The 117,694-nt window shown below is 39.5% G+C and overlaps 8 protein-coding genes across 12 annotated transcripts; 6 read left to right on the forward strand and 2 right to left on the reverse strand.

Annotated features, from left to right (window-relative positions):
- Nucleotides 1-15,344: 15,344 nt before the first annotated feature.
- cks1b (CDC28 protein kinase regulatory subunit 1B) lies at nucleotides 15,345-18,723 on the reverse strand. Its single transcript, XM_059350769.1, has 4 exons — nucleotides 18,571-18,723; nucleotides 18,266-18,333; nucleotides 17,958-18,085; nucleotides 15,345-16,665 (listed from the first exon to the last, which is right to left on the reverse strand). The coding sequence occupies exons 2-4, from the start codon at nucleotides 18,322-18,324 to the stop codon at nucleotides 16,616-16,618; spliced, it is 237 nt and encodes a 78-aa protein (XP_059206752.1). The 5' UTR covers nucleotides 18,325-18,333; nucleotides 18,571-18,723; the 3' UTR covers nucleotides 15,345-16,615.
- A 2,478-nt stretch (nucleotides 18,724-21,201) lies between these two features.
- Nucleotides 21,202-32,518, forward strand: pbxip1a (pre-B-cell leukemia homeobox interacting protein 1a). Of its 3 annotated transcripts, none has more exons than XM_059349977.1 (11): nucleotides 21,202-21,536; nucleotides 22,359-22,487; nucleotides 23,454-23,538; nucleotides 23,667-23,722; nucleotides 24,253-24,907; nucleotides 26,821-27,054; nucleotides 27,386-27,409; nucleotides 27,829-27,872; nucleotides 28,779-28,874; nucleotides 29,022-29,202; nucleotides 29,395-32,518. In XM_059349977.1, exons 2-11 carry the CDS (start codon nucleotides 22,416-22,418, stop codon nucleotides 30,420-30,422), a joined length of 2,475 nt encoding a protein of 824 aa, XP_059205960.1. In that variant the 5' UTR covers nucleotides 21,202-21,536; nucleotides 22,359-22,415; the 3' UTR covers nucleotides 30,423-32,518. The 3 variants fall into 3 exon arrangements, with proteins under 3 accessions (XP_059205960.1, XP_059205959.1, XP_059205958.1); XM_059349976.1 differs by lacking the exon at nucleotides 21,202-21,536 and adding an exon at nucleotides 21,558-21,777; XM_059349975.1 differs by lacking the exons at nucleotides 21,202-21,536; nucleotides 27,386-27,409 and having other exon boundaries at nucleotides 22,339-22,487.
- A 1,524-nt stretch (nucleotides 32,519-34,042) lies between these two features.
- s100a11 (S100 calcium binding protein A11) lies at nucleotides 34,043-36,220 on the forward strand. The gene is made up of 2 exons (XM_059350551.1): nucleotides 34,043-34,301; nucleotides 35,877-36,220. The coding sequence occupies exons 1-2, from the start codon at nucleotides 34,173-34,175 to the stop codon at nucleotides 36,009-36,011; spliced, it is 264 nt and encodes an 87-aa protein (XP_059206534.1). The 5' UTR covers nucleotides 34,043-34,172; the 3' UTR covers nucleotides 36,012-36,220.
- A 1,856-nt stretch (nucleotides 36,221-38,076) lies between these two features.
- On the forward strand, nucleotides 38,077-46,805 carry s100u (S100 calcium binding protein U). Its single transcript, XM_059350441.1, has 3 exons — nucleotides 38,077-38,311; nucleotides 41,799-41,929; nucleotides 42,747-46,805. The coding sequence occupies exons 2-3, from the start codon at nucleotides 41,810-41,812 to the stop codon at nucleotides 43,326-43,328; spliced, it is 702 nt and encodes a 233-aa protein (XP_059206424.1). The 5' UTR covers nucleotides 38,077-38,311; nucleotides 41,799-41,809; the 3' UTR covers nucleotides 43,329-46,805.
- Nucleotides 46,806-49,219: 2,414 nt separating this feature from the next.
- s100s (S100 calcium binding protein S) lies at nucleotides 49,220-49,763 on the forward strand. Its single transcript, XM_059350663.1, has 2 exons — nucleotides 49,220-49,372; nucleotides 49,572-49,763. Exons 1-2 carry the CDS (start codon nucleotides 49,220-49,222, stop codon nucleotides 49,761-49,763), a joined length of 345 nt encoding a protein of 114 aa, XP_059206646.1.
- Nucleotides 49,764-58,309: 8,546 nt separating this feature from the next.
- LOC131985509 (SH2 domain-containing adapter protein E-like) lies at nucleotides 58,310-72,317 on the reverse strand. Its single transcript, XM_059350662.1, has 6 exons — nucleotides 71,362-72,317; nucleotides 65,621-65,747; nucleotides 63,355-63,591; nucleotides 60,786-60,984; nucleotides 60,400-60,519; nucleotides 58,310-58,493 (listed from the first exon to the last, which is right to left on the reverse strand). The coding sequence occupies exons 1-6, from the start codon at nucleotides 71,872-71,874 to the stop codon at nucleotides 58,310-58,312; spliced, it is 1,380 nt and encodes a 459-aa protein (XP_059206645.1). The 5' UTR covers nucleotides 71,875-72,317.
- A 691-nt stretch (nucleotides 72,318-73,008) lies between these two features.
- pygo2 (pygopus homolog 2 (Drosophila)) lies at nucleotides 73,009-78,107 on the forward strand. Its single transcript, XM_059350301.1, has 3 exons — nucleotides 73,009-74,012; nucleotides 74,629-74,681; nucleotides 74,837-78,107. The coding sequence occupies exons 1-3, from the start codon at nucleotides 73,961-73,963 to the stop codon at nucleotides 76,562-76,564; spliced, it is 1,833 nt and encodes a 610-aa protein (XP_059206284.1). The 5' UTR covers nucleotides 73,009-73,960; the 3' UTR covers nucleotides 76,565-78,107.
- Nucleotides 78,108-80,515: 2,408 nt separating this feature from the next.
- On the forward strand, nucleotides 80,516-110,249 carry cgnb (cingulin b). 3 transcript variants are annotated; one of them, XM_059350135.1, is made up of 20 exons: nucleotides 80,516-80,646; nucleotides 86,921-88,069; nucleotides 88,147-88,235; nucleotides 88,328-88,397; nucleotides 93,551-93,648; nucleotides 94,905-95,037; nucleotides 96,573-96,785; nucleotides 99,497-99,645; nucleotides 102,045-102,165; nucleotides 102,369-102,572; nucleotides 103,444-103,542; nucleotides 104,266-104,520; nucleotides 104,621-104,791; nucleotides 105,976-106,137; nucleotides 106,293-106,382; nucleotides 106,492-106,575; nucleotides 106,661-106,779; nucleotides 106,974-107,082; nucleotides 108,086-108,249; nucleotides 109,314-110,249. In XM_059350135.1, the coding sequence occupies exons 2-20, from the start codon at nucleotides 86,948-86,950 to the stop codon at nucleotides 109,444-109,446; spliced, it is 3,585 nt and encodes a 1,194-aa protein (XP_059206118.1). In that variant the 5' UTR covers nucleotides 80,516-80,646; nucleotides 86,921-86,947; the 3' UTR covers nucleotides 109,447-110,249. The 3 variants fall into 3 exon arrangements, with proteins under 3 accessions (XP_059206118.1, XP_059206121.1, XP_059206120.1); XM_059350138.1 differs by having other exon boundaries at nucleotides 93,554-93,648; XM_059350137.1 differs by having other exon boundaries at nucleotides 80,537-80,636.
- Nucleotides 110,250-117,694: the final 7,445 nt, after the last annotated feature.

The raw sequence follows: 117,694 nt of genomic DNA on the forward strand, positions 1-117,694 counted from the left end.
TTCTGTCATTCCTGAAGTGGCACTAATCCTCCCCCCTTCTCTCTTTTCTTCACCTCTTGCCTCTCCTTCGTGTTTTTATGATCTGTCGTTACCGGAGCAAAACTAATCTTCGCCCCCTCCTTCTCTTCCCCGCGGTGGCTCCAGCAGTCCTCCTTGCCCCCTCCTCGGTGCCTCTTATCCTCCCTCCCTCCTTCCCACTGTTGCTCCCTTTGACACCCTCCTGTTATTCACCTCAGACCATAACTGTATTTACCTCTCTCCTCACTCCCTCCTAACCGTGGAACATCTCTCCTACTCTCTACGGGCAAAGTTATATTGACAGCAAAGCCTTTGGAAAAAAAAGGCTCAGGTGAAAGCCGCCGCCATGTATGTGATGTTCCTCCCCAAAACAGCTTACACAAATAGACTTCATCTGACACTTTGTATCCAAGAGCTGTAGTAGAAGGAAGAAGATGTACCATGTAATAGCGTTCTTCCACCTTTCAAACAGGAGACAGTGGCAGTGCAGCGGGAATGAAAGCAGAGGCAAAGATTTTTACCTGCAGCCGAGCCGGATTCAGACATACTCTGACGTCTCATTCATATACTGAGATAGAGTCATGAGTCCTGACAATACAGACACACACTCAAGACAGTCCCACACAAACACACACACACAAGTACTCAAGTATCTGTATTGAAAGAAGAGGCCCTGCAATTTTAGCTGTATCTCAAAGTCCATGTAGGGAGAGTGGACACAGAGAGAGCACGAAGCTGTCAGCTCATTCTTCACAGCTCTTCCACAAATGCGTATATCTGCTGTAGCCGCATAATTACAGAGTTATCAGAGCCTTTCCCAGGTCCTCAGCTACCGACAGCATATGAAAAGACCCCAATTAAGCAATTATCTTTAGAGGTAGAGCCTAATTCAGTCATTTGAGCTCCAAAGAAGCATTGAGAAGGAGACCACAGTGGCTGACAGCTAATTCAGAAAGTGGGGCTAAAAGCATTAAGGCTTAGATAAAAATGGAGAGGGCTTGTCATCATGTAACGCTCGGAAAAATTGCAACAGCAGCACCAAAATGGCAGACTCTTTTCAGACAAGATTATAATTTTACATGCATGCTGCGGACATTGATGCCACCTTATCATAAATGTTCATTCTTCCCTATAACACTGCAGCTCTTACTCAAAGCGTTCAATTCACTTTAATTCCAAGATATGCCTCTAATAGTACAACATTGGACAACAGTATGGACATTTTTTTCTCTCTCTCTGTCTCTCTAATGGCTAACAACTTAATAAAGCACCCTTTCTGCAGCACGCCACCTTTTAGTTCTGCTGTTTAACAGCGGCTAAATGCTGCTGTCAGTTTTACAATTAGTTTCTCACACTTTCGCTCCTTTCACTCTCTGTCTTTGTCACTCTCACTGATGTGAGAAGTCCTCCTCCGAAACACTGTCCTCTCGCCGTAATGAGCCACACAAATCACCATGCCGCGTACACGGCCCTGCATCGCATGAATCAAAAGGAGAAATTGTTGCGTATTTGCACATTTTTTACACCCATCTGCCATTTCCGCTGTGTCTAATGACAGATCATTTGCACCTAAAAATCGGCATTTCACTTTTTCAGCCTGCATATTCTGATATTTCCACCGCTTCCAGTTGTCCATAATGGCTGTGTGTGAGCTTTTCGTGAGAGGACAGTGTTGCTGCTTTGTTATGTCCAGAGCTTTCTGAGTGTCTCTACGGTTGTATCAATCTCAATTGTCTGCGTTATACTGTTTGTCAATGTGTCTACACTGCTGGGGCAAAGTGAATTGATAGACGACTTGACTAGCTTCTCGCCTCTTGAGCTTACAATATATGGGTGAGGAAGTGACAATTGCAGTTCTTTTGCTTTTTATAACTTTCTGGTGTTGTGCTGCAGTGTATTCAAAATGTACATTAGAAAGAGACTGACGATGTATATTTTGCGGGATGAAGAGCTAGAGCTGGGCGGAATGTCTTTTCATTTTGAAAACAGTGCTCTGGCTCGTTCTGACAATAATCAACACAATGATAGCCAGACATATTGTGATGCATTATTCATTTGAGTCTGTGTGTCTGATTACTCGCTACCATTTGACAACCATCACACTCAAATGTGTTTGGATTACAAGCAGTGAGGAGTGAAAAGGGGGGAAATGGCTCATATATTGCCCATCTATCATGCAAAGAGGGTCTTCTGCAGCAGCAAGGGAAGCGAAGTAAACACTCAGTGACTCACTGGGAGTATAGTTCATAAACACAAAGCTCTAGTTTGACACAATGTCTATTCTCCGAGAGGATAAGTAACCTCGCAAGGGGTCAATAAGTCAGACGGAGCTCCATAAACCACAAAGATAAATCCTCATTGCCAAGACAATTCATAACATTTGAGTTGTGTGGGGTCATTTAACCATTTCCATTGATTACTGTCATTTTGGAAGTGTGTTGCCGTCAAGGGACCTGAATGGAGAGGCTACTTAAGACCCGACATGCTGATCAATAGTGCAGTCTCCAGGTCCAGACGGCATCTCACACATCAAGGCCATGTGGAAGTCCTCTCCTGCTCCCCTCCAACCGGATCGATACGCCATGCATACGCACAATCACACGCACTCCATTTGCTCCCAACATCCCCTCAACAGGTGCAGTTTAATATGCCTCATTTATAGTGAGTCATTGAACCAGCCCAGATTGAGTCGCCTTGTTCTACATAAAGAGGGCAGTCAGACGCTTCGACCGCCACTCACCAGTGCAAGAAATATACTAATGTTTAAAAGACCCCTAAAGGATCTGCCAAGGTTGAAAATCAAGATAAAGCGCTCGGTCGATCCTAAAATTGATTTATAACCTACTTCTCACAAAGAGCTCTTGAAAATACATGAGCCGGTGCCACAGTGTTTAAGGCTGATTTCATTTTGAGCTTTATTCCCTTTGAATAGAGTCTCAGGATGTAATCCAAAAATATGGTTGGATAACATTTCTGTCAGCTTTAAAGCTACCTCCTGGGGAATGATGGAAAGGAAACTAAGAGACCCTGAGACGATGTGTCGTGTGTTTACAGTGCAGCATAATACTGTAAGGACAGGCAGCTTGACCCCTGCTGCTCTTATCGACAGATATTACTGATTTTTCTGCTATACGACTCAGTGTGCCGCCAGCAATCCCAACAGGCCAGCCCATGAAAGAACTCTCACTGCCAATCTCAATACCTTTTTTCAATAGGGCCAACTCATAGAACAACTCTTACACAAACACGCCATGAAGTCCAATGAGCAGAGTCTGCGAGGTTAGATCGATATGGCTAACCGGCAACGTGCCCGGGACCAAACATCTTAAAATCGGTATCACCAGAGGTGCCAGAGCCGCTCGTCAGACCAGATCAATGCCTGACCGGCTGATTCCATTAGAAGACCTTTATATCAACGGGAGTGATTGGTGGAGGTGGATGAGTTAGAGCTGATGCAGGCGCTGGCTCAGGCTTTAACCTCTTGCAGCAGGTTTAAATTGCTCTTAAGTGGATGAACTCATTTGGAGATCTTGGTGGAAGTGCTGCTTGTTGACTGACTAAGCTTTGACCACAAGAAAGCAAGGACGAAAGTTGATAATGAAATGAATACAATGCTTTCAAAATGTTCAGGTTGCTCTCATTCACTGTTCGTAGTTATACCAATGAAAAGTAATTTACTACAATTAGTAGATACCCATTGTAATTGTGAGTCAGGAGGCGCCTCTAGTGCTTGTAGTAAATATGACAGGACATGTGGAATGGAGGAAGTGAGGCGATGTAAAGAAAGTTTAGGGCAAGGGGGAAGTGTGGTGGACTGGTCAAACAAACCTTGGACTTTGACCCAAAAGATCCATGTTTGTATCCCACTTATAGTGGAGCGGCTAAGTGATATAATCTTTCAGTTTATGATACAAGCGTGAAAATTGGCATGAACACTCTCCATGGGTCACTTGACAAGAAAATTGTCCGACACATTTAAAATTTTAAGATGGTGGCCATTTTTCAAGATGGACGACACCTAAGTGGAGCAGGTAAGTGATATAATGGTTTATTTGGTGATACAAGCATACAAAATGGCATGAGAAGTCTCTGTTGGTCACTTGACAATAACCCACCCACAGTTACTTGAAATTCCAAGATGGCGGCCATTTTTCAAGATGGCCAACACCTTAGTGGAGCTTATATCATTCAATTGCTCCACTAAGGTGTTGGCCATCTTGAAAAATGGCCACCATTTTGGAATTTCAAGTAACTGTGGGTGGGTTATTGTCAAGTGACCAGCAGAGACTGCTCATGCCAATTTGTATGCTTGTATCACCAAATAAACCATTATATCACTTAACTGCTCCACTAAGGTGTCGGCCATCTTGAAAAATGGCCGCCATCTTGGAAATTCAAATAACTGTCGGTGGGTCATTGTCAAGTGACCAACAGAGACTGCTCATGCCAATTTTTATGCTTGTATCACCAAATAAACCATTATATCACTTAACTGCTCCACTTAGGTGTCGGCCATCTTGAAAAATGGCCGCCATATTAAAATTTCAAATGTCTCGGACAATTTTCTTGTTAAGTGACCCATGGAGAGTGTTCATGCCAATTTTCACGCTTGTATCATAAACTGAAAGATTCTGGCAAAAATGAGCACTTAGCCGCTCCACTATTAATCAAAAGTCAATGCTGTTCATTTTAAGTCAACCTGTAATAGAAGTTCGACACATAGATCTGCTTCCAGTAGTTAAATACAGAAGTAGTTACTTCAAGCCGAACCCTGTTTTTTTGCTAATATTAACCGAGTAGTGTTACTTAACCAGACTCTTCTCCTTTGTAGTGCTCCAGTGGTGGAATGAACTTCCAAACTCCTTCTGATCTGCTGAGTCCTTATCTTCTTTAAGAAGAGACTGAAGACCTAACTCTTTACTGAACACCTTCACACTTGATCTACACAGATGACTACGATAAATATCGCACTGACCACTTGCGAAACCTAAAAGAACTTGCGTCCTAATGGACTTCATCCTTGCTTGTGTTGTATTAACTCCCATTTGTACGTCGCTTTGGATAAAAGGGTTTGCTAAATGACACTGTAGATTTGTAGAATTGTAGTTCTGGTGCCTAAACATAACCAAGTAGTTATGTTTCACAAAGTTTCACAGCAGCAACCATCACTTGTTAAAAACAGCAATCGTGCCACAACATTAAATAGAACAGACGCATTTCGTAAGATATCAATATGCATATGTTTTTATAGACATCATAAGAACCAGTTCACAAAGATAAATTAAGCCCAATATCAACCACAAATCAGAAATCCTCGATTCATTTTACGATCTGGTTGTTATTTCCTGAGAAGTTTAAAGGAGGGCCACTATGCCTGACTGAATGCCAGATTGATCAACAATATGTCTCCCAAAAGTTTTGGTTGGCTGTTTGAGCAGTTCCATGATCTGATTTCCCACACAGCACTTAGCTTGTTTTAATAAAATTGGACTGGTATCTTACATGTTGTGGTTAATTGTTCTCTTGACTGAGACTGTGCTGCGTTATAAAACTCAACTTTGTTGCAGAACAACCGGATATTGTCTGCATCTCGAGCCATCTGCAGCTCCACATTTACTTTCTCTTCATAGTAACAAAGCAACAATGCTTTCTGTCATTTGTGAGTACTTAATTAAGTTGAACTTTCTGAATTTGTCGATACTTCAGGGCAACACTGGCCATTTGTCAGATTTCAGCAAGCCCTGCTTGACCTTATTCATGAAAATGAGAATTTTAAAAGAGAATAACTGGAGTGAAAAACATTGGCCAATGTTGGGTTGGTTGCAAAGAATGGTTGTCCTTCATATAAGGATATATACTGTATATACTCTTCCGGTCACAGAGGAAATATTATCCCCTTTAAAGCTGAGATAAAGCCAACTATTTCAATTATTGTGAAATATCTGACTGTAAAAGTGGTAAGGTTTGGTCGTGAAAGCCTTGAAAAAAGCTGCCAGAATAATGATTGATGTAATTCAGTTTAAATGCAGTACACCTTGAGATTCCAGAAAACCTTACAAAGTAGTTGACTGTACATAATGTCATTGACTTGGCTTTGCTATCACGTTCACTCTTTTTTTTTTTTTTACAACACTGCCACGGTTCAACAACGTTAATGTGGCGTCAAACGCGTCTCCTTGGAAGTTTAATTTATGTCCTCATTTAGTCTTGCGGCACTAATTCTCTGTAAAATTGGAACTGTTAGACTGAATTTATGATTATTTCTTTATCTTAAATGCCACTTTAAGCAAAAGATTGAAACTTGGGCAATAACTACTTGAATCAAGTCCTTACAGTGGGGTTTTTTTGTCACACATTTTTATAAACTAAACGACATTTGGACACAGTGTGATACAGTATGAGGACATCATAATCTCTTTGTCGACACATAGTACATTATAAGTCCTTTTTAATATTCTAATACAACATTAAAGTCGACCAAAGTTGCAAAGATAAAGCAACTGGTTACCAAGTTATGTAAAACTCTGATCAACCAGCCGTCAGCAGTGAGTGACATTCAATGTTTCTACTTTAATTTTGAGGAAATAAAACATGCCATGTAAGAAACTCACAGTGGGGATTTCTCATATATTGTATTAAGACTTGAAAATAAGTTATTCCCCCTTTCTTTTTGTCTTCCATAATGTACACAGCAGTGTGCCTTCGCCTCTGGACAGATCCCACCAGGAGCTTTAATTTAATATATGACATTCATTTGCGCCAGAATTGCCCTTCTGGCCTCAAGGTCTCATGTCATGTGTCTTAGGCAGTGGGGGATCATTTCATATTTTCATTTTCCCCGACAGTATCAGTCTGAGGCAAATCGGTAAATTATATTAACTAAATTATACATTTTGTGAAATGTATTATTCAAAGATTAATTTATCACAGACAGTTTGTTGTTTCACAGAATATTAACCTTAGAATGAATTTCCATTTTTTGTATACTTTGATAGATTAGTCTTATAAATTATTTCGTGCTGTTCTAAAATTCATTTTTAGAATATGATTCTCTGGACAGTCTAATGGAGCAATTTTGGGCTCTTTGTTCCATCAGCCGTCTTTCAAACAGCAGCTCTCTCTTCTCTCGCACTCTCTATCAAACTTGGCTTCCTTTTAGAAGGCGTCCCGCTGTGCCGACGACACCCAGACATAAATACCCCTTCTCGCCAAAGCACTTTCCATCTCCCTGTCTGACCTTCTTTCTCTCCTCTCTCACTTCCAATGCCTTTCTCTCTCAGGCTCTCCCTTTTTTGTATTTCCTTTCCATTCTCATCCCTCTCCTACCAGCTCTTATAAAGAGTTACCTTTTGCCCTGGCATGGCTTTGTCTCTTTATGTCTCACCTCCACTTTTCTGTGTAAAAATTCCCCCCATCGTTTCTCTCCTCTGGTCCTTAACCGAGCCCATCTTCACACCCCGTTATCCTCAATCACACTTTCCTCTCACCGCTTTTCATTTCACTTTAAATTATTCATATACCTGGCCAAACTTAATAACACTTCAGAGCTCTTTTGGAAGTTTTCTTTATTGAATGGAGGTACAATGTTAATTCCCAGTACTAAAATAGAACAAAACCAAACCATGAGTCTTTATCATGATTATTTTGTCAAGCTGTATAAATGTTCATAATCTAAGTTTGAGGATTCGTGTCCACACCTCGAACTTAAAATACTATTAGTTTTTGATTTAAACTGCGTACAGCCACCAAAATGTAACATGGAATATCTTTAAGTCTTTATAACATGTACTCAAAGAAGTATGAGACTATTTGAGTTGAGTGGAATATACGTGTATAAAGTGAATATTCAGTTTAATAGCCTCAAGGCTGTTTTTCTTCTGACCATGCCCAGTGTGATTGATGGGTCTGGTTGGGTGTGGTCAAACTTGTTGCACTTGTTAGGACACCAAACAATGTCACTGAGTCCTGGAGTACACCTATACATCACTGCTGCAAGGTGACAAGTCAAAACACTGGAGGTGAGCAAAGACAAGTTTTTCAGGGAGAGTTAAGATAGCAAGCTAAATATCCCTGGGTCAAAAGTTGACCCAGTTTGTACAACCAACACAACATTGGGTTACCTTTACCCATTAGTAATCAGTTGTTTTACCCTGCTAGTGTTATCTTTTACATAATTGTTGGGGCAGGGACAAGAGTACCACAGTAATTATTTGGAAAGACAACTAAATTCAATTATTAAGTAAAAGCTTGTGTAAAAATTTAGTTGGAGAAAAGTAAAACTGGACTGCATTTGCATAGCATCTAGTCGCAGTGACCAAAGCGCTTTCACACTATAGATCAGCATTCAACCATTCACACTCAATCATTCATACAGCAGCAACAGGGAGCAATTTTTGGTTCAGTATCTAGCCCAAGGATACTTCAACATGTAGACTGCCACGGCAGGGGATTGAACCTCCGACCTTCCGTGGGCGACCGTTCTACCATCAGAGCCACAGCTGCAGGTCAGTTAAAATAAACTGTCTGCATTGAAAGTCAAACCTAGTGGAATAACATCAAGCCACAGAGCATCCATGTTCAAACCAACAATAAATTACATTTCTACAGACTGTAGCCTGTGCATGTAACAAGGGGTGTCACCAATTTTCAATATAAACTTTTTCTTTTTTCAGAATGGAAGGTAATGCAATTTTTGGACTATGGAGGCTTGATTCGTAAAGATCAACAGATTATTGGTTTTATGCTCTGGCAATTCACATTTTCAAATTAATCTTTGAAGATCAAAGGTCAAATTTTAGTTTTTTTTTCTCAATCCTGCTTTTCAATTTGATAATTTACAAAGCCTTACTACAGTTAGCCACAAAAGAAACAAATTAGAATAACTAATATCCATAATGCTATTGGGCAATACTGAAACAACTACATGACTTAAATGCAGAATCAACAGCAGAATAAAACACAACCTCGGCAGATACAATAAAGATGGAGAAACAATATAAAGTTTTCCACAGTAGTTGTTGACATAAACAAAGAAATAATACAAAGAGATCCAGCAATGTGCTTGTTATTGTACTCACCTGTCTGAACCTCTTGTGCACCTCAAACTGCTTTACCTTCATCTTCTCAGCTATCTAGTCTACTCGGCCTCTCTGTCCCAGTATAACCAGTCCACGCAGCCTTTCCAAACTACGCAAAAACAGCAGAAAGTCCTCTCAGGCTTCACTGAAGGTAAGAAGTTCCCAAACAAAAAACGAAATATCTGTTGAATGAGCCATGTTAGCATTTAGCATGTTAGCCAGGCCCAGAATGCACCCCTTGGTCACGTAATGTAATATGTGTGTTTGATTTGTGTCAGGTAGCGCGCTAGCCGGGTGTTGCAATACATTTGTTACTAATTAAGGTAGATAAAAACTTCTATTTAACTATGCCGAAATACAATAATGACTCCATCCCTTATGTTATTACATTTATGTGCATTATTGTAGGCTACTGTCCATGAAGTGCTAGCCCCGGACAGGGTGCAGCCACATCCCCACGCCCTGACACTGTCATTAACCTACATGATCACGCAGGAGAATTTAAATTGCATCCTAATTTGATTCATAAAAGAACAACCTTAAAAGACTGTCCCAATGCTGGAAGACTAGTAAGATCTAAATTATCTAATCAGTCAGTAAAATAACATGGACAGATTTTTGACAGGGAAGAATAATGACATGTCATTAAGCATAAATGTTTACTTATGCTTAGAAAACCTCCACACAGACTCCAGGGTGTTTGCAAAAAAATAAAAAAATAAATTTCTAATTTGCACAAAATAACCTTATTTTGACATTTTGAGAATAAGCTTTTTTCTGATTTGAGATTTGCATAAGGATCCTCCTCTCCTCAGTTGTTTCTTTATAATAATAATTAAATTATATGTCTATTAATTAAAGTAATTTTTCAAGCAAAAGTGCCAAATAGTTCCAGGCACAATAATTTGCTGCTTTTCTTTGTCTGGCTTGATTTGACAAAACACAAAATTACAAGACGGTAATTGCTTTATAAATGTCAGAAAATAGCAAAAATGTCAGACAATTCATTATTTGAGATGATTACCTTAAGCTCAATCAATAGTGGAAATAATTGTAAGTTGCAGCCCATTTCAACCACTCAGTGTTTGCCCCCTTTTGTTCAGCGTGAAACAGTCTCTGAGCACCATTAAAGCCCATATTTGAATATAAACACAGTAATATTACAAGTAAGTAATATTGTAATATAATATTTTCATTGGTCTGATAAGCTAGTTCATTATTTTTCTGCACCTAGCTATTCTGTAAACGCAGGAAAGGCTTTAGGTAATCATTCACCTTTAAGATTCCAACAGGAACCCATTTTCAGCATGATTCATCCGACAGACGCTGAAGGTTTTTTTCCACCTTAAGGCGTCAAACATCTTATTCTGCCCACCACACATCTCTGGATCTCAGCAGGAGGCACAGATTGCTGACCATCACAGCCCAGTGATTACCTCGGCAACATTTTATTTTTCCCAGAAATTGACAGAAATCTCCCTGTGATTCACAAAACATTTTCTTCCCCCCATTACCTCTGACTTCCAAAGTTGTGCAGTTACTACCCACAGTGTCTGAGTGTCTCCATGAGCCCGTTTGCGCCCACTGCGTGCATCTGGGACACACAGACTGAGTGATTTGCTTTTGTTAGATCAGAGCAAGACACATTATAGAAAGGGTTTTCCATGAGACAAAGAGAAAGTGCAGATTCAGTCTAAATGTAAAACAGAGTCATAAATATTGTTCTTACATTTTGTGTTCCATGCAGCATATATGCAAAAAGACACCTAAATTAATGCATATTGTCTCCTATTTGCACAGTTGTGTTGCACTGCCCTCCACAGGCCAAAGTGTGAAAACTATTGTGCCACAGAGGGATTTATTTTATGTTTTTTATATCCTGCCTTATTTGAACGTGGGATTTAATTTGTGCATTGAACGGATTATATTTTGTCTCACTTTGATTATTAATCTCTCGACACATTCAGCCGCAGGCAACTGGACATGCTGGCAAACTAAATATTTTCTTTGATTTACATATTCTAAGACCATAAAAAGCACACAATTTTCAAAGACAAATTACTGAATAAGACATGAATCATTTAGCAACCATCCCCTTTCATGTATTCATTTATTCTCAGGGACAATACTCGTTGATTAGCATCACTGTAAATGTGCCAGTGTTAACCAAAAAGGCAAATCTTCAACTGTTGTCCCTTGGCCTGGTGTTAAATTGGCCATTAAAACAACAAATAAAACAACAAAGGTGACAATTTAGAATGAGAGAAAGACAAAACATGAGCAGCTTAACAGGATAAAAAGCTTAGAGGAGTAAGGCTGCATCATGCAAAGTAAAACATGTAAAAGCAGGAGTCTGTCTAAATTAAAACAAAATTTTGATTGCTCTGAATTTGTGTTTTCAACAGGGTTTTTTGACAGTGTCGGACTGCAAAACTGTTTTGTAGATAAGGCCACACCAAATTCAGAAGATTTTAAATGTATGCTCACCTGTATTACTTTGAATATTAATTATGAGCTAGGAATTTTTTTTAATTATCATAATGCATATATATGCAATAATGAATAACCCAAGGAGATTGCTCTAATGCTTTGGAATGGAAGATTATCTCACTGTTTTACTTCTGTTTAATTCCTTATTTGACTATTTTTGTAGTTATGTTGGATTTTTCTGGGTTTTCGTATACAGGTGCATCTCAATAAGTTAGAATATCATGGAAAAGTACATTTCCAGTAGTTCAAGTCAAATAGCCCCAACCAAGTATTGAGTTCATATAGATGGACATACTTTTCAGAGGCCAACATTTCCATACTAAACATACTTTTTACAATTGGTCTTTTGGAATTTTTTTTTTTTTTTGAGACACTGAATTTTAGGTCTTAATTAAATGTAAGCCATAATCATGATAATTACAAGAAATTAAATTAATTCAGACATGAAATGTTTCATTCTGTGTGTAATGGATCTTAATAATGTGTTATTTCCACTTTTTCAATTGAATTACTGACATGAATAAACTTTTCTATGATATTCTAATTTATTAAGATGCACCTATATATGTACAGTATGTGTGTTTAAGTGTGTTTTTTTGTGCTAGCACCTTGGGATTTGGAACATTTCCAAACGCTCTGTATGTGAAATTTGCCTTGACCTGAAACAATTGGTCGATTCAGACAAAAGCAACAATAACTTGACTTTTATTTTCTGCAAAGATGCCCCAGCTTCTTAAATGTGAATAGTTGCTCATTTTCTCTGATAATAGACTGAAAATCTTTTTTGTTTTGGTTGTGGGTCAGACAAAACAAGACATTTAAAAAAAGTTAACTTGGGTCATTTTATAAACTGAGATAATTCAAGAAAATAATCTCTAGCAAAAAAAATGTCCTTGCAGGGCAAATAAGTAGTTTATTTCTCTCCTTTTTTATTTTGTACATCAAAACATTGCCTTGAAAGGGACAAAAGAAGAGAAATAAACTACACACCGATAGTATAGTCAACCGTAGTCCCATTCACTGGTGTAATGTTTATGTTGCTAGTTGCAGCCAAAGTTAGTTCATAAATAAAGTAGGATTAAAATGATTCCATGAGGCTCCATAACTTTATATTGTAGGTCTTAGAGAACAAAACTTAATTTACAAAAAGCTGAATTCTGTTAAAAAGTCTCTGAATGATCCAATCTCACTGTGTCTTTGTTATTTCCTGTTCATTAAACCCTCTGTAGGGCAATAATCCGCCAGTCGTTTACACCAAGTAGAACTTTTAAATGTGTGGCAGATGCTGCGGCTGCCTCTCCCTTTATGCACGTACGCCATCATAACGACTCGCCCATTCAGTAAAACATTTTGTCCATTAAGCTCGCAGAGACATTTACCGGTAGATGAGACCCATATTACACATGAAATGGGGGACACTGGAATTGTTAGATTGGCAATATTACGGGCAGCTAATAAGAAAAACAAGAGTCCAGTCACAGTGCCAGACAACAGATGCAGCATCACGGTGCCACTGGATGAACACCAACTGTGTACCATTATATCACACATCCATGAAGCGTGTGGGTCTGGCACACACCCCTGCACATATTATCAGAGCGCAGCTCTATCCCAGCAGGGATCGTTAAATTATACCACTAAGGTGATGAGCTCCAACACCTGATTATCGCACACATGGTAATTTTACAACAGTTTTGGCTCGTTCTCAACTCCAGAAACTCGCATGTTGAGTTTTAATGAAGCTGTGAATAAACTGCTTGTCGTGTCTGGGGTCATACAGGAAATTAATATGTCCGTGTCAAAATAAGGAGAGCAAGTGTGAATGCCAAAGATCTGTTGTTACTTCTGCTTTTTAGTAGTTTAATTTTCTGTGAATTGCTTTAATGAGTGATGCCAACTGGATCTGAAGTCAGAATAAGGTCAGAATGATGAAGAACTGGTGTTTACACAGGGCTACAACTAGCCATTAATTAATTAATTATCGTTTAATTTGCCGATTATACTCTAGAATAATCTTTTTATTGTTTGGTCTATAAAATGTCAGAAAATAGTAAAAAATGTCCCAGTTAGCCAGTAACTAATTCCCAGTTACTCAAAGTCCAAGGTTGTCTTTAAATGTCTCATTTTGTCAGTCCAAGACCCAAAGATATTCAGTTTAACATAATCTAAAACAGAAGAGCAGGAAAGTTCCATAGCTGAGAGGCCAAGAATAGCATTTTCTGTCATTTTGCATGAAAAAAAACTTTAACGATTATCAAAGCATTTGATTATTTTTCTGGTAGTTGACTAATGGATTAATTGACAAATCATTGCAGCTCTTACACAGCACTCTAATTGCAAAGTTGTCTCAAAATGCTGAAATAACCTTTTAAATAATTGTTTGAATTTCTCGATTGGGTTTTCTGTGGCCATGTGTGTGAACCTCCTTCAGATTTTCATTAAACTCAGTGTTATATTTTACAGGCACAGAGAAAAAACTCATGATAAAAGCATCAGATGGCATATGTGACGTTGCACAGCAGGGTTAATAGGGTTCCTACAGCTTTTCAGAGTCAGATTTTATACATTTTCAAGGTGCATTTGAACTTTTTTCAGCACCTTAAGGGTGTGATAAGTTACATTTTTATAAACAGTATACAGATAATTTAACTACTTTATCACTGTCATTGTTATTGTGCTATAATTCAAGAGGTTCTCAATACCTTCTTTCAGCAAAAGACAAGATGCACAATACACCAGGGACCCCACGTGTAAGTTTCTTGGAGTAATTTGACGTAGCCTATTTTTAAACAGCTAATTAGAAGTGCATTTCAGCACATACACACTTGCAAATCAAGGGAAAGTGTTTCATTCTCAGTGCATACATAGGCTAGATTAAACGTGAATTCTAATTATTTTACATAAACAAAAAAAGGAATAATAAAGAGGCATAATAGGCCTAGCCTGGAAATTGAAAGATGGGCCTTTAAAATAGTTCATGGAGGAAACAGTTTGTGTAAATAATTGATTGATAAAAGTCAAATTATAACATAAATGCATATATTCGTATATCATGAACCTTCTCAGGGACCCTGTGGCAAAGTCCACAGTCCCCACTTTGAGAATCGCTGCTACAAACGACTGGAATTATGTTTTGTGACAGCGTTCAAGAGGAAGGTGATAAATTAATATGGTGTCACCTGTTTGTAAGTAGACTCCTTTATAATCGAATTTCAAGCACTTTTCAAACCATGAATACACCACATTAAAAGTCAAGTGTTTGAATGTTGGATTATCTAATGGGTACTCTGTCCGGTGTGGCTGCATCATGTCACGCAGCACGTGAGAAGTGTTGTTAGTGCAACCAGTCCGATTTTGAAAACAGGCTGTTGTGAAGAGCATAAGACACATTTCCTACATTACATTTTTTTGTGCCATTTTCCTTTTATTTTACAGCTGAGAGAGAGAGGAAACATGGTGAAGAGCAATGGTGTATAATTTTCTGCTGCTGTCCACTAATCACATGTATTTTTTTGTTATAAACAATATTTGGATAAATTTGCTAGTGCTGACAAAGAGATTAGAAATTATGCAAAAATAAGCAAACAGTTATGTGAATATTTCCATTTAAATCCAGCCACATCATGTTGCATTGTAAATGTGGCATTATCAATTCCACTTTGTCGGAATCCAATATTCTAGTGTTATTTTCAAAATTATTCAACAAAGCTACAGGGATGTCATTTCAGTTGTTCCATCAAAGACTAAATGCATCATCACTTCCATTTGATTGCATTTATTCTTTTTAATAATTCTGAAAGGTAGAACAGCTCTACTCCTACACATGGAAGACACAAAAACTAATTCTGTCAAAGAACCTTACAAAAATAAACCTTACAAAAAAAGGCACATATTCAAAGTCAATTATTCAAGGCAAAGTTTTAGTTTAAGTGACAGCAGAGCAGCTCAGTATGTGGTTGTAAAAAAAAAAAAAAAAAAAAAAAAGGACAGAAGGTAAACAAACATGTCAGAGTGGGTGCAAGTATTCAGAACAAGTAGGACAAAGAAAACAAGTGCCTTGATGCAGTAGTATTCAAAACCAGTCAGAAATAAATGCAAATGGCCTTCCAACATTTAATTTAATGATCCAGATGTTTTCTAAAAGAGCATTTTTAGGGTCGTGTCTGCCATCAACAGTCATTTCGTTGTATTATCGTGTGCATCATCATGTGTCAAGTGGCTTCGTGTAATACAGTAGTTGTTAACCCCAAATACTGCCAAAGTCCACAATTATATGATTTAAAAGTTGACATTTATTTCAGAAAGGGCAACACATTCATAAATACTGAGCAGCTCACTGGTACAATCAGAGCCATCAAAGAGATTTGCTTTAAAAAGAAGGCTGAACTAATAATATGCTCTTATGGAAAAGGGAATTCAAACTTTTTTCTTTCTTATGTGACTCAGGTGTGGCTTTTCATAAACATGACAAAAAGTGTTAAATGCCATTTTTACAGTGTCATTTAAACCAAGCAGCAACATGTCACTTAAAAGCGCACTTTGATGTTTCAGAGTCAAACTGGATTTAGGATCCAGCTATTCTGTCTGGCTGGTGTTTTGACCTGAGCTTGACCCTGAATACACTCTGTCGGAATGATGTTTGAACAAGTTTCTCTCCCCACATCTTATAACATATGTTCTAAAAAGCTGGAATATCCAAGCAGGTTCAGCAAGTTGGACAGATCAGTCAAGAAGACAGTGTTAGCTGATGTGAGAGTTTTTCTGGCAGACGCCGTGTTGCTGTTAACACATGAAGAAGTCTTTTCCCCAAGTGAGGGGTGGTGTATTTTTTTTTTTCCTTCAGCGGATACTCCATTCCGCAACCACTGTTCATAAATGTGATAGTCCGTCTCGAGGTCCAACATGATCAGCCCAAATTAGAAGTCACCTACCACACCAGAGCTTCTTATTCTGACAGCATGATTCCTTTTTTGACAAGTTGATCTGTGGCAGGTAGGACTGATCTTCCGAGGACCCAGAGATTATTTCCCTTATGACTTTTTGCTGGGCAGAGGACGTCGGAAAAGCAAGATGTGTGGCTCTGGAGGAAGAAAAAACAAATTACAAAAGATATAATAGAGCTGCAACGATAAGTCAATTAACAGAAAATAGGCAAAAAAAAGTTTTTTTTCATGCTTCTTAAAAAAGGTGAGAATTGAATGCCTTGTTTGTCATACATGACAATATACTGGATAGCTTTGGATTTTTTGAACTGTTCAATTGGATGATTGAATAAAATATATGATTTGATGAAAACACCTTGGGCTCTGGGAAATTACACAGAATTTCCTGACATTTTAATGACAATAATTAAACGATAAAGTGATGGGCATATTGATCAATAATGAAAATTATTCTTTGTTGGACCTCTTCTATATAAGCAGTGATAATGATACTTATTGTGAAGCTTTGATTTCTTGTAGGGAAACCTGACTCTTGTGACTCTTATTACGTTATTTATGAATGAAGGGTGGGGCTGGGTTTGGCACTCGCCATCCATATGCTTGTGGTAGTCTATTGAAACTAACCACGTCTACCACTAATCTTTAACGTCTCTTCCAAAAAAGTGCAATTTAATCCGATCTAACATCAAACCCCCACATGAGACTTTGCATCCCCCATCTTCTGCCTCAAAGACATCAAGACGAGGCAGTCCCCTTATTGACAAATGTACTAGCTAAAGCAAAGAGGGCCATAACACACAAACATGGGACACTCACAGTGGACAAGTTCAGTTAAACACAAATGAGAGATGTATAAACATATCATGTGCCCGGTTAGTTTCAGCTTATGTTCGCAATTTTGTAAATACAAATTTAATGCATGAAAACTATAAAACAAATGTTTCTCTTACAGAGTTAGGGTGCCCTGCAGACAAATCATTTATAATACAGAAGCAGTTTTATACGCTCGACCTTCAATCTATCTAGACTTAACATACTTTTGATGAATGTCAACATTGTTATCTAGATCTGATCACTTGTTCATAACCAAAGCCTTGTGACTGATCATGAGTAATGACACTGTGCACTGTGAAACCTATGAGATACTTATCTATAGCTACAAGCTTCATGGTTATTTTGTGTACGGCCCCATCATAGACTGTATTGTTATAAAAAGTAACATGCAAATAATATACAAGACATGCTTGTCAGGCCCATAGACTGTATGGGGCTCACAGGTATGTCTTGTGTATTATTGGCATGATAACAGAGAATGCAAGGAAACAATATTCATCAGAAAGCAATCAAGACAAGATATTTACTGCTTTGTTCACAAACTGTATACAGTGAGGAGATGAAAATACTATTCCTTGAAACATGATTATATTACCTGGCTGGTGGATCATATAATGCACCCATCCTTGGCTCTGCTGCACCCCAAGATTTCTCCACTCGGTCTCCGACATCAAATGGGTCTTGGGTACACGCTTTGCAATGTCTTTGGGAAGCATCACATGTCTGTGGAAAATGAGGGCGGATATTAACAGGGAAATTGATAACCCTATAAAGATTATGACATCGTGTTACATAACTAATGACAGTTTCTATACGATGCCAACTTGCTAAAATCGTTATAGAATAACGATGGCAGGCTGACAAAGAGAATTTAAATGCTGAATAAACATGAGTCATACACACCTGTACTCGTATTTGTCATCGTCATATTTATCAGAGTAGTAGATCTGTTTGTGAGACATGATGGATACCTGGTAGGGAAATTTTCAATATTAGTGAACAATCAGAATCAGTAATAAAGCAAATCAGACGATTTTTTATTGGGCAACGTGGCAGCAGGCTTCAGTTTGGCTCGATAAGCGAGTGTGGCTAACAGTTAAGCTAACGTCGCTTAAGTTAGCCGACAACCGTTATCTTTAACTACTTACGTAAACGCTAAAGTATGTTTTTGATATTGTGTGACGCAATCAATGATGCTTTAAAGTTACCTTGTATGATTGCCAAAGTATCCTGACCAGAAAAAAAGACAGTTATTCCAGTTTTGGGAGTCCAGAAGTTGTAAGATGTTCACCCTTCTTTGTTTCCCTCTCGAATGTTTGCTAGCCCGCTTTACACCGTTCAAATAGACCTCGTCTCTTCCCATTGGTCAATCCATCCAGAGAACTCGTTCACCATTGGTCGGTTCAGTCTGTCGCAGGAAATCGTCGTATTCGCTAAAGGGGCTCCTGATTGGTCAGTTTAGTGGAAAAATGCACAACACACAACTTCAAGCAGGCCTGGAAAAACACAATGATCCAAACATGACATACTTTAAAGCTGTTGCATAACATGTGACCCAGATATTCTCCCTGTATTATCTTTTGCAGAAATAAAGTCCTAGTTCTAACTTGCCTTGTGGCCACACGTCCATGATTTTGACACTGTTTTATGTTTATTTGTTTTTTTATTGCATTGTTTAATTTTGCAGGAACAGTTCACAATCAAAAGTAATTGCACCATAGTTAGCTAGCAGCTGATTTGTGCAGGTTGGCAAAAACAAACAAACAACCAAAGCAAAACCTGAGAAAAAACACATTTAACATTCATTCATTACCCTTAACCGCTTATCCGCACTCGGGTCGCGGGGGCTGGAGCCAATCCCAGCAGACATTGGGCGAGAGGCGGGGTACACCCTGGACAGGTCTCCAGACTATTGCAAGGGTCACACATAGAGACAGACAATCACACTCTCATTCACACCTACGGGCAATTTAGAGTCACCAATCAAATCTAAGTGCATGTTTTTGGACTGTGGGAGGAAGCCGGAGTACCTGGTGAGAACCCACTCTGACACGGGGAGAACATGCAAACTCCACACAGAAGAGCCGCAGGCCGGAGGCGAACCAGCGACCCTCTTGCCCTACACCACCGTGTAGCCCCACATTAAACAGCACAATACATAAAAATCTGTCAGTGTGAGATTACACATATAAGATATGATACGTACAATAAATATGTGGCAATCATTGGTGGTGGGAGTGGTTGTGCTGACTTTAGCCAAAGATTAAGGCTGGTTTGAAACACTGCAAGACCTCCAGAGTATCTAATGTTTGTAGATATGGAACACTTCCTTCCTTCACTTCCTTACTACTTTAATCTAGAAAGCAGATTGACCAAAGGCTGTCTCTCTTAACTGCTGTCTCCTAGGACTATTAAATGCTCTAGTCCTACCGGTACAGACACTGGCACTGCTGGGATAGGCCAGGCTTCCTCTAAGAGGAGGGGGTAAAAGATTATGAATAAACCAGACATCAGACATAAATCAGTTGAAAAAGCCAAGAGCCAGAACGGGTAACATGACTTCCAAACAGCAAAAAAACGTTGTTTTTTTTACTATCCACTGATGAAATTTCTTAATAAATTTCTGCCTTGACCCTTATGTCTTTACACTATAAATTTAATTTGAAAATCACCTGAAAACCTGTTCCTCAGGATGGCAATCTGAACAGGCTATTATGAATTCATGTTATCTTAATCACAAACTGCTATAACTTAAAATATTGCTTAAATTTACACACTCAGCATATAATGAAGATTGAGAATAATTCTATACATTTGTTGTTCCCCTTTTTTCCCCTGTAAGTCTCTTTGGATAAAAACTAAATGACTAAATGTCTGCTAAATGACTAAATGTTATTGACAGAAATAGGAATCTAATAATAATGATAACAACAAAATATATTTGCATAGTGCTTTAAAATCAAAGGCACTTTACATAAAATAACAGAAACAGAAAACTATCAATATGAAAACAACTAAAAACAATCACGCCAATCACAATCTAATCTATGGGATATGTGCAATGATGCATTTTATTTTGACCCATCCAAAAGCATTTGTTTCTAATAACTCATTGAGTAAAACAAAAGTGTTGAAATTGATAGAGTCTGAATTTGTGACATTACACAGTAAAGGAATAAAAAGCCTAATAATTTCCTGTCACTGAGCTCTCTGTAGCCAACTACCAACAGTGGAAAGAAACTATGGACATTTATTCAACTCAGGTATGAAGTACTCTTTTCCTTCTACCTCATTCTATTAGAAAATATTGTACATTTTACCCATATATAATATTTTGAAAGTTACAAGCTAATTGCAGATTGTTTGCATAGGCCTAGAAAATACAATAATCATGGAAAGTGATGTACTGTTGCAGATTACACCACCTTGACTAGCTGCAAAATGAAATTATTTACCAATTAATAATAAAACTATGAAAGGTAATACTTTTATTTAGAAGCAGGATAAATCCTCATTTCACCCACCACTGAAATCATATCAACAGGCTAATCTAACTGGAAATACAAACTTCTTTTTGAAGGTGTTTGTGTGGGTTCTGATTTCAGATGTGCAGAAGTGTTAAATTACATATGCCTATCACAGACAAAACAGTTAACAGACTAATTTTAGAGAAAAAGGAGCCAGATGATGAAATCCATGACCACAGTGGAGCAACCTGAGTAAAGGGGTTGTCCACTCTGGTAAGTCCCGCAGTTCAAATATAACTCTGCAGACGTGTCAGTACGCGGCTGGTCCTTGAAGCCGCTCCCTCCTGTATATATATGTGTGTGCACGCATGCATCTTGAGGGTTAGGTTCACACATGAAGTTGTATTATTAAAAAGGATCAGCGTCCATCACCTGCCACTTTCACCTGCGGGCGTCAATCAAACTGGGTTGTGCGTCGTTTTCTCCTGACACGACACTTCTATCTGATTGGTCAAGCCGTGGTTCAGGGGCGGGAGCTCCGTGGCCTCTCCTGAAATCCCATTGGACGAGAGGTGCCTTGGTCGACGTGACGCAGCTTGGAATTCCCAAAGTTCCCAAGTTCACGGGAAGAGAGGAGCCTTGTTCTTACTAAAAAACAAAACGTTTTGAAGGAAAAACAGCGAGCGACTGAGGTGTAAACAAATTGGGTAAATAAAACTTCTCATTTTGTCTTGAATTCATAGACTGGAGCAGGTGTTTGAAGCGCTCGCGCACAGCGGGGCCTGAGTGAGAACGCGGAAGAGTGGGAGTGGGAATATTCAGCCTGCCATCCTTTGTTTACCATTATGAGTGAACCCTGAAATTGGTTGCTACAACAACTAAAGCCCCTTAATTCTCCTTCTTATCTGTGCTAAACTGAAGCTTAGCGCACGCAGTGTTGCTCGACAGGTGAGTATTGACCGTTGTTTGCTCGTGTTTGGATCAATGGGCTGCTCGTGTCTCTGGTTTGACCATTTTTGGTAATTTAACAGGCTCACAGATTGCCTGGGCTGGATGGATCTGAATGAATGGTTGGCTAGGAATAGCTGCGGCGATGAATACAAGCAGGAGATTCCTGTTTCTTCTGACTGAACCCTTTTTAAACTGCGCAGCAGTATATATTATGGATGCCAACACACCGTTACATAACTTGTATCCACGACAATCTGGTCTTTATTCCCGTGTGAGTGCGGGGAATCAGGTCCCAAACTGCAACATCATTGCATAAGTGTGTCCTCTTGGACTATTTGCATAATCACCGTCAACATATTGCAGAAAATGAGACTAGTTTGCCATTTTGTGTGTATTGCCATGCTCAGAACTGTGCATACTTATAACGCTAGCTATTAGCCTCCCTATATCAGTGCTGCCAACCATATTACAGGCCTATTATTACATCTAGGTAATCCAGTTAACTCCCACAGGGCATGTTGTGTGTGCATCAGACATGTTCAATAATGAAGACACGTTGTTCCTGTCGTCGTCTGCAGAAAATCATAAGGCTTGAGTCTGCACCGTGCTGTGCCAAGTTGAGCCTGAAGGGGGCGATGTCTGACAACAGCAACAGCACAGGCAGCAGCGGCTCCTCCACCAACAGCTGGACCCTCCTCTCCCCCGAGGTATGACAGAGAACAAGCTCAGAAAACTAAAACTTAGAGTCCCCATTTTCCTTTGCTCATGAATACAGGGCATTTAAACTGTGGCATGTCCGCACTTGCACCCAGCCGTGTATTTCAACTCTGTGCAGGTATTTTTGCACAGATGCATGTCTGTATTAAGACTAGGCATTTTTGGACGAAGACATGTATAATGTTTATCAATGTTTATATATAATGAAGATCGTCCTCATATATTGATATACACTATACTGCCAGTTTAGCAGGTACATCTAATTAAAGTGAATCCAAGCAACCCTGCACTAAATCCTGCTTTTATGATGCTTATAGTGATTGAGTCTGTAGTTAGTGGTGCTCCTGCATATTTTGTTCACACTATTTTTATCAATGATAGTAGACTAAATATGACAGCTGAATATACAGATGGGTCTAACTCATGGAATTAAATTACCACATGCCAAAATACATTTTTGCTGCGGCAGGGAAAAGATTCAGGTCACTTCCCATCATGGCAGATATGTTTCTCTTATATTAAGACATTTTCAAAAAGCAGTTAGTTAATGAAGTTATTAAACATGATATATTCCATTGTTCTAATGTCTGGTACCACTGACACAATGTTGTAATTCTGAAGCGTGCTACATAGATTTCAGAAGTGGGAGACAAAAAAACAAACCTTGATTGCAGAGCCTGATCTACCTGTAATTTGTTGCTTTTATTAGAAGTGATTATAGGAGAGATCAGACTAAGCATCTACTTTGTTGTTACAAGTAAAAATATCCCACGATTCAACTTCAGTAACAGGTCATAAACAGTAACTTTCCCAGCCTCGGCTTACATGCATGTGCATGCTTGTCTGTACAGGGTGTGCTGTAAAGTGCAAGTGCAGTGTTACCAACGAGAGCATTATAGGTGTTAATGTAAATGCCCGGAGGAAGCCTGATCTCCCCGGATCTTCTGTCTCCACAGGAAGCTGCTGTTGAGAATGTCGGGCCAGTAGACGACGGCACTGAGAGCCTGGGTGACGTCCCGAGTCTCTCAGAGGATGTGACAGGTATTTGGCTACTAACTAGGGTTATGACAAATTTTAATTTAAAAAAAATGAGAGCAAAGGGGCTACTTTTAAACCTGTTTGTTTGGTTTCATATTTTAGTTTTTGACATTGTGTAAATGATATTTCAGGAGCTGCTGCAAGTGACATTCCAGTAGAAACTGTCCTGTCTGAAGAAGGCCATCAGGTTGGTACACACATTAAAAAAAATCCCTCTATAGGACATCTACATTGTTATTTTATGACGACATTCATGTAATGCATAGGTGCAGTCCAATTTTGAAATAAAACTATTCAGATCTACAACATCAACTTTATATTCCCGCCTTGGTTGCCTGTATTTCTGAATCTAGAGGCCCCTAAATTTTAGCGTTTTGCACCCATGTTTGAGAACCACATTGGGTGATTTATGTCGCATGAGTTCAGTGAAAGTAGCCTGACTTTAGTTTTCATTGAGGTTACTGGAAAACCGCCTCAGTCTTACAATGCCTACGCCCAGCGCACAGTAATTTGAGAAGTTGAGACCTGTTCTTTTGAAAACCTTGCTCTGGGCAGCACAGGAAGTTATTGAATGAAAGAGAAGTGCTCTGAACAAAACAGACGGAGGGAAAATGGTTCTGCTTAACAAAAAAATCGTAGCACCTGTTTGTTAAATAACACCTTGATTGCAATGGAGGTATTTACAGGTGATTTCTCCCTCCCTACCTTTATTTCTAGGTGTGTCAAGAGACCTCTCCAGACTCCAGTTTGGGTCCCATCCCATCTAGTCCATCCCGGATGAGTCCTCTCCCCCCCAGCCTACTCGATCCTCCGGACCTCGACCTGGAGAGTCAGGCTCCAGTCATCCATGATATTGTGACCAGCTCCCCCAGTGACAATGAGCACCTCGGGGCCACACCCTTTGTCACCAACATTGATTTGGGGACTCCACTTGATATTCCCACTGCTGAACTCCTGACAGATGAGCCGGAGGAGTGCTGCTCCGCTCCCCTGACTGAGATCCCCGTCTCTGCAGAAGAAGTGCTAGACACGCCTGATGATGTTCCTGCCAGCCCTGCTGAGGAGAGTCCTGTCTTCACTGCTGAACCTGAGGTCAACATCCCCGCAGAGACCCTCACAGCCACCGATGCTCCCTCTCATGTTGAAGCTGATATTGGCTTCGCTACAGAGAGTACAGAGCAGCCAAGCCAAGTCCCAGAGAGCCTGGTGACAGAGAGCCCCATCAATGATAGTCCTGCACCAGAGACTGTTGGTTCAGTAGAGACAGAGGAGCAGGAAGAGGAGGAGGCAGGTATGGAAAAGGAGGAGATGGAGCCGTCTGAGACAGTGACCCAAGATGAGAGAGAAGAAGAAGAAGAAGAAGAAGAAGAAGGTATGGGATCAATCTACAGGAGTATTTATGGTAATGCATGCATGATAAATCAGGCAGTGGAACCACAGTGATCTTTATATTGGAGGAGGAGAAAATTTAGAGAAAGTCAGTTCATGAACTGTGGAGTATTATTGAGGATTTGTATGCATTTGTGCCTGCTACAGCAGTGCCTGGAGACAATATCTTGGTTTCTAGGTTTCAACACGATACCAAAAGAGTCCCTGCAGCCAATGACTTCAAATTCAAATTTTAGCACACATTTCTACCTGAACTGATTCAAATCTGGTGGCAAGCTCACCATGACATCACCAAAAGCTTTAGCCACAAGAATTCATCTCTCGTTAAGACAAAATTTGACGCCAATATCTTATAGATTAAAATGAAGAGAGGACCTTTTACATCCAGAAGGTCAAAGGTCAACTTCACTTTGACATTATGATGTGTGCAAAAGCACTTTTTCTGGTCTTTATGAGTTTGGACAGACATAGATGTAAGCTGCAACTGCGAGGCAGTCATTCTAAGTGTTACATTAATTTTAATTATTGTTTTTTGTTGGATGCTTATACCTCTTCGGGCCTTCAAATATCCTCCAGATGAAACAATGAGAGATGGATGCTCTGATCAATAGCATGATACAATCTTCTAAATTTTTATATACACAACTTTTACATGATTAAACATTTTTGCCTTCTGTTAGCTGAGCTAGAGAAAGACATGTTCATTAAAAAACAAAGTTGCTGAACAAGCAGACAGCACTGTTGTCATGCTTTGCTACTGGCTGGACAAAAGAAGAAAAAGAAAAAAGCATAATACCAGAAGAATACAAATTCCAGACATGAAAGTTATGATGAAAGAAAAAAATGCAATAGAACAAAACAAGGAAAGAAATTTCTCAACACCTAAGTTTCAGAAATAAACAGCAGCAGAGTCCCTTCTGTAGTAAAGTCATGCTTAGAAACCTGCTGTCAGGCCCCGGAGCAAAATAAGTTGTTTGGCTTCCACTATACGCTTCTCTCATTCTGTGTGTATTGTTTTTTTCTCTGCTGGAATGATACATAGCAACAGATATGCTGTAATGTAACACGATCGAACACAAAACTGATTTAAGAATATCCGTCATATAAGCACAATATTGTCTTAAGTAATGAGATCTTTTATCTAGATTTGGACACAGACCTCCTCTTCACTGCAGGGCCTTGAGGCAGGCGCTTATCATTCCAGCTTGTAATGTGCTTTAGTTGCGCTTATCCCCAAACAAAGTTCCAATTGATCATATTACCCTAAACCAACAGCTACACAGTAAACTTAGGGCTTTTGTGGGCCCCTGGGGGTCTAAGGCCCTGCTGGAAACGCAGCCTTGAGCAAAGTAAGTGGTTTACAGCTCTTTGTAATTAGCACTAGTCAATAGAAGCAGAAAATGAGAGTCCTCTTGCCGAAGAATTGGTTAACATGTTTCTTATCTGTGTCACGCTAGCATCTGGAAAGTGATTTATCAGTATGACGGGGAAGGCGCACACCCTGCTGAGAAAATGAAGAAACCCTCATGCATGAAATTACTGTTGTTGTAATTTAGTGAGAAAATGTCATCCATTTCCACGAGCAGCTCTGACTTTTTTGTTTTTACATTCTGTTTACACACTGTTGTGTTTTGCTGTTCGTGTATTCACTTTAGATTTCGGTAATTTGTGTGAGGCAGTCTGCCAGCAGATAATTATGATTTTGGTTCTGACACTTTTGCAGCCAAACATGTCGAGATGATTTGTTGAAGTGAATCTGGGCCACATTTGAATACATGTGGTTTAACTTTAGGCTCGGTGTCATCTTCTCTCTGAAGAACACTTCATAAAATGTGACGGGCCTCTGCTGCGTTGCCTTTGCTTTTCTCATGTTCAGGATCTTTTCTCCTCTTGTAGAACCATCCGGCAGCTTTGATTTGGGCGACACAGGCAGCTTCGACGAAGGCCTGAGGAGGAGGAACGTCCCCTCCTTCGAGGCGCCACGACCAAGAACATCAGATGAGGAAGATGATGAAGAGGAAGTGGAATTCAAGCTGGCTGAGAAGAAGGAGGAAAAGCCATGGTTCTCCTTGAACAAATGCATTGTGGGTTCTCTGATCCTGCTCTTCTTAGGTTCCCTCTTCCTCTCAGGTGAGTTCCTGTAACGCATAACTAAGCCTGCTAGCTTGCTTCCGCTTTTCTCAATGTCGGATACAGTAGGAGGCACTATTTGTTACTGTCATTAACAGCAAGACTGAAATTGTGTTTAAATTATTTACATAATAATATGATTGTGTTAGAAACGTCGTAGGATATATAAAACACCTGTTTATACCTGTTACATCAAAGGTTTGCCAGTTGTATGGTTTATTGTCAATATGCCAGTATTTATGAATTACACAAGCACATTTATGTGCAGCTGTCAGCAGGAGGTGGATGTCTGTTTTTAGATCTTGTCGACTAAGCTGTACTGTGTCAACAGGTTTCCTCTCTGACCTGAATAATGGTAGGTCCAGAACTAAAGATAAGACAGCAGTGCAAGCTTCTGCACTAACTGGCTAACGCTCAATAGCTTGTCCAAACACTTATCTGGCCTGACACTTCATGCAGTGGCAGCAGAAAATGGCAAATAACACGCATAGCACTCTTCATCATCGTTTGGAAGGACACACTGGATGTTTAAGGCACTTAAGTTGAGGAGAAACAAAACTATTGCTTGCTACTTGCTTGGTTCTGCAAAAAAAGTTGTTTTTTTAAAGGAATTGAAAAAATGCTGCCTAAATAAATAGTTTCTGTTCACTCAATGTCGGCACTTCACAACAGAAGCATCTTATGTAGTTGTACGACAACTTGGCAGCCATGTGTCAATAAAAGTGTGTGTTGTAAGACTTGTTTGAAGGATGTTTTTTTTTTCTTTTCTGGCAGGTGACTTTGACGCCTCTGAGCTGAGTGATGGAGAACAAAGCCAGGTCTGTTTCTAGTGTCTCTCATGTAATTTCTGTTTGTTTGTTTTCCAGTGTGTTTCTATAGCGTAGCATTTAAAGGAGCAGTGTGTGGAATTTTATGGGAATATATGGGCTGAAATGGAATATAACACTCACAGTGACACTAGTGCTCAAAAGTTTGGGTCACCCAGAAAACGTCAGTTGTTTTCCATGAAAACGTATTCATGAAATGAGTTACAAAATGAATCTAAAATATAGTAAAGACATTGACAAGGGTCTCCAACTTAACCTCTAGATACTCAACCAGCCTGAGGAGGGATTGTTTTATTGCTTCTCAAATCAGCACAAAACAGTTTTCAGCTGTGCTAACATAACGCTCAGGTGTTTTAATGATCAATCAGCCTTTCAACACTATAAACGTGGAACACAGGAGTGATGGTGGCAGACAATATATCATAGATATTTAATGAGAAAATCAGCCGTTTCCAGCTTTAATAGTCATTTGCTACATTAAATATGTCTAGACTGTATGTCTGTTATTTTAATGTTAAGAAATTGTGCCTTTCTTTAAAAAATAAGGACTTTTCTAAGTGACCCCAAACTTTTGAGTGGTATTGTATTTGTGAAACTAAGAATTAGCAGCTTTTCGTTAGCTTCGAACCGGCTCTTCATATCTACATAGAGAATGGGTCCTGTTGAACTGCTGGAGGGCCTTTTTGCGTTTTTGTGTTACGTTACTGTCGTAGTTCTTCAAGAGGAGCGGGTATTCATTTGGTTGCAGTCTGCACCCTAACCGCTAGATGCCACTAAATCCTACACACTGCTCATACGAACATAAAACTTGAGTCTTAAAACTTAAAAGACAAATGCTAAAGAAAGGATTATTCAAAAATATGTGTTTTATTCATTTGCCAATGATCTTCAATCCAGGACTGGCTTAGCAGTGATCCACAGGATATGAAAGAGCTATTGGATAAACTGACACAGGAAAACCAGCAAATCGCTCAGCTAGAGGCTCAACTAAAGGTCAGTGTACCATTTTTATCATGCTAATGATGTTGTTTTGCCCTTCCACAATACTGTAATGCACGGACACATATAGACTGCATGTTTTCAATTAATCTTTTGGCTTTGACAACGGCACATTGTGAACAATTTTTCTGTACTTCTTAGTCTCAGAAAGCAGAACTCGACACAGCACTGAAGGCGGTAGCAGCGAGTGGTGATGAAAAGGGTAAAGCAGATCTGGAAAAAGAAAACTTAAAGTTGAAGGAGGAGCTGTCGTCGCTGCCTGAGCTGACGAAAGAGCTGGAGAGTCTGAGGTCCAGGGTGACTGAGCTCAGCCAGCTCTCAGGTATGATGTGATACACGTTAATATTGGATGAAATCTGTGCTGTTGCATTTTTATTTCAGTTAATATTTATTGAGATAATCATGCATATAGATGGCTACTATGACATAAAAAGGGATTCCTCAGAGTGCTAATCTTTTGACCTTTCTGATTAATTAACAACCAAATCCAGTAACTCTCTGATATCCTTCACAGCCGATCAGGAAATGCCCCCGGCTGCCTCCAGCTCAGCCCCTCAGCCTGGTGACAAAGATGGTCAGAGGAGCCAGAAAGCAGCTGAACCTGAGAGGAGGAAGGGCGCTAATGAGGGAGGAAGGCTGAAGGAAGAGCTCCAGAGACAGAAAGGTCTTCTTGAGGAGAGCAAAAAGAGACTGCAGGAGATGAAGAAAGATGGAGGCGACCGGAAACACGTGAGGGATCATTTGGAGGAGATCCAAAAGAGGCTTTCGGAACAAGTTGAGAGGTGGGGTAAGAAGAAGCCACAGGAATCCAAATGGAAAGGGAACAAGGGCAAAAACAATGACCACTGGAAGAAAGAGGAAAAGAAAGAGTGGAAGCACGGCAAGGAGGGAGGATGGAGAGAGAAGGATGAGAAGAGGGAGAAAGAGTGGAAGCCTCAGAAGCAAAACTCTCACAAAGAGGCCTGGAGGAAGCACCAGGACGAGTGGGAGAGGAAGAAGGATGAGCGCAAAACGGACAGAGACGAGAGGAGGAAGGAGAAACCGTGGCATAGCCGGCCCGGTAAGAACTCCCACAACCATCATCAGCACCAACATCAGCACCAGCAGCAGCAGCCGCAGCCCCGTCAGCCCCACCAGCACAAACACAACGACTTCTGGAGAGACCAGGAGCAGAAGCTGCGGCGCAACGTTCGCCCCCAGCTGGGCTGCAGCTCCGTGGAGGACTGCGCCGGCAAGGAGGGGCTCTACCCGGTGGAGCTGCCCGAGTTCGAGGAGCTGCTGGAGGGCTACCTGAGCAAGCTCGAGGGATCTTCGCCCGAGAGCAAAGACAAGCTCCGGAAGCTGACGGCGGAGTTCTTTGAGGACGGCGGATTTATCCACGACAGGGTTCTTTTCAGCGACTTTGCCGAGGATGTGGCGGACATCCTGGAGGACATGGTGGACGTTTTGGAAGAGGGCGGGCAGAAGGACGGCGACTCGCTGGAGGAGGAGATGGAGGAGTTTGAACGAGAGGCGCTGTGGAAGTTTGCTGCCACAGCTTAAACAGACAAAGAGGGGAAACTGAGTGAAATACAACACTAACATGCAGCACAAAGCGGTGTGGTAGAGGACATTTCTTGCCTCCTCTTCAGAGCTGTAATTGTAGTAGCTTCTGGTACAGAGTGGTCGTGCCTCTCATAAATGTTTCCCTCTGAGTCTTTAATTATAAGCTAGACTTGTACTTGTCATCTTGGACTTAGTTGTTGTTACCTACCTCTGTCAGGTCATGCCTCCTTATGCGAAGTCCTTTAGTACTGTGTTGTGTGGATTTTCCTCTGCTGTATAGTGTTTTCTCAATACGTAGTGCATGTTGCAGTTCATCATGTAAATTCAAACTGATAATATTCATATCACGCACAAGGAAAACTGGGTATGAGGAGATGGTATTTGCAAGAATAATTCTCTTGAGCATCACTGCAGTGGTTCAAAATATTCCACACATTGTTATATAAGTTGGCCGTTACAGAAAGTCTGCTTTAACTGTGTGAAAAGAACCCGCCAATGCTCGGAGCAGGTTAAAACAAACACTGAGAACATTTTTTTGCAGATACCATTTGCCTCAAGTCGGGTGTAGCTGTCCAATCCCAGAGGATGAGATCCCGGTTCTTTCAGTGATAAGAATCAGATCAGGTCAGACCGGTTTTGTGTCAGCAGCTCTTTGGTAGATTTGGCCAAACACACACACACACACACACACACATACAGACACACACAGAGTGCTGTTTGAGAGCCCTGAGCGTTCAGTTGCTCGATCTGACAGACTTTTCACTCTGTCAGTTGACAGCAGATGTGCTGAACAACCGGGAACTGGTTTGGGAAATTGCAGAGCTGCTCAAAAAAGGAAAAAAAAGCAATAGGACAAAGTGATAGCCATAGCTAAATTTATGACTGCTAAACCACTTTAGCACTTTTCTCAAACATTCACATTTACAGCAACATATTTTTCTCTTTTGTTATTAGACCATTTGTTCTCTGAATCTTTTTGTAATGTAGCCATGGGGACCTCCAACACATGATCTACATATACTGGGTATCCCAGAGCAAAAGTTATAGAATTAACGTGCCGTAAATGAGATTGGAAACCAAACCAGTATATACTATTTCTTTTCCATTTTCCTCTTCTTCTGTTAGCAGGTTAACTGGCATGCACACAAGTGATATAGTAAAAGTTATTTAGTTCAAGAAAACGGCAAAAATGAGGAGGCTGCTGCGTTTTTTGGGGGGGTTTTTGTCCAATTTTAAGTTAAATGTGCCAGCCAGTAGCCACAAAGCATTGAGTGTTGCAGAACTGCTTTTTTAGTGTTGGCTCATTTCTTTTTCATTTGCTTTGTTTTAGTGTTTGATTCTAGTCACATTTGATGATGAAGTTTTCCCTTTATAGGTGGATGTGAAGTTAAAGTCGACAGATTGTGATTGTTGGTCCACATTTTTTCAGTGATCAGAAGAACCTCTGGAGTGTTTCATGTTTATTTATTCTGTCAGTACACTGCAACTCTTTTCCTTCTTTTTTTTTTTTAAATGAGACTTTGTCCCAGGCCAAACATATTGAATGTGGAAACAGAAGTTTTTTTAGTTCCTTTCAGAAATGTAGTTTGCCAGCTACTGCTGCTTTCGTGCCTTTATTATAAAGAGAATCTTCGATTGGACAAAAGGTCTCAAGATTTCATTTGCTTCTGCAAAAAATTAAGAAGAAAACAAGTTTACACTGCTTGCTGTTTATCGGGCAGAGAATGAATGTCAGATAGGGTTTACACATCAAGTGTTGTTCTCTGCTGTTTGCACAGAGGAACTTTTTATTTTGAAAGTTTTTAGACCAAAGGGATCGGAGGAAAGCTTAAAATCAACAGATAAATCATTTAATGAAACACGTTTGTGAAAGTTGAATCAATATTTGAGGAGTTTATTTGTCTTTGTGGGACAACAGTCGAGCTCTGCGCTTGCTGCTGACGTAGGACCTGACTCAGATGTGCATGTAATTGATCCCTGGACAGATGTATTGATAAATTTGGATCATTTTTAATTTCTTTCATCATCAGTTATGTCCTCTTTTAGGAAGTCAGTGTTAAGTTCAATAAATTTTTCACCATTAAAAATGTAAAGTTTGTCTTTATTTCATTTAGAAGAGATTAAAAACATCACACAATATCTCCTCTGCTTCAGTTGTGCTGAGTGGCTGTAATATTACTGAAAAATGTACAATGAAACCCGGCCATGTGTGACTCACTCTCTGACAGGAAGTGGAAGTGTTGGCATGACAGGCATTTATTGTCACAGCTGTGATGGCAAACTGAAATATTTACATCTAGATTAACTAGTCTGAGTGGGAGCTGACAAGTTCACAGGCACGTACTCAAATCTTTCAGTTTGTACACGATCCAACCAGCGCGGCAGTCGGTCACTGACCTGATATGCCGATGAACGAGAATGTAAGCAACGATGGAGAACAATCAGTCACTATGAAACCCAGAGAGAGCTTGTCATTCTTTGAATTCTACAAACAAGTCAGCATGCAAGCATTTCTGCATGGTTTAAAAGTTTTTCTTTCTTTTTCAAAGTGCAACCAGGGTCGAAACAAAAGGAACTGACGCACATTAAAAAATATTGATTCATTCTTTCTTTCTTTCTTTCTTTCTTTCTTTCTTTCTTTCTTTCTTTCTTTCTTTCTTTCTTTCTTTCTTTCTTTCTTTCTTTCTTTCTTTCTTTCTTTCTTTCTTTCTTTCTTTCTTTCTTTCTTTCTTTCTTTCTTTCTTTCTTTCTTTCTTTCTTTCTTTCTTTCTTTCTTTCTTTCTTTCTTTCTTTCTTTCTTTCTTTCTTTCTTTCTTTCTTTCTTTCTTTCTTTCTTTCTTTCTTTCTTTCTTTCTTTCTTTCTTTCTTTCTTTCTTTCTTTCTGTCTGTCTGTCTGTCTGTCTGTCTGTCTGTCTGTCTGTCTGTCTGTCTGTCTGTCTGTCTGTCTGTCTGTCTGTCTGTCTGTCTGTCTGTCTGTCTACATGTGTGCCATATGTGGGCATTGAATTGTACAAATCATCATCAAATTCTGTACATTGCCTTATTCTCATCATTTAGTAATTATTGTGTGATTTTTGCCCGTGTTTTGAAACAAAACAAAAAAACTACAACAAAAAGCACTCAAAAACTTTGAAAAAACACTGTAAATCTCTATCATCTTCCATTGTCTTTAAACACCATAAAATGAACCATCTCTTTCTTTTCCACACACGTTTGCTGCTGCAATTGGAAAGACTTCTGCATGAGACAGTGTGTGTGTTGTCCTGAATGCCACATTATTTGAGTCATGTTTTGTATAAACCAATTACTGCTTAGACATGCATGATTCAGGCTCTTGATTAGAACAGCCTGACAGAGATCCGTGCTCTGCAGACAGACTGAAATGGGTTTTTATGCTATCATCAGTACAAATTTGCCCTTTGTAGGACAGAGTGGCACTCTTTCTGTTGTATGTGTGTTCATGTTGGAAATCGGGCAGAGATAAGGTCAGCCTGCTGGATGGGGGTGCAGGGGGCATGGTAAGTGTTTTCCGCTGATGTGTGCACAGAGATGAAGCGTATATATTCAGAGAGGTGATGGGCAGAGAGGAGGGACAAGGTTCTTGGTACCGACTGCATCACACCACACAGCATCTCCGCACAAAAGGTGAGACGACTGCTGCTTCTCTTCAGTACAATCTGACTGATTTGTTGTGTCATAGATGCTTCTTAAGGCTCTTTTTCATTCTCTCTCTCAGCACAAACCATCATGGAAGCTGCAATTGGTACCCTTGTCAGCCAGTTCAAGTCCTACGCTGGGAAAGATGGCTCCTGCAGCACCCTGAGCAAAGAGGAGTTCCAACACCTTGTGACCACCCAGCTGCCCAACTATGTCAAGGTAAATCTCACACGCTGCTCGGAGCCACTTCGCCTGCCAATTTCTATCTCAGCTCTATCTGACTTTGCATTCTGAGCATCTACAGACAGATTTCAAAGCTTATAGGTCATGACACAACTTGTCTGAAGCCTCTTGCGACGTCACTGCACTTTTTTACATAGACCATTGGACCAAAAAGGTGCCAGCACCCTAATTCAGCAGTTGCATGAAATGATGACTGCATGTGTCTATATGTATATCTTGTACACATTACCCTACATAGTCAGCTATATAATCGAAGGAACCTGATTTTGGCCAACAAATGTGGTTTTGAATCAAAGGATTATTGTATTCCAGCTATATGGGGGCTGAATGTCTAATTTTACTTAGAATTGCTTGATTCTTCCACATAAACCGTGATATATAGCCTATTTTGGAATAATAACCTATTTATAATAGTATTAATAAAATGAGAAGTAAGTTGACTCATGGACAAAGTTCTGGTACTCAGTACTGCTACTGAGGAAACGGAAATTATTTAAGAGGCAAGATTGTGTAAATAATCTTATTTACACTATATTATAACATGTATTATTAACCTGATATGAATATTTCATTTATTTAAAATACCACGGTTACCGTCAATTTTAAATATTGCACCAATTCCCCATCTTAAATGATTATTACATGAAGTCCAACAAAACATAATGACTCTATGAGTTTATTTTGGGATGAAAATGCATTTTACTTAAAGTGGTATAAAACCAAGGAACACAAGCAAATGTCATATTTAAAAGGCTATAACTACCCAATATTTGATAGTTTTACTTGGCAGATCACTTAATGGATTTACCGTGTAATCTGTATGTTTAATATTGGATTGCATCTTTTGTTATCATCAGGTAAACATATTTTTCTACATTTATACTACTTTATGCCTATACTCCACTACAATTTACTAATTTTTTTTAATGTAATATTATAGGTTAAGTGTCCCAGAGCTCCACATTTACCAGCTGCAGCATTAAAGTGATGTTCACATCAATGCATCAATAATTATAATCCAGTAAATACAGTCATGGAAAAATTATTAGACCGTTGTTTTCTTCAATTTCTTGTTCATTTTAATGCTTGTTACATAACTTTGACTTTAATAATAACCAAAATCATCATCAAAAAACCCATGGAAAATGGCTAGATGTCAGCTCTTATGAGCTATTCTTGTTGTTATCATTATATTTGTCCAAACAAATGTACCTTAAGTTGTACCAGGCATTAAAGCGAACAAGAAATTGAAGAAAACAAGGGTGGTCTAATATTTTTTTCTTTAACTGTATATGACACAAAAATGTGCCATTCTGCATAATGAGTACTTTTACATTGGGTAGTTTCATTATATACTGATGTTAATACTTTTGTACTTTTACTTAAGTGAGCTTTGAATGCAGTAAAAGATCTGAATACTCCTTCCACCCCTGGTTATATTTATTACTGCACTCAACCATTAGGTGGCAGGACAGTCTTGCAGATTAGCTGATGTTGCAGTTCAGGGTGCTCCTGTAATGATCAGGGTCTCCTCTCTGTGATCACCCACAGAACGCCAGCGACCCTGTGGTCATCGAGGAGCTCATGGGCTCTCTGGACCAGAACAACGACGGGGAGCTGACTTTCTCCGAGTTCTGGCAGCTGATTGGAAAACTGGCGAGCAAACAGGGAGGCTTCAGCGAGTAGAGCCTGCTGCCACCGCCGCCGTCTTCTGTCAACTGTGGCTTTCAGCAGATTGTGCAATCACCTCAAACGAAGCTCTCCAACTGTAAAATCAAAGGCATTCAAATTCTTTTATCACTCCTCCAGCGCCACATGTGTAACTCTTTAGTTAACCATTTGTTGAATGCAGGGAACTTTGAATTAAAGGTTTCATTGTCTCAAACCTCAGCCACCAACACTCTGTCTCCTGTCATTCATTCACCACATTATATGATGTGCAGGCACCCACATTTGAATGGGAGTGTATTACAGCCTTGATTTAGGGGCCTGTAATCCTATATGCGTTACTGCTGCCACAAATACACCATCCAGACCATATCTTGTTCCATAGAGCTTCATAATGCCTGTACAAAGCTACAAAGCTGCCTGTCCAAGCATACAGCACGGCCTCTGTCAGTCACTGAGGCCTTCATGGACATCCCTTTATGTTTGGGAAGTTTAAGGCAGTGTAGGTTAATTGCATTCTCCTTGTTTAGCTGTTAATTCTTGTTGTTATACGCTCACTTTGTGTTTCATTCTCATGTCTAGACAGAGTTATGTGTGCTGGCTTGCTCCCCGGCTGTTTTATAGCCTTTAGGCCTGTTTTAATCCTGTAAAAAAGAGAGGAGATGCTGCTAACTGATGTTAAAAAAAACACGAATCTTTCAACAGATAAGAAAATGTGACCTTTGTTTCCAAATTACACATGCTAAGGTGGCAGTGTGGGAGGAGTGATGACGGGCAAATGAGTCAGCAGCATTAAAGTGAGAGAAGGCACCGCGACTAGACTGTGGAGGGAAGTCTCTGTCCCTACGGTGGGCAGTCTCCTAAATATTATGTAGAGGCTTGAATTTCATTTACTCATTGAAAGAAGTAGTGAGATTTAATCTGTAGTGGCACTTTAAAAATATTTGAAAGCCCTTTCAAGAATCTGGAAGGACGGCTTTACTTCTTGCGCCACTTCTGCCACCTACACATTTTTCTGAAGATTCCTTGACACTCAAATATCCAAGAGTGGGAAAAGCTTGACCCTCAAACAAGTTTTGTTCTGGTTGTTGAAAACTATGATTTTGTTCATGTTTGTTACTTTTGTTGGTGCAAATCATGACGCATTCTGAATTTGTGTCCCCTTTGAGGGCACCCCAAATTCAACACCACACAATTTGCTCTTATCTGTAGTGCTATTAATCAATCTAGATAGCTGTTTTATGAGTTTCAAAGAGTTGGAGATATCGGCTGAACAGATGTCTGCCTTCTCTCGAATATAATGGAACTAAAGTGCACTTGGCTGTGGTACTCAAAGTGTAAAAGAAAAATCAAAAACCATGACCCTGTTGCTCAAGATAATCGACAGACCTTGTGTTGTGAGTAATTTCATGCAGGAACTATTTTCTTTCTCATTTAGTTCCAGCATGAAAATGCTCACAGAAAGGTCTGGGGATTATCTTGAGCAACCAGGTCATGATTTCTGCAAAGTTTTTCAGATGTGTTCTTTTGGCGCTTTGAGTGCATCAAGTGAATGCCATCTAGTCCCATTATATTTAACAGAAAGCAAAGACTTCTATGATATTGCCAACAATTTGGCAACTCAGTAAAACAATCTAAACTGATAAATAGCACTACAGGTAAGAGGGAAAATATGTGTTTTTAATTTTTGGGTGAACTGTCCCTTTAACACGTCTGTGAGACATACAGATGTTTAAAAAAAAAAAAAAAAAAAAAAAAGATACATCCTCCCTAGAAAGGATTGTTAGATTATGACTGATAGCTGCTTTCCGTTTCAAATTGTTGATTTTTTTTCTCTATTTAATAAGTGAAATAGTTCAGAAAGCGACCGAGCCTTACAGATGAAGTAATCCCACCCGCCCTGTCTCCTCGTCCCTGCACATGAAGCCGCTCCAAGCCACAAGCCTGGCTAGCTGGCGTGAAACTGTGCAAATCACACATGACGCGAAACAGCTGGCGCATGAGCCAAAGATAATTCCAATAAAAAACAACTTTAAGTGTTTTGATACACTTTCACTCCCTTTTCCTGCAGAGTTCGAGCCGCGCTCTTCCACATTCCCACTTCTCCCTCTCACTCTTCCAGGTACACGCCCTTTGACTTGTCAGGGGGAAAAGTTTTAAGGAAAGAAAAAAAAAACCTAAATCACGGAAGAGATTCTGCTGTCCTACTAGTTTGGCAAGTTCTCTGGGCTCAAAGCGGCGTAGAAAGGCGGAGAAGAGGGCAGAAACTGAAATTTGCGCACATTTGTACACTTCTCTTGTCCCGCAGACTGTAAACGGTGAGTTGAATGCGTCTTTCTGGATTCTTTAAAGTTTCTCCTGCCTGTGAGCATTGTGTTTGTTCATGGTTTTTGCCACGTTTCGATAGACTCTTGCAAGAGCCATCCCATGAAAGTTGGCCGCGGTCTGACTGCAGGACGGTTTCAATGACTGAAGCAGTCTGAAGGGTTTTAGGCTCACGTTGCACTTTTAGAAAAGAGTAAATGATAGTATCTGGTGCTTATTCTGCTTTTATTTACGCTTACTTTTTCGGTTTTATTGGCAGTGTATGATTGCCATATGCTCTCTCACTATCTCTCTGTCTCTCTCCCCCTCTCTCGGAAAGATATTTGATATTTTGATGAAGATAAATTGTCAAGTTGCAAATCAACTGCAAACAGCTTGTAAAAAATTGAAGTGACGCGAGGTGACAAGAGCTTATGTGTAGTTTATCCAGTGGGCATCCGGTCGTGCGTAAAAGTGCGATTTAGCGCAAAATCAACATTTTGCGCACACTGCTTTTTTTCTATAAAGAGGCCCACGAGAGTGACAGATTGGCCTACTGGGTGGATTTTTGTTTCTGTGTCGTTTTATGACAACTTCTTCCCACTTTACAAATATTTCAAATAGCGTATGGTGTTGATGATGGTGGCGAACTTGTTGATAAGTGTTGCGCAACGTTCAGTTGTCTGTATTTCAAACCCTAACTGGGGAGTCAGATGAAAGACAGCAGCTGTATGTCTGCTCCCCGCAATTTACAGCCACAACCTAACTTGTTCCTCTGTTAATATTTTATGCCACACGAGCGGTAGTATTGTCATTACTCTGCGCACATACCGTATCACATTCGCCCATTTGGAAACGCAACACTCAATCTCCTTTGGGCTCTAGAGGGAAACGGGAAACCTCTGGTTGTAGGCCTGTATATTTAATTATTTGCGCACTTGTTTTTTTCCCTTTTTAAGACAAATAACGGAGATTAGTTTGTCTCTTTAGTGGGACAAGACGAAGCTCTGACGTGGGAAGGGGGATGCAATTCATTTGTCGGAATTGCAAGGCACGTGTTGGGACTCTGTCCAGGCAGGGTAATACCACCTTAAGAAGGGTCACCAGGTAAATAATGAATGTGAGAATGGACAGAAATGTCAATCCAGGAATAGAAGAAATGCCTTTGCTGGGTATTTTTGGACAGGACGCAGTGAGAGCCGTTAAGGCCCTTGTGTACTCAGGCTGCAGAGGGTGTGTCACCGGTGCAGGAAGAAGTCCCCTAGAGTTCCTACAAAACACGGAATCTGCCTCTAAAATAACAAAAAACTGACAAAGGACATGATATACACGGAGAGAAGTGTTTAAAGTGACAGTTAATCTGCAAACAACTCAAAAATACATATAGGCTATTTTCTCTTAGTTGTAGTGCTATAACCATAACCGGGTCATAATCTATTGAAAGCAATATTGTTGTTGAGTTTTTCAAAGTGTGTTTTCTGCTCTATAAGAGAGCTTTATCAATTCAAACTCCAGGTTAGAAAATAAAAATGCTGATGGTGCACATAAACCTCTTTTGAATCTATTGGATCAGATATGCTTGCTCTACCACATGCAAACTTGTGGTTGTTTTGTGCTCATGTGGCAGAAAGGGTCAGAGCATAATGACAGTTAGCGATCAGTAGGTTAGGAGTAAAATCTAAAGGGGTCGTGTGAAATTTAAGCCTTTAATTGCCCTCTGTTACAGTGTCAGGGCTCTCTGTCTCTAATGAGACTAACAGACACACGCCCTAATTGGCCACATATGCTTGTAGGGAGAAATGGAGAAATTGCTTGGCTGCTTGAGTGTGACATGCACTTCAGTAATTGAGATATTAATTTGTGACCACTCTGCTGACAGGAGGGAGACTGCGCCCTGTAGAGACAAGAAGTCTACGGTGTCTTTTCTCCCCAGCAGCACAAACTGTTGTTTGCTCTGCAACATTTGAATACTGAAGCTGACAGACGGGTACAGTCGCCTTGAACATATCCGTTCACTGCTGTGGGGCAAACTAGCTCGGAGTTGGCCTGTAAATTCCTGTCTAAGTGATCTCCACAGACAGCAATGAATGGAATTCCTGCAAAGCTGTGTCACCTACTGGCATGTTTTACACTTTGAGCAATGTGTGTCGAATACCTATACATCCGTCAACGACTATATTTATGTTTGTGTCTCAATCTGTAACGTCTGGGTGAACTATTTGTGCAGAAATTTACTGTTAGTGTGTAAAAAAAGCTAAAGCCCAACAGGCATACAGGATTATACTGATACTGATGATACTGATACCGATACTGATACCGATACTGATACTATTGAGGGAAGAATAAATTGTGTGATTAACAAGATAGTGGATGATATAGTGAACGTTTGAGCTAGAAATTATGAAGGATGACAAGACAGAAGTGACGTGTAAAAGCAAAAGGCGGAAGCGAGGATACAGAGCATAAAGAACAGCAAAGTCCACTTTTGGTGGGCGGGTCAAACAAACACAGGACTTTGACTAAGGTGACTGATTTTTGTGTACCATGTGAAACCAAAAGTCAACGTTGTTATTTGTACGGTAGTTACATCCAAATATTTAGGTCTTATTCTGCCTAACCGTGTACGTTTTGCCTGACCTAAAGCAAGTCATTTTGTTGCCTAAAACTAACCAAGTTAAAACAGTTTCACAAAGTTAACAAAACATGTTTTAAATGGCATAAGGACACGTTGATCTGTACGGGTGCTTATTTGGGGTCTTATTAGAGGGTAGGAATGAATTATCTATGTGGTCGTACCGTTTGGAGGACTTGTTGAATAGCTTTAAAATCCTTGTCAAGCCTCATTGTCACATATGTTTGCATGTATTCTTGTACAATAGTGTGAAAGTTTGAGAAGGAAAAAAAGGGCAACAAAATGAAAAGGAGGATGAGACACTGGCAGGCACAGGAAGAGAGGCTGAAAGAGAGAGGCTGGTACAGCTGGTGAGAGAAAGAAAAAGAGAGAGAGAGCAGGCAGAGCAGACAAGGACTAGGTAATCCCTTAGGTAATCTGAAGCCAAGTCCCCTCGGTAGCTTCAGTAGATCAGATGACCTATCAAAGATCAGAACTTCCATTGTGCATCACAGCTCGTCTCTCAATCTGACTCCCTCTCACCCTCTTTACTTATCTCACGTCACCGTCCCTCCCTTATTGGGCCTTTTAGACTCAACACCTGAAACGAAAGGCCTCGTAGGGACACGAGAAGATCCTCTGTTTCATTTTCCACTGGATGTGCCGATCACTTGAATGTGTTTTAAATCAGAGAATACTGGAACTTCCTCCCTTACAGTACACGCTGTAGCAACAACACGTTTAATCACTTCTAGCATGATCTAATGTCTGTGACTATCTATCTATCTATCTATCTATCTATCTATCTATCTATCTATCTATCTATCTATCTATCTATCTATCTATCTATCTATCTTAACACCATTGTCTTGGCCCCTTCTTTTCTCCAGTGAGAGGAGTCATGGAGGCTGCCATTCAGACCCTGGTGAAGGTCTTCCTGAAGTCGACCAAGGGAAAGGAGAGTCTACGAAAGAATCAGTTCCAGAGCCTTGTGAAGGAGCAGCTCCCCAACATCCTTTCGGTTAGGAAATGTTCACTGAAACACTTTGCGTCATGCAACCACCTCACAGAAAACAACATTGTAGCACAAGTTAGCACAAGTTTTATTGAGGTTGTATGAGGCACTTATCTATAGTCAGTGTATTACGTAAAGTAGACGGCCCTTAGCAAATCTATCAGTTTATGTGTACACCATATTTTGCATATTTTCACAGTTCTATCTTGGCATCAGACAGTTATTTCAGAAAGGGAACTAAAGCTGTTATCTAGGCTCTCTTCAAGCCACCAGACTCCATTAAGAAAAACACCAATTTTACCTCGCAGTTGCTGGTCTCCTGCTGCCTCCATCGTTTTACTTTTTTTGTGTTAATGTGTGACTTTGGTGTCCAAACTAAAGTCACACATTAACACAAACTGACAAACAGATCTAGGCAACAGAACACCAGCAGCTCCAGTCTACTGCCTAATAATGGTAATGCTGCAGGCTTCACAGCGGTACATTGCTTAACCTCCATGCAGGTACTTCTGCCTGTTTTTCCAAACTGTGGGCGTGCTGACTGACATCTACTGTAGGTAAAACACTGACTCTGGATAGGTGCCTTATGCAATCCCACTTAAACAATCCTGACTGTCCCTTTTAGCTGGAGCATTGTGATCAAATGATGGTGTAATATACAGTAGGTGAATGGTGGAAAGTGATCCGATATGATAGAATGACATTCATCAGCATTATAATGTAGATAAAGTAGCCGATAGAGGGTCATTTACCAATCGTGTATGGTGATTTCACCAGGTTGAGTTACTAATCATCATGCTTGATGTGTGTGCCTACTATGCAGGGCACAGAGAACAAAGATGCGATCAACAACATGGCCATGGGACTGGATGCTGACCAAGACGGCAAGGTTGGTTTTGAGGAGTACTTGAAGCTGATTGGCTACCTGGCGTGCTCAGTCAGCGAGCAGCGCAACCTCGAGCCTGCCCAAAATGCTGCGAGCGAACCGGGAGTACAAAGTGAACAAGCCAAAGAGGAGGAAAAGCCAGCGGCAAACGCAGAAGCAAAGGAGGAACCAAAGGCAGAAGCAAATGAAGAGCCAAAGGTAGAAGCAGCCGCTGAAGTAAAGGCAGAAGAATGTAGTGGTGGAAATGTAGTAACAGTAGGTATAAAGTCTGAGGGGGAGACGCAGCCTGAAGCAGCAAAGGAGGAGGAGAAGCCAGAAGCAACAGTGGTGGCGGCAGTGCCCGGGGTGGCGGCAGTGCCCGGGGTGGCGGCGGCAGCGCTAGAGGAGGCAGCAGCGACAGTGGAAGTGGCCGTGATAGAAGGAGAAGTGGAGGTGCAGAAGGAAATAGAAAAGGTGGAGGAAGCTGCAGAGAAGCTAGAGGAGGAAGTGGAGAAGAAGATAGACGAGGCGACTTCATAGGGGACAATCCATTCCTTTACATACAAAAAAGAAAATCACACTACACGCTTACATTCAACACTACAAAAAAAACGCAGCATTAATGCCAAAACAAGTCGGAAAGCCACTATAGTTTTTTTTTAAACACACATTATGAAATACAAAATGTCGGTAAACAATCAAACACTACAAACCCAGCTCTGAAGAAAGCCCATTCCTCTTATATGATTTTTTTAAACAAAACATGTACATGACAGTAGAATCATTGCTTTGTACTACTAGTTACCACTATGTTCATATGTACAGCATGTGCATTCCACTATATAGCACATTTACCTCATATGATAATATACTATGATCGCATGCAGACGTACACTATCATATGCATGCCATATCCCTGTGAAAAGTTTACTGCAAAAATATGATTTACCTGCAAGTGTCACTGCAGCCAAGAGTTTAACTTTATATATATTATCCTTTTTTCCATTTTTATCTTTATCTGGGTCTTTTTTTTTCAACTCCATACACTACTTACTATGCATTGGTCCTTGGTAAAACATAAGCAGTATACCTTGCTAAGCACTAATAGTTTAAAGGAATAGTTTGACATTTTGGGAATTAGTTTTCTTACCAAGTGTTGGATTGACACCATAAGATAATTTTAGCATAAAGGCTGGAAACCGCTAACATGGCCTACCTGTCTGCCAGCACTGCTAAAGCTAACGAACTAACATGTTATGTCTGGGCAGTTTAATATTCAGTGTACAAATACATATTAATTCACTAGTTTTAGATGTGTTGCTTGTTGGCTTTTGTTGCGTCTGAGAAAACGAAGCTAGCCTTTGCCCGTTTCCAGTTTTTATGCTAGGCTAAACTAATCAATTGCTGCATTTTGCTTCAGTATGAGTGCAATCAATCTTTTCAGCTAACTTCTAGCAAAAAAAGCCAATAATTTCACACAACGTCAAACTATTTCTATAATGTTTGCATGAAAATCTGTCATTAACACTACATACATTTTATTTTATTTTATTTTATTTTTTTTACATTTTGTCTTTTAACTCTCAATGTTATGGAGCATGACAATAAACTAATTGTTTTGCTGAAAACTTGCATTACTTCAACCCATCTTAGTTATGTACTCTATGCCCCATCACACCCTCATTTCTCTCTATCTAGTCTTATTTAAGGGCTGTCTGTCTCTTTCTGTAATTCCCTGAAAGATTCACTTCATGTGGATCCTAAAATATTCTCTCCACTCCTCGTAGTCAGCCCTTGAGTAGTAACTGGAAGATCTAAATAATTAAGGTTCAAGAATGGAATCCACACCAAAGGACCCTTATGGTCAAAGGGAGCCCAAAATAGTCCCATGGTAATGGGCTGGAGGAGACGACCAGAAAAGGTGTTTGTGCAACTTAATCCACCTGGAATAGAGCTGGTAGAGAATTACAACACAAGACTTAAAGAAGCCTATTACATATCACAACTGGCAATTTTTATCTCGTGTGTTTTATGATACAATTATCTAATTTTTATTTGTCATCCAAATTTAATGGCATTTCAATGGCTAGTAAATGTGTTGGGTGGAATATTATCTGGAGTGACCCCTGGTAGCACTGGATTGGTAGAAACTGGGCTCTCTTAAAAACTGCTAATTGTTGCTTGATGTTTTCTGATGGTTTTAGCACCAGTTGTTCAGGCTTGTGTGTTTCGTTGTCGGTCACACCCTCATACAGTTTAAAAGACCCTGTTTGACCTGTAACTGGATCCTTGAGTCACAGGCATTGGGAAACTACTGGATTAGACATTTGATGGGTAACACACCCTGGGACACAAACAATTACACGAAAGTAATCCTGGGCTCCAGTGATCCTGCCCATCAGACAAGGTGGTAGTGTCAGAGGTGCTTTTTTTAAACCAAGAAAAGAATACTGAGCCATCAATATAAATGTATGTCATGTGATCTTTTACAACAGGCTAATACATAAGATACTGCATGCTATCAGAAACTTTAGTATTTACATTATATTGAAATAATCGCAGCCAAATATTTAAGTTCAACATGGCCGCTTTATATTTAACTTTTTACTCTTTCTTGTTTGGACCACTATGGAGATCACTTGAAAACGTCTTTGTCACATTATATGCAATTTGTTAATTACAATTTAATGATTTGTAAATTGTCTTATTATCAATAATGCAGCCATGAGAAAAAGGCTCGTGTTGCAGGCCCCGCTATGTTACAGGTGTGCCGTGCCAGCCACGTAGTGCTCAAGGCACACACATTTTGGGCACCGTACCAAATGTGCACCTTATGCACTGTAAGAGCACCTGGCACTTCAAACTGCTAAGCAGCAAAATGGGCAAGACAAATAAACCTGAGTCATGTGGTCACCCTGCCTCGCTGCGACACTCCCATTGTAAATACTCTCTCATTTACACTCACTCTGCTCAGCCTTTATACTCGTAGTACGCTGTGTTTCCTGCATGCTCTATTACTAGCACACTTATTGGACATTTGGGGCTATTTAGGTTATATTATTCTTTTATTACAATTATTATATTCTTTTTTATATCAAAACATTTTCTAAACATGGTACTTCCTGTGAATAATGGAAACATATCACTCTCTTGCACCATCTACAGCCAGCTCTCTGCTCAACATGTACATATGCCTCAGGCACTTGTATCTTGTATGTATGTATTTGTATACATACTTGCAAGCTGCATACCTTATTTGCTATTCCCCATAGACCAGGTGTGTTTCCTGCATCTTTGTGCTCTTTCTTTGCTCTCAACCAATAATTTTATGCAAAGTTATGGTAAAAAAAACAAAACTGGATAATGCAGAATTCACTTTACTGGCATGTTTTAAAATGACTTGCACTACAGCAATTAACCAAGCTGAAGTAAACATAATGTGGAAATTGTTCTATCGCAGCTAATGCTTACTTTTAACCTATTTGGAACAGCAGATGGACGGATTGAACTGTCTGCTCTGGCAATTTTTTTGTTACGATCCCATAGTGTGAACCCCGCCCAACCTTAACTCCATGCAGATTAAAAACATGCTGGAACGAAACACAGCAGATTTGCAGCAGGGAGTGTTTGCCGCCAGATTTTCATTGACACATAGTCTCATTCATTGTGTGAGACGGATGAAGATAAAAGGCTATGTTAAGAATCCTCCCAGCGGATATCATAAGTGTACATACAAGCATATGGATGTGCTCCGGGTCAAAATGTTTTGTGATTATGGGACCATTCCCAGGATATTGTGCAGGCTTTCATCATTGTGTACTGATGTACTCTGTTTATTTCCTGCCAAGTGCTCGAGGGGTGTTTGTGTTAAGCAGTTGGACTCATTTCAGTCCACTGAAATGTCCTGTAAACGCCACTATGCCCGTATTTCAACTTCTTATGTAATGCTGTATCATTTTTGCTAATTCTATGTAACATGTTTAATGGCTAATATTGAATAAAACTGTGACGATAACATTTTGTATTTGTGTGGCCTGCTATGTGCTCTGCAATAGTGACGTTATCTTATAGTGTGTGTGTGTGTGTGTGTGTGATGGAGAGAAAGCACCTGCAAAGAGAGAGAGAGAGACAGGGAGAAGGAGGGGAGAGAAACACAAGTAGGGAGTAAGTAACAGGGTGAAGGAGTTTGGGGGGTGAGGAGGAGGAGGGGGAGGGGAGGAGGGAGAGGTGCAGGTGATATTTAAGCCACTGGCAAACTCTCTCCCCATCCATCTCTGCCTTGGCTCAGTCCCCTGCATCTCTTCAAAGACAAAGGAGGCCCTCCATCAACACTCAGGTAAGACAGACAGCTTGGAGGGGTTTCTGCACTCGACTTTCTCCTCTGTATCTAATGAAGGTTTACTTGTAAAGTAAATTAAAAAGCATGTTATCGGCTGTGCAACTGCAGTAAATAGCTGTAGAATCAAAACCCTCCGAGGCAGAAAAGGACTGGGTGGTGGGCGCTCAGCAGACATCTGTGGGAGGCATTTGAAACTTTTTTTCTTGCAAAGGTACAGTTTGCTTTCTTTTGATGTGCACACTTTGAGAAGAAGAACAGGGAATTTATACATCAAGAGAAGCTAATAGTACAGAAGTGTAATGCATATAAAGTTATTTTCTATTCATATTATTTAACTGTTTACTATTTTATCAATATTTGCTCTTTTTCTGAATTAATATAAATATCCAAAACAAAAAATGTAAACCAAGATAATTGCCTCATTAATTTAGAAAAAACAAGCAGATTTCTTTTTCATGAAATTTTTTCTCAGAATTCTAAAAATAATTATCACATTAATTTAAAAAATAACAACTCAGATATGTCATTATTAAAAAGAGAGCATATTTTTTTCTGATTAAAGCATATCTTAAAATTCTGAGATGATTGTCAAATTAATTTGATTAAAATTTAGAAAAACAGATACAGTAATCTCTTTAATTCAGAAAAACAGAGCCTCTATGTCTTTCTAAGGCGATTGTATTACGCTTCTGTACAATAGGGATTTGTGGCAAAGCAGTTTGGTGTAGATTTACCAGACAATTAGAGCACCAATGCTATTTTTTTTACCAGATTTTTAACTTCATACGTCATTCAATGTAGATATTTCTCCATCATTAAGTTTACATAGTGCATATTCATTATACTCAATATTGTGTTACTGGTAGCATTCTCGTCTCCATGGTTTCCTATTGTATTGTGTCAGTCAGTGAGACAGATGACCCCTATAGACTTTCCAGTTAGCCAGCTTTGGTGTCCACTCGCCTCCTCTTTTGTCTCTGCTGCCTACAACTGTGACCTCTGCAGCACAATGCTCTGCAGCACGATGACAGGCAATAACCGCTGACTGACATTTACATCCCTCTCTCCTTTTGTCATAGATGATAGTTAATAAATCATGCACAGGGATTGACTGACGGATTAATTGTGTCCCTCAGTATTCTGCACGGTTATGGATTAGCCTCAAAATGATGCCACAGACAAAGTTTAATGAATAAGGAACTTAATGGGTGCCCCACCTGTATGCACAAGTTTTCCTTTGTTTCTGAATATAATTAGCAGATAAGTTGTTTTGTTCTAATGGTTTGCATCTTGAATGATGAGGCTACAGGATCACTAGACATGTTTTTACTGATGCTGCTGTCATCCATCCATTCATTCATTTTATTTATTTAAAACCTCAGAAAAGGTACAGTATATACAATAAATGCACAATATAAAATCAAATAGCAATAAAAGAAAATAACATGGCTATATCGATTAAAACAAGAAAACATTTAATAAAACAAGCAATCAGTTCAGTAACAATTAATCAATTGTTCCATGCATTACCCATTCAGTTTACAGGAGCAACAAGCCAATAAGTGAAGCTTTAAAACAGCTGGAATGTTCTTAAAACCATCTTCAAAGTGATAGGAAGAGTACATTTTTCATATATTGCGACAGAAAGTCTTCACTCTAACTCTGCATCATTGACAGTGACTTATCTGTGTCTGTGTGTGCAGTCTCTCCACAAGTCCAGCACAAGAAGGTCCAAGATGCCGGACACAATGTGTGTAAGATTGTTCGAAAAGCTTTTCCCAAGCTATCCTCCATCTTTCCAACCAAACCTCTGAAATGTAAAACCCAGTAAGGTCACACACACACAGTGACCACACTATACTTTAAAATCAGGGTCTGTAATAGCCTCTGCGCTACGTGCAGAGTGTTATTCGACCCATTGTGTAGAAATGGGGAAAAAACCTCCTTGCTTCCTTCCATCCAGCCTGTCCAACTATCACTTTGACTTAGAGGTGGCTTCACCCTTGCCTGCCATGTGACCGCACATGCAGCTGGGGCTGGAGCGAGCATTTTGTGGCGGAGTCTGACCTTTTGACCTCGTGCCTTTTGCAGCATGTCCAAGGAGCCCAGTTCCAACCTGGAGAGTGCCATGCAGATGCTCATAAAGACCTTCCACAAGTATTCTGGGAAGGAGGGCGACAAGTACACGCTGAGCAGGGGCGAACTGAAGGAGCTGCTACTAGAGGAGCTGGGGACTTACTTAGGGGTAAGAGAAGGAGTGTGTGAATGGCTGTACACTGGTGCATTTTCCAAATATGCGACACACAAGTGGAGCTATGTGCTCACATACTCAGACACACAAGTTCAGACAAGCTTGTGATGCAGTGAGCAGCAGTGATGTATGCCCACACACACACATAACTGAGACGACATTCTTAACCCTCTCTCTTTCTTCCCTCTGACAGGGCTCCAAAGATAATGAAGCAGTTGAGAAGGTGATGAACGACTTGGACGCCAACAACGACGGGGAGGTGGACTTCACCGAGTTCATCATCCTGATGGGCGCCCTCACTGTTGCCTGCAACGACTTCTTCCTGGATTGCAAAACAGATGAGAAACCGAAAGACGATTCCAAAGGCGAGTCGGCAAAGAATTGAATCAGTGCAAGAGGAAAAAAAGTGGGGAGAAAAGTGGGAGGTGGAAAGAGGGAGAAGAGGAAGGGAGGAGGAGGAGGAGGAGGGGGGAAAGAACTGCGAGAGAATGAGGACAGAGTTGCAATGGATTTTTGTCTTATGCAATTTGTAAACACTTTGACACATGAGGGGAGCGGTCCAGCAGATAGTTTGTGGGTTCACAGTACATGCAGCATTCAGGAGTAGTGTAATCTTCTCTGTTTCATTCCAAAGCAAATCCGGAGCTAGTTGCACTACTAACAGCAGTGTTGACTTTACATATAAAACAGGGTTTATTTCAATTTCAGTCAACTCAAGTATAGCAGTTTTGACAGCCTCTTGCATGTTCTGAAGAAGGCACTGGAAAGAAAGGAAGTTTCGCAGGCCAGGATGTTTGAGCGCTTCTTGCACATGAATAATTTGTGAACATATATTGAGTAACAGATTATCATATTACTGTATGTACTCCGCGTTGAACAAGATTTATCCCCTTTCTTGTGCATATTTTGTAATCCTTTTTAGTAATAACCAATGCAGTCTTCAAAATATTAAACATGGCATTTAACCAACTATTAATTGTGGTGTGTTTTGCTTTTGCATACTTAAAAATCGCTCATGCTGCGCAAGTATTCATCGACATGTCGGGCATGAATCGCTGCACCTGGAAATCCAGTTGAATGGCGAGAGTAGAGGAACAATGCCAGCAAAGTGTGTGTTGGTGTGTGAGTGAGTGTCCGTGTCTCTCTCTCTCTCTCTCTTTCTCTCTCTGTGTCTGTTTGTGTGTGTATTGGGGATTCCCACAGAGTAAACTGCTCCAGCTCACACATCCTGCCAACAATATCCTGCAAGTCTTGTTCCACTAGATATAAGCTGACCCAGATGTTTGACTTGGATCTGCATGGAAAACTTCTTCAAAAGACAGAGAGAGAAAGAGAGAGGAGAAGAAGAGAGAGAGAGAAAGAGGGAGAAAAAGAAAAGAGAAAGGGTGTGATAAAGTGTGCTTTGTGTGCGTGTGTCTGTGTGTGTGTGTGTGTGTGTGTGTGTGTGTGTGTGTTTGTGAATGAAGGAGTGCATAGGTGGGGATCGAATCCAATTTATGGAGTGCATTAGTCAAATATGTAACTTGGAAAGCAGTGGTATAATCACAGAGGAATGTTCAAGTTGCTGTGACTGTTAGCACACTTACTGTCCCTCAGTGTCGAAAAAACACACACACACACACACACACACACACACACACACACACACACACACACACACACATACACACTCACACACACTCACACACACACAGATCAGTAAATCAACACGTCTTCTTCCACCTCATTGGCTTTTACAGCTGCCTGTCGCTTTTAAAGAAGAAAAATGCTGAGCAGCTGAATCACAGACCCTCGCCTTTCAACCAAAGGGGTTTCTTTACTTCTGGGTGTAATTGTGCTTGAACACTGATGAGCTTCCTCTTCTTACCTACCAGCAATATCAAGAAACTGATTCCAGGTCAGCCAGCGTGCATGGGCGTGGCTCACACACTATCTGCTTTCATTCCTCGCCGCACTATGTTCCCCGAAAGGCCGTCCTCTGATTGGACGGTTTGAATATTTGAGCAGGAGGTGCTGGGCCTGCAGATAAGGTAAACAATTCAAAACAAAACAGTGTCTATGATTGTTAACTGCCTGAGGGGAAACAAACAGTCTGTGACGACTGTTAACAGCCTCTGTTACCTTTTTTCTCATTCCAAAGGACCAATAAAACAGCTGTTTTCATGTGGCGCAAAAGAGATCTGACAAATTGCAAAATATAAACACCTCATGTGGAGGAATATTAAATGCTAGTTAGTAACATTTGCAACGTATAAAATAAGCTTTAAGGGAACTGCAGGTGCTTCACAAAAGGAAATTAGTTAATATGCAGATGGGAACAGTTTCAAAAGTCAGCATACAAACTGCAGTCACATATAACAGCTTGCCTACAGTGTGAAACAAGTATTCAGACCCTTAACTTAAATAAAGGTACCAAAAGTCTCAAAATAAGAGCACAAGTACAGTTAGGCATTCAAACTTTAAAATGTTTTTGCAGAAACATGTACTTTAATATGTAAGCAATAGAGGGATAGTTCTGTTTTTTATGTAGTGTGGTTGTATGAAAAAATTATCCATTGTCAGTGTAATACCTGAAGGCATTCGGCACGCCTTTACTTTGGAAAAACAGGCAGGTGTACAGACAAAGAAGCTAAGCAATGCACTGCTGTGGACTGGGACACCAGCAAAATATATTTTAGTCACCCAAAAAAAACAGTATAAATTCAAATGTAAGCACTATGTAGAACATACAGCTCTTTCTGGCGGGGAACTGAAGCTGTTATATGCTCTTGTCAAAGCCACCAGACTCCATAGATAGATAGATAGATAGATAGATAGATAGATAGATAGATAGATAGATAGATAGATAGATAGATAGATAGATGGATAGATGGATGGATGGATGGATGGATGGATGGATGGATGGATGGATGGATAGATAGATAGATAGATAGATAGATAGATAGATAGATAGATAGATAGATAGATAGATAGATAGATAGATAGATAGATAGATAGATAGATGGATAGCATACATTGAAAATACTGGAAATGGAGAGTAAGTACAATAGTACAGTAAATGTGCTTATATTTCACCACAGTATAACTGCTGAAGGAAGAGGTCGTTATAATTGACATGTAATTTAAAAGAGACGGCCATTGCAGCATGGCTCATTTAATGCAATTAAATTCCAATGGGATTCTGTATGTAGTAAAAGGGAGGCGGCTGATTGTAACTGCGGTGTATTAGTTGTGGTGAGACAGGCATCCACCAGGAGTTATGCTCCGGGGCAGTTACTTAATTCTCACTCACGTGGCCTTTATGACCACACTTGGACAAACAATGGCTGGAGGACATCCTGCAACCAGTATCTAAAAACACGCCTGACCCTACAAAGGTTCAAACTAAAAGGTAGCGTCTCTGTTGATGGATCACACATGGCAGGTGCTGCCTGTGTGAGGAAAGGAGATGAGCAACACAAAGCCAGGCCATGTCACTGGCTCCGAGCCTGACGCATCTGATAAGGAAGGCAGGGACACTTCGGTTACCAACAGAGCAGGTCAAGCGACACCCAGATGTCAAGCCACCACGTCGATCAGGCGGTCATGTCAAGCTGTCATGAAAGCCTGAGAGCCGGCAGCGATTGCATGACAGTAGGGTGGCACACATGTGAGAACAAAATGAAATTATTCATTCAAGTATACAGTAGTATAGATGTCTCCAGGTCTATATCATGTGATGATTGATTCCTTTCCAGGTGTAGTTTGCTCTCTCTTGGAATAGAATTTGAGAAGGCCCGCTTTCCTCAGGTTCATGAAATCCATCTTGATAGAAGAGCGCAGAGAGACCTTCTGGCTGCCAGAGAGCAGTCAGGAGACATATGAATTACAAGGACCTGGTTCTCCTAATTCATAAAGAACATGCTCTGCCATAAGAGGCAGCGCTGGGGAGTAACTCATCACCTTTACTCAAGCACAGTTTCTAGGTGCTTGTAGTTTACTTGTGTGTTGCCATTCGGTTTTACTTTTCTACTCATTTCAGAACAAAGCTACTATTACTATTAATTTAAAACATGTTACAATCTGATATAAAGTATCACACTATTAAATAGTAAAGCAATGGTTCTTTATCATTTTGGCTTGTGTGTGTAGCTGTCAAGGCACATTTCACTGCTAAACTTCTCACATGGTTTCATTTTAAAAGACCTTAAATGATCCAGTATTTCACAAAAAAGGGCAAAGATTAGAGAAAAAGCCAAAAAAGGGAAGAATTATGAAGCAGAACTTTGTTTTTTATTCGTCTTTCCACCCCATTAATCATCTGGTCTCCTCAGATTTACATCATGATACCAAGTTGTCCTGCTATAACAGTAAAATACTTCTTCTTCTCTTTTTGCTTTTTTATTCTAATGGCCCATGTGTTGACCATTGATGTTGTTTGGCTTTATTTTTCTGCTGTAAATCTATCTTCCTTGGACCTTGTGGAAATGTGTTTAACTAGTAAGAAGAGTAAGGCTGGAGATATGTTTTCTGTTCAGCCACCTGTCACATACACAACTGGATGCGTTATTAATAGATTTGTTCACACACTTACCTGTGTACGACGTGTGTTACTGGAGGTTTTCACTGGAGGGCATACCAGAGGAGTCAGATTGTTTAGAAATACTGGATTTGCATAATGTAAATAACAACAATCCAGGAAGTGACTATATTCAAAGACACCAGAGAGAAACTCTAAAACTGTCTCAGCAGAAATAGTGACAGTAGGGCTTCGTAGATTATATGTAAGGCCGTTAAAGTCGTGAAGATGGTGAGTACCCCTACACCGTCCCTACTGTTCATGTGTGTATTGCAGCTCGTGGACATGTAGCGTTCATTTCTGGCGACTTGCACAACTAACGCTCCACACACATGAGAGGCAGCCACACCAACACAGTTAACAGCAAGTATATCTCCGGCCTTGTGTTGACACACTCTATTGTCCCTTTTTTCTATTAGTTTTGCAATCAGCTTTTACCTACCTTTGATTTGTTACCAATTGTTTTATTATTTATATTGTTATTATGAAACTTATTTTTCCTTAAATATGATTTATTTTATTTTTTCTTTATTGAATTTTATCTACCTTCTAATTGAACTTTTACTTTAAAGTACTTTTTAGAAAAAAAGGCTTTTAACATTACAAAATGTCAACAATGTCGACATTTTATAAAATAAAAGTGTACAGTGTACATCCAAACTACTATTTATTGTATGATTTATTTTACTTCTTTATGATTATTATGATTATAATGATGATTATGATGATGATTATTCTTATTATTATTTTAATACATTTATAATATTATATATATAATTATGTTTTTGTACTTTTCCTATTGTTTATTATTAATATTTGTCTCACATAAAAATATTGACATTGGACTTATATGTAATGGTTTGCTCCTCTTGTTTTCTTTATATTGTATGACAAAATAAGATTCTATAAAGTTAGTTAATTAGTTAATATAAGAATTAAAAAATAAAAATGCTGTATGCACAATATCAGTGCTAACAATCTAAAAATGTGTTATATATTAATGTATCAGTCACAGAAACCTAAAGCTAATAATTTACATTCCTGCATTGTTGCTTTAGTAAATTATCTTCATACTTCTTCCATCACTGATAACAGATTTATATTTTCTAGCTAAGCAGGTAAAAGTATCTCATAAGTCAGCTGAAAGTAATCGCTGGTTTTAGAGTAATGAATCTAACCTGGGGGTCACTTGCCTCCATAAATTAAAACACCAACTCTTGGCACAAGTAGACGCAAGCAGTGATAGCGTCCTCTCAGAGCGTCAAGGTGACAGAGAGACATCAGCCTTGGGTAACGGGGCAGAGTGAGGTAAAGGAGAGGAGCGAATGATACGTAAGAAAAGAAGCGACAGTTGGTGTCAATTGCTCTTTTTTTCCTTCACATTAAGTGTCCTTGACACAGGTGTAATGATACTACTCTAGTCTTTGTCTGTTTTTAGTGCTGCGTTTACCTCAGATCTACACATGGCGCGGCCCGGAGTGATCCTCGCAGGTATACGTAAGATGTTTGTCCTCAACATGATCCTGAACCTAATCCCCCTACTAGACCTTTCCTCCTCACCTCTTCACTCCAACCTGGAATAATAATCTGCCCTCTTTTAGCGAAATGGAGCACTAAACTTTCAGACAAATTACTAAACCACTGAAACCACAATCAAGCTCCTGCAGTTAAAAGATTCATTATGTTCAAAAGTGCCCTCATTCAGTCAGGAACCAGCCTCTTCACAGACGCTGCGTCCTCTGGGACGATGAGGCAGTTTGATGCTTTGATCACTCCCTTTCAGAGCGCTTTCTCTGACACAAACACCCTCACTTTTTGCTGTTCGTGTTGTTGATTTACTGGGATCAGAGAGACGCTCACATGGGATCTACAGCATCGAGACTCAGGACCTTTTTATGCTGTTTTACAATGTTTCAACAGGTCTCCACATATCAAGTGAAAAATGTATACCAGGTGTGTCTCCTCATCCAACTTCTGCTTCAGTGTGCGGCCAAAAACTACAAACTGATCTAAATCTTTAAAAGAGATGCAAGATTGGCAGACTACCACAAATATTTAACACGAGACAAAAGTGGATCTCAGTTATTTTATTGTCATCCTGGAGTTGTCCAAATGTTTTCCAGTATATCTCTAGATCAAGAGTACACATACCATGTCAAATGTTTCAGTTACATTCAGAATACACAAAGAAAAATATCACTGAAGTGAATATAATATACAGTCATGGAAAAAAGTATTAAACCACATCTTTTTTCTTCAATTTCTTGTTCATTTTAATGCCTGGTACAACTAAAGGTACATTTGTTTTGACAAATATATTGATAACAACAAAAATAGCTCATAAGAGTTTAATTTAAGAGTTGATAATTGATAATAACCAAAATCATTATCAAGAAAGCCATGGAAAATGTCTAGATATCAGCTCTTAAATTAAACTATTATGTGCTATTTCTGTTGTTATCATTATATTTGTCATAACAAATGTACTTTTAGTTGTACCAGGCATTAAAATGAACAAGAAATTGAAGGAAAAGGGTGGTCTAATATTTTTTTCCACGACTGTAGTTTTTTTCCTTCAATTTAGTGTTCTACCTCTTAGCACCAGAGGGCATTAAACCCTGAGGGAGAACAGTGTCTGCAATGGCAATGCTTTTCAAAAAAAAAAAAAGTTATTCTTGTTTTCTTTTTTTGCAATATTCTTCATTAAATTCTTGCTCAAATGATCCCCATTTGTAGACCTAAAAAAAGTCTGACAAAAGCCATTCATTTTTACAGTTTTCCTATCACAAATCACAATAATATGTAGGTTCATCCCCCCAGAATTAAAGGGACAAAGATGAAACGCAGCCTCAGTTCTGATCATGAAAAGCACCAACTGTTGCAAAGCCAAGGTCCTTCAAGCACATTGCATCAGGGTGAATCACTCACTCTTCACAGTGAAGATAATACAGTGGAAACAACTCCCTCATTCACAGTAAAACAGAGGAAATCCTCAAGGGGCAGTTACACACAACTGACAAGTAAAAGGGGATAAATTAAAGAAAATGTGCTGCAAGCGTACACTATAAAATAACCGGTCTTTGTTTGGGTCCTATTAAGTGTAATGATATGGATTTTTACCAATTATTACTTTTGAGTTAAGAATAAAAGTTTACTGTGTTGGCCTATTGGTGCAGTGACCTGCCACGTCCACCAGAGGGTGGAAGAGAGCCACAAACTAGTTTCACTCCCAGTCAAAAGTCTTTTCTGCCTCATTGTGAATTTCACTTTGAGACAATAACAAAAAATATCGTGAATAGAGCTACAAGGGCTCGACACTACAGGCAAAACATTGGATTTTAATGCACTGGTCAATTTTGATATATTTTACCACACATTGTCTATTTGCAGCTGAAGATTTCTCTTAAATTTACGAAAAGTTAGCATTAGATTTTGCCTCATTTACTTATTTAAACATAAAACGAATTGTAATTTACTTGGAATACAGAAAAATATTTATATATCTATATTCTGATTTTTTTTTTCAGAAGGGTTAGTTCATAAATCATTTATAGCCTCATTTATAGATTTTTTTATTTCGAAAAACAAAGCAAAATTGATTTATTTTGGCTGTTGGCTCTTAGATATGCTGATAGTATTTTCTGATATATGGAGTTATAACAAGAGATATCCAATATTCCCTGCGTTAAAATATTTGACTCTAATATGTCAACAAAATGAAACCAGAATTTTGAATCTGGCTTTATCCACGTTTAAGTTTTCTTTTCTTTTTCTTTTTGTTCTGGAAAAGTTTGTAAATGAGTAAATATTTAATAAAAAATAATGCCTCATCTGCATGTTTAAACAGAAAATGAAAAACAATTGTAATACAAAAATAATTATCTTAATGTAATAATCAGCTGGGGAAGTTTATTGGGAAATAGTAAATCTATTAGTTATTTTTTTTGTTTTTTTACACTTTACGCCTGTATTGTGTTGCCCTTAAACATCACATCAGTGTTGAGTCTTTGTCCCAATCCCACTCTAAGTCACATTACATCATTAAAAGTGCCTCGCCATCTGTGCCGCGCTTCTCTCCTTGTTTACATGCAAAACAGCAGCTTAGACGTTTTGCATCAGCTGCACACTAAAGTAAAATAAAGACACGGGAAGGGAAGGCACAGAGTGAGCTGCAAATGTTCTCTGATCATTAAATTAAAAAGAAAGAAAAAAAACACAAAGTAGGCGTGCAGACGAGTTATAAAGTGAGACAGAGCAGTAGAAGTACACACTGATCAGAGGGGTGAGGTCTTTTTGGAAACATTTTGTCCCTGCAGGCCCAGAGGTGTGCTCGTTTTGTATACCTAAATGAGGCTGGATGTCAGTGGTCAGAGTCAGTGGATGCGAGGCACGGGGTGCAGCAGGGTCATGTGCTCGGCGCCATTGAAAGGCAGACGCTGGGTGCAGTAGTGGTGCACCACCTCTGGGATGCTGGGGAACACGCAGCTGCTCTGGTCCAGGGTGTAGCCGTTTTCTTTGGTCTGGGCAACAATGATGTGAACGCAGCCTTGACTTGTCCTGAGGCACACGGAGAGGAGAAGAGACGAGAATGAACCACAATCCAAAGCAGATTGATATAAATTAATGTATTCTGGTTCTATGTCTTAAAGACCCAAATCAATAATATCTCATATCAATTATATATATATATATATATATATATATATATATATATATATATATATATATATACACACACACACATTCAGTCAAACTCAACACAATTATAACTACAGGCCAGTTTAAAACTATGATAACCAATAACTCTGCCTTTCACTGTAACTGTTTTTTAATGTTTTTGCATGTGTTTTGTCTCTGTTTTGTGTTTTCTCTGTACTCTCGACATCATTGTAAATGAGGGGTTGCCCTCAATGATTCCTCAAGAAAATAAATAAAGGATAAATAATATAATAATAATATATATATATATATATATATATATTTACTTTTTTTTTTTCATTTTTATCAAAGGCTTAATAATCTCGTGAAACAGCTGGGCACTGTAGTTCATAGCAAACATTACTTAAACAGGAGTAGGTAGGGAATTTGTTAGGGACTATTTTTAGCTGCGGATGAATATTCATGGCAGCAGGATGTTGAATGTGGGATTTACTTTTTAAAAATTACATATTTATCTTAATGACAGAACATGTTCACCAGTGCTGCAGTGTGGCTTATTGATGTGTGAAATTTGTTTTTGATTCTGGTCTTTAAATGCATTTGTTGACAACAAAAAAACATTTCTATAAAAGGCTGAATTGTCGACTTAAATAGCTGGGCACTGTAATTTTTAGCAAACATTAATCCAACAGAACACTCCATAAACAAAATAAAAATTAAATGTTAGACAGCATGATCACTTGAAAAATAGTCAAAAAGTCAATTATGGCATTAACCACTGATTAATAATAACAAACATGCTCTTAGTCAAGTGTCTCAGAAATCTGGATGTTTTTGAACATTACACTTTCCATTTCCACTCAATGCGATTACATTACGAAGATGACCTTCAAATTACAAAAAACATAACACTAACAATAAACATGCATATAAACATAGTCAATATGCTGGAAATATAAATATATATAATATATATAAAATCCATGATACTTTTTATGTGTTAAATATATAAATCACACAGGAGTGTACAAAAATAGGATTTTCATTTATAATTATTTCATTTAGACTATTTAAATTACTAGAAAACATTCTTTATCATGATTGTTATCGAGAAATGAAATTACTCATATTCAGTGGTGAAAGAAGTATTCAGATCCCTTACTTAAGTAAAAGTATTAACACCAAACTGTCAAATTACTCCACTACAAGTAAAAGTCCTGCATTCAAAACTTACTTAAGTTAAATTATAAAAGTATCAGTGTCAAAATGTACTGAAAGTATCAAAAGTAAAATTACTTGTTATGCAGAATGGCACCACTAACATTGTTTTATATATTCCAAATATATTATTGGATCATTATTATTGATGCATTAATGTAAGCACTTTGTAATGCTGTTGAGTTAGGGCTAATTTTAACTACTTAATATACTTTATGTGGTTTAATTTATAAACATTTTAAATTTATCCCAATTTTTCATGATAAATCTCGACCTGACAAGTAACTGAAGCTGTTAGCTCAATGTAGTGGGGTAAAAAGTAGTATATTTGTCTCTAAAATGTAGTGGAGTAGAAGTATACTCAAGTAAAGTAAAAGCAGCTCAAAATGTAATTTAAATACAGTACTTGAGTAAATGTACATAGTTACTTTCCACCACTGCTCATATCAGGATTGATGATTTTGTCCATATTGCCTAGCCCTATTTACATCTAAACCAACCACAGTTAATCATTTCATTGTGCACAGTTTAGGATCAATAAGTAATGTTTCAGCCCTTCACTGCTGCACTTTCAGGCTGCACTCACTTGAGGGCGATGGAGTACTTGCTGTTGTCCGACTCGCTGTTCCTGACCAGGAAGCTGGCCTCTCTGCAGGACTGCAGCTGAAACTCCGCCTCCTGACGAGTCACACAGCCATGGTACCAGCTGACAGAGACAGAGGGTGGATTACATTTCATCTGCTATTGATCAAAACTAGAACCTCATTTCATACAAACCCCTTGGAAAACGAGCCTTACGTAACACTGAAGTCTAGGAAAAACCTGGGGTTGGGGTTTATTGTGAGAATAAGAAACACATGCAGACAGATTGTGACATACATATTTGAATTTAGTATCAAAGTATTAAGTTTTACGCGTGAAATCCTGACATTGAGGTATAACTAGGGTTCTTGCACCGCTTCACCTCCTCACCTCTGTTTCTCCAGGGGCAGGGAGGGGTCAACGCAGCAGCTGTCAGTCTCCGGGGCGGAGGACGGGGACAGGGTTGGAGGAGAGGACCGCAGGATCTTCTGGGTCCAGCTTTTCTGCCTCAGATGCTGATGCTGCTGCCTGGTGAGTGTGGGGTGAAGCGTCTCATCCTTGGCTTGGCGTTCAGGGCTGTCAAACTGTGCTGCGGGAAGAAGAGATGCGAGAGAAGATATGAAGTCATGTTAAGAAACAACTGACTTGACGCCTGAGTTTGAACTGGGTGCCAGAGCCTCCAGTAAATATAGAATAAAAAGACAGCAGTTTGATGATTCATGCAAGATGTTCCTCGGTATGCTGTTGGTCCATGCAGCATATAAAATATAAATGTGAGAGCAAGTCTGAGTTTGTTTTTAAAAAAGAAAACAAATATACTTTTTATTGAAGTAAGGCAGTGAGGAGGCAGGGTTGTGTGATATAAATATTACTGGTTGCTCGTTCAGCAAAACTGTAACCAGAACCACAGGGAATACTTCTGAAGTGAAAGACAGGGAATGTGTGATTCTGTGCACACCTGAGCTGGCTTCCCTGGATGTTTAAATCATCATTCTATTCTTATCCAGACTTAGAATAGCAACACTTTTAAATAAGTAAAAGAAATCAAAATACATCTCTGACTTCAGGATATCCCTAACCAGTCCGTGGGAAGAGCAAAAGCCTTTTCTCACAGCTTTTTATTTATTTATCTGAGTTCATATGCAGATACTTGTTTGTATAGAGTAACTAAAATGTTGATTGGAGCTAAGATACCTACAAAAGTATTCATGAATTTGCTTATCAGACTATAAACAATGACAAGCAAATGGAAAAGGAAGTCTTGGCCCTAATAACCACTAAAGCTACACCAGACTCCCAGAAATATGGCTGTGTCTAGAACATGGATGCATTATAGAACTGGATACGCTCTGTGTCTAGTCCACTCACTGTACAACAAACGCTCTCACATCACCCCTGTCCTTCAGTCTCTACACTGGCTCCCTGTTGCATACAGGATTCAGTTTAAAATTCTTACTCTCACATATAGAGCATTACGTGGTCAGGCTCCCCTATGTATTGTTGAATTACTTCACCCATATCTGTCAACTTGGTCTATTAGGTCAGACACACTACGTCTTCTGTCTGTTCCATGTACTCGTCTGAAAACACGTGGTGATCGATCATTTGAATATGTGGCACCCAAGCTTTGGAATTCTGTGCATCCCCGCTTATGGTCTGCTGTTTCTGTAGACTCTTTTTAAAAATCACCTTAAGACCTATCTTTTTAGACAGGCATTTGGATGACCAGCCTGCATTGTACATATTATTTTATTATTTAATGTTTCATTGTGTTTTAATTGTGGTTTTGTTTTTTGTTTTTTTTAAGATATTTTTTTGGCCATTTTTGGGCTTTATTGAAGACATGCGGGAAAGGGCTCCGAGTTGGATTCGAACCCGGGCCGTCCGCTTACGAGGACAATGCCTCTATGGTACGCGCTCTACCAGGTGTGCCACCGGGAACGCCCCTTAATTGTGTTTTAATTGTCTTATGTTCCCCTTTTTTTTTTGTAAGCACTTTGTGATTTTATCAGTGAAAAGTACTCTATAAATAAACTTGACTGACTGACTGACTGACTGACTGACTGACTGACTCATTCACTTACTTATTGTATTGAAGCAAAAAATCTCCCTGCCGCCCAAAAAGCATTTTACCATTGACTACCATTATAAAAGAGACATCTGTAAACTGGACATGACACTTCAAACTGCAAACAAGGTAAATTAGGACTCCTTCTACTTGAAACTTTTTGATCCATGCAGGTTTTATGGTTTTATAACTTTTCTCAAACTCAGAAAAGACATTCAAAACATGAGGACATCACTATGTAAAGTCTACAGACTGAATAGGAACTGGGCAATAAAAAACACAACTGCACATATTAAGTCAACCTGAAAGCTATAAAACTTTTCTGGCATGTGCACAAGCAAGCAATTTTCATCAGACTGAATAGGGGTCTCCTTTGGATCTTTGGATCCAGTATGCAGATCTTGAATACATCCATGTTGTAGTTCATAAACCTTATGCATTAAACTCGAATGGTTAAGATAAAGGGTTTCGGGCAACCAGTCTTGCAAGAGCTTTTGCCAGTTTCCACAAACCTAAAGTTACCTTCAGGACCAGAAAAACTTTGTTTTCTGATCTTTTTGGTTTCCAAGTCTCTTAACTGGAATATGAGTCTGTTTTGCTTCAATGGTCTTACAGTTTTAGCTGTGAAACAAAGTTGTGATGTTTTTAAAGTGTTTTATTTTGATGTCTGTTTAGTATGGAAGCCAATTTCTGCCAGTGAGATAGAAAAAAAAGAGCTTTTAAGTCAAGGACAACCAGTCTTGCAAGAGCTTTTGCCAGTTTCCACAAATCTAGAGTTACCTTCCAGACCTGACACAGAACTATCAGCGGTTGCCCCCAGAGGCTAAGTTGCCGTCAGACTGACAGCTGATGGCTTTGAGTTGTATGTGGTGTAACAAACAGCTGACGTACCTGACAGAGTTCTGACGATATGCTCCTTCTTCCACTCCCAAGGCAGCTCGTACTCAGTGGAGGGTCGGGGATCCAGCTCAGGCCTTGTGACCGCCGTCTTCTCTACATCAGCGCTTCCCTCATATGGGACGTCATATATCTGTACGGGCGCCGGCTGACCCTCCTCCACCGCTCCCTCGCCCGCCTCCATCAGCACACACACCTTCAGCAGGTCCTTGGACCCCCGACGTCTGATCTCTTACAGGTAGAAAACAAATAAAGAACAAGGAATGAATACAATAATAATTAAAACATGAAGAACACATTAATACAAATGAAATTATTCATGATTTAATATACATAATTCATAATATATTATTACTCTCTTGTTCTCTCTAGCTCTCAAAACTTAAAGTTTAGGACTAAGAACTTGACTTGATAAGTGTCCATCTTGACTTGAGACCTACTTGTAGCTTGCAAAACAATGAATTGGTCCCATCGCTACACTAATATAAACAGCTGTTGGGCCCCTAAATATGTTTTAATTGGTTTAATGAAGAAAAAAGGTGGATAGAAACCATGTAAGTTGAATCTGCCCCCATTTTTATGATACAAATTTTTTTTAACCATTTTTGCATGTCAGAGTAAATAAATTTGCTCTCTTGCTGCAAGTTGGAATCATAAAAAAACATAGAGTTTTTCATTTTATAAATGTTTATTTCAATACTTTTTAATTACTTTCTTCTTCTTTTTTCACTCCAATTGTTCAGAGCAACTCGTCATTTTTTAATCATGAAATTTAAAAAATGTCATTAAAAAAAAGGTATTTACCAGAAATTGACTGTATTATTTTACAAGGTTTTTCTCTTTTTTTCTGCATTAAGTGCAAATGCCATAAAAAAAAAAGTTTACTTACTTTTATTACAAATATGGACGTTGAAATCTGTAAATTAATATAATGGGGCATTATAGATTTTTTAAAATCTTAAATTACAGTGAACTCTGGGTAAAAATACAAAAAATACACATCACGTTCCTGAATGTGAAATTAAGGCAGGTTTATGTTTTCTTGCAGGAAAACTTTAAATTTAATGTAAATAAATGTAAAAAGAAATTGTTAAAAAACACAGTAAAAAGTCTGACAGTCGGCAGTTTATTTGAGTCGAAGTTGCTAAGCCCTTACTCATATTAAATTAAAAAGTTATTTTCCAGATTAATTTTTTAAAATACAGATATTCACTGAATTATACATTTTTAAAGAAATCATCTGTAAACTAACTTACAGATGTTTACGGTTATTTGACAGTAAGTGCAACTTTTGCAGTCAGACTTTTTACAGTTTTTTTAAAAATGATTTTTGGTATTTTTGGTGTGGTAAAACTAAAGCAGATTTTGTCAAACACTCATTTAAAGTAAAAAAAAACATATTTTAAAAATGTAAAAAGTTATTTCAGAGATATTTATTTTTATCAAATACAGCTATTTACTGAATTATAAATTTTTTTTAAATAAGTACAGTTTTTAACGGTAAAGTGTCAATTTTTGCTGCCAGACTTTTTGCAGTTTTTTTTACAGTTTTTTAATGATTTTTAGTGTGGTAAAACTACAGCAGATGTTATTCAGATTTTGATTCCTGTGAGCGATGTCAGCTGACACATAGTGTGTTCCCCATAGCCTCGCTCATTGAGTCACAGTGACATCAGCCTCTTGCTCCCTTCCTCAGTATGATTTAAGCCTCATAAATTGCCTGAGTCACATCATCACATCCTCTGTAGACTTCTCTGAGGAGGCCTGGAAGCAGCACAGGCACTGATTGAAGAAAAACCTACTAGAGCTCACCGCAATAAAACATTTTCACATTCACAGCGGGCTATTGTGTAACCCTTTGAGTTAAAACAATGGAGTGATGGAAGGAAAGGTCAGGAGAGCATGCGATTGGACGGATCGCCAGTCTTCCTCGATGCTGGGAAGTTTTGATAAATGGTCGGACAGGTCCATGTAGGGGGTTACACAGACGAGGCATGGGGAGGAGGGGCGGCTTCCTTTTCAGAGAATAGCACCAGGAAACAGAGACAGGAAAGAGGAAGCGGGGGGCAGGAAACTGCACCCATTGTCCCAACGCAGCACAGTTGCCATGGTAACCCCATGGGGTGCAGAGAGCACTGGGGGAGCGAGTTCACGTTCTCGCTGCTCAGCCTGCAGAGACTGAAAACTGGATTCATTCACACAGCTGTACGTGATTCAGTGATTCAGTGATTCAGGGGCTGAATGAAGCTGAAAGTCTCACCAGTGATCATCTGCTGCGCGTCATACGGCTCCATGTAACCATCGTTCTCCCCGAGCCGCTCCGCCTCCCTCTGCTCTCTGGTCTTCTGAGCATCAAAGGGGTCGGCATAGTCCTCAAGGATGATCACCTGCATCAAAACACAGGAAATCACCATTATTTTTTAGATATAATTAGACAGTAACAATTCTGAAGAAACATGAAAAGCTTTCAGGAATAGGGTAAAAAATGCGCCACACAAAAAAAGGGGGATTCCCCAGCTACGGCTACATCTAAAGCTCCCAGGGGATGGAAATACTGCTACCAGCTACAACAAGCTGACTTCACAGGAAACAGCTTTCAACACCTGCACAAAAGTTACCATAGATCACTAAAAGGTATGGCCAAATGGTTGTATAATCCAGCTACTGCCACTCAAAGTAGTGGAACAAATATCCAATAAAACTGACTGAAAAAAGAAAGTATAAATGACTATGGAAATTTCCTGGATCCTTGTCGGGTATGAAAACACTAACATTATGTAACATTACACTGTATGATTAATAGTATTAAATATCATCCAGTCTAAAACTTAGACAACTTAGCAACATAGAATACATTTTTTGGTGTAGCACCTTTGTGCTTAACAATGCAAAGAAAATAAAACAATACAAAGAAAATACAACAATATAATGGAAATTAATGGTAATATAAGGAATTTAAAATATAGGAAACATTCAGGAAACAATTTTGAGGTACTTTTATGTACATTTTATGTAACTTTATACTTCTACTCCACTACATTTTGAGGCAAATATTGTACTTTTTACTCCTCTACATTTAGCTGACAGCTTGAATTACATTTCAGGTCAAGATTTAAAATGAAAACATGATACATGGTGGTATTAGTACTTTTACTGAAGTAAAGGATCTGAATACTTCTTCCACCACTGTCATTTTTACTTCTTTAAAAACATTTTTTTGTATTCTTTTATTTTTAATTTTTAATTATTATTTTTATTTATTTATTTAATTATTATTATATTTTTTAATTTTAATTTTAATTTTTTTTTATTATAATTTTTTTTTTTTTTTTTTTTTTTTTTTTTTTTTTTATTTTCTGCGCAATGCGCAATGCGCATGCGCGGCCCTCTCTGCGCTTCTGCGCATGCGCGGCCCAACTATGCTTCTGCGCATGCGCGGCTTTTCCGCGCTTCTGCGCATGCGTGGCTCAACTGTGCTTCTGTGCGGATTTTCTGCGCGTGCGCAGAAGCGTATTTGGGCCGCGCATGCGCAGAAGCGTAGTTGGGCCGCGCATGCGCAGAAGCGTAGTTAGGCCGCGCATGCGCAGAAGCGTATTTGGGTCGCGTATGCGCAGAAGCGTATTTGGCATTGCGCAGAAAATAAAATTTAAAAAAATAAATTAAATTTAAAAAATAATAATAATAAAAAATTAAAATAATAAAATTAAAATAATAATAATAAAAATTAAAAATAATACAAAAATAAAAATAAAAATAAAAAATAAGAATAATTTTAAAGAAGTAAAAATGACAGTGGGTAATAATTCTAAATGTATCATGTTTTTCATTTTAAATCTTGACCTGAAATGTAATTCAAGCTGTCAGCTAAATGTAGAGGAATAAAAGTACAATATTTGCCTCAAAATGTAGTGGAGTAGAAGTATAAAGTTACATAAAATGTCCATAAAAGTACCTCAAAATTGTACTTTAAGTCCAGTACTTGAGTAAATGTACATAGTTACTTTCCACCATTGCTACCTGCCTCTTCTAACTTATACATATCAGTTAAGAGTCCTCCTTCAGACACTGTATGAGGATTAAAGGGATAGTTTGTGCATTATTATACAAAACTTGGTACAATTTTTCGCAGGTCGTTGCCTGCTCGGGCCCTAAAGATTAAGAGATTGTTAAACTGTAGCATATATAGAGCAACAAATGTTTATTCTAATTATCTGTCAATCTGCTGATTATTTCTTTGATTATTCACCAATCATTTGGTCTATAAAATGTTATAAAATAATGAAACATGCCTGTTATATTTAGCCAAATGTCCAAAACCAGAAGATATCCAATGCGCTATCATTTAGTGCAAATAAAGACAAAAAAAATCCTCATATTTTAAAATCTGGAATCTGCAAATATTTGACATTTTTGCAGTTTGTCAATCATCAAAATCGTTGTGAATAAACTTTTCAACCAACTAATTGATTAAATATTCCAGCTCTAGTTTAAAATTAATTTTTGGCCTGAATAAAAACATTTCTCTGGAGTCACTAAACATATTTGAGCCGTCAAATAAAAACAGCACGACCTCTAAGGTCTAAACCAGCCTTTCAAAATAAAATACCTCAGTCTCCTGCAATAGTCAGAATAATATCTGACACTTCATCTTGTCTAAGGAGGCACTCTTTGTCGTAAATCCCAATCTCTTGACATCTGTATCTCTCTGTTAACAACTTTCATTCTGCTGCAGCAGTCATGCCTGACTGTCTTGTCATCTTATCAGAGCTGTATAACTTGTTGTGTGTTTTACAAGCCACTGGCAGAGAGACAATAGCAGGCTGTAAAATGAAGTTGTCTCTCTAATCACTTCCAGCCGTGTTCCCCTGACGGAGAAATGTTGGCATCCGTGTTTGTACAGCAGATGTTTGACAGGCTGAGTTGTAAAGGTGTTTAGTTTAGATACAGACTACAACACAGACATATATTTTAGTATTAAGTATTAAGTATTAAGTATTAAGTATTACAGCATGTTACAATAACTTTGTTCTTTAAACTAAGACATATAACACAAGAGGTGTGAATCAGCAGAGGCCCCACGATACGATTTTATCCTGATACTTGAGTCACAATACAATATTATTGCAATTTTAAGCATTTCACGGTATGGTGAGTATTGTGTTACAATATGTTGCGATTTAACTGTTTAACTGCATTTTTTTGCCCACAAAATTAAATTAAATCAAGAATTTTTTTGTCAAATAAGAGAATATTCTCAGTCTATTCATCTCACTTCAGTCTTTTTATTTCTCCACAATGAGAGTCAAACCCACAGACTGACCAACAAAGTATTCAGTCCAACTGAACTGAACTGATATCAAACATGTATGGACAACAACAACTGCAGCATTTTCTCAAACTTTCCTCAACTTTAAGCTTCACTGCTCTGAATGTTTTTGAATGAAACATTAAAAAAAGCTTATCTTTGCAGCATTATTTCTACAACTTCACAACACAATATCCTGACATGGTGCCTACAGATTCCTTAGATCCTTTAGTTTCATATGATACCAGTATCTCCAGTATATTCCTAAAAGTAAGCCCGTTACGGCCTCCTGAAAAAAACGACAGAAATACTGACAGCCCGTCCACCATCGGAACACTAAATATCGATACTTGGCAGCTATGAATCGATATAATACTGCAACGCAAAATATCACGATACTATGCTGTACCGATTTTTTCCCCACTTCTATATAACACACAGTAACTTAACTCAAGAATGGGGATTTATTCCCTCTGTGAAATATAAAACTCTCTTTTATGTGTCTTTTTTCTCACCATCTCTCCATTATCACCGCCCCTGACTTCACTATCTTTTTTTTTTTTCAAAGCCAGGCTGGAGGGGACTTGGGTTAGCACCTACGTGTCAAATAACACAATGCTTTTTATAACATGATAGCCTTCTTCACCAGGGGGCCTGAATGTAGTGAAAGAGAGGGATGAGGCAGGAGAGGAAGGAGGAGAGGAGGTGCTGAGCCAGATTACATACAGGAGAGGAAGGTAAGGCCTCATGTCTGACCACAGCTTTGTATTCATGGAGAGGAGGGTGGGTGTAAAGGCGAAGGGGTGGAGAGGAAGAGAGAGAGATATAGAAAGACAGACGGGGAGGAGAGGACACAATGGGTATGGTGGAGACAAAGGGGAGGGAGAGACTGAAACAATAATATCAATTTCCAGAGCTTGGACTGGATCCTCACTACTTCATTGTCAACAGTATGGATGACACCACAAGCTATTTTTGTTGGACTGCTGCTCAAATAAGGGACATCTGACACAGACCAAATTAATCCTGTTTGAAATAAATATTCGAACAACAAACGTGAATCAGCAGTAAGTAAAAGTAGCAATACTAAAGTGCAGAAATACTCAATTAAAAGTAAATTAAATTAAATTAAAGAGTTTTACTTCATTAAAATTCAGATGACATAGCAAAAAAAAACTTAGAAGTCAAAGTACCCATTAGGTGACAGAATGGTTGTTGTCATTGTTATTTTACAGTATATTTAAATTATATTAAAGCATGATGATTATCAACGGTGGAAGAAATTTGCAGACATCAGTAAAAATAGAACACTCTGTCACAAATAAAAGCCCCGAATTTAAAAGTATTATCATCAAAATATACTTGGTATACCAAAATCTCAAGTATTCATTCTGCGAGTGTAAGAGTAGCGAGTGTAAGAGTAGAGTTATTAAATGTCACCAATGTTGCTGCTGGTAAAGGCGGGGCAAATTATAATTACTTTATATATTGCAAGGCACCTTAATCTGAAACATCATGATTAGTTGATTTGTTTTGTAGTAATCACAATCTGTAAAATATCAAGTAACTTTAACTGCCAAACAAATAATAATAGAGAAGAAAAAAAGCACAATATTTCAATCCTTCATTTTGTTTTACTAAAGAATGAAGTAGCAGAAAATGGAAATACTCAAGTATCTCAAAATGATACTAAACTACTATATTTAAGTAAAAGTTACATTTAATCACTGATAATTACTGACGTATTGACATATAAGAAGTAAAGCTCACTACTTATGCTGTTGTATGTAATCCTTAACACTGTACCACTCTCTAAAACATGTGTGTCTGAATAGTAGTTTAAAGAAGAGTAAATGAGATGAAAGTCACTTTCTATAGTCACTGGTGAGTACATTTTTCAAGTACTGTACTTAAGTAAAAAATTTGAGGTTCTTGTACTTTACTTGAGTTCTACCATTTACTAGGCTGACAGCTTTAGTTGCTTTTCAGATTAAAGTCTTTCATCCCCTTCCTGCCCAGTGAAAACCCTGTATCTCAATGTGTTGGAACTGAATGATAAGGAAAAATCTCCTCCATCAAAAATGCAACGTCACAAAGACACTGTGAAGTTGACCTTTTGATTTTCTAGAATATGATGAATTGCTGTAGATAAAACTACACAACAGTATAAAAAGGAGTTACAACCTTTAACAGCCAACAATAACATTAATCCGAGAACATCATATAAAATAGTTGACAGAGAACAATTTACTGCATAATTAATACTTTTACCAAAATTATTTTAAGATAATTTTGCTGGTAATACTTTTACTTAAGGTTTTAAATGCAGGAATATAACTTGTAGTATTTTCTCTGATGTGGTATTAGTTTTGCTTAAGTAAATTATCTGAATTCTTCTTCCAGCACTGACTGAAGTAAAAAAGTGCAATATTTTTGTCGATAATGTTATTAAATATTAAAGTAACACAAAATGCAATTACTCAAAATGCTAGGCTACTCAAGCGCAAAAAACGCTGTTGGTTAACTCCAAATGAGTTTTTGTTTTGTTTTGTTTTTTTAAATAGACCTAAATATATATATATATATATATATATATATATATATATATATATATATATGTAGCCTACCAGTCTATATGTAGCCTACCAGTCTCTAACATATACATAAATTGGGATGAGATCGCTTTTGTTACTCACCGTCTCTGTCTTGCATTGGGCTGGTTTCTCTGCTTCAGGTACCACTTGGTTGGTGCTGCTGATGGAGCTGCTGTTGAAGTTTGGGCTTTTGTCCTGTTTGTCCACTCGGATCAGTCTGCTGATGTAAGCGTTGGCGGATGGAGAGCTCTTCAGCGGTCTGTGCTGCTCCTCAAACACTGGCTCGGCTTTGGAGTTCTTGCGACTTTTCCCCCCAGACAGCAGGTTGTCCCAAACTTTCCCATCTTTCTGGGAGCTGCTGACACCGTTTTTACTCAACTCTATAGCCGAGTTTTTTCGGTTCCTCCCGGACAGCAGGGACCCAACTCCTCCACCTCCGCCTGGGCTGTCACCAGAGGAGTTTTTGCGGTTTTTGGAGCCGGTTGTTTTGGTACCGATGCTGGCCACCAGCCCGACTTTACTGGCTCTGGGCTGTGAGCCTGACTCGGAGGCTGAGCGGATCCTGTCGGTACCGTTCTTCAGATTGATGGGGAACTCCTTGAACCACTTTGCCATTGTAACTCAGATGGAAACCAATAAACCTCTCTGCCTGCTTCGACACCTTTTAGCGCCATACACCACAGGGCCCCAGAGACGCACCTTTAGAAATCACAGCCTTTCTAACAAAAGACTTCCGCTGCTTTATTCTAGGAGAGAGCAGAGACTGCAGGAGCTCCACACCTCACTTAAAAGCATGTCATAAATGCTTTTAAAAAAGCTCTATTCTCAAGCATCCAACTTTTTTAAAAGGAAGTTAAGGGCTATGCCTATTTGGCAAAAGAAAGAAGTATTTTATCCCATTTGTGATTTTCTTACACCTGCTTGGAGGAAAAAAAGTTTTTATTCCCTTTGGATGAAAAGATGTCTTCGGAGTGGGAAAACCCGAAAGAAGGCAAAGTTCTTCTTGCTTCTGATTTGTGGTCCCATTCCCAGAGTGGCTTATCTGGTCCTTTACAACCTTTCCCTGTCGCACTGAGGCTCCTGACTGCGCCTGGAGTCCACAGGGGAGGAGGGGGTATCTAGAGTGAAGAGGGGGCAGGCAGGACCGGGTGGGCGGTGATAAACTTTTTATTTTAAAAAAAAAAAAAGGGAGCTCTAGTTTTAACTACAATATAAGACATGTATAGGAATCAAATTGGCCATTGAGAAAAACGCAGTAGGCCTATAGCTGGTAGCCTATTCAAATATTTCTTATTATACTCTGACAAAAATAATAGGCTACCACAGACATCTTTCCTTAATTTATGCTTAAGTTTTCTCAGATAACGACTTAAATTGAAGTTGACAGTTGTGTTAATATTTAGGTGTTGAATGTTAATTCAACATTAATCATAATGTCACTCCATAATGTGTTTAATTGGCTGTCTAATTAATGTCCACCCCTTCTTTTAATTGTACAGGGTATCGTTGGGAAATGGTCTGTTCTGAGCCGCTCCACATATACCAGAAATAGGTATGACAGTAATTCTAATAATTGAGGAAATACTGTGGAAGACGATCATACGGGTTGTTTTTCAAAATATAATAATATAATTATATACACGATGCAAAAGCACTCGTGTTTTTATAACTGTGTTTGAAAGCAGCTTTTTTATTAATGAAGTATAGTTATCGACACCCCCATGTTTGCGGTGAGATGTAACCTTCCATCGTGCGCGATACTCCTGCTTGTCCCTCTTTGTCCGGTGGCGATAGAAGGCCACGATAATTATGGCAAAATTTGCGTTTTTGAATGAATTATAGTTGAATGGTGGATCAACGAGCATACGCCGTGCGAGGACTGTTTTGCTGGCAATGACACACCAGAGAGTTTCAATTTAAAGGACAGCAGAGCAAGCAACGGAGAAAGGGTACAGTTTGCTTCCAAAGACAGTCTGCAAGATGGCTAGCTATCTTCAGTGGCATGCTAACGTTAGCTAGCATGCTAATGTTAGCATAGTAAACAACAGTTTGCAAAAACATGGTCGATTGCTTTATTTTATCAATGCTTTGATAAGTGGAATTAAGTGATCATTTTGACAAATGATTGTAGAAAGACACGGTTCGGATTAATGTTCCAGTGTTTGCTGCTAGCGGGTGAAATCTCAACGCTGCTAGCTGTAGCCGCATTGAGTAACGTGGCTAGCAAGTTAGCCAAGGTAGTAACTAGCTTGCGTTAGCTAGCTGGTCGACTTCTCTGCCTCACATCTGTAAGTGATCATTTAGAGAGGGAGGGGGTGCTCTGTTACTTGTTTGTACTGGCATTCAAGCCAGGTAGCAAGTTCCACTCAGCTGGTAGGAGCTGGCTTGCAACGAGACGAACTTGTTCCGAATAACCAGCTCAGGTTTACCTGACGTTTATTTGGTGACCAAATCCCGGCGTGACAGACACCGTGGCGAAAGATTTGCAGCTGTAAAGGAGTTTGCAGACCTGGGCCGGCGTTATAATACCATAAAACGTGCTAGTTACTGCTGTGATGATAACCATTTTAACGGTATTGACATGACCTGAAGGCTGATTCCACCTACTCGGCTCAAAGCCTTCAAGACGTCGTCATTTTTAACTTTTTTTTTCTTGCATATGAACGGTGATATGCCACTTCACCGACAGTCATATTAACTAATGGCTGCCGAATCGGGGAGACTACTGGCGGGACAAGGAAAACGAAGCAAAGGTAGGAATTAATTTCACCCATCTCCCAATCAGATCGGAATCATCCATTACTGCGCTGCAATGGGCTGCACTGGTGCTGTTAGCAAATCCCTTCTCGCCTCCCCCATATGTAAACTTCACGACTGTCTCCGGTGGTGGCTGTTTCTCACAGAGTGGATCTGTAAACGGGGTTCATGTCTATCTTGCTATAAATGTACCTTCAACTCCGTTTCCTCGTTCTCATGTCTTCGTCTTTTCCTGTCTCCCTCATTGACCTTACCTCTTTTGCCTCTGTTTGCGGCCTCTCTCCCTCTCGCCTGGGTCATTTGGTCTGCCTGGGTCATTTGCGATTCAAGGCTTCATATATCTTGGTGATGATAGCGCCTGGATGTTCAGCATCTTGTCCTCATGCCAGTCTATGTCCCATCATTGAATCCATCTCAACTGTTGGACTTGAAAAAGAGGCCCTAGGTCTAAAGCTGCTCCACTCTGTCACTAAGGGGTATTGGCCAATCCAAATGTGATGGTGCGCTTGATTGGTGGTGGACCAATAGCATGAGACAGGGAGGCCTGTTTTTGTTGTGGCTCTCAATATATTTCCCCTTTTCACCCCTACCCTCCATATTTCACTATTTCAGCTTCACAGATGAAGAGCCCGGAGAAGAAGAAGGCGAGGAAATCTACCAACCAGGTAATTTTTTGAAATCTGATTATTTTGCTTCATTAAGTCTCCCAGTATGTGTCAAGTGAACCTTGAACACTGCTTGGAGGAGAATTTAAATTATCTGGCCCCATAAAAGCAATTAAAAGAAATCAAACAATTTTTTCTTTTCTTTTTTTCCTTAGGCGGCAGGGTTCTCTCACCTCACTGAGTTTGCACCACCTCCTACCCCCATGGTAGACCACTTGGTTGCCTCCAACCCCTTTGACGATGACTTTGGGCCCCCATCCCGACCCAGCGGGGCAGGCGGACCCGGTGGCGCTCCATTTCTTCCCAGCCCCGGAGCAGGCGGAGGAGGTGGGTATGGAGGTGGAGGCAGGATGGGAGGAGGCATGGGCTTCATGGGAGGCCCAGGAGGACCAGGCGGCGGCCAACCTGGAAGAAGGCCACCATTCGGTCCTCCGTCTAATGCTGGACCTCATCACCAGCTAGGCTTTGGAGGAATGCCTGGCTTTGGAGGTGGCGGTGGGGGTGGAAGTGGGGGAGGAGGGGGAGGCGGTGGATTTCCACCTGGTGGCCCTTCGCAGTTCAATATGCCACCGAACTTCAGTCCACCCATGCACCCCGGGCCGGGATTCAATCCCATGTTGTCTCCAGGTGCAATGGGAGGTCCCGGGGGAGGGGGGCCGCCCCACCCTCGGTTTGGCATGCCTCCACAGCAGCAGCACGGACAGGGGGGACACCCATTTAACAGCCCGCCATTACCTGGAGGTGGAGGCCCCAGAGGGCCCCCACATGGCCCCCTGCCTCCCATGGGAGGAAGCATGGGTCCTGGAATGAACATGATGGGTGGCATGGGTGGTGGCCCTGGAGGCAATATGGTGGGAGGGCTACCAGGTATGCCCCCTCAAGGACAATTCCCTCCCTCACAGGATGGCCCCTACCCTGGCCCCAGTCCGCCAGGGCCAGGCAACGAGGATGGAAAGAACTTTGGTGGAGGAGGGCCTCCGCCTGGGCCTCAGCAACAGCAGCAGCAGCAGCAGCAGCAGCAGCAACAACAGCAACAACAACAACAACAACAACAACAACAGCAGCAGCAGCAGCAGCAACATCTTAACCTAAATCCCAACGGCCCCCCTCCTAATAACACTCCTGGCCCTCCTCCTAACTCTGGCCCACCACAGCCAGGAGGAGGCTTCCCTGGCCACCCTGACGTCCAGCAGCCCAACGCCAATACACCCGGGCAGCCTCCGTCAGCACCACCACAGCCTAACCCCAACTCTTCTCCTACTGGTCCCCTAAATGGATCAGGCCAGCCCCAGCATCCACCACCCAGTCAGCTACAACCCCCCAGCAACACAAACACCCCCAACTCAAACAACTCGACCCAGCAGCAGCAGCAGCAGCAACAATCTACTCCACCTAACTCTGCCCCTGGCTCCACCCCGTACAACCAGCAGAACAACACTCCTGGTGCTGGGGGTTCGATGCCAAATGCGGCCCCCAACTCGAGTCAGAACAGCATGACCAACAACAACGGAGGCAACACTCCCGGCAGCAACCCCAACCCCCCTTCTAACTCCACTTCGACCCCAAACACCCAGTCTCCCTTGCCCTCTGGGCCCGCCGCCCCTTCAACTGGGCCTGGAAAACTCGGCGGCCCTGGGATGGTCTTCCCCTGTGGCCTCTGTATGGCGGAGGTGCATGACGATCAGGACGCCATCCTGTGCGAGGCGTCGTGTCAACGCTGGTTCCACCGTGATTGCACAGGCCTGACGGAGCCGGCGTACGGGCTGCTGACTCGAGAGAGCGCTGCTGTTTGGGCCTGTGACTTCTGCATCAAGACCAAGGACATCCAGGCTGTGTTTGTGCGCCAGGGATTAGGCCAGCTGGTGGCAGCTAATGAGAGTTGAGGAGTCGATGACAAAGGAGCAGCATGGAGGTGCATCACACAAGGACAAATAAAGACATTCTTTGCTTTGATTGGACTGAATGACCTGTGCGTCATGTCAGCTACTTGCCCAACTTTCTCTTGACTAGCCCTTTACTTGTTCACTACACAGAGAAACACACTCATTGACATTCATGCTTATATATAGCACTTTGAGTGACTCTTGCTAAATGATCCCCCCCCTCCCTAAGGAGTCAAATCATGATGAATGTTAAACTACACAGTCCTTCAGACATCTAGCCTGCCAACCAGCAAAGCACTGACACCAACACACTACCTCACACACTTTGTGACTGACTGGCACGGATGCTCCCGCACTATATATTGATATTTTAAACACACGAACCTAAATAATGTTGAAATATTCCCCTACTGTGTGTATTGACACAACAACTCAAAGCCTCATCGTTTTTCTCTGAATTCCACGGCTTTAAATGAAAAACAGATGTGATATATGAAATCTTTAAAATTTTAAAAAATAATGGAAAGAGTGCCTGAAAATCTAAGAGGGACTTGGGTTTCATTCATGAATTGATTCATCGAAATGCTTCATTCTAGCACTGCCCTATCACATCGTAAGCCTTTTTACTGCAAGCAAGTGAAAAAAAAAAAGGAAAAAGTACATCCGTATATTGCAGCGTAACATCTCAAGTGTTTTGTGAAACATATATTATTGGGGGGGAATCTAACTTTTAAGTTCTTCTGTCAGTTCCTGCTCACATGCATACATACACAAACTTCTTGTATCTGTCATTTTGTACCCAGTGCTGATTAATCCAAAGGACAACCCGGCCGAGATTTCATTCACACTTCACAGAAAAGATTTTTACCACCGAGATAGTTGTAAATATTAGGACAAAACATTTGTCTTGAACTCCCATCGGTTGTGAACATGCCACAGAGTTGACCAATGAACAAAATAATAAGTTGAACTTATGTGTCTTGGTTGTATACAGTATGACGTTTTGGTTTTTATACAGTACATTTGAGTCAACGATTACTTTTTATCTCTGCAGTACACATGAATTGTGAAATCAGTGCTTTTGGATGGTGTTGGCATAGCAAGTAGTGACATCATGTCATATCAGATGTGCATAGTCCTTTAAAAATACAAAAAAAGAGTGGGGGGTTGCATGTGAACCAATGCAGTAACTGTCTGATCTGTTTGTTTATATTCTGGTCTCTGCGCTGCAAGAGGCCTTGAAGTAGACCAAATAACTTAAGAGCGAACAATACCCATTCTTCACATTTCTGTCACGGTATAAGGTGTTTATAACTATTCTTCCTTCTCTCTTTCCTTCTTCTTTATTCAACGTCCGAGTTGCCTTTCTTTTCTTGCTCTCTCTCAGCTGTTCCTTTTTTTTTGTTTTTTGTACTGGCATTTGTGCTGTGCTCTTGCTCTGCTCTGGCGCCTCCTGGTGAAACCTGGAGGAACCAGTAAGTCCCACACCAGGTGGGGAAGGGAAAGGTACTGAACTCTGAAGTAAAGACAGATTTTTTTTGTACTTGTCCATGTCTGTTTTTATTCACATTTTTTTATTTGTTTGCTAATTGTTGTATTAAAATGAGGGTTGGAAAACCCAATGAAACAGATAACTAATAATTGTAATTTCTTTGTCATATTGTGCAGAGTTACAGCTACTTTTACTGACTGTATTTAATTTTTCCTAGGTCATCATTAGAGTAGGACAGAAAAAAAGACAGCAGACAAGCAGTAAGGTTCAGCACTACTACTCCAAAGATGGTGATGTAGTTGACAATGTAATAGATTGTAAGTTCAATGTCTATTAATGTTAAATATGCTTTAAGAAAGTTATTTGTTTAAGCAAGCAGCCTTCTGAGTACCTTTTTGTATGGTCATTCCACAGCATAATCAATGCACTGTAAAACTAGAAAATAACTATTTTAATTCCTGCTCAAAAATTATATCGTCCACCATGTCAGTAATCTGTGATTTTTTTGTTGCTCTAAAACCAGAATTAGTTTAAAAAGTCCCAAATCAGTCAGGTCTTAGTCATCATTGGAAGTTTCCTTTAAGGTTTTACACTTGTTTAGTGTGACATTTTGCAGTTATTTTGTGAAGCTTTGGGATAGTTGTGTATGTGGTGAATTTTAATACTATTGGTTACTTTTTTTAAACATATTTTAAGCGGTTTGTAAATTCTTCATAATGTTCTTATAACTTTCCTGGATGTTTACTTTTTTTTGTTTAAGTCTGTAGAATACAATCTGTAGGTCTCTGCAGCACCACAATACTTAATTCAGAATGGTATTTTTACACATATTTCACCATTACCAAATATCCATCTCCTGTGATTTGGATAATTGTTTTATGTATCTACAGTCCTAATTATAGGTAAAATAAAGACAGTTCAATCGGTAAAGTTTTACCTTAATCGTAAAATAGAAAAACTGAAAGGATTTTAGTACGGGCACTGCAGGTCCACTGAACATGTATTAATATATCATTTGTCTAGAGGCAAACAATTCAACTTTAGTAAAGTTCCCAGAGATAAATTATTATGATTATGATAAATGATTATTTACCTGGGTTTAAATAGAGCCGTTCATTAAGAAAATTCCTTCAGTATGCCTCTCTTTTGCCTCCAATTGGTCCCAAACTGCGTAGTTAATTCCAGAAAACATCAATAAATTATCAAGAGCTTATTTAGATATTTAATATAACAACAAAGAGTTCACATAGACATAAGAGGTACTCCTTAAAGTGCAATAACACACTGAGTAACTTTTTGATGCAGAGAAATAATAGAAATGAGTGAAAATTATTTTTTATTTTATTATTTTTTATACATTGAGGGATTATAAGAAATACTTTGCACATAATACTAAAATATATAACAATATATAAATAAGAAATGTTTTCAAAATGCATACAGCCATATATATAACATTGTATATAACTGTAATTAAAGTGAAAGAATAGTATCCATAAGAATATGGGTTGAAATGTACAGTGTAAAGATGGCAATATTTTTCAAGTCATGAAATATACAGTGGTAGAAAAAGTAGTTCTGTTATTTAAGTAAAAGTACTGAAACACGGTGAAATTACTCCACTACAAGTAAAAGTCCTGCATTCTTACTTCAGTAAAAGTCTAAAATTATCAGCATCAAAATGTACTTAATGTACTTCCTTGGATTATTATTATTTAGGTATTGATGTAAGCAGTGTCCTACTGTTGGCAAGGCAGGGTTAATTTTAACTACTTAATATACTGCTATGAGGTTTGGTTTAAAAAAATGTAATCAATTTAAATTGATAATGTTTTCAAGTTAAATCTCAACCTGAAAACTAAAGCTGTCAGCGAAATGTAGTGGAGTAAAAAGAACAATATTTGCCTCAAAATGTGGTGGAGTAGAAGTATAAAATGACAAAATAGAAATACTCAAGGAAAGTACAAGTTCCTCATGTACAGTACTTGGGTAAATGTACTTAGTTAAATCCAACACTGGAATTATACCTTATTTATAAAGTTACCAATGCATTTTATAGGCTGCAGTGTATCATGTTAACTAACCGGAATAACCTTTTTATTCCTATCAATAGTTAATTAGTTTTGCCTCAGCAGCAGTGATCAGTATTTCTCCTGATCTGCATTGGTTTTGGATGTAATTACAGCCCTATACTGCCATGCAAACATTTCCACATTGATTGAGAAAGTATTTCCTATAACAACATCTCTGCAGAAATGGGTCACACACACACTCACATACTGTATTATTAACCCGTGTGTGTGTGTGTAGAGATGAAACTGAGCCCACAGCAGGCAGGCAGGCACCGCCTCCTCGGGGAGCCGCCCACCAATGAAGTCGGTCCTGAGGCGGGACGATGACTATCCGATGTGCTGGCAACAGGTTGCACTGGTAGCGGGGGAGGAAATTTCCCGATGTCCTCAGTTCAATGAGTAACATCTTCTCATCCCACCAACACTGAACAGAGCCGCTGCTGCTGCTGATACATGAGCTCTGACTGAGGAGGAGGCAACATTTCGGGGTTTGGATCATCTTTTGCAGGTGCTGTAGAGTGAGTATTTACACAGCTGCTGCCAATTTACATTTACTTTTTGGGGTTGAAAGTGCAATGGAGTAAGCCCCGTGTTGCTGAGCGAGCATTTATAACATCTAGATTAGCAGCAGAGGTGGACACCTGTGGCTTTGTGATTGGATTTGGCAGCCGTCTCCCTCCGCTCAGCTTTCCCTGCTCACGATAATGACCGAGCATCGGTGGAAACAGTCTTTTGTTGTTCGCTCGCAGCTCTGTGTGTGAGCGCTCCGCTGCTGCCTATAATTGGATCTGACCGCGCGCCGTAAAGAGGATATGAGGGGTTATTATAGCAGGTAAAAGCTGCAAATAGGCTGTGTTGGGAGGGAGGCAGGTGTTACACTTGTTTACCTTGTTGCTCGGCTCGTGGTCCCACTGTGGCTCGAGTAAACAACCCGGTGGTTTCGACGCGCACCGATACTGACTGACCGGATAGGTGGGTGTGACGCAATTAATCCGGGAGCAGACAGGACAGGTGCTTCTCTTAAGGGGGCGACTTTGCCCCTGGTTGTTTCTCCTGAATTAAGTGTCTTTATTTGACATGTTGATAGGACAATAATGCGGTATTATTTAAATTATCAGAAAAGCTGTGTAAACAATTTCTTGCCTGCCAAGAAAACACAATGCAGGCTTTGTGTTGGTGAGATGTACGTGACTTTATCAACTCAAAAGATAAGCTTCATAATAGTGCTTCATATATTTGTCATGGGTGGATTCTTTTGATACAATGGTGTCCTGGGCACTAACATGTAAAAGACCCCCATCCAGGGTGACCAAGCGTCCTGGAACATTCAGGACCGTCCTGAATTGCGAGCAGTTGTCCTGTTTGTCCTGAAAACTATTCATTATAGTGACAGATAATATAAACAAGCTGTCTGTGTGCTGTGGGACTCAGCTTGACTTGAGATTTGAAGGCAAAAATGCTGAAGAGACCTGACTAAATACATTGATCTAAATCTATGAAAATATTCTGATTCGTGCTTCTGGTTATTTAAAAAAAATCCTGTATTTTTGGAAAATATGTCAGAGTATTACTGTCATATTGTGTCATTTTGTCTGTCTGAGTGCGCAGCAAATATCTAAAAAATGTGCTCAGCTTAATCAATCCTAGCTGCTGAAAAGAGGTTTAAAATGACTGTAACATACCTGGCACCTGTGTGTAATGGTTAATATGTTCTGTAAACACAGTCAGGACACTGTGCGCTCACCCACAACTCCCCTGTCCCCAATTTAACCCATTCTCATGTGGTCACCCCTAAATGACACTGAGACTACGTCTAAATTAAGCTTTCTAACTTTTTCAACACCAAGTCAGCATTTTATGATTAACACACTGTGGCGGCCGTAGATGGTCTGGCATTACAAAAGGTGGTTGAAAACGTAAAAAAAATAAAATAAATGCATGTTATTGCTGGAAGTGTGGTAGTTATGTTGTTGAATGTAAGTTACTTTCAATAACATTGCATACTTTGGCTTTCACACTGGACAGGAATGCCATGTGTTGGATCCCCCGCATTACCTAAGTGGACTTTGTCGTTCTTTATTCTCTGTGTCCGTTTCCCCTTCTGCTTTCACACTCCGTAACGTGACTTCTGACTTGGTTTCTACTACGGCCACGAGAAGGCGCCACTAATAGCAAGTGTAAATATTCATTGTAATATGTTGCTGTACAAAAGACCCATGGGGTCATAACCGACTTATTGGGGACGTCTTCTGAAAGAGACACAAAACATCTTTTTCAAAGCATCCCCACTCTGTTTGCACATCTTTGTAGTAGTTTTGCATCTTCGTAATCACTTTGTGCCTATAGCTGTTTTATTCTCTTAATGATTTTTTGATTGACTTTCCAACAATACATTTTAAACATAAGCTCTGGTCCAGAGGCCCCTGAGCCTGTTCCCAGTAAGCCACTTCAGTAATCCTCCCATGATCTTTAACCACCAGTTATAGTAAACTTAAGAGCCGTCGTCGACTATAGAGATTCATAGTGACTAACACTCTTGCAATATTTGTTGACTAATCAATTATTTAATTTGTAAAACTGAGTTTCCCCACAAAGAATAATGGAAAAGCACTTCTTTAAATCTTGATTTCACAAAAAAATGTGCTTAAGTTTCTTGATAATTAGTCACCTCCACCATTACCAGCTGCAACAATAAAGAGATGTAAACATGTAACGTACATATTAATTAATCAGTAATTCAGTAATTGCCATTCTGCATAATGAGTACTTTTACTTTTGGTACTTTTTGTATATTTTGATGCCAGTATTTTACTTGTAAGATAGAGACTGCATGACTTTACTGTTAACAAAGCATTTTTACAATTTCTGCAATATTGCTACTTTTGCTCCAGTACTACTCCAGTAATACTTCTCCCAACACTGTTTTCTCACCAGCAGTTGTCCTTTACATTTATATATGAACTAGTTTGCTCAGTCAAATGGTCCCAACCTAAAGTTTGTGTTTGATGGGCAAACTTGAATCTCACAACATGTAAACATGCAGCTTTTAATGAGGGACACGTTTTACCATGTTGTTGCTATTATACACAAAATAATCTACACCTCCCCCAACACAACCAACAATACTGGCAACAGGACGAGGTTGCATAGTTTTCTGTTTTTACTGTACTCACCCAAGAAAAGAAAAGCTAGTTATTAAAATAGTACGTTCTTGGTCTCAAATAGAGCTCTGTATGATCATTTACTGACATGTTCATATAGTGGGACTGTTTTACAAAATCCTGCTGTCTAAATGACCAGTTGCAAGCAAATATATACTTTAAAATGTGCAGGTTTTGCATGTGTTTCATCTGATCTAAAGCACAATCAAACAAAGTTAATTACATTGAACAATAATTTGATTTTTGTGATTGTACATAAACATATTTTATTCTATAAATTCTGATTGACCTTGAACAGGATAAGCAATTGGGTGGAAAATGTACAAACTGATTTCAGAAACATATTCATTAGGAATGCAACTGTTGATCATTTTCATAATGGATTAATCTATACATAGGCTATAAAATGTCTGAAAGTACGGAAAATTGCCCCTCAACATTTCCAAAAGCTCAATTCAATGTCTCCTGATTGTTTGTTTTTTCAGACCAACGGTTCAAATCGCAGAGATATTCAGTTTACAAGGGATATAAAACCGAAAAGGCAGGAAATATGTTTTCCTTTTTGTAGTTTTTGCTTGAAAATGGCTTAAACAACTAAATTAATTGTCAAAATTGTTTACAATTCTTTATTTATTAATCAGCTAATCTCGTAATACAGGTTTACTGACTCTGATTTCATCCAAATCATCCAGCCCTAGTATCAGAGTAGTTATTCAGATACCCAAGGGCAACAGAAACTGTGTGAGAAAGTCGAAGATGAGACGTGAGGCGGGAGGCAGAGGAAAATGAGCCGGGTGAGGAGCTGGGCCCGTTTGGTGACATTCCTGTCTCTGTTGACACAGCCATTTCTTGTGACAAGAAAGAGCACGAGCGGAGGTGAACCTGTTGTCACCCAGCAGTGTTTGGCTACTGGTGGCTGAACAACAACTGAGCCTTGAAATCTGTATTTACCCAGGGAACATATTTACACCTGGGAGCTCTGTGTGACCAGTGATCGGCAGCTGAGGGCTGAGCACCTTGACAGCACTTAAAATAAACCGTATCATCCTTTAAAAAAAAAAAACAGAGCTGAGGAGAAGCTCCTTCTTTATCATTCAGGTCATTATTTTGATGTCCAGTGTCTGCAAACCTGGTTGTTTGTTGTTTTAGGACGGGGGGAATTAATTTGTTTTTGAGCTGTATTTTTAGTCTCCAGTTTGTCGTCTTTTAATGAGTCTCTTCACTTTTTATTTACTGCCTATGTGGACGGTTTTCCACATGTGTAGGCTTTACAGTTAGCGCTGCCCTAGTTCTCAGTTTCCTCTTAATCTGTCCTTATTAATACAAATGCAAACCACGCGCAATGCAGAGTGTAAAGGGAACGTCTGGAATCCTAAGAATGTTTTTGGGAAGACAAAGGCTGACTTTGATTCACCAGTCCAACTTCAATGCCACTCCGACGTTCTTTGTGTTACACTATAACCAGCGGTCAGTTAGAGTCGGTTACATTTTAATTCCCGTGAGAGTCGAATCTGTAGGTAGGGTGGCGAGCTCTGCAAATCAGCTTAAGCAGCGTTTAAAAACAAAGATGAATGTGTTCAGGAGAAACAACACATGTGATCATTTGGCAGCTTTTGCATAATTCCACATTAGTTTCTTGCCACTAAAAAGCAGCGATGCTTATTAGATCAACTACCTGCTACCAGATGGGGAATACACAGCAGATTCTGTGCACACCCATTTCATGTGTGTGTGTGTGTGTGTGTGTGTGTGTGTGTGTGTGCGCAGTGGAGCTAGAGTGTGTGCACGGCTCAAAGTAAACACTCTACGCCTGAGTGAGTCTACTCTGAAGTCTGGTGACTGTGGAGACTCTGGCAAAGGCAGAGAAAGAGAGAGAGGGAGAGAGGGTAGGCCCATTCCTGACATAGCCCCCAGTGTTTAATGCTCCACAGAGCCTGGACAATAGGAGGAGTATTCACCTTCTCATAGTGTTCATTGCCAAGCTCATTTTCAGAGCAAATAAGGTGGACATTCTCAGGTTAACATACCAGAGTTGAAATGTTGAAATGTTCATCCACAAAATATTTTGACTCATCGTTTTTCAAGCAAAACTTTCAAACGTACTGGATACAGCTTCTCTGATGTGAAGATTTAATGGATTTCATTGTCACGTACAGTATAAAAGAATGTCTTTTTTTTAGAGTCAGACCGATATGGGATTTTTGACAGATTCTCTCCCTGTGTCAGCATCTCCAGGTCCTCCAGCTTCCTCCCACAGTCCAAAGACACGCAACTTAGGTTAAACTGGTCACTCTAAATTGCCTCTAAGTGTGTATGAGAGTGTGAATGGTTGTCTGTCTCTATGTGTGATAGTCTGACCTGTCCAGGGTGTACCTGCACTGTAAAAAAATTTTTGGGAAATTAAGGTACAACACTGTCAAATTTAATCAGAAATATAATAAAAAATTGAATATCACCTTAGTAGACGCTTTTAATTACTGTGAATCAAGAAGTAGTACAAAACTTTGAAACTGTAGAAAACTTTTTTTTTCATGTAAAGTTAAGGGAGAACTACCATAATATCACAAGGACACTATTACCCTAAAAATAAAGGGACTACTCAGTCTAAGTTACAGTTTTTGCTGATATTTATATTTAAATTTACAGTGGAAAACCAACTCACTGTATTTTTTACGATGAAGTTCTGGCAACCACAGCTGCCAGTATTTTATCTTGTATGACAATTGGAAATCTGAGGGGTTTTTGTTCACAAGGATTATTTCTTTGAATTTTTGGCCATGTTAAATATGAAAATAAAAGGTCCCTTTTAAAGTCAGTAAAACAAGGACCAAACTGTCAGAATATGAGGTTAATTTGCTACTGAGGCCACCAGTAGGGCAAATACATCCACACATGTCAGGTTAAACACCTACACACCTATACAGTAGTTGCTGTTGTTCCTCCTAATATCAAAGCCAAAATGACATTCTGATCTCCCTCTTTGCTTTCCAGCAGTTTGAATACATAAAAAATACAAAAATTCTTATTAATAATGATTGCAAGAAAACATCAACAGTCAACATGCTTGTGTAAATTCGAGGCAACATATTGATTACTTCTGTGTTACTTCACACACATACACCCAGTCACTCTCCTGCTCTTTGTTTCCCTGCCTTCTGATCACACCCTCTGGAAAAAGTAGGCCACGACCTGCACAAAGAGGTTCTCAGTGCCCCAGTGGCATATTTGTCATGACTATAATACAATTCATTCTGGGTGAGAAGGAAATAAAAACCTGTAGAGCAGCGAAAGAAGATGGCTGCTTCATTGAGGTGTACCAGCAATAATCTGATATAATTGCAGAGTCAGCTCCACCTGGAAAGAAGGAGGACTGATGTAAGTTAAAAGAACAAGGTGAAATAATTGAGAGGAGGCATCTGAGGTTATAAAGTAATTTTGTATAACTTGGAGAGAGTAAAAACAAAAAGTGAGGCACATTTTAACAGTACAACAGCTGAAACAAAAGGTTATCTGTAGAATAAATGAGGTCTCAGCGCAGGGACGTTCATGTCCAGTGTTTTTTCTTTCATAACTTGTTCCATAGAATCACCTAATTTGCATTTTTGCTGTTTCCCCCTTCTTGTCTGCCCAGGCCGCTTGCAGAAACCAGGAAGTCAACATGAGTGCTCTGTCCTCTGACAGGAAGCCCCCTGTGGATTACGGCGTTCAGATCCGCTTCATCAAGGACCTCCATGACACGGGAGGAGGTTATCCTGATAAATCCAGAGGAAACAATGGGGCAACCACTCCTACCAATAAGTATGGGGTGGCGGTGCACGTTCAGGGAATCTCTGGACAGCCTTATGTGGTCCTGAAAGATGGCGAGAAAGGAGACTCTTACGGAGTTCAGCTGAACACTCCAACCCCCAGCTCAGGGCCACCTTCACCGTTCAACAGCCTCCCCAAGACCAACAAAGAGCCAGCAGAAATAACAAACCCCTACAGCCCTGCTGTAAATAAAGCACGCTCCCCTGTTTCTCCAGCAGAGGAGGAGATTGGGGAGATTTTTGGGAGCCCTCATAAAAGACCTCCAGGGGACGGTCAAGCAGGGACACAGGGTGAGGAGGAGGGTGGAGCTGGTAGACAGGGGGACAGGCCAAAATCTGAACCCCGTCTCAAATCACCAGCCAGTGAAGCAGAGACAAACAGAGATAGGACTAGTAATGAGGAGTATAACGAAGCTGGGCTGAAACCTGTCAAGTTAAACGGCGTGGGACCCAGAGGGGTCAAACAAACCGCCTCTGGTTTCACCGGCTCTTTGGGGAGACACAGTGTGAAAAAACAAGACACAATCTCCCCCCCAGAGTCGTTCCCAGAACCCCCAGCATCAACTAATGAGGAGCCCATCCCAGCAATCGACACAAAGTCCCTGGCTCCGATCAACAAGCTCATCAATAAGTTCAACAGTGGGACGCCGGGCAGCGCCCCACAGACGAGAGGCCGCTCCGGAGCGAGGCAGCGACTCAGGTTTGACGAGCGCAGGAGGTCGAGAAGTCTGGATGCGAGAAAAGAGGCCCAGCCTGAGGTTCCCTCTCTGAGCTCTCCGACTGTGAATCCCTACGCTGTTCCTCTGTCTTACTCCTCCAATTTGCTGGCGTCATCTGCCCCAGCGAGCCGCAGTCTGGGAAGCAGCCCTGCATCTGTTTCCAAGGTGACGGCACTCGAGGCCCCCAAGCCGAGCTTCAAGTCACCAGGGAAGTTTGTTGCCAAGGACACCCATCCAACTGTAGCCAAAAAGCCTGTAAGTCCCAGCGATTGTGAGGTATTAAATTATCTCTTTGTGTTGTGTGTGTTTCTCACTCTGCTAACTCTCTGAAGGAGATAACTCCGAGGAGTCTGAGCAAAGAGCTCGTCACTGGGGAGGAGGCGCAGGTGAAGCAGGCTATTTACAACATCCTGAAAGACGGGTAAATAAACCACAAGCATGACCAGAACCATTGTTTCTCTATATAAATGCACATGTTCTAATCTCATCCTCTGTCCACTGTCTCCTGATCAGCACCAGTGAGAATGAAGGATCCCTCAAAAGGAAGGCCAAGCTTGTCTACGACACAACCGGCAGTTTTAAGGTATGAACATAGATTAGTGAAAATATTATAATGCTGTGTGTTCATTTGTGGAGAGGTGTGAGAAGGCGGAGAATGCTGGAAATATACTCTCAGTATTATTTCTTATTGGTTGTAAAGTTGAAGGTGGAGAATAAATGAAAAACATGGAGCTGAAAACACCTCGAATGCCTTTGATTCTACCGGCCGTAATCCTGCTCTGGTTTTCCTACCAAATGACGGACCACATGTCAATCAAACAACAGACTTCAGCAGAAGTCCGAGTCAGTCCTCTCCCAGTCTTGTTGCATCTGTCACTCTGTGTACATCTCACAAAATGCCAGCACAGGTAGCCCACAATCTGCTGCATTTTGGTTCATTTTCAGTAATTTACTTGGATTACGTTCTGACCGATTGTTTTGGTCCGCACCAGAGTACGATTGGAGTGTTCACAATTGACCAAACAAACAATAAAAAGGATTTAACCGCACCAGAGTTTGATTGAAACAGACTAAGCTTTGGGTTGTGAAAGCACCCTTACTCACCTTTTTGTAGATTTCAACCATATCTCACTGTCCTCATCAGCAGCTTTGGTGTTCCACATGTACATCACATGATTACACCTGAGCCAGTTCACTGATGAAGACCATGACATGTGGTTAAAAGCACCAAAAAAGCGTGTAAGTGTAGACATTACTGTCAGACTCTAATAAATGAGCTGTTCTTCTTGTATTAGTCCCTGAATAAAAAAAAAAACGCCAATCCTTTTTGCTTAGTATTGAGTTCCAGTTTTTTTTTTTTTAATTCTGCTGGTGGCATAACACTGTTACATTTGAATTACAGCTTTTACATTTTAAGGAGCAGTTAAACATTTAGGGAAATGTGCTTTTCTGCTTTCTAGCTGAGTTAAATTCAAAGACTGATACAACTCATGTCCATAAGGTCAAAATTGAGCCAGCAGCCACTTAGCTTTGCAAAATGAATATAAACAGAGGGAAACAGCAAGCCTACCAGCACCTCTGAACAATCTTTATGGAAAGCTAAGCTAACTGGCTGCATCATATTTGCCATGCAGATTCAGTATTACAGTAGCAGTAGTTGCTTTGAAGTACAAGTAGCATCATGAATTTGTTTTGCAACCATTTAACCTAAAAGCTTCCCACTTTACAAAAAGCATGGCAAACTGATTGTATTCATATAAAAAACGAAGACATTGCACGCATTTATATTTGCCACATAATCCAATTAGCTTTTGTTGTGTGTGTGTTCCACATGTTGGTCAAACAAAAGTGTTGGTGTCTGTGATGGGCGTCTTCTTCTCGACAGAGCAGCTCTTGTACTGAAGCTAACAGATGGTTGGCAGCCTGTCCTCTTTTCTGAGGAGAAGTTTCTATTTCATTCACTTTTGTCTCCAAGGATCTTCTTTTGGCAGGACAAAAAATGTAAAAAATTAAGGAGCACGCTGAGTATTCTTCAGTCAATTTTGGTGCCATTCTTGCTCCTTTGTGCTCCTGTGGCGCCTTATTAAAATAGATTGTGCCATGGTTTTTATGAGCACACTACTTCCTTTAAATTTGCATCATTTTGCATAAATCTACATACAGAGATGATTCCTTTGTGTCCTCAGCTTCTTATATTACATGCACTTGATTATGTATGACCCCTTGTTATGTACTTCTGCAGTGTGATTGTGGCCGCGGCTGCCAGTGAATTGTTTGCCCGTCTTGTCTCTTGGCAACGATGCACCTGCAGAGGGAAGCTGTTGAGGGCGCAGTGCGTGTATGTGAGGGCGCAGTCATTGAGCGCCATCAATAATTGAGGCGGAGTGGAACCCTGCACCAGCTGGGGGTTGGCTTGCCGGATGGGACAGATCCTTCTCAGAGGGGTCTTGTCGTACAAAAACCTGTGTGTTTTTCAGTGATCTCAAGCGAAGCGATAACAGCTACATCCCCAGCCAGCTCAACACTGCAGGATGAAGGGGTTTACCGTGGGGTTTTTTTGCCTGAGGCTATTTTTTCTGCAGCTTTCCTTCTTAACTAAAACACTGCTTTTGACTGTACGAAGCCAAAACACAAGATCAGAGCAGGATCGGATGAGCGTGTTTTAAAAGCATCATGCAAAGACTGTTTTGAAGCGTTTATGTTACAACCAGATTGCTGTCTACTGTACATCAGGGTCCACATTCCCTCTTTCCCACTAATGTCTGTGGCTCTTTCTAAGTGCTTGTGGTGTGTTTTGACTTGTCTAATGCAGCGTTGCCAGTTAATGTGTCAGTGGGAGAGTGATGGAGTTAATGCACTGACACCCTGTTTGTTCCCCCGGTTAATTGAGGATCAGATGCTGGTGGGTTCGGTTACCTTAGTCCAAGGAAGTGATGTATGTGTGTGATTGTGTAGAGAAGGAACACTGCTGTTTGTTCAGGATTTCAAAGACAAGAGCACTGGGTCAACTCTTAAAGCCGGGGTAGGCAGTTTTCTGAAAATATAGCCGTCTTCCTGCAGCTCTCTGATCTCTGTCCTAAGCCCCTCCCACCAAACGAGCATAAGCATACGCACACGCTTCATACCATAACCTGTACAAGTACTGCTCATTAACTTCAATGATCACAATGCTGTTTTATGGTGGCAGTTCTATGATAATTCAGCCTGTTCTCCCGTCAAAACCGTGAATATAGGTCGTGTGTACAGGCAACAAAAAACAAGCTATGTTTCCGTATTTCACTGTCCCCTTTAATGCATCCGCCGCAATATTGCTGAGGTAGTAGTGATTGACAGCCAAGTGAAGTTTAAAGGGGCGCACGCCCGTGCGTGGTAGGAGGCAGAGGTTGTGGACGGGTTGAACAAAGAGTGAAGTTATACCCAGGAGAACTGGGTTAGCGTCCTGTGTAAAACCAAAAGTAACCATTTTTAACTTAAGTTACATTATTTGCATTAGTTACGTGAATCACGTTTTTGAACAAAACTTTAGTTTTTACGTTACTTGCGGCAGTCACATGACCCTATGTTACTACTTCACTTTTAAGTTTTAATTTATTTACTGTTTAAACTGTCTTTCATAATGCTGTACCAGGAAGTTCTCTGCCCTAAACCTAGGTCAGTGGTTTTCTGACATAAATCCAAAGAAACCTCAGTCTTTTTTACAACCACGGACCGTACGTGTGTACTATTTTTAGAACGCGCCGTTCTACCGCAAGCCGCGGGCTGTGATACGTACATATGTACCGTAATTTGTGGTACTGACACACGACTTATTTTGCCGTTTATGTTGGAGAACATGTTGGACAATTACTGTTCTGTTTTCTTTGCAAACACTTGGCTTACAGCCCCCGAAGGTGCTAGCTTCAGCCATGAGCCTTTGGCTATCGTCAATGAAAGGCTAAACTATTAGCCAAATGTACTCTTTATCTCTGAAACCCTTCACTGATATAGACTTTTAATTAATTTTTTTGAGTGGATTTGCTGTGTAGGCAGTCTTTGCCAATGCTGGAATATCCACACGCTCATCGAGTTTAAAATTATGTTATATGTGTCGCTAATGGTGAATGCAAGCTAAGCAATTAGGAGCAAACTATTTTTACACTCTGCAGCTTGAATGTGTTCACTTTTGGTCAATATTGGATTATGCAGTTCTGCCAATATAGAGCCATGTTTTGTTCCCAGATTCAACAAAGAAGCATTTAAAATTAACTACAGCTCAGACTAGCTTCTTTTCCATTGTAGTAGTGACTGAGGCCCATGGGTATTCTAGTTTTTAGTTGGAAAAAATAGTCTGCAACCTTGATAATGCTCCCAAGAAGTATGCAGAGTCTACTTTTTTGTACTTTACATATTATTCCGTCCAGCCCCTAGTATTTCTAGTTTTTTGTAAACTTTTTTGCATAATTCCTTTTAATATTTAGACCCGTCTGCCACGCTCAATGCTGAAACAAAACACAAAAAAAAGTTAAGCCAATTAAAACTTATGGCCATAACACAATCCCATCTAGTTGTTATATTATCCTGTCTTCTATGAAAAGCTACACTGAGGATATCATTATTGTAAAAACTGAAAACAGAATAAAAATACAGGGAAAAAACAGCCTTTCTGCCCATTTTGCAGCTCTAGGCCTGAAGTGGTAAAATTATTGATTTATTCCTGAGGGGGGAAAAAGCAAAAGTAAGAAGAAAGTTTGAGAAAATAAATCCTCAAATGCGTAACAAAGAAATTGTTCTTTCTCTCATGACCCCTAAAATGTTTCTCATGACCACTTTGAAGGGTCCAGACCCTCATGTTGGTATCCACTGGACGAGAGGCTATCAAACCATATCAGATATTATTTTAGTTGAGACTTTAATTGAATCCCCTTTGCATTATATAATCCCATCATCCTCAAGTATGTCTGCAGATACTGCGGGGCAGGAGAGGAGAGTCTCTTTTATTGTAGAAGATTAATACACACAAGGATTCAGCTGATGCAATTCACTCAAAGCGCTCAAAAGAACTTATACATATTCCCAATTATGTTATCTTCTATTAATTATCTCTTTGTGAGCACAGAGAGAAAGTGAAATGTCCCAGAACAGGATAATCTACAAACTGTCCTGCAGGGAACGAGAGGAAAATGAAACAAATCTGTACAAAATACATCTTTATAATCCATCGCTGATAAGTATGAGATGTGAGGTCCCCCGAGGAGCACGACCGTCCGTGATCCTCGCTTTGTCTCTGCTCTTCCCAGTGTGCGTCTGTGTAATGAGTGTGTAGGAGGATAAGAGAGGTTTCATGGGCAGGCTGCGCTTACACCTCCTTTTCAGCGAGAGGGAGCCTTGACGAACAGCGGAGTGGTGTGGGCGCCGCCGCTTCGGCTGTGCTCCCCTGCAGCCTGTCAGACAGACTTTTAAAGGGAGTGGATTGTCTTTTTTTTCTGACGATGTTTGAGCTCACTGGCAGGGCCTTTTCTCCTAAAGATTTTTTGACTGTCAGAAACTAGGGCAAGGAATCCAAGGCAGGGCTTCTTCTTTTTAAAGTTTCACATAATACAGAGTGCATAATGTATTTGCAAGGTCGACAGTGACGCTGCAATGTTGCAATGTTTCCAGTCCTCCTTTCTTTGTCCTCTTTTTCTCTGACTCACACTTTCTTTCTGTATATATGTGTGTGTGTGTGTGTGTGTGTGTGTGTGTGTGTGTTGTCTTCAGCAGGGAGGATCAGATGGGAGCTTCAAGAAGGGGAACCTCGAGGAGCTTCAGGAACAACTCAGTCGCTGCAAAAAAGAGCTGCAGAAAGTCCATGATGAGTAAGGACTACTGTGTTTGTGTGGTTTTTTTTATGTCTGGTGTTTGCCCTAATAGCCAACAATAAGCTTCCACTTATAAAGAGCTGCAGGAATGAGTCCTGAAAACCAGAAATGAGTTTGCATTTTTGCATTTCCAGCTCCCTCTTCCCTTTTTTGATGGGCTTTTTGTTCGACACAGCTGTGGAGAGGTCTGGCTTTGCAAGTCTAGTCCTTGGTAAACAGAAGCTGAAAAGATTTTCACATTTTGTTTTATAAAATACATAATTGAATTACCCACTCATGAATTCTAAAGCTCATACACATTTGAAAAACTGAATGAAACAACAGATTGTCAGTAGAGATTGACAGATTTATCGGAGAGACAGAGATATTTTTTGGCAAATATTGGCCTATCACAGACATACTGGTATCTATAGATATGGGCGTATTTTTTTCTAATATTTGGTGATATGAAAACATTTTTTATGGAACCTGTAATGCAGAAAACAATTCTTTGGGTGATGTAGAAACAGTGTTATAAAGAAATGTATTTTGTTTTATTTATACTTTATTTAAGTGATCAGGAATTGATGGATATTCACCATCAATACTGATGTTTAGCCATTTCATTCTTATTTATATATTTTTTCTCAGTGTTTATTTCTAGAATTGGTTGACAGTGCAATCCATAAAATATGTTAAATTTTCTTAAATTAATTAACTTTATTTACTTAAAGTTAGTAGTGAAAGAAAGCAATTTAATTATGCAAAATCAGTGCACAATCCACAAAGAAGAAGGTTTATTTTCATTCCAGCTCAAAAATTCACACATCAGGCACCATATCGGCAATCAGTGAATATTTTACCTCTAAAATCAGGATCAGAATTGGTCTAAAAAAATCTCATATTTATAGTTGCTTGTCGTCTGGGATATAAAACGTCATCATCAGCTTGCTGTTGGTGATGCTAAAGTAAAGTGTAAAGGTAGAATAGTTTGTTTACAACATTAGCTTTTTACATCTGTCAATTGCATTTCTGCAAAAATCAAGAAAGTGGTGTTCATTTCTGAAGATAATCTTACTAAACAAAACGTGTAAGTTACATTAAATGGTGGGAAAGGACAGGTGAAAAAAACAGGGTAATGTGAACTAATTAACTTTAATAAAAAATAAAAAAAAAACGTTATTCCTGGAGCATTCTATTGCTTTTGTGGCTTTTTCTGCATCTCACTACTGCCTGATTGATGATGTATGGTGTGTGTGTGTGTTTGTGTGCAGACTGGCCGGGGAGCGTATGGCCAGAGAGGTGGCAGAGTCTCGTCTGCGCCTACAGGAAGATCAGCTGGCTGAGCTTCAGGAGGAGCTGAGGAGGGTTTCGGAAAACTCACCTCACTCAGACTCGTTGCAGACGGTACTTGTTACATACTTCACTCTTCTTGTCTCTTGGCAACGATGCACCTGCAGAGGGAAGCTGTTGAGGGCTCAGTGTGTGTGTGTGTGTGTGTGTGTGTGTGTGTGTGTGTGTGTGTGTGTGAAGGCGCAGTCATTCACAGGCATCAATAATTGAGTTGGACTGGAACCCTGCACCAGCTGGGGGTTGGTTCACTGGATGGGACAGATCCTTCTTGGTCTTGTTGACGAAAACTGTGTTTTTTAATGGCTGTTGCAATACTGTCCACTTTAGTCAATTTAGTGGCTGATTTCTCTTCCAGCAGTTGTGCAGCCTCTACAGCAGCAACTGAAACATCCACAGACTGCAGGGTGAAGGGTTTTTTGTTTGTATTTTTGCCTGAGGCTATTTTTTCTCCAGCTCTGTCTCTAAATCTAAACCAAAACACTGCTTTTTGTCTGTATGAAGCCAAAACACAAGATCAGAGCTGGATCAGCTGAGTGTGTGTTTAGTCCTGTTTGTTTTGGAGCGTTTGTGATACAAGCAGTGGCAGATAACTTCTTTAAATATAACTTTAAATGTCCGATTTCAGGGAGTTATCTGCATTTTGCACTGCAATGTAACGCAGGGCTTGTGTTGTCTCTGTACCAACAGAGTTTGTGTTGAGGATGAACACAGATGAAGCAATCATTTGGGGAATTATACTCATTTGGCAGCAGGCTAATGAACTATCTAGCTTTCCTATTTAAACATGCTTTATGCTGCACTGGTTACAGTAGAATGAGCTGAACAGCAGGCTGGCGGCTAGTGGCAGTGTCCTCTGCCTCACCTGCTGCTGCTAGGACACTTTGTCTCAAGAAAGCAGACGGCAGCTCAGGAGACGGACAAGTTAGGTAGCTAATCAGTAGGCTGCATATACTGTATAAAGTAGGCTGTCAGAGTGAGAAGAATTTGTTGTCTGATAAACATTCAAACAGAGCCATTGAGGCTGCGTCTCGGTTTTTTTCATTCAGAAGTGGGTTATTTATAAACATAGATATAGATGCCACCTGCTTGAATTAGTATTAGTTCAAAATATCAACTATTTTGTTAGAAAACATCTAGTCCTTCAGTTTAAGTCTTTGTATATGAAAACTTAAGGGAATAAGTTAACTATGACTTAAAATGTTACTGAATACATTTACTCAAGTACTGTATTTAGTAGTACAATTTTGAGGTACGTGTACTTTATTTGAGTATTTCCACATATAAATTTATCCTTCTACTTCACTACATTTTGATGCAAATGTTGTTCTGTTTACTCCACTACAGCTTTAGTTACTTTTCAGGTTGAGTTTTAACATAAAAACATGATCAATTTAAAAAGATTTAGCATTTTTATTAATAGAACCACATAAAAGTAGTTAAAATGAGCCCTACCTTGACAATAGTGGAAAAAAACAATCTGAGTGCTCAAGAAACATCCAACTATAGAGCTTAAAACGACTCACACTCACAAACATGACTTCATGTCTACTTGCCCGTCTGTCTCACTGTCTCTGTGTTTCTTTCTGCAGGATTTGATGACCCTGCAGGCTGACCTGGCCGAGGCCACCATGCTCCGGCAGCGGCATGAGGAGATCCTGCACCAGCGGGAGCGGGAGCTGACGGCCCTGAAGGGAGCGCTGAAGGAGGAGGTGGAGTGCCATGACAGAGAGATGGAGACTCTGAGGGAGCAGTACAGCCAGGACATGGACAACCTGAGAGCCACCATGGAGCAGGTCACAGAGGTGGAGGGCACTTAAAGTCAAACTGTGTTGTAACACTTTAATTCTCCTGGAGTTCAAACTGCGGTGCGCCAGTTGTTCATTGACCAAATAACCCAAAAAAAAAAGTTTTTTGAAATGCATTCATCTTCTGGACTTAAGAGTTCAGGCTTAACTTGTTAGCAAAAGTGATTAAAAATGCAGAAGACAGCGATAAAAGGAATAAAAAGCTGCATACAAAGAAGACCCAAGAGACTATGAAAAGGGTCCCCTCTAATATCAGAGTAATGGTACAAAACAAGAATATTAATTATTAAACATTAAAGAAAATCTGTCACAAAATCTTCGAAAGTTCTCTTATATGTGCAGTCACTTCAGTGTAGGATGTTTTGACCAGAAAACCCCTGAAAACAGATATTCTAATAAGGAACTGGTTCAATAAAACAAAAAAAAAAGTGTTAGTTCAGTAACTCTGATGTCACTGAACCAACACAAGTGGTTCAATAAACTGAACAAAGAACAAGCAAGACACTAATAAATACCACTTTAAAAGGGTCAGCTGCAACTCCATTTTATGTGTCTTTAAGTCCATTACAGCACGTCTTTCTTTCTTTTTACTATAGAGTTCTATAGAGTGCACTCAAGAAAGTCTTACAGACCAGTGCCTCAGATCATAAACTCACTGGGAAAGAACCAAAATATTCTGCACCCTGTCGACTACATATACCCACTTTATTAAAGAAAACAAGTTATCGACAGAGTGTTAATTGTTTTGCGGATTACAGAGCAGTTAACAACACCAAAATCACACTAAATCAGACATAAAAATACAAAATAAAACTGGTGCATACTGATCAAGCTGCTTTCGAAAGGTTCATTTGATTTCAAAGTAACGCACAGAAAAATTTTGTAGCATTCCTACAAAATTGTGTCCTGTGACTCAATATAAAAAGCCACAGAGGTTCCTTTCAAGTAAGCAAGAGGCCAGTAGATGGATCGAACAAACCTGAAGACAAGGAGCTAACAGTCATATATCATAGAGTGTCATACAAATTCCAGTGCAATTTTCCAAAGAAATCGTCCGAAGCCGTTGAGGAGAATACGTTGTCCTAATAAACACAAACACAAAATATCAGCAGGCTTGACAGACTATGAATAACAAAACATTAAAGATATAATAAAATATAGAAAATTAAAAGAGGAATAATATTTGATTTATATAATAAAATGCTTTATCCTACGTCATACAGTCATGGAAAAAATTATTAGACCACCCAACAAAAATAGCTGGTAAGAGTTTAATTTAAGAGCTGATATCTAGCCATTTTCTATGGTTTTCTTGATAATAACCAAAATCATTATCAAGAAAACCATGGAAAGTGGCTAGATATCAGCTCTTAAATTTAAATCTTATGACACCTATTTTTGTTGTTATCATTATGAACAAGAAACTGAAGAAAACAATGGTTTAATAATGTTTTCCATGACAAATTATTATTAGTTAGTTATTTTTTATTCTGCACTCTCTACACACTTTTATAAAAAGCAAACTTCTTATCAGCCCTCCATCTGAATAAACCTTTTCTACCTTTCCAAATGTTTTTAGTATCATCATTTCTATTTGCAATATATCCTTCCAAAATAAACATTTAATATGCATTCCAAATTGACTAATATTCAAGTAGTTCACCGGAGAAGACTTAAAAAACTGACAAACTCATCAGATTCATTACATAACAGGATTAATAACCTTTGACAGCTGCATCAAAATGTGCAATGCAGCAATCACAATGAATAATTCTCAGTTGCTGAACACTGTTTTTTCTTTTTCTTTTTTCATCTGCTAATAGATAGAAACAATTAGAATGTTTTTTTCCGTTCGGAGGATCTCTTTGTGCAGATATAGTGGGAGAAGAGACGGGTTCTACCTGTCAGGCAGTCTGTGCATCCTGCATCCGTTATTAAGGACTATATTAAATTGTGCTTTGATGTTGCATCCACCCTCTTATCCACTCAGGCTTTGTCTTGTCATTCTGTTTTAAGTGTCAGTAAGCTGTCAGTGTTCAAACACAGAGCGAGGGCATCATAAGGTCAGGTTAAGCCCAGTGTGCAGAGTCAGAAAAAGAGAATTTCTCTACTTGTGATTGCAATGTTAAAACTTTCCCCCAGTCGAAATTCTATTGTAGAGTTTCTGTTTCCGACTATTTTTGGAGGAGCCGTTGCTGCTGTAGGATGTGGTGGAGAGGAAATTTGAAGCATATATATGTATCCACAGGAATAGATCATTAGGCAGATTTTTGGAAACAGTAACAGCAGTGTCAGGGAAAAAAGTATCACGCCGCTCGAGAGCAGGAAATAAGCAGACAGGTTGGCAGCTGCTTTTGATGTGGTGATTTATTTGGCGAGAGGAGGATTAAAGTAGCTGGATCGCTGTTTGTGACGGCTGTACCGCGCGATATCTCGTCTGATATTTTTTGGTGTTCTTTCTTATGTAGAAGCATTCTTTTACAGGTTGAAGACATGCTGATGAGGAAAGTTTTTCTGTTCTCCTGCGCTGAACTTGAAAAAGAAACTGAACCAAAACATGTGATGGATTTGAGCATTTGAATCACTGCTTTCAGTGGCATAATAATGAGCAGGCTAATTGAATATGAGACAGTAAATTATTAAATGACTCCCATGACTCGTAATCTAATTTATTTTCCCTGTGTTGTTTGTGTGCGTCCATGTTTCAGTCCCAGGAGCAGATAGAGGAGGAGAGGGAGCGGGTGAACGCCTCCATGTTGACGCTGGAAGAGGAACTGGAGAGCTGCAGAGATCAGGGAGAGAAGTGGAAGACGCAGCTGGACTCCACCGCCAAGGAGCTGCACAACACCAAGGACGAGTTAGTGTCTAAAAGCCTTTTTCTAAATTGCAATAATCAATTGTGTGCTTGGAATACCCATTATGTATCTTTTCCAGCACCTAACTCCAAAGGAAACATTGCATAAGCATGAAGTAATGTGGATAAATCTATGTTTATTTTAAAGATGTCATGCTGAACCGAACTGATTATTGAGCCATAACAATGCTTTTTTGGATGGACCATAAATCCATCAGAAAAAATCTTAAAAACACAGCTGCAGCAACAAGGCTTTTATTCCCAGCTACTCTTTAGTCGAGCATCAAACACACTCATATTTTATACTTTTACAGGCAGTTCAAAGAATTTTAAAGTGCTCCCTGAAAAGCTCTGTAAAAAAAATCTATGTGGATATATCCTGAAGATACTGTTCACTCTGCTCTTCTGGAGTTATTTTTAATGCATGCACTCTTTCACTTGACTTTCCATCTGGCAGGAGCAGGACGCACGTCGGGAGTCGAATGTGAGAGAGAAAAATCAATCTCACTGTGTTTGGTTTGAGTAGTTTTAGCCTCGGTTTAAAATCAGAAAATCTGAACTTTAGATATGTTCCCTGAAATTCACTTGAAAATCCAGAGGTGTCGACTCCAGTCACCAATTCGATGATTTAAGACTTGACTTGACAAATTCAAAAAGACTTACTTGCTTACCAGTGACTTGACTTGAGGCTTTTCACTTTTAAACACTTAAAACATTCTCCCAAGCCTAAAGATTAAAAAGTATGCTGTGAAAAGTATGTATAAAAGTTGACTGAATCAATTAACGTTAACACTTTTTATTTCCATCACTTAATTCCTCATTTCCACTTTTTTATTTGAAACCCACCCAAGTTACAATCAAGTTGCAGGAGAGAACCATGAAGAACAAATAAATACACATTTTATAAGTATTTATGATTTGTTTAAATGTAATATATTATTACTCTGTTTTTTAAATGGCAACACATTCAGTGAAGAGCAAATTTAGGACTCAAAAAACTCAAAGTTTAGGACTTGGAATTCAATGTGGGACTGTAGTTCAAAGACTTGAAAAACCAGAGGTGTCGACTTGAGTTGCAGTCCAGACACAAATTTGATGACGTAAGACTCGCTTGACTCAGCTTTAAGACCAGTGACTTGGATTTGAGCCTTTTGATTTTAAAACACATAATATCTTCTCCCAAGCCTAAAGAGTAAAAAGTATGTTTTTTTATAAAAGTGATTATTTCACAAAAAGCGGTGACTGAATCAATTAATGTTAATATCTTTTCCAGCAAGTCGTCACTGAATCCCTCAGATCCACTTTGTTTAAAACCAACCCCACATCAACCAATCAAGTTGCAGGAGAGAACAATGAAAAAAAAAATAAATACACATTTTAAAATGTATTTATGATTTGTTTTTTAAATGGCAATGGCACTCAAAATTCAAATTTTAGGACTTGGGATTTGATTTGGGACTTTAGTTCAAAGACTTAAAAAAAGTGTCAACATGAGTCGGAGTCAAGTCACAAATTTGATGATTTAGGACTTGATTTAACACCAATGATTTGTGATTTCACTTGGACTTGAGCCTTTTGGCTTTAAAGTACTTAATTCCTTCTCCTAAGCCTAAAGATTAAAAAGTATGTTTTTCAAATGTGATTACTGTGCAGAAAACAATTTACGTTACCACTTTTCATTCCCATCACTTAATTCATTAGATCCACTTTTTTAATATGAACCCAACCATACAACAATCACAGGAAAAAAACATGAAGAACAAATACATACACATTTTAAAAGTATTTATGATTTGTTTAAATGTAATATATTACTGAATTTAGGACTCGAAACTCAAACTTTAGGACTTTGGACTTCATTTTGAGACTTTTGTTCAAAGACTTGACGCGTACTTGTAACTTGCTAAACAATGACTTGGTCCCACCTCTGAGAAAAACTCATATGTCACAGTGGATTTTGTATCTGATGATCTTCATCATTAGATTGGTGAACCTTTACTAACGGTGGTAATAAACCCAATCACTCACTCAATCATTCAAACGAATCAACATTCAGAAATCCAGTTAATTGATTTGATCTTAATTGATCGATCATTGTTTTTTTCTTTCAATCATTAAATCTCAGCAACACATTGCCTGATTAACATAATTGATATATAATAATAAGTAGTGTGTGGCAATTTAACCTACAATTCCACAATGAAAGTTCACGTGTTGTAGATGTTGTGATGTTTTTATAGTTCAGCCCAGCAGTTTTTACGCTTTGTGCTTTGGAATGTGCATGTGTGTGCCTATGGCCTTGCAGTGTGTGTGTGTGCGTGTGCGTGTGCGTGTGCGTGTGGTTTACAGAGCGGCTGCTATCACTGTGTGTTCTTTAACTTCTACTTTTGTTATTTCCGCAGGCTGCTGAAGACCCGTCTGGAGAAGGACGAATATGAGGACAAGCTGAGAGATCTTGAGGACTCGATGCTCGCCGTGAAGAAACAAAAGCCTGCATCTGACGATTTCCACTCCCTAGCGGAGGTAATTCACATGTCAGTCACACGGCAGATTATTCTCACTGTGTGGGTGAAACACAGGCGCTCATCTCCTCTGTTTTACAGGACAATTAGTGTTTCCTGTGGATGAAGCATCACACGCAGCCCCGTACTCATATTTACACATTGTTCTGCACATTCCTCTTCCTCTCACACACACATTATTCAACTCTGATTGCTTGTCCCAAGGAGCTCCGGCGTTGCCATGAAGATCTGAAGCGGGCTCGCTCCGATCTGGACAAACAAAAGGCAGAGTTAGTCGAGAAGAGAGAGGCACATCAAGCCCTGAAGAAAGCGAGCGGAGAGAAGGAGGCTGAGCTTCTGTCTGAGATCAGCAGGTTGAAGGAGCAGTCGCAGAAAGACAAGGCTGAGCTGGAAAAGGCTTCAGAGAAGGTAAAGGAGGTGAAGTGTCGTCTGGAGTCTGTATAAGAGACTATGATGATAAAATAAATCACACATCAAGTACTTAATGTTACATACATAAGCATTAGTTAATGGGTAAGAAGACCCTACTTTTAAGATGCTTATAAACATAATTTTCACATGGTAATAAAAGCATCATAAACACATTTATTGTTCGATTATAAAACATTTAATAAGCACTTAAAGGGGAATTAACAGTTTATAGATTGCTTAAGACAGTTAATAAAAGCATCTCATATAAATTCTGCTTTACAAACACATTTATTGAGTTTAACTGACTTAACTATGATCTCATTGTTTAACCTTTTCTAAGCTGCTTTCGTTGCTTTATTAAGATTCATGTTATATAAATTGAATAAATTGTATTTTTAGCAGTTAATTATGCATTTAGGAACAGTTAACTTTGCTTTTTGCAGCTACAGGAACTAAACCAAAAAAACAAACACACAATCTGACACGACACGATGCGATACTATATGATATTTGTCATACAACATTACAACATACTTTATTGTCCCATTAGGGAAATTTCTCTTAGTTTCAATGCCACTGCATTAAACTAATCTTGTTTGCAGAGTACACAGAATATGTGACATTGTCAATCCACAGCTTAAACTAGTGAGACAGGAAGCATATTGTACGTCTAAAAACAACAAAGATCAACTCATAAACAACCCATCCATCCTAACAAGTCACGTGTTCTGTCTGTTGAAGATTTAAACACTATTAACTGACGCTTATGTTAAGAATCTTAATGTAAGCCTTGCTGACAAAGGTCATAAAGTTCAGGTGTTGTGTGTACATTGTGTAAATTCTGCATGTTTCTCTCTTGGTCCTACAGTCATCAGTTGGGTCTTCAGGAAAGACCGTGGTGGACCACGGCACCAACCTGGAGCTCCAGGAAGCAAACACTCGCCTCAGAGAGAGGCTGGCCCGCATGGTACTGCACAAAGAGACACACAGCTGTACACACACACACACACACACACACACACACACGCATGCAAAATTATGTAAAGCGACATACTGTACAAGCACAAAAGGAGCGGCCTCCCACACAGGCTCTATTTTCAAACAAGAGAATGTGAAGTAAATGAGATCCAAAGAAAAACCTTAAAACATGTAAGCTGAGAAAATAATCCCTCCGAGATGAATTTGCATAAGATGCGCATTGTGCTCTGTGTGCGTTGGAACAGCGGCGTCTTATAGCTGTTTTAAGCGCTATAATCTTGTTACCGTTGATGGGAAATGATCATGTGAAGCGCAGTCGTACACAGATCAGTGTAGGTAGGTGCAAAGCAAATACAACATATGTTGAAGCATATGGAGTGGGCTTTTCAGCTGGAGTTTGCAGGCAGTGATCAGGACAATGAAGTACAGACTGTTCACAACTGTACTTTAAATATGAAAAGACATAAAGCCCTTTATCTGTTCCCACTCAAACAGGCATAACAATACAGAGTGCAAATTATAAAATGTTAGAAAAAGAGGTTTGCTTTTACTCTCGTTTCAACATGTTTTGATATATGTGCAAAGCAGCAATCTGTCTATGTGTACTATGTATACTTAATGAAATGCCTTTTACCTACAGTATGATAGTGATAAAAACACAAATTAGTCCATATGCTCTAGACCTGTTTTCACCAGTGGATTCTTTCTCCAGACGAGGCTTCACTCCTCGTCCCGCAGCCCAGATGCCGAGGAGGAGGTGGAAGCTCTGGAGGAGGAGAACCGCTCCCTGAAGTCTCAGCTGGAGGAGGCCAAGAGAGGAGGTACCCGCCTGAGCAAGGAGCGGGACGAGCTGACCCGGCGGCTGGAGGAGAGAGACCTGGAGAGAGAGGCGCTGCGGAGGGGCAAGGTGGACCTGGAGGAGCAGAAGAGGCTGCTGGACCGAGCCCTGGAGAAGATTAACAAAGAGGTGTTTGTTAGCGTGAGAGCAACGTCTCTGTTGATGGTTAGAGATATTTTCCTTCAACGTCATTTCTCTTTTTCTCTTTTTCTCCTTTCTCCGCCGTCAGATGGAGATAATGATGGGAGATTCCCGTCAGTCGGTGGCCACCCTGCAGACACAACTGGACGACTACAGGGAGCGCTCGAGGAAAGATCTGCTGGAAGCCCAGCGTAACAGCAAGGACAGGCTGGCTGAGCTGCAGAGGGCTCAGAGCAACCTCAAGAGCCAGCAGGAAGAGGTTAGCACAAATGAGTTGAAACATAGCAAGGATAAAGATCTGAAAGTCAACCTCATATCTGCAGCTTGTTCAAAATGAACTAGAATTTTAATTGGCATTAAACGTTGAGTCTCCAAGTTACCAGAGTCTAAAAACAGCTGCATTGGATTTTACCAATTACTTTTAAGCACAGAAATGCCTGGAGTCTCGCTATATTGCTGACCTTTGAACTCTTTATGAGCCAGAACGCACCCTTAGATGTCAGGCAAGACCCTTTTGGATGTTACACAGGCCGGGTTCGAGACTAACAGTGACTGCACTTTCTCCATTTGGGCACTTTGGAACAAACAGCCTGAGGAAATTAGGATTCACTGTGTAAAACGTAAATAAAAACAGAATGCTTCAAATTACGAATTCTGGGTATATTTACAAAAACAAAGGTTTATATTCAGTGTAAAGTTTTAATTTGAATATATGTCGCAAAGGATTAGCAAATCACCTTATTATATTATTGTTTTATTTACATTTTAGACAATGTCCGAAGTTCTTTGAATTCAGGTTTGTAGATCTTAAAATCTCAAAACTTTAAGGACTTCTCATCTGATATTGATGTAAAAAATACAGAAAATTTGGGCTAAAACTTTACCTAGTCATATAAGTTTTTTAAAGTTGTATGTTTATAATTTTTTGTCAATTTATATTCCTGATTTAGTCTGAGAGTATATCAGTTACTGGGCAGTATGGACAAAGAGAACGCATGCCCAGCAAACTATACAGGTGCATCTCAATACATCAGAATATCATAAAAGTACATTTCCAGTAGTTCAAGTCAAATAGCCCCAACCAAGTATTGAGTGCATATAGATGGACATACTTTTCAAAGGCCAACATTTCCATACTAAACATACTTTTTAAAATTGGTCTTCTGTAACATTCAAATGTTTTTGAGACACTGAATTTTAGGTCTTCATTAAATGTAAGCCATAATCATTATAATTAGAAGAAATTAAATAAATAAAGACATGAAATGTTTCACTCTGTGTGTAATGGATCTATATAATGTGTTATTTCCACTTTTTGAATTGAATTACTGACATAAATAAACTTTTCTATGATATTCTAACTTATTGAGATGCACCTGTTTGTGATAGTTGAGGGGATTTTGAAAACAGAAACTGCACACACATTGTCCATCCTGTTTCCAGGTGTCCCGTCTGAAGAAGGAGCTGCTGGCATGCAGCGAGGAGAGAGACAGTGCACAGTTGGAGAGGGACCTCCTCAACAACCGTCTCAAACACTTGGAGAGCGAACTAGAAACAGAGAAGAGCACGTACACTGACCGCAACAGGGAGATCAGAGGCCTGGAGGTGAGACTTTAGAGGTCAAAGGTCGTGAACTGGGAAAGCTGAGTGGGAGTCATTTAGTTATATGTGTCAGCAAATGGAGTGAAATGGTCAGGGTTAGGTTGAGCTTTGAGAACGAGCAGATTGAGATTCATTTATCTGTTTGTGTGTATTCACAGGATAAAATTAAGACAATGGAGATCGAATTGGATGAGGAGAGGAGCAGCGTGGAGCTTCTGAACGACCGCATCACACGCAGCAGAGATCAGGTGCCGCATAGAAATATTTGAATGCACATGCAAATTAGCAGCAATCCTTTAGCAGGTGCACTTACACTGCCTCTCCTCTCTTTCCTCCTGTTTCTCTTTCTCCTCTCAGGTGGACCAGCTTCGTTCAGAGCTGATGCAGGAGCGTTCGGCGAGACACGACCTGGAAATGGACAAGAGCGCACTAGAGAGACAGGTACTGTTCATCCATTCGGTTCCTGCACATGAACACCAATGCAAAATCAGTATTTATTCACCTCACTGTCCCTCTCCCCTCCCAGCTGAAGGAAGTGAGGTCTCGCATGGCGGACATGGAGGGACAGACTCGGCCTTCACCTGGACTCAGCCTGCTGGAAAACAAAGTTCAAGAGTTGGAGGAGAGACTACGCAGTGAAGAAAGGTTGGACTGAATGCACATTATCATGAAATCAAACTATCTGTCTAAACATGGAGTCATTTAATGAGTCATCTATTAAAAGAGGAAACACCTGGAAAAAGAGTAGGAGAAGAAAAAACATCTTTAAGTGCCAGTTTAACTGTGTCACAGTACTGCAGTGCTTTCTAAGTGTGTGAATTCTGAATTTCTCCATACAGAGAGAAGGCGAGCATCCAGGGATCTCAGCGACGGATGGAGAGGAAACTAAAGGAGCTAAACGCCACGTTGGACCAGGAGAGAATCCAGCATGTCGAGCAGAGAGATCAGGTAAATATCAATATTTGCTTACAGATTATCTTTGTTTCAGTGTTTGCTGGTTAAACACTAAATGCTGACACTCAAACCGGATCCAACTAATTATTGAAGGATAGAGTTTAACAATTATTCAGGTAGAGGAGAAGATTGTTGCTACTCTCTTGACTCATCTTTCTCTATTACAGTACATTCATTTGGCAGGTTTCCTTTGTCCAATGTTACTTATAATAAATGCATTTAAATCATTGTAGGAGGAAGAGTTAGATATGCAAGTAATGACACATTAATGAGAAGTGCTAGCAAGGTTTCATGAGATGTAATTTGAAATCTGGTTGGCAAAGTCATTCATTCAGAATCCTACACTGCTTTGCTCTGTCAAAAAGTAACTACAGTGGCCTTCAGGTAACATTAGCCAGTGTTTGGTTTGTTTGTCAGTGTTTGCAACATGGTGGGCTCCATAGAAGAGGCCCGCTCCTTATTTAGATATAAGGGCTCATTATAAGTTAATGAAAACACAACAATTGTTAGTTTCAGGTTATTATACGCTAATAAAAACATAGTTATGAGTATAATATACCATTTCTGCTAGTAAGTCCTCCTCAATCCTACACACTGCTCTTTTAATACTTTCCTGTGGTTATCTCAAGTTTCCTGACTGTGTTTGCACTAATTTTCTGGTTTTAATTATGTAGTTGGAAGTATCTATGGATACTGTTTGACCTACAGCTGCTGTTTAATCATTAATGCAGTTCAAACAGTGCTAAATTGCTTCTATAACAAAAGACTAATCTCATCTGCACTCCTCCTGACCCACACCCACCCTCACTCGGTCACCAGAGCGCTCCCTGACCTCCTTTCCCCTCTCATCTTTCTGCCGCCTCAGCCTTTTTTGCACATAGCAGTAGCAGCCCCGCTATAAACCCGTCAGACCCGTCAGACCCCCCTGTCTCGCTTCTTCACCTATGACCTCCTCTGTTCCCCTCTAACCCCCTTGCCTCTCCCTCTCCGTCCCCAGCTGTCTCTGCGTGTGAAGGCCTTGAAGCGGCAGGTGGACGAGAGCGAGGGAGAGGTGGAGCGATTGGAGGGAGTCCGCCGGAAGGTTCTCAGGGACTTGGAGGAGCAGCAGGAGCTCCAGGAGGCACTGCACGCCAAAGTCTCGGCCCTGGAGGGCGAACTAAAGTAAGACTGTCCCATGAAATGATGTTGATTCCAGAGGTGTGGACTCGAGGGACATGACTTGGTCTCGAGTCAGACTCTATTCATGAATTTGATTACTTTTGACTCGACTTGACAAAATGTAGAGACTTGCAACTCGATTTGGACTTTAGAACTTGTGACTTGTTACTTCACTTGGACTTGGGCCTTTTGACTTGAAAAGACTTGGTACTTTCCCCAAAACCCAAATATTAAAAAGTCTGTTACTATGGACCGCTCCATCTCTCTTTGTGTAAATGACTCCAAACAATGAAGAAGAACTGTCAAAAAACAGTTGGCAAAAATGATACCAAAAGACAGTTTCGTTTAGGTATAAAAACTGCGAAGTGGTCAACAAAAAATGAATTGCAGTATGCAAAACATGCGGGTCGAAGATTACTGATGGAGACACAACAACTTCCAACTTTGTCCAACATTTGAAGTTGCACAAAGAACGGTAAGTTTTGAATCAACGTTAACGCTAGCTTCTCGGCTAAGTAACTTTGCTAGCAGCATTGCTAAATTAGTGAGAAAAAAACACACAGACAATATGAGATGAGATAAGACAGGACAGAAACTGCTGTGGAAGTAGTTTTAGTGCAACATGTTATGCACTTATGTTGCTATGCACTTGTTTTTTTTTTTTCAAATGTGTTTGAAGAATGTTCTTGCAAAAAAAAGTTTTGATAAATAAATACAGATTTTAAAAACATACATGATTAGTGTAAATATTATTCTGTTGTTAAAGGACTCGAAAGGACTCGAAACTCAAACTATAGGACTTGGGATTTGACTTGAGACTTGTCGGTCTTGATTTGGGACTTGAGGGCAAAGACTTGAGACTTACTTGTAACTTGCAAAACAATGACTTGGTCCCACCTCTGGTTAATTCACTGTTTGTTTGACAAGCAGCCATAAGGACACCATGCGTCCTCTTTACACTAGGTGGCACTCTATAGTAACTAGCTGGACACATGCCTGTGTTCACTGAGCTGCAATGGATAATTGCAGAAGAACTGACTCAATGTTGTCTGTTTGTTTAATCTCAGGCGGAAGTCACAGCACACACACCGTGCAGCTCTGGGCTCCTCCACTCTCAGCTCCGAGGATGAGGATGGATTTTACGATGGCAACATTGCCTCCATCCTGAACGAGAGCCACCTACAGACCACCAACTGCTAAAGGAAGGTGAAGATCTTCTCCGGTGCAAACACTTGTAAGATTTTGTGAGAGAGAGACACTCAGGGCATCACAGACTCGCTTGTGTGAGGAACTCGGTTGCCATGCACTACGAACTTGCCTTGCAGTTGTTCCTTGGTTTTATTTTTAGTGCAGCAGCCCAACAGAGACTGGCTGTCAGGATAATTAGATTGCATTTTTTAAGCCTTCAGCTGTGATTATGATTGCTTCACCGCTGTTACGTTTTATCTGTCTTGAGATCTTCTGTTTCTCTGTTACTCTGAAGAGAAGAATTACAGCTACACTTATAGGTACAAGCTTCTACTTTGTGTACGTCAACGTGAATCTTTTCAAAAGCCCTCTTCGCTGTGTGGTCTTGTATTGACTATATTTACTGTACACTGTCGTAGCACATCACTGTAGCATGCTTTGTGTTCAGAAACAGAGGTCATACAGTTGACTTGCAAATTCAAACCACTTTTGAACCAAAAAATACCTTCATAAGACATGTTTTTCTTATTGTTACAGTCTTATATCTATGGAAGCCCATCCCTGCCTGTAAAAAAAAAAAGAGATGAAAACGTAGCCTTGTGATGAAAAAACAGGCTTGTAACTTACTATAATGAGAAACTTTCTCAAAACTTATACATGTTACTTTCAAAAATGTATATTGGGGCAGTTAGAAGCAAATATGCTGTTAAATGTAGAATATTTTTATTAAGCTGCTGGTAACATTTTTTACAGATATTTAAGTACATTTTGGACTGTGTGCACAATAAAAAGACATTGTATTTTTTCTCATTTAACTTGATTATGATTCATTATAATGATAAACTTTCTCAAAACTAGAAAAGTGCACTCGGTAGATTGCCGATCTCGAAGTTATTTGCTTGTCGTCTTGCATACAGATCTGACAAAATACCAATTCAGACTTTTTACACATCTGCATCAAATTGGCGTTATTGCTGAATACTTGTGTTCCATTTATTTAAATTGAATCATGCCAAATCAGTTTATTTTGGGTTCATAACACTGTAATAGCAACATACTTGCAGTCATCCAAGTGTCGAAATTCACCTAGCTGTGTTCAATTGGATTATTATGGGATTATAAATCCAGACAGGTGACGGGATGCGTGTGTTTTTGGGACTTGCACAACAGGTACAGCAGGGCGCCGAAAGGAAAAGCATGTGATGCATCCCCCAAAAAGGCTTGTGTTTCATTTGGCCAATTGCCTTTGTTATGTCACCGAAGCAGTCGCTGAAGACTTGTGACACCTATCTGTCGGTTAAGGGGAGTCTGGAGTCAGCCTAAAATGGTCGTATAAATCAACCAATAAAATAGGTTTGTAAAAAATGCAGAATCAACACAACCACAAGAGGTCCTTGAGCATACAGCCATAAATATACACAAAAAATATTAGGCTGATTGGTCTAGTAGTGTGAGAGATTAGCTGTGGACAAACAGACAGACCAATGGACAGATACACAGGCAACCAAACGTAAGATCCTCTCCAAGTGTCTCTAAATAATGACTTTGTATCACAAAATAATGAGAAACTTTCTCAAAAACACTGACTTATCCCTAAAAACTGTCTCAAAAGATACCAAATCCTTATTTTGTAATTATTTGGGGGAAGCTTCCTATTATAATAACTTACTGGATGTTTTTTTTTCCATCAAATTGGCAGAAATGGGCTTCTCTTTATATCCGTGTTAACTTGCGCATGATAAGTTACATCTGTCAGTGTTGTTAGCAGCTCAAAGTGTTTCTTTGTGTATTAAAAGTGATATTATGTTTTGTTTTTTTTACCTTTGAATGTGACGATGACGGGCCATTTAAACTGAGCCTGTATTTTTACACTGTATTAACCGTGCTTATCTATTCCTCGAGACAATCAAATATACGTACAGTAGCACTGTGTGTCCTCAGAGATTAATCCTCCCCCTATAAACTTTTCTACTTTAACCTCCAGATATCTGATGTGGTTTGATATGTTGCTATAAGCTTCATTCGTGTGCATGTTTTCACTGAAATGCCTTAAAAAGTAGCTTCATATCTTTATTTTCTTCATGTCATCTCTGCATGTGTTCTGTTTATATGCTGCTGCTGCTGTAATGGTTTAAATAGTATTTCATCAGCTCGCCTGTGTTGCGTCTCCTGTACATTCCTACTGAAAGAATCATTAGTTTAGACTTCTTACATTTCTCTTTGTTGCACCCGGCTGTCATGAATGTTGATTGTGATCTCAGAATGGTATTTTGAAGGTGTTATTACATTTTAAACATGTCACTTTTAAAATGTATATTGGGGCAGTTAGAAGCAAAGATGCTGTTAAAAGTAGAATATGTTTATTAAGCTGCTGGTAACATTTTTGACAGATATTTTAAGTACATTTTGGACCGTGTGCACAATAAAAAGACATATTGTATTTTTTTTCTCATTTTTTCTTAATTTAGATTTTTTCTTTGTTTTTTGTTTTCGCAGAGATATAAAACAACAACTTAAAAAATAATACAATAAGATATCCAACCAAATAAAACAGAAAAAGAGGCACTGAATGGATGTCTGGATATATGTCAATATTAATGCAAATATATTTTATTCAGGCATTCATTTAGTTATTATGTCTCATATAAATGTTTACATTTTTTCCAGTTCTTTTTCAATGATTTTTTCTTTTTCTTTTCTTCATATCTCATCTCATAGTATTGATATTATGAAACATAATTTGTTTTAAGGCAGATCCCTGCTGAACGAGCTTTCATTGTAAGTTGAAAATCCAATTTGGTTTGAGTAAAAATGGATTCAGAAGTTTATCTGAAACTAATAGGAGGCTTCAGCAGAAATAAGTGAATATCCACCAAAGTTACTGTATTTTTTAGAGCAAAATTTCCTTTTTGTGTCACTATCCTTCTACTGAAGCTCAACCAGAGGGAAAATATGGGAATTTTGTTCCAAAAAATAAACTTTAGAAGATATTCACTAAACTTACCTTACTCAGTTTACTGTAGTCCTATAATAACTGCAGATAAACTTCTGGATACATTTTTTGAACCGAAATAGGACTGTGGATGTTGTTCCCCCATTGCTAATACCTCATTATGAAGCAATATTTATGGTCACTACAAACCGGAGGGATATTGCAGCAAGTAAAACCTGTTCCAATGTTCATGTGGGCACCTGGTATTTGTTTTAATACAGACTTTAATTATTATGAACCTATCCTTTAACCTCTAGGTGGCACCCCATTTTACACATTTTTATACAGTATATCATAGTAATATTACTTTATCATAGTGATTTCTGCTATGTGAGCCTTTTTTGAGAAATGTAAATCTTAAAGGTGACTACTTTTTTTGCTAAAAAGGGGTTCATGTAAATGTGACATTTTATGGAATGGAGAGAGATTATGTTTCTCCTGTAACAGATGGTCAGAGGATTAAGTGACCTATAGGGCAGCACACCAGTTTGGATGATTCAGTGTTTCAGCTTGTGCAGGGTGGCTGTTTGATACAGTCATTAATGTTTCTCACCCAATGAGGATGGAAGCTGCAAGAACCATCACATCCCACGGGTGCGGCCATTACATCATACCCGCCTGCTTTGTGAACGTGTCTGTGCACTGCACCACCTCCACCTCTGTGTGTCCAAACGGGATGATCAACCGGACTGAACATTTTTCTTTAAATGTCCACAACATTATAGTTTTCCTCCGAACAGGAAAGTCACAACATAAATACAAAAGTCTACACATCTATGACTGTGAAAAAGCCCAATAAAAAGGTTTATAGATGGGTTGATATGAAGTGCTAATCAGTGATTAGAGGAATTAGTCAGTAACTTGATAGTCTTACAAAAAAAGCCGTTATTGAAACAAGGTTTTGGTTTAATAACTGGAACTTTGTATTTACAACAGAAACCAGTTTTAAAATATCAGTAAACCTGAGGCAAGTTTTCACCGTACAGAGAAGACAGAGAATAAAAGATCAAGGCCTGCTTCTGCCCTGCTGTTCCGGCTATTCTGCAGGTTTCTTACCTCGTGGTTTCCTGTCAAAGGGAATAGATACATAGATTGTCAGGCATCGTGGTCTTCTGGGACACTCACTATACTGTCTGGAGACATAAAACGGATAGAAATGTGCCAAATTCAAACAGGATTAGCTCTATTTACATTATACTAAAAATCATTGTGTGTGTTTACCTATATATGTATCTTAGGTTCAAGGTTCAAGGAATCTTTATTATCCCCGAGGGGCAATTCACTGTGAAACAGCAGGATGCATCATAATCAGCACATACAAAAAAATACATACTACATAGAATACCACATCTCATCTCACATTGATCAGATCATGGACAGCATTTTACTTAATGGCCTATATCACAATACAAGTACATACATTGATTGTTATGATAAAAACAGAATTTAATTTGTTATCTGATGCCTTACCCCAAGGCAATTAAAAATGTCGATGTGAAGCCTGTGCCCCAAAAATGACATGAAATCAAGAATGATCTTTATGAAGATTAGGTTCTATTAGAATAAAATGTGCTGCCTCAGTATTTTTTATTATGAATATTGTGCAAGACAGTAATAAGAGAACAAGTGAAGACAAGTACACGGATGCATAAACAACCAAAAGAGGTTTTATAAAGTAAGAAAGAGGCAAACACCAAAACAAAAGGGGACATAAACAAACTATAAACAAACAAGGGATACAACATAAGTTCAAACTGGTGGGTTGGAGACGTTTCCTCCTTTTAATGTGTAAGTAGAGAGAGAGAAGAGAGAAAAAAGTAATTAAACCATAGATCACTGTGTCTCAGTATTCTTAGCAACTTGTCTCAGTAACAAGTCAGCTGCATGTTCTTTTAGCTCAGGCTGACTTCCCTCCTTAGAGACACAGAGTCTGTAATCCTGTAGCTGCTTTACTGTAATTACTGAAGACATCAGGCTGTAATCATGACTCCACCTCATCCAACCTTCCCGTCTTTATCCTTAACTTACCTTTTCTTCTGTCTTTTTTCAGGACTGGGACTTTTCCTTTCCTTAAACTTTCTCTTCTCTTTCTTTTTTTAAAATATTCAATGACATATCCCTGGTTGTGTTGTCAGTGTGATGTCCATAAAGCCTCATCAATCAGGGACGCAGAGTGTCTAATTAGGTTCAAATTTAGAGTTCAGTGCAGGCAATTAATGCTGGAGCATTTCTGTAGCACAGCATACAATTAGCTGTGCTGTTAGTGGTATGAAAATACATATGATGCGTGAGAGTGAGCTTTTACAACCTCGTCTGATCAGCATTCTTCATGCAGCTGCTCATGAATTACAATGACGATGCCGTCATGCTATGCTACACTGTTCGAACATGCAAATCTATACTCTACTGAGCATACAGAATACATTAGAAGCAATAATTTTCTCACATTTAACTCTCTAAAATGGGGGAAATGTTGCATGATTTACTGAAACTTTATGATATTAAAGCCTTTCAATGTCAGCTAAGTGTTTAAAATAACATGCACCTTTCACATTGTACAGTATACAAAGGTGACCATTAACCTATAAAACCAGTGCATGTTTACTCTGGGCTGGGCTTTTCAAAACGAGCTGCCTTTTGAGTTTGTGTCATTCTTACCAGAAGTCTATTCACCCTAATACTTCCTTCACACAAAGCAGGTGTGCTATATTTACTGCAGGTTATTGTATTTCAGTGATGTGAACTACTTTTGTTTGGGTGTCGCAAAACAAACAGCTCTTCAAATAGCATAAGTTTTGTCTGAAACTATGATGTAAAAGATAATTTCATGATGTCAGACAGCGGAAAAGGACGTTGTAGTAAAATAATACAGAAGGCTTATATGGTTTAAACTGATTTGAGGATTAGAGTCTGGTCTTTCGTTTTATGCCACACCTGGTTAAAACTATAAAACAAGTTACAACAGGAAACTACAGTCTGTCGTCACTTTGGTGGGATCCAGGAAACTTACATGGAAGTTTACTTAACTTCTTTTTTTTATTAATCTATGCTCATAAACTATTGATGGATTATAAAGGTTATAAAATCTCATAAATAAAACCAATTAAGTATCATGGAAGTGTTACATTGTCCTCCACTAAAACTGTGTTTATTGCACTATTTTTTCTCAGTAGTTTGATCCATTATTCAACAAAGAGCACAATGTTCTCAGACTGTCACAGCAACATTGTCAAACACTAAAAGTAGGACACTTTCTCTGGGCTCATGTCAGACTTCATGTCACAAACAGTTTCAAGCCATATGTCGCTAAAGGTAAATGAGTTCAGCTATAGGCCTGACAATAAGTGGCAGCAGAGTCGCCTGACATGTGACTGGACTGTTATCAAACAGCAGGACTAGATCCTATTTGCAGGCCTGGCACTGAATTAGCTGCAGTGCAAGGAAAGCAGTTTGGAGCTGCGCTGTTACTGACAGAGGTAAAGTGAACATTGGTGAACTGACTATTGGGAAGAAGGTTGAACAAAAAATTTGTTGAAACAAGACAGATGAAGAGAGAAAACACATGGGATCGATGTGGAAGAAGCTCCGGCAGGTGACTGAGGATAAGATGCTGTTTTTCAGTAGCTCTCACACCAAATGTCCACCGGATGAAGGTGCCAGCAACTTCTCTGAGGTCAGACACACTTTATTTCTTGAATGCATCAGTCATTATCATCCTTTTAGATCCCCAGGATGAATACATATTTTTAATTTGGATAAATTGATCTTACTGCCTTTAATTGTATATGGCTACCACTTGTGAGTTATATGAAGTAATTTAAGATTAATATTAGGCATACATGATTGACCAGTCCATTCAAAATATTTAAAAATAGTTTTGCACAGTGGTGGAAGAAGTATTCCGTTTTTTTAAACTTAAATGAATGCAATAAAACCACATGATAGAATTAAAAATGTTACTAAAGTGCAAAAGTATTTGCATCAAAATACCTTTTTTCTATTTTCCTAGTATATATAGAATGGCCCATATTATATAATTGTATTATAATTTTTTATTAATTAAACTGTTACTTTAATGTTTAATCTTCAAAGTGGAGCTAATTTTAATGACTTACTATATACTACTGTTTACTCCATTATAGGCTATTACATCATATTTTTTAAGTTTATTTATAGGTCTATTTTGTCTGAATAATCTACATCTGCAAAATATTGAGTAACTATAGCTGTCAAATAAATATAATGGAATAAAAAGTGCAATATGGGCTTTGAAACGTAATGGAGTAGAGGAATAAAGTAGCATAAAGGTCCTGTACTTGAGATCTTAGATTCAAAATTCCAACAATGTCTTTACATTTAGAGGAAAGTGTTAATAGGAAGTGAAGGGAGTTTGTGTCAAATTCAGTAATACAACAATAACATAAACAATAAGACCATATGCGCTAACATAAGACAATACGATATGTAATTGTTCCCCAGCCATGGAGTTCAGCATTTCAGTAAGTCAAAGAAAACATCACAGAAGTAGAGAACTGGATACAGATAGAGTGAGAAACAAAAAAATAAATGAATATGTGGAGGGAAAACCAGTAAATTAGAAGCTATACAGTACCATAAATGTTTTGCTCCTATATGCTCCCTTATATTCCAGCTCAAAGTGACATAGTAGATACTATTCAGTGGCCTGTGGCTATATATGAAGATGTATGTCTGCATATGAACAGATAGCCTACAATAGATAAGATAAGATAAGATAAGATATTCCTTTATTGACCCCCATGGGGGTAATTCAGGTGTTGCAGCAGCACAAGTACTACTACTACTACAATGTAATTTAGCAGACACTTTTATCCAAAGCGACGTACAAATGAAAGTTAATACAACTGTTAGAGTGGGAATAATCAACTGCAACACCACATTCTGACTCAATATTTGAATCCATTATATGGATCAACACATGTCAATTCATAGTAGTATTTAGTATAATGACTCAATGGCCTGATTAAAGCAGGCCGGAAATGTGGAGGGCAGTAAAAAGAGTCATTAGTCCAAAAGTTCTGATATGGTGTTGACCAATAAAACAAACAACAACATAATGATGAGGACATGGATAGGATAATATCTGAGAGGCTCAAGAGAAAAATAGATATCATGAGGAGGTGGAAGCTTCACATGATGGCACACTCGCTGGATGACACTTTGCCTGCTTTGTGCCTCTCTGAGTAAAAACAGTTTAAGGTAATACAAATAGAATAATAAAAAATGTAA

Source organism: Centropristis striata, chromosome 14 (assembly GCF_030273125.1).
Source record: "Centropristis striata isolate RG_2023a ecotype Rhode Island chromosome 14, C.striata_1.0, whole genome shotgun sequence".
Classification (NCBI taxonomy): Eukaryota; Metazoa; Chordata; class Actinopteri; order Perciformes; family Serranidae; genus Centropristis; species Centropristis striata.

What these genes read in the sequence shown, in the direction of transcription:
- s100u (XM_059350441.1), top strand. Translation starts at nt 41,810, where the DNA reads ATGGAGGCTGCCATTCAGACCCTGGTGAAGGTCTTCCTGAAGTCGACC. An exon ending in AGCTCCCCAACATCCTTTCG is followed by an intron (nt 41,930 to 42,746) that starts GTTAGGAAATGT and finishes CCTACTATGCAG; the next exon opens with GGCACAGAGAACAAAGATGC.
- pygo2 (XM_059350301.1), top strand. Translation starts at nt 73,961, where the DNA reads ATGGCTGCCGAATCGGGGAGACTACTGGCGGGACAAGGAAAACGAAGC. An exon ending in ACAAGGAAAACGAAGCAAAG is followed by an intron (nt 74,013 to 74,628) that starts GTAGGAATTAAT and finishes TCACTATTTCAG; the next exon opens with CTTCACAGATGAAGAGCCCG. An exon ending in CGAGGAAATCTACCAACCAG is followed by an intron (nt 74,682 to 74,836) that starts GTAATTTTTTGA and finishes TTTTTTCCTTAG; the next exon opens with GCGGCAGGGTTCTCTCACCT.
- pbxip1a (XM_059349977.1), top strand. Translation starts at nt 22,416, where the DNA reads ATGTCTGACAACAGCAACAGCACAGGCAGCAGCGGCTCCTCCACCAAC. An exon ending in TCTCTCAGAGGATGTGACAG is followed by an intron (nt 23,539 to 23,666) that starts GTATTTGGCTAC and finishes ATGATATTTCAG; the next exon opens with GAGCTGCTGCAAGTGACATT. An exon ending in TGTCTGAAGAAGGCCATCAG is followed by an intron (nt 23,723 to 24,252) that starts GTTGGTACACAC and finishes CTTTATTTCTAG; the next exon opens with GTGTGTCAAGAGACCTCTCC.
- s100a11 (XM_059350551.1), top strand. Translation starts at nt 34,173, where the DNA reads ATGGAAGCTGCAATTGGTACCCTTGTCAGCCAGTTCAAGTCCTACGCT. An exon ending in AGCTGCCCAACTATGTCAAG is followed by an intron (nt 34,302 to 35,876) that starts GTAAATCTCACA and finishes GATCACCCACAG; the next exon opens with AACGCCAGCGACCCTGTGGT.
- cks1b (XM_059350769.1), bottom strand. Translation starts at nt 18,324, where the DNA reads ATGTCTCACAAACAGATCTACTACTCTGATAAATATGACGATGACAAA. An exon ending in GATGACAAATACGAGTACAG is followed by an intron (nt 18,086 to 18,265) that starts GTGTGTATGACT and finishes CATTTTCCACAG; the next exon opens with ACATGTGATGCTTCCCAAAG. An exon ending in TTATATGATCCACCAGCCAG is followed by an intron (nt 16,666 to 17,957) that starts GTAATATAATCA and finishes TTCTTCCTCCAG; the next exon opens with AGCCACACATCTTGCTTTTC.
- s100s (XM_059350663.1), top strand. Translation starts at nt 49,220, where the DNA reads ATGTCCAAGGAGCCCAGTTCCAACCTGGAGAGTGCCATGCAGATGCTC. An exon ending in AGCTGGGGACTTACTTAGGG is followed by an intron (nt 49,373 to 49,571) that starts GTAAGAGAAGGA and finishes TCCCTCTGACAG; the next exon opens with GGCTCCAAAGATAATGAAGC.
- LOC131985509 (XM_059350662.1), bottom strand. Translation starts at nt 71,874, where the DNA reads ATGGCAAAGTGGTTCAAGGAGTTCCCCATCAATCTGAAGAACGGTACC. An exon ending in CGCGCAGCAGATGATCACTG is followed by an intron (nt 63,592 to 65,620) that starts GTGAGACTTTCA and finishes TCTACCTGTAAG; the next exon opens with AGATCAGACGTCGGGGGTCC. An exon ending in AAGTACTCCATCGCCCTCAA is followed by an intron (nt 58,494 to 60,399) that starts GTGAGTGCAGCC and finishes CGTGTGCCTCAG; the next exon opens with GACAAGTCAAGGCTGCGTTC.
- cgnb (XM_059350135.1), top strand. Translation starts at nt 86,948, where the DNA reads ATGAGTGCTCTGTCCTCTGACAGGAAGCCCCCTGTGGATTACGGCGTT. An exon ending in ACACAACCGGCAGTTTTAAG is followed by an intron (nt 88,398 to 93,550) that starts GTATGAACATAG and finishes TGTTGTCTTCAG; the next exon opens with CAGGGAGGATCAGATGGGAG. An exon ending in GGGAGATCAGAGGCCTGGAG is followed by an intron (nt 106,138 to 106,292) that starts GTGAGACTTTAG and finishes GTGTATTCACAG; the next exon opens with GATAAAATTAAGACAATGGA.